The sequence below is a fragment of the Oncorhynchus mykiss genome, chromosome 14, assembly GCF_013265735.2.
Source record: "Oncorhynchus mykiss isolate Arlee chromosome 14, USDA_OmykA_1.1, whole genome shotgun sequence".
Taxonomy (NCBI): domain Eukaryota; kingdom Metazoa; phylum Chordata; class Actinopteri; order Salmoniformes; family Salmonidae; genus Oncorhynchus; species Oncorhynchus mykiss.
Window position 1 is genome coordinate 39,336,439 of NC_048578.1, and position 144,179 is coordinate 39,480,617.

Genomic DNA, 144,179 nt, shown 5'->3' on the forward strand with positions numbered 1-144,179 from the left:
GAACGACAGATTGTCAGCTCGGGGGTTTGAACTTGCAACCTTCCGGTTACTAGTCCAACACTCTAACCACTAGGCTACCCTACGTTCTCATTTACAGCAACGACCTGGGGAATAGTTACAGGGGAGAGGAGAGGGATGAATGAGCCAATTGTAAACTGGGGATTATTAGGTGACAGTGATGCTTTGAGGGACAGATTGGGAATATCATGTGATATTTACGGAAGCACTCTCGTTAGGTCATCTCTCATATTTTCAACGTCTTTGTTCCAAACCATTCATTCCCTTCCTCTGTAGCTGGCAACCGTATCTTCGTGAACACACACTCTGCAGGCATGGCAGCTGCTGTCGCTACCCGGTTTGTCTCTGAACAGTCAGCGACAACGACCCAACAACCAATGCTCGACATATCCAAGCCCCCTGTTATAGAAGGATTTACACCTCTATCTCGACCCAGATAAGAGACGTTCCAGGAGAAGTTGATGAGGAAGTCGAAGGAGAACCCGTTTGTCACTATTGGGTGAGTTGCGTAATGAGTAACTCTAGGGAAAAGTGTCCACTGCCCACAGCTGTTCCTAGTCGGCTTCAATGCATACTGTTAATAAATTAGATTATTCATGCATTGACTAGACAGTCATTTGGTCATCCATGTGCGTCTTACGACCAAGACAGACAACAGCTAGTTAGCTACAGTAGGGAATAGCATACGATCAACTTAATTTGGTACAGCCAGCTAGTTTTTATAATATGTGTCATGCACAGTGTCCTTGTGGAACCCATAAAGTAGACTAAAAGGTAATTTGATTGGAACATAGCCGAGTGTTCCAAGCCCCATTATGAAACATTACAGGGCCCACAATGCCTTTTTGTCAAGGCGTTTCATAATAAACATGTATTATAATGGTAAACTAGTGCAATCAATGGGTCATACAACTAGTGCAATCAATGGGTCATACAACTAGTGCAATCAATGGGTCATACAACTAGTGCAATCAATGGGTCATACAACTAGTGCAATCAATGGGTCATACCCTGGGTGCTAGACTACACAGCTAGACCAGTGGCCAGACTGTCTGTATAACCTAGTTAGGGTTTGAACATTTTATGTGAATATAACATCGGACACTACTTCAACATTGGACATGCTCTCTCTCTGCAGACGGTTCATTCCCCTGTGGTTACAGAATGAATTGCATACACAATCTGAATTAAAAACAACCCCACCTCCCTTACACACGATCAGGCCTAAAATGTCTTTAAGATTTACATCGGTCTTTTTTAAAGTATTATGATTACAGACCTTTAGGTTTCTCAAAAACAAAACAGAGAAGCATTTGGATCACTTTAAAACCAAAATGGAAGCTACTGAATGCTCCTCCTTTCACATCTATTTTAAAGAGTGATTATGGAAAACCTAATTGTTTGGTTTAAAAAATAAAAAAAAAACATCTCTATTCTGCGTCTCCTCTCCAGGTTGTCTCGGTACAGCTGGAGCGCTGATGTACGGTGTCCGAGCCTTCAAACAAGGCAAGACCCGGCAGTCCCAGCTCCTGATGAAGAGGACGTATCTTGGCACAAGGCTTCACTGTAGTCGCTATCCTCTTCGGCGTGTTCACCACGGCACTGAAGAAAGATCAGCATCAGATTTCTATTCATTTTTTACTGCAAAACTTTTTTTGCAACGGAAAAAAACTAAACAAGGGGTTTCTTATTAGACAAGTTCAGGTAGTCCCTCCTTGTTGTGGTGGTGGATGAAGTGTGTTGTTTGAATGTGTCGAAAGACTAACGGAACAGATATTTAAAAGCCCCTGTCCTCCTTCTGAACAACCTTAACTGTGCTTTGGGTTGGTCCAGTGAAGTGAAATGCACACCTTGTCATGCAGATGACAAAGCAAGCAGGGCACTGACTGCCTTGAGTTTACAACATAGTTGAAGTGCAACGCAGCCATCCACATATGTGGAAAAAGCATCTCTGGGTTGGAGGAAAATCGGGCCAGCCGACCCACTACTACTTGCTCATCTGTTAGTGAGATTCACCTCTGTACAATACAGAGAATTATTCCAAGACTCTGACCAGCTTTTTTTTTTTTAACACTGTGTATTGTCAGTCCCACGTTGGCTGTATGAGCCATGGCAAGTGAAACGCTTGGGGCAGGGTAGCCTAGTGGTTAGAGTGTAGAGGGGTCAGGGTAGCCTAGTGGTTAGAGTGTAGAGGGGGCAGGGTAGCCTAGTGGTTAGAGTGTAGAGGAGGCAGGGTAGCCTAGTGGTTAGAGTGTAGAGGGGGCAGGGTAGCCTAGTGGTTAGAGTGTAGAGGGGGCAGGGTAGCCTAGTGGTTAGAGTGTAGAGGGGGCAGGGTAGCCTAGTGGTTAGAGTGTAGCGGGGGCAGGGTAGCCTAGTGGTTAGAGTGTAGAGGGGGTAGGTAGCCTAGTGGTTAGAGTGTAGAGGGGGCAGGGTAGCCTAGTGGTTAGAGTGTAGAGGGGTCAGGGTAGCCTAGTGGTTAGAGTGTAGAGGAGGCAGGTAGCCTAGTGGTTAGAGTGTAGAGGAGGCAGGGTAGCCTAGTGGTTAGAGTGTAGAGGAGGCAGGGTAGCCTAGTGGTTAGAGTGTAGAGGAGGCAGGTAGCCTAGTGGTTAGAGTGTAGAGGAGGCAGGGTAGCCTAGTGGTTAGAGTGTAGAGGGGGTAGGTAGCCTAGTGGTTAGAGTGTAGAGGAGGCAGGGTAGCCTAGTGGTTAGAGTGTAGAGGAGGCAGGGTAGCCTAGTGGTTAGAGTGTAGAGGGGTCAGGGTAGCCTAGTGGTTAGAGTGTAGAGGAGGCAGGTAGCCTAGTGGTTAGAGTGTAGAGGAGGCAGGGTAGCCTAGTGGTTAGAGTGTAGAGGAGGCAGGGTAGCCTAGTGGTTAGAGTGTAGAGGAGGCAGGTAGCCTAGTGGTTAGAGTGTAGAGGAGGCAGGGTAGCCTAGTGGTTAGAGTGTAGAGGGGGTAGGTAGCCTAGTGGTTAGAGTGTAGAGGAGGCAGGGTAGCCTAGTGGTTAGAGTGTAGAGGAGGCAGGGTAGCCTAGTGGTTAGAGTGTAGAGGGGTCAGGGTAGCCTAGTGGTTAGAGTGTAGAGGAGGCAGGTAGCCTAGTGGTTAGAGTGTAGAGGAGGCAGGGTAGCCTAGTGGTTAGAGTGTAGAGGGGGTAGGTAGCCTAGTGGTTAGAGTGTAGAGGAGGCAGGGTAGCCTAGTGGTTAGAGTGTAGAGGAGGCAGGGTAGCCTAGTGGTTAGAGTGTAGAGGAGGCAGGGTAGCCTAGTGGTTAGAGTGTAGAGGGGGCAGGGTAGCCTAGTGGTTAGAGTGTAGAGGGGGTAGGTAGCCTAGTGGTTAGAGTGTAGAGGGGGCAGGGTAGCCTAGTGGTTAGAGTGTAGAGGGGGCAGGGTAGCCTAGTGGTTAGAGTGTAGAGGGGGCAGGGTAGCCTAGTGGTTAGAGTGTAGAGGGGGCAGGGTAGCCTAGTGGTTAGAGTGTAGAGGGGGCAGGGTAGCCTAGTGGTTAGAGTGTAGAGGGGGCAGGGTAGCCTAGTGGTTAGAGTGTAGCGGGGGCAGGGTAGCCTAGTGGTTAGAGTGTAGAGGGGGTAGGTAGCCTAGTGGTTAGAGTGTAGAGGGGGCAGGGTAGCCTAGTGGTTAGAGTGTAGAGGGGTCAGGGTAGCCTAGTGGTTAGAGTGTAGAGGAGGCAGGTAGCCTAGTGGTTAGTGTAGAGGAGGCAGGGTAGCCTAGTGGTTAGAGTGTAGAGGAGGCAGGGTAGCCTAGTGGTTAGAGTGTAGAGGAGGCAGGGTAGCCTAGTGGTTAGAGTGTAGAGGAGGCAGGTAGCCTAGTGGTTAGAGTGTAGAGGAGGCAGGGTAGCCTAGTGGTTAGAGTGTAGAGGGGGTAGGTAGCCTTGTGGTTAGAGTGTAGAGGAGGCAGGGTAGCCTAGTGGTTAGAGTGTAGAGGAGGCAGGGTAGCCTAGTGGTTAGAGTGTAGAGGGGTCAGGGTAGCCTAGTGGTTAGAGTGTAGAGGAGGCAGGTAGCCTAGTGGTTAGAGTGTAGAGGAGGCAGGGTAGCCTAGTGGTTAGAGTGTAGAGGAGGCAGGGTAGCCTAGTGGTTAGAGTGTAGAGGAGGCAGGTAGCCTAGTGGTTAGAGTGTAGAGGAGGCAGGGTAGCCTAGTGGTTAGAGTGTAGAGGGGGTAGGTAGCCTAGTGGTTAGAGTGTAGAGGAGGCAGGGTAGCCTAGTGGTTAGAGTGTAGAGGAGGCAGGGTAGCCTAGTGGTTAGAGTGTAGAGGAGGCAGGGTAGCCTAGTGGTTAGAGTGTAGAGGGGGCAGGGTAGCCTAGTGGTTAGAGTGTAGAGGGGGCAGGGTAGCCTAGTGGTTAGAGTGTAGAGGGGGCAGGGTAGCCTAGTGGTTAGAGTGTAGAGGGGGCAGGGTAGCCTAGTGGTTAGAGTGTAGAGGGGGCAGGGTAGCCTAGTGGTTAGAGTGTAGAGGGGGCAGGGTAGCCTAGTGGTTAGAGTGTAGAGGGGGCAGGGTAGCCTAGTGGTTAGAGTGTAGAGGGGGCAGGGTAGCCTAGTGGTTAGAGTGTAGAGGGGGCAGGGTAGCCTAGTGGTTAGAGTGTAGAGGAGGCAGGGTAGCCTAGTGGTTAGAGTGTAGAGGGGGTAGGTAGCCTAGTGGTTAGAGTGTAGAGGGGGCAGGGTAGCCTAGTGGTTAGAGTGTAGAGGGGGCAGGGTAGCCTAGTGGTTAGAGTGTAGAGGGGGCAGGGTAGCCTAGTGGTTAGAGTGTAGAGGGGGCAGGGTAGCCTAGTGGTTAGAGTGTAGAGGGGGCAGGGTAGCCTAGTGGTTAGAGTGTAGCGGGGGCAGGGTAGCCTAGTGGTTAGAGTGTAGAGGGGGCAGGGTAGCCTAGTGGTTAGAGTGTAGAGGGGGCAGGGTAGCCTAGTGGTTAGAGTGTAGAGGAGGCAGGGTAGCCTAGTGGTTAGAGTGTAGAGGGGGTAGGTAGCCTAGTGGTTAGAGTGTAGAGGGGGCAGGGTAGCCTAGTGGTTAGAGTGTAGAGGGGGCAGGGTAGCCTAGTGGTTAGAGTGTAGAGGGGGCAGGGTAGCCTAGTGGTTAGAGTGTAGAGGGGGCAGGGTAGCCTAGTGGTTAGAGTGTAGAGGGGGCAGGGTAGCCTAGTGGTTAGAGTGTAGAGGGGGCAGGGTAGCCTAGTGGTTAGAGTGTAGAGGGGGCAGGGTAGCCTAGTGGTTAGAGTGTAGAGGGGGTAGGTAGCCTAGTGGTTAGAGTGTAGAGGGGGCAGGGTAGCCTAGTGGTTAGAGTGTAGAGGGGGCAGGGTAGCCTAGTGGTTAGAGTGTAGAGGGGGCAGGGTAGCCTAGTGGTTAGAGTGTAGAGGGGGCAGGGTAGCCTAGTGGTTAGAGTGTAGAGGGGGCAGGGTAGCCTAGTGGTTAGAGTGTAGAGGGGGCAGGGTAGCCTAGTGGTTAGAGTGTAGAGGGGGCAGGGTAGCCTAGTGGTTAGAGTGTAGAGGGGGCAGGGTAGCCTAGTGGTTAGAGTGTAGAGGGGGCAGGGTAGCCTAGTGGTTAGAGTGTAGAGGGGGCAGGGTAGCCTAGTGGTTAGAGTGTAGAGGAGGCAGGGTAGCCTAGTGGTTAGAGTGTAGAGGGGGCAGGGTAGCCTAGTGGTTAGAGTGTAGAGGGGGCAGGGTAGCCTAGTGGTTAGAGTGTAGAGGGGGCAGGGTAGCCTAGTGGTTAGAGCGTAGAGGTGGCAGGGTAGCCTAGTGGTTAGAGTGTAGAGGAGGCAGGGTAGCCTAGTGGTTAGAGTGTAGAGGGGTCAGGGTAGCCTAGTGGTTAGAGTGTAGAGGGGTCAGGGTAGCCTAGTGGTTAGAGTGTAGAGGCAGCATGGTAGCCTAGTGGTTAGCGCGTAGAGGCAGCAGGGTAGCCTAGTGGTTAGAGCGTTGGACTAGCAACCGGAAGGTTGTAAGTTCAAACCCCCGAGCTGACAAGGTACAAATCTGTCGTTCTGCCCCTGAACAAGGCAGTTAACCCACTGTTCCTAGGCAGTCATTGAAAATAAGAATTTGTTCTTAACTGACTTGCCTAGTTAAATAAAAGGTAAAATTTAAAATAAATTAAAAACACACAGCAATGTATCTTCACACACACATAGGGGTTATATGCCTGTCCCTTACATTGTTTGTGTGCTATAATATTTAAGATGGAGCATCTGGCTCTTACGACCAATGTAAGTGAATAACTACTAGCTACTGACCTGGCAGTGTGGGGCTCTTGTAAATAGCAGAGGAATAAGGGGTGTTATAGGGCCTGGTGAAGATATGACCTGGCAGTGTGGGGCTCTTGTAAATAGCAGAGGAATAAGGGGTGTTATAGGGCCTGGTGAAGATATGACCTGGCAGTGTGGGGCTCTTGTAAATAGCAGAGGAATAAGGGGTGTTATAGGGCCTGGTGAAGATATGACCTGGCAGTGTGGGGCTCTTGTAAGGGAGGCAGAGGAACTTCTCAGGTCTTCTCTGGCGTTATATCCAACGGTTCTCAGCCTGTTTTGGTTACTGTACCACCAAGAACATTTCTCTGCCCAGAGTACTCCTTATTTTAACAGTACGCCTATGGTCTCGAGTCTTCCCAAGTACCCACTGTGTATTGGTCTTATTTAATGCTCACACAAACCTTTTGCTTGATTAAAAATAAAGGAAAATAAAATACCAAAACAGGCCAACTTCTGAGAATTTTTATTGATGAGTTTTCCAGTTCCCGTGTAACATTCTCCTCTGTGTGATAGTCCCAATAGACAACAGCTGATCACAGATTGAAGCAATGCAGTTTAAATGAAGGGGGGGGGGGGAAGTGTTTCAAAATAGGACTCAACAGACTAGCGTTCATCAAACTGTTTAAAAACATGTCCATGTCATTCTAGATATCTTGTTTAATTTGGCCATGATATGAGGACTCTTTTAAAACATGTCCATGTCATTCTAGATATCTTGTTTAATTTGGCCATGATATGAGGACTCTTTAAAAACAGAGTGTCTGTGGATCGGACTTTTCTTCCCAGGGTTAAAGGTTCTGTGCACGCGGGGGATTCTCTACTTCCACAGTGTCCGCAGGCGACTCTGAATGGTTATCGTTTTACTAAAAGTTAGATCAAAGCTGAATCAAAGTTTGGAAGATCACATGATAATTATACAGAACAGAAACCAATATAATAGGATGTTACTGTATGTTTTGTTAAGGAAAACAAACACCTGATTTCAGGATAATTGTTTAAATGGTTGCATTTCTCTCTCATGCAGCCTTAACTCAAGTGGGCTACTAAACAAACAACAAAACAAAAAGTGCTTTGAAACAACAAAAAATAAAAATAGATGTGCTACAATTTTTTAACACCTTCTGCCCTACAAGTCACTCACTGTGCGTCATTCAAAACAGTACATATCTAAGATCGATAGGAAAAGGTATACATCCCATGAGACTGATGCTGCATAGACAAGACGTCTCACTGGTAAAACTTGGAAGAATTATCCTTCACGAATGACAGTGAGAAAAGTCGAGAGAGGGTGACCACTTGTGCCTAAAGTAGAGGTAAAGAGACACATGCGTTGGACATGATGTGGATCTATCCAAGGAGACGGGGTGGTTCCCCAAGGATCTAACAGCCTAAAAACAATTGGCACAACAAGCCCCCTTGGTATGTGAATTCTTCTGATGCTTACGGAGGATCTACCTCAGAATGATTCGTTGGATGTGAAGACACTTATTTGTTGGGAGAGGACTACATTGTCTAGCCTGGTCCCAGATCTGTTTGTGCTGTCCTGCCAACTCCTATGGTCATTGCATAGAACGTATGTGTATATATATATATAAAAAGAAGGGTCATTGTCACGTTTGGCAAGACTGCACAAAACCGATCTGAAACCAGGCTGTAAGTAGTCTAGCTTGGGAAGGAAATTAATCTGGCCAGAAGCACAAACCCTAACAGGAGTAAGGAGGAGTTTAAAGTTCAACAAGGCCACAAGCTCATAGCATCTCATTTCTACTAGCTACCGTTAACTAATCAGTTACTACTAGCTACCGTTAAATAATCAGTTACTACTAGCTACTAGCTACCGTTAACTAATCAGTTACTACTAGCTACCGTTAAATAATCAGTTACTACTAGCTACTAGCTACCGTTAACTAATCAGTTACTACTAGCTACCGTTAACTAATCAGTTACTACTAGCTACCGTTAAATAATCAGTTACTACTAGCTACCGTTAACTAATCAGTTACTACTAGCTACCGTTAACTAATCAGTTACTACTAGCTACCGTTAAATAATCAGTTACTACTAGCTACTAGCTACCGTTAACTAATCAGTTACTACTAGCTACCGTTAAATAATCAGTTACTACTAGCTACTAGCTACCGTTAACTAATCAGTTACTACTAGCTACCGTTAACTAATCAGTTACTACTAGCTACCGTTAAATAATCAGTTACTACTAGCTACCGTTAACTAATCAGTTACTACTAGCTACCGTTAACTAATCAGTTACTACTAGCTACCGTTAAATAATCAGTTACTACTAGCTACTAGCTACCGTTAACTAATCAGTTACTACTAGCTACCGTTAACTAATCAGCTACTACTAGCTACCGTTAAATAATCAGTTACTACTAGCTACTAGCTACCGTTAACTAATCAGTTGCTACTAGCTACCGTTAACTAATCAGCTACTACTAGCTACCGTTAAATAATCAGTTACTACTAGCTACCGTTAACTAATCAGCTACTACTAGCTACCGTTAAATAATCAGTTACTACTAGCTACCGTTAACTAATCAGTTACTACTAGCTACCGTTAACTAATCAGTTACTACTAGCTACCGTTAACTAATCAGCTACTACTAGCTACCGTTAAATAATCAGTTACTACTAGCTACCGTTAAATAATCAGTTACTACTAGCTACCGTTAAATAATCAGCTACTACTAGCTACCGTTAAATAATCAGCTACTACTAGCTACCGTTAACTAATCAGCTACTACTAGCTACCGTTAACTAATCAGCTACTACTAGCTACCGTTAAATAATCAGCTACTACTAGCTACCGTTAACTAATCAGCTACTACTAGCTACTAGCTACCGTTAACTAATCAGCTACTACTAGCTACTAGCTACCGTTAAATAATCAGCTACTACTAGCTACTAGCTACCGTTAACTAATCAGCTACTACTAGCTACTAGCTACCGTTAACTAATCAGCTACTACTAGCTACCGTTAAATAATCAGTTACTACTAGCTACCGTTAAATAATCAGTTACTACTAGCTACCGTTAAATAATCAGCTACTACTAGCTACCGTTAAATAATCAGCTACTACTAGCTACCGTTAACTAATCAGTTACTACTAGCTACCGTTAAATAATCAGTTACTACTAGCTACCGTTAACTAATCAGCTACTACTAGCTACCGTTAAATAATCAGCTACTACTAGCTACCGTTAAATAATCAGTTACTACTAGCTACCGTTAACTAATCAGTTACTACTAGCTACCGTTAAATAATCAGTTACTACTAGCTACCGTTAAATAATCAGTTACTACTAGCTACCGTTAACTAATCAGTTACTACTAGCTACCGTTAAATAATCAGTTACTACTAGCTACCGTTAAATAATCAGTTACTACTAGCTACCGTTAACTAATCAGTTACTACTAGCTACCGTTAAATAATCAGTTACTACTAGCTACCGTTAACTAATCAGTTACTACTAGCTACCGTTAACTAATCAGCTACTACTAGCTACCGTTAAATAATCAGTTACTACTAGCTACCGTTAAATAATCAGCTACTACTAGCTACCGTTAACTAATCAGTTACTACTAGCTACCGTTAAATAATCAGTTACTACTAGCTACCGTTAAATAATCAGTTACTACTAGCTACCGTTAACTAATCAGTTACTACTAGCTACCGTTAAATAATCAGTTACTACTAGCTACCGTTAACTAATCAGTTACTACTAGCTACCGTTAAATAATCAGCTACTACTAGCTACCGTTAACTAATCAGTTACTACTAGCTACCGTTAAATAATCAGTTACTACTAGCTACCGTTAAATAATCAGTTACTACTAGCTACCGTTAACTAATCAGTTACTACTAGCTACCGTTAAATAATCAGTTACTACTAGCTACCGTTAACTAATCAGTTACTACTAGCTACCGTTAAATAATCAGCTACTACTAGCTACCGTTAAATAATCAGCTACTACTAGCTACCGTTAACTAATCAGCTGCTACTAGCTACCGTTAAATAATCAGTTACTACTAGCTACCGTTAAATAATCAGTTACTACTAGCTACCGTTAAATAATCAGTTACTACTAGCTACCGTTAACTAATCAGTTACTACTAGCTACCGTTAACTAATCAGCTGCTACTAGCTACCGTTAAATAATCAGTTACTACTAGCTACCGTTAAATAATCAGTTACTACTAGCTACCGTTAAATAATCAGCTACTACTAGCTACCGTTAACTAATCAGTTACTACTAGCTACCGTTAAATAATCAGTTACTACTAGCTACCGTTAAATAATCAGCTGCTACTAGCTACCGTTAAATAATCAGCTGCTACTAGCTACCGTTAACTAATCAGTTACTACTAGCTACCGTTAAATAATCAGCTACTACTAGCTACCGTTAACTAATCAGTTACTACTAGCTACTAGCTACCGTTAAATAATCAGCTACTACTAGCTACCGTTAAATAATCAGTTACTACTAGCTACTAGCTACCGTTAAATAATCAGCTACTACTAGCTACCGTTAAATAATCAGCTGCTACTAGCTACCGTTAACTAATCAGTTACTACTAGCTACCGTTAAATAATCAGCTACTACTAGCTACCGTTAACTAATCAGTTACTACTAGCTACTAGCTACCGTTAAATAATCAGTTACTACTAGCTACCGTTAACTAATCAGTTACTACTAGCTACCGTTAAATAATCAGTTACTACTAGCTACCGTTAACTAATCAGTTACTACTAGCTACCGTTAACTAATCAGCTACTACTAGCTACTAGCTACCGTTAACTAATCAGTTACTACTAGCTACTAGCTACCGTTAAATAATCAGCTACTACTAGCTACCGTTAACTAATCAGTTACTACTAGCTACCGTTAAATAATCAGTTACTACTAGCTACCGTTAAATAATCAGTTACTACTAGCTACCGTTAACTAATCAGTTACTACTAGCTACCGTTAACTAATCAGCTACTACTAGCTACTAGCTACCGTTAACTAATCAGTTACTACTAGCTACTAGCTACCGTTAAATAATCAGCTACTACTAGCTACCGTTAACTAATCAGTTACTACTAGCTACCGTTAACTAATCAGTTACTACTAGCTACTAGCTACCGTTAACTAATCAGCTACTACTAGCTACCGTTAAATAATCAGTTACTACTAGCTACCGTTAAATAATCAGTTACTACTAGCTACCGTTAACTAATCAGCTACTACTAGCTACCGTTAAATAATCAGTTACTACTAGCTACCGTTAAATAATCAGCTACTACTAGCTACCGTTAACTAATAAGCTACTACTAGCTACCGTTAAATAATCAGTTACTACTAGCTACCGTTAACTAATCAGCTGCTACTAGCTACCGTTAAATAATCAGCTACTACTAGCTACCGTTAAATAATCAGTTACTACTAGCTACCGTTAACTAATCAGTTACTACTAGCTACCGTTAAATAATCAGCTACTACTAGCTACCGTTAAATAATCAGCTACTACTAGCTACCGTTAAATAATCAGCTACTACTAGCTACCGTTAAATAATCAGCTACTACTAGCTACCGTTAACTAATCAGCTACTACTAGCTACCGTTAAATAATCAGTTACTACTAGCTACCGTTAACTAATCAGTTACTACTAGCTACCGTTAACTAATCAGCTGCTACTAGCTACCGTTAACTAATCAGTTACTACTAGCTACCGTTAAATAATCAGTTACTACTAGCTACCGTTAACTAATCAGTTACTACTAGCTACTAGCTACCGTTAACTAATCAGCTACTACTAGCTACCGTTAAATAATCAGTTACTACTAGCTACCGTTAAATAATCAGTTACTACTAGCTACCGTTAACTAATCAGCTGCTACTAGCTACCGTTAACTAATCAGCTGCTACTAGCTACCGTTAACTAATCAGTTACTACTAGCTACCGTTAAATAATCAGTTACTACTAGCTACCGTTAAATAATCAGTTACTACTAGCTACCGTTAACTAATCAGTTACTACTAGCTACCGTTAACTAATCAGTTACTACTAGCTACCGTTAAATAATCAGCTACTACTAGCTACCGTTAAATAATCAGCTACTACTAGCTACCGTTAACTAATCAGCTGCTACTAGCTACCGTTAAATAATCAGTTACTACTAGCTACCGTTAACTAATCAGTTTCTACTAGCTACTAGCTACCGTTAAATAATCAGTTACTACTAGCTACCGTTAACTAATCAGCTACTACTAGCTACTAGCTACCGTTAAATAATCAGCTACTACTAGCTACCGTTAACTAATCAGCTACTACTAGCTACTAGCTACCGTTAAATAATCAGCTACTACTAGCTACCGTTAAATAATCAGCTACTACTAGCTACCGTTAAATAATCAGCTACTACTAGCTACCGTTAAATAATCAGCTACTACTAGCTACCGTTAAATAATCAGCTACTACTAGCTACCGTTAAATAATCAGCTACTACTAGCTACCGTTAAATAATCAGTTACTACTAGCTACCGTTAAATAATCAGTTACTACTAGCTACCGTTAACTAATCAGTTACTACTAGCTACCGTTAACTAATCAGCTACTACTAGCTACCGTTAAATAATCAGCTACTACTAGCTACCGTTAAATAATCAGTTACTACTAGCTACCGTTAAATAATCAGTTACTACTAGCTACCGTTAAATAATCAGTTACTACTAGCTACTAGCTACCGTTAACTAATCAGTTACTACTAGCTACCGTTAAATAATCAGTTACTACTAGCTACCGTTAAATAACCAGCTACTACTAGCTACCGTTAAATAATCAGTTACTACTAGCTACCGTTAACTAATCAGCTACTACTAGCTACCGTTAAATAATCAGCTGCTACTAGCTACCGTTAACTAATCAGCTACTACTAGCTACCGTTAAATAATCAGCTACTACTAGCTACCGTTAAATAATCAGTTACTACTAGCTACCGTTAACTAATCAGCTACTACTAGCTACCGTTAACTAATCAGCTACTACTAGCTACCGTTAAATAATCAGTTACTACTAGCTACCGTTAAATAATCAGCTACTACTAGCTACCGTTAAATAATCAGCTACTACTAGCTACCGTTAAATAATCAGTTACTACTAGCTACCGTTAAATAATCAGTTACTACTAGCTACCGTTAACTAATCAGCTGCTACTAGCTACTAGCTACCGTTAAATAATCAGTTACTACTAGCTACTAGCTACCGTTAACTAATCAGCTACTACTAGCTACCGTTAAATAATCAGCTACTACTAGCTACCGTTAAATAATCAGCTACTACTAGCTACCGTTAAATAATCAGCTACTACTAGCTACCGTTAAATAATCAGTTACTACTAGCTACCGTTAAATAATCAGTTACTACTAGCTACCGTTAAATAATCAGTTACTACTAGCTACTAGCTACCGTTAACTAATCAGTTACTACTAGCTACCGTTAAATAATCAGTTACTACTAGCTACCGTTAAATAATCAGTTACTACTAGCTACCGTTAAATAATCAGTTACTACTAGCTACCGTTAACTAATCAGCTGCTACTAGCTACTAGCTACCGTTAAATAATCAGTTACTACTAGCTACCGTTAACTAATCAGCTGCTACTAGCTACTAGCTACCGTTAAATAATCAGCTACTACTAGCTACCGTTAAATAATCAGTTACTACTAGCTACCGTTAACTAATCAGCTGCTACTAGCTACTAGCTACCGTTAAATAATCAGCTACTACTAGCTACCGTTAACTAATCAGCTGCTACTAGCTACTAGCTACCGTTAAATAATCAGCTACTACTAGCTACCGTTAACTAATCAGCTGCTACTAGCTACTAGCTACCGTTAAATAATCAGCTACTACTAGCTACCGTTAAATAATCAGTTACTACTAGCTACCGTTAAATAATCAGTTACTACTAGCTACCGTTAAATAATCAGTTACTACTAGCTACCGTTAAATAATCAGTTACTACTAGCTACCGTTAAATAATCAGCTACTACTAGCTACCGTTAAATAATCAGTTACTACTAGCTACCGTTAAATAATCAGCTACTACTAGCTACCGTTAACTAATCAGTTACTACTAGCTACCGTTAAATAATCAGTTACTACTAGCTACCGTTAACTAATCAGCTGCTACTAGCTACCGTTAAATAATCAGTTACTACTAGCTACCGTTAAATAATCAGTTACTACTAGCTACCGTTAAATAATCAGCTACTACTAGCTACTAGCTACCGTTAACTAATCAGCTACTACTAGCTACCGTTAAATAATCAGTTACTACTAGCTACCGTTAACTAATCAGCTACTACTAGCTACCGTTAACTAATCAGTTACTACTAGCTACCGTTAAATAATCAGTTACTACTAGCTACCGTTAAATAATCAGCTACTACTAGCTACCGTTAAATAATCAGTTACTACTAGCTACCGTTAAATAATCAGTTACTACTAGCTACCGTTAAATAATCAGCTACTACTAGCTACTAGCTACCGTTAACTAATCAGCTACTACTAGCTACCGTTAAATAATCAGTTACTACTAGCTACCGTTAAATAATCAGTTACTACTAGCTACCGTTAAATAATCAGCTACTACTAGCTACCGTTAAATAATCAGCTACTACTAGCTACCGTTAAATAATCAGCTACTACTAGCTACCGTTAACTAATCAGCTACTACTAGCTACCGTTAAATAATCAGCTACTACTAGCTACCGTTAAATAATCAGTTACTACTAGCTACCGTTAACTAATCAGCTGCTACTAGCTACCGTTAACTAATCAGCTGCTACTAGCTACCGTTAAATAATCAGTTACTACTAGCTACCGTTAAATAATCAGTTACTACTAGCTACCGTTAACTAATCAGCTACTACTAGCTACCGTTAAATAATCAGTTACTACTAGCTACCGTTAACTAATCAGCTGCCACTAGCTACCGTTAACTAATCAGCTGCTACTAGCTACTAGCTACCGTTAAATAATCAGCTACTACTAGCTACCGTTAACTAATCAGCTGCTACTAGCTACTAGCTACCGTTAAATAATCAGCTACTACTAGCTACCGTTAACTAATCAGCTGCTACTAGCTACTAGCTACCGTTAAATAATCAGCTACTACTAGCTACCGTTAAATAATCAGTTACTACTAGCTACCGTTAAATAATCAGTTACTACTAGCTACTGTTAAATAATCAGTTACTACTAGCTACCGTTAAATAATCAGTTACTACTAGCTACCGTTAAATAATCAGCTACTACTAGCTACCGTTAAATAATCAGTTACTACTAGCTACCGTTAAATAATCAGCTACTACTAGCTACCGTTAACTAATCAGTTACTACTAGCTACCGTTAAATAATCAGTTACTACTAGCTACCGTTAACTAATCAGCTGCTACTAGCTACCGTTAAATAATCAGTTACTACTAGCTACCGTTAAATAATCAGTTACTACTAGCTACCGTTAAATAATCAGCTACTACTAGCTACTAGCTACCGTTAACTAATCAGCTACTACTAGCTACCGTTAAATAATCAGTTACTACTAGCTACCGTTAACTAATCAGCTACTACTAGCTACCGTTAACTAATCAGTTACTACTAGCTACCGTTAAATAATCAGTTACTACTAGCTACCGTTAAATAATCAGCTACTACTAGCTACCGTTAAATAATCAGTTACTACTAGCTACCGTTAAATAATCAGTTACTACTAGCTACCGTTAAATAATCAGCTACTACTAGCTACTAGCTACCGTTAACTAATCAGCTACTACTAGCTACCGTTAAATAATCAGTTACTACTAGCTACCGTTAAATAATCAGTTACTACTAGCTACCGTTAAATAATCAGCTACTACTAGCTACCGTTAAATAATCAGCTACTACTAGCTACCGTTAAATAATCAGCTACTACTAGCTACCGTTAACTAATCAGCTACTACTAGCTACCGTTAAATAATCAGCTACTACTAGCTACCGTTAAATAATCAGTTACTACTAGCTACCGTTAACTAATCAGCTGCTACTAGCTACCGTTAACTAATCAGCTGCTACTAGCTACCGTTAAATAATCAGTTACTACTAGCTACCGTTAAATAATCAGTTACTACTAGCTACCGTTAACTAATCAGCTACTACTAGCTACCGTTAAATAATCAGTTACTACTAGCTACCGTTAACTAATCAGCTGCTACTAGCTACCGTTAACTAATCAGCTGCTACTAGCTACCGTTAAATAATCAGTTACTACTAGCTACCGTTAAATAATCAGTTACTACTAGCTACCGTTAACTAATCAGCTGCTACTAGCTACCGTTAACTAATCAGCTACTACTAGCTACCGTTAAATAATCAGTTACTACTAGCTACCGTTAACTAATCAGCTGCTACTAGCTACCGTTAACTAATCAGCTGCTACTAGCTACCGTTAAATAATCAGTTACTACTAGCTACCGTTAAATAATCAGTTACTACTAGCTACCGTTAACTAATCAGCTGCTACTAGCTACCGTTAACTAATCAGCTACTACTAGCTACCGTTAAATAATCAGCTACTACTAGCTACCGTTAAATAATCAGTTACTACTAGCTACCGTTAAATAATCAGTTACTACTAGCTACCGTTAAATAATCAGTTACTACTAGCTACCGTTAACTAATCAGCTGCTACTAGCTACCGTTAAATAATCAGCTACTACTAGCTACTAGCTACCGTTAACTAATCAGCTACTACTAGCTACCGTTAAATAATCAGCTACTACTAGCTACCGTTAAATAATCAGCTACTACTAGCTACCGTTAAATAATCAGCTACTACTAGCTACCGTTAAATAATCAGTTACTACTAGCTACCGTTAAATAATCAGTTACTACTAGCTACCGTTAACTAATCAGCTGCTACTAGCTACCGTTAACTAATCAGCTGCTACTAGCTACCGTTAAATAATCAGTTACTACTAGCTACCGTTAAATAATCAGTTACTACTAGCTACCGTTAAATAATCAGTTACTACTAGCTACCGTTAACTAATCAGCTGCTACTAGCTACCGTTAAATAATCAGCTACTACTAGCTACCGTTAAATAATCAGCTACTACTAGCTACCGTTAAATAATCAGCTACTACTAGCTACCGTTAAATAATCAGTTACTACTAGCTACCGTTAAATAATCAGTTACTACTAGCTACCGTTAAATAATTAGCTACTACTAGCTACCGTTAAATAATCAGCTACTACTAGCTACCGTTAACTAATCAGTTACTACTAGCTACCGTTAAATAATCAGTTACTACTAGCTACCGTTAAATAATCAGTTACTACTAGCTACCGTTAAATAATCAGTTACTACTAGCTACCGTTAACTAATCAGCTGCTACTAGCTACCGTTAAATAATCAGCTACTACTAGCTACCGTTAACTAATCAGCTACTACTAGCTACCGTTAAATAATCAGCTACTACTAGCTACCGTTAAATAATCAGCTACTACTAGCTACTAGCTACCGTTAAATAATCAGCTACTACTAGCTACCGTTAACTAATCAGCTGCTACTAGCTACCGTTAAATAATCAGTTACTACTAGCTACCGTTAAATAATCAGTTACTACTAGCTACCGTTAAATAATCAGCTACTACTAGCTACCGTTAAATAATCAGCTACTACTAGCTACCGTTAACTAATCAGCTGCTACTAGCTACCGTTAAATAATCAGTTACTACTAGCTACCGTTAACTAATCAGCTGCTACTAGCTACCGTTAAATAATCAGTTACTACTAGCTACCGTTAAATAATCAGTTACTACTAGCTACCGTTAAATAATCAGTTACTACTAGCTACCGTTAAATAATCAGCTACTACTAGCTACCGTTAACTAATCAGCTGCTACTAGCTACCGTTAAATAATCAGCTACTACTAGCTACCGTTAAATAATCAGTTACTACTAGCTACCGTTAAATAATCAGCTACTACTAGCTACCGTTAAATAATCAGTTACTACTAGCTACCGTTAAATAATCAGTTACTACTAGCTACCGTTAAATAATCAGCTACTACTAGCTACCGTTAACTAATCAGCTACTACTAGCTACCGTTAAATAATCAGTTACTACTAGCTACCGTTAACTAATCAGTTACTACTAGCTACCGTTAAATAATCAGTTACTACTAGCTACCGTTAAATAATCAGTTACTACTAGCTACCGTTAAATAATCAGCTACTACTAGCTACCGTTAACTAATCAGCTGCTACTAGCTACCGTTAAATAATCAGCTACTACTAGCTACCGTTAACTAATCAGCTGCTACTAGCTACTAGCTACCGTTAAATAATCAGCTACTACTAGCTACCGTTAACTAATCAGCTGCTACTAGCTACTAGCTACCGTTAAATAATCAGCTACTACTAGCTACCGTTAACTAATCAGTTACTACTAGCTACCGTTAACTAATCAGCTACTACTAGCTACTAGCTACCGTTAAATAATCAGCTACTACTAGCTACCGTTAAATAATCAGCTACTACTAGCTACCGTTAAATAATCAGTTACTACTAGCTACCGTTAAATAATCAGTTACTACTTACCGTTAACTAATCAGTTACTACTAGCTACCGTTAAATAATCAGTTACTACTAGCTACCGTTAAATAATCAGTTACTACTAGCTACCGTTAACTAATCAGCTGCTACTAGCTACCGTTAACTAATCAGCTGCTACTAGCTACCGTTAAATAATCAGTTACTACTAGCTACCGTTAAATAATCAGTTACTACTAGCTACCGTTAAATAATCAGTTACTACTAGCTACCGTTAACTAATCAGTTACTACTAGCTACCGTTAACTAATCAGCTGCTACTAGCTACCGTTAAATAATCAGTTACTACTAGCTACCGTTAAATAATCAGTTACTACTAGCTACCGTTAAATAATCAGCTACTACTAGCTACCGTTAACTAATCAGTTACTACTAGCTACCGTTAACTAATCAGTTACTACTAGCTACCGTTAAATAATCAGCTACTACTAGCTACCGTTAAATAATCAGCTACTACTAGCTACCGTTAAATAATCAGTTACTACTAGCTACCGTTAACTAATCAGTTACTACTAGCTACCGTTAAATAATCAGCTACTACTAGCTACCGTTAAATAATCAGTTACTACTAGCTACCGTTAAATAATCAGTTACTACTAGCTACCGTTAACTAATCAGTTACTACTAGCTACCGTTAAATAATCAGCTACTACTAGCTACCGTTAACTAATCAGTTACTACTAGCTACCGTTAAATAATCAGCTACTACTAGCTACCGTTAAATAATCAGTTACTACTAGCTACCGTTAACTAATCAGTTACTACTAGCTACCGTTAACTAATCAGTTACTACTAGCTACCGTTAAATAATCAGTTACTACTAGCTACCGTTAAATAATGAATTAGGAATATCATTCAACAGTGAATGAATAGGTCAATTAATCAATTCTTAATAATAAAAAAAAACAAACAGGCATAGGTGGTTTACAATCTACTCCTAATGTAGTCTACTCCTAATGTAGTCTACTCCTAATGTACTCCTAATGTAGTCTACTCCTAATGTACTCCTAATGTAGTCCACTCCTAATGTACTCCTAATGTAGTCTACTCCTAATGTACTCCTAATGTAGTCTACTCCTAATGTACTCCTAATGTAGTCTACTCCTAATGTAGTCTACTCCTAATGTACTCCTAATGTAGTCTACTCCTAATGTACTCCTAATGTAGTCCACTCCTAATGTAGTCTACTCCTAATGTAGTCTACTCCTAATGTAGTCTACTCCTAATGTACTCCTAATGTAGTCTACTCCTAATGTAGTCTACTCCTAATGTACTCCTAATGTAGTCTACTCCTAATGTAGTCTACTCCTAATGTAGTCTACTCCTAATGTACTCCTAATGTAGTCTACTCCTAATGTAGTCTACTCCTAATGTAGTCTACTCCTAATGTACTCCTAATGTAGTCTACTCCTAATGTAGTCTACTCCTAATGTACTCCTAATGTAGTCCACTCCTAATGTAGTCTACTCCTAATGTAGTCTACTCCTAATGTACTCCTAATGTAGTCCACTCCTAATGTAGTCCACTCCTAATGTAGTCTACTCCTAATGTACTCCTAATGTAGTCCACTCCTAATGTACTCCTAATGTAGTCCACTCCTAATGTAGTCTACTCCTAATGTACTCCTAATGTAGTCTACTCCTAATGTAGTCCTAATGTAGTCCACTCCTAATGTAGTCTACTCCTAATGTAGTCCTAATGTAGTCCACTCCTAATGTAGTCTACTCCTAATGTAGTCCACTCCTAATGTAGTCTACTCCTAATGTAGTCCTAATGTAGTCCTAATGTAGTCTACTCCTAATGTACTCCTAATGTAGTCCTAATGTAGTCTACTCCTAATGTAGTAACTCCTAATGTAGTCTACTCCTAATGTAGTAACTCCTAATGTAGTCTACTCCTAATGTAGTAACTCCTAATGTAGTCTACTCCTAATGTAGTAACTCCTAATGTAGTCTACTCCTAATGTAGTAACTCCTAATGTAGTCTACTCCTAATGTACTCCTAATGTAGTCCACTCCTAATGTAGTCCACTCCTAATGTAGTCTACTCCTAATGTACTCCTAATGTAGTCTACTCCTAATGTAGTCTACTCCTAATGTACTCCTAATGTAGTCTACTCCTAATGTAGTCTACTCCTAATGTAGTCTACTCCTAATGTACTCCTAATGTAGTCTACTCCTAATGTAGTCTACTCCTAATGTACTCCTAATGTAGTCCACTCCTAATGTAGTCTACTCCTAATGTAGTCTACTCCTAATGTACTCCTAATGTAGTCCACTCCTAATGTAGTCCACTCCTAATGTAGTCTACTCCTAATGTACTCCTAATGTAGTCCACTCCTAATGTAGTCTACTCCTAATGTACTCCTAATGTAGTCCACTCCTAATGTAGTCTACTCCTAATGTACTCCTAATGTAGTCCACTCCTAATGTAGTCTACTCCTAATGTAGTCCTAATGTAGTCCACTCCTAATGTAGTCTACTCCTAATGTAGTCCTAATGTAGTCCACTCCTAATGTAGTCTACTCCTAATGTAGTCTACTCCTAATGTAGTCTACTCCTAATGTAGTCCTAATGTAGTCCTAATGTAGTCTACTCCTAATGTACTCCTAATGTAGTCCACTCCTAATGTAGTAACTCCTAATGTAGTCTACTCCTAATGTAGTAACTCCTAATGTAGTCTACTCCTAATGTAGTAACTCCTAATGTAGTCTACTCCTAATGTAGTAACTCCTAATGTAGTCTACTCCTAATGTAGTAACTCCTAATGTAGTCTACTCCTAATGTAGTAACTCCTAATGTAGTCTACTCCTAATGTACTCCTAATGTAGTCCACTCCTAATGTAGTCTACTCCTAATGTAGTCTACTCCTAATGTACTCCTAATGTAGTCCACTCCTAATGTAGTCTACTCCTAATGTAGTCTACTCCTAATGTACTCCTAATGTAGTCCACTCCTAATGTAGTCCACTCCTAATGTAGTCTACTCCTAATGTACTCCTAATGTAGTCCACTCCTAATGTAGTCTACTCCTAATGTACTCCTAATGTAGTCCACTCCTAATGTAGTCTACTCCTAATGTACTCCTAATGTAGTCCACTCCTAATGTAGTCTACTCCTAATGTAGTCCTAATGTAGTCCACTCCTAATGTAGTCTACTCCTAATGTAGTCCTAATGTAGTCCACTCCTAATGTAGTCTACTCCTAATGTACTCCTAATGTAGTCCACTCCTAATGTAGTCTACTCCTAATGTAGTCCACTCCTAATGTAGTCTACTCCTAATGTAGTCCTAATGTAGTCCTAATGTAGTCTACTCCTAATGTACTCCTAATGTAGTCCACTCCTAATGTAGTAACTCCTAATGTAGTCTACTCCTAATGTAGTAACTCCTAATGTAGTCTACTCCTAATGTAGTAACTCCTAATGTAGTCTACTCCTAATGTAGTAACTCCTAATGTAGTCTACTCCTAATGTAGTAACTCCTAATGTAGTCTACTCCTAATGTAGTAACTCCTAATGTAGTCTACTCCTAATGTACTCCTAATGTAGTCCACTCCTAATGTAGTCCACTCCTAATGTAGTCTACTCCTAATGTACTCCTAATGTAGTCCACTCCTAATGTAGTCCACTCCTAATGTAGTCTACTCCTAATGTAGTTCCTGAACAGGACATGTTAGACCTTTACACATGAAATAAAATAAAATACACATTACAGTGGAGATTAAACTAATCTGGTATTTTATAGAATGACAAAACACTTATTGGGAGACGCATCATGCTTGAGAGAGAGAGAGAGAGGGGTCTGACCCAATATCCTCTGTAGTTTAGGAGCAGGAAGGAGTTTAATAAAGACTATACAGTAACAATATTTTTCTTAACGTCAGTAATGTAGTGGTCAAAATAGAAGCATTGTTGAGGGAAGTTAAAAGGACAGAGGGCAGTCGGAACGTTCCACGTCAAAAGGACAGAGGGCAGTCGGAACGTTCCACGTTAAAAGGACAGAGGGCAGACGGAACGTTCCACGTCAAAAGGACAGAGGGCAGTCGGAACGTTCCACGTCAAAAGGACAGAGGGCAGACGGAACGTTCCACGATAAAAGGACAGAGGGCAGTCGGAACGTTCCACGTTAAAAGGTGTAGTGACTTATATTTCCACTGGATACATTTACATCAGAATAAGGAAATATGGTGGTAGAGGCAAAGTACCTTTCCTCCAGGTAGAAACATAGCAGAAACAGGAGGGACACGTAGCAGAGACATAGGAGGGACACGTAGCAGAGACATAGGAGGGTCTGAACCTAAAACAACCCTACATCAGAAGAAGACCTATACGATTAGAGGCTAGTACACATTCTGCCTGAATGCAAACAGGGTTCATAACTCAAGAGCAGTTTTAAAAGAAGGGAAACCTTCGTCGCCACCCCACCGTTCCATTGGCCGTACTAGCGCACCAGAGGTGTCTGTTTGAGGGCTATGAGGACCGAGCGCATCCGGGACACGTCCTTGGCCGTCCTGTTGGTCTTGGGGTTGAAGTCACAGAGACGGGCCACTCTCTCCCACTCCGTCCCTGGGCTGTCGCCGTCAGCCTCAGACAGGAAGGCCTCTTCAGATGCCCTGGAGGAGGGGAGGAAGGGGAAGGGAGATATGGACGAGGTGTTTGAGGAACGGTTTCCACGGACACAGATTAAGCCGGGTCCTGGACTAATTCATTTACAATGCTCAATGGAGAATCTCCTTTGGCATAACATTTTCTTCCAGGACTTTAATCTGAGTCAGGAAAACCGTCCCGCAGAGATTAGCACCACTGATATGTCATGCTTTAATCTGAGTCAGGAAAACCGTCCCGCAGAGATTAGCACCACTGATAAATCACGCTTTAATCTGAGTCAGGAAAACCGTCCCGCAGAGATTAGCACCACTGATATGTCATGCTTTAATCTGAGTCAGGAAAACCGTCCCGCAGAGATTAGCACCACTGATATGTCATGCTTTAATCTGAGTCAGGAAAACCGTCCCATAGAGATTAGCACCACTGATATGTCATGCTTTAATCTGAGTCAGGAAAACCATCCCAGAGATTAAAGCATGACATATCAGTGGTGATAATCTCTATGGGACGGTTTTCCTGACTCAGATTAAAGCATGACATATCAGTGGTGCTAATCTCTATGGGACGGTTTTCCTGACTCAGATTAAAGCATGACATATCAGTGGTGATAATCTCTATGGGACGGTTTTCCTGACTCAGATTAAAGCATGACATATCAGTGGTGCTAATCTCTATGGGACGGTTTTCCTGACTCAGATTAAAGCGTGATTTATCAGTGGTGCTAATCTCTATGGGACGGTTTTCCTGACTCAGATTAAAGCATGACATATCAGTGGTGCTAATCTCTATGGGACGGTTTTCCTGACTCAGATTAAAGCGTGATTTATCAGTGGTGCTAATCTGAGTCAGGAAAACTGTCCCATATAGATTAGCACCACTGATATGTCATGTTTTAATCTGTTCATGTCACAGACTCATAGCGTAGGTACAGTTGACTAAAACTGACACACACACACACACACACACACACACACACACACACGGTATTGAAAATAGGCTACATGCATTTTTGGCAAATGTTCACAATTTAAATAATTCCGAAAAATTTCGATAAAACACTGTTGTGATTTATGGACATAGTCAAATAGAGTCCCTCCAAGACCCAAATGAGCCCTCACATCATGTGTTAATTCACTGGTTAGTTTCACAGTTGGAACATGCAAACAAAGTAATGCCAGATAACTAGGAAAAAAAAGAAGGGAGAATGCCAAGACAATCCTACACCAAAAGCAGAATGGTTGTAAAAGCCTACACAAAGCCTAGCACTTCAGAGTTGGACTGACGGTAGAAAGTCTCATCAATAAATCCTAGTGTGCAGTAGAGCGAGACAATAGACAGGTCAGTTGCACACAACAGACAAAGAAGTAGGAGTTGTTAGCACAGGAAACCGGTGACAGGAGACGAGAGAACGAAACAAGATTCAAGAGAGGAAGTTCCGTCACATGAACATTGTAGACCGATCAAGGTGGAATCTATGACCCCCTTATTGATGTCACCTGTTAAATCCACTTTTAAAATCAGTGTAAATGAAGGGGACTTTCAGAGAAACGGAGGTTGCAGTGGGCTAGGGAACGAAAACACTGGAGAATTGGAAAAACATTGCCTGGCCTGGGCTGAACGAATCCTGGGTTCCTGCCGTTTCAAAAATGATGGGAGGGCTCCACTCTAGATAGAACCACGAGTACATGCATCCATCACGCAGCGTGTCAACATTGCAGGCAGGTGGTGATGGTGTGGGCTGTGTTTTCATGGCACACATTGGGCCCCTTGATAAAAGTGGAGCAACGTTTGAATGCCACAGGATATCTGAACATCGTCGCCAATCCGGTGCATCCCTTCATGGCAGCAGTGTATCCATCTGCAAATAGATTTTTTTCAGCCGGATAATGCCCCATGCCACGAGGCTAGGACTGTCCTGGAATGGATCCACAAACATGACAGTGAATTCATCTTACTGCAGTGGCCTGCCCAGTCACCAGAGATCAATCTAATGGAGCATCTGTGGGATGAGACGGAACAAGCTGTTCAGAGATCCACTACCAGCCAACTTGACACCACGGTTGGAAGCATTGTCGTCAACATTGTCCTATACACAGTGTACAAAATATTAAGAACACCTTCCTAATATTCAGTTGCACCCCCTTTTTGCCCTCAGAACAGCCTCGATTTGTCGGGGCGTGGACTCGAAAGCATTAAGCTGAGTCAGGAAAACCATCACCATAGAGATTAGCACCACTGATATGTCATGCTTTAATCTGTTCATGTCCCAGACTCATAGCGTATGTACATTTGACTAAAACTGACACAGGGATGTGGTTGGTACTTAAAACCTCTAGTGACTCCCCATCCCGGGTCCGGGAGCGTAATCATCGACTGACACTAATTAGCATAGCGCAACGGACATTCCTAGAAAATATTCCTATTCATGAAAATCACAAGGGAAATATATTGAGACACAGCTTAGCCTTTTGTTAATCACCCGGTCATCTCAGATTTTCAAAATATGCTTTACAGCCAAAGCTAGACAAGCATTTGTGTAAGTTTATCGATAGCATAGCATTTTGTCCAACTAGCAGCAGGTAACTTGGTCACGGAAATCAGAAAAGCAATCAAATTAAATTGTTTACCTTTGATGAGCTTCGAATGTTTTCACTCATGAGACTCCCAGTTAGATAGCCAATGTTCCTTTTTTCCAAAAATATTATTTTTGTAGGTGAAATAGCTCCGTTTGTTCTTCACGTCCTATTCGCTTTTCCAAATGAGCAGTAATTTAGAATGCATAAGATACTTTATTTACGAGAGACAGCTCTTCTCCCTTTGTTCCTCAGTCTTCCCGCTCTTTCACTAAAACCCAGCCCGCTTTTTCTTTGTGTAACAAGCTGTCATATCTGTTCCGCCCGCTAGGGACGTTTTCCTTTATGACAATTTGTAATCAATGTATGATTAATTCTGTGTATATATAATTCTGTGTGATTATTTAGGTAGTTAGTAAATAAATAATTAAACCCAATTTTGTATTGCTGATTCAACTTGTTAGCCAGGGTTCGTGAAAATAAACAAGAATCTACAACTTCCAGATGAGACTGAAATAAGGTGACGATTAATAGTGACTGCTATTGATGTAAAATATTACTAGGTCTTTAAGAGTTTATTCGGAAGATAACAGCTCTATAAATATTATTTTGTGGTGCCCCGACTTTCTAGTTAATTACATTTACATGATTAGCTCAATCAGGTAATATTAATTACAGAGGAAGGATTTTATAGAAGTGTTGGTTCCATGTTTTATGAGCTGAAATAAAACATCTCAGAAATGTTCCATATGCACAAAAAGGTTATTTCTCTCAAATGTTGTGCACAAATTAGTTTACATCCCTGTTAGTGAGCATTTCTCCTTTCCCAAGATAACCCATCCACCTGACAGGTGTGTCATATGAAGAAGCTGATGAAACAACATGATCATTACACAGGTGCACCTTGTGTTGGGGACAAAATACTACTGCAGTTGTCACAACACAATGCCACAGATGTCTCAAGTTGAGGGAGTGTGCAATTGGCATGCTGACTGCAGGAATGTCCACCAGAGCTGCTGCCAAATAATTTAATGTTAATTTCTCTACCATAAGCTTTTTTTCGTTTTAGAGAATTTGTCAGTACGTCCAACCGGCCTCACAACTGCAGACCACCTGTAATCACGCCAGCCCAGGACCTCCACATCTGGCTCCTTCACCTGCGGTAGTCTGAGACCAGCCACCTGGACAGCTGATGAAATGGTGGGTTTGAACAACAATCATTTCTGCACAAACTGTCAGAATCCGTCTCAGGGAAACGTGCTCGTCTACGTGCTCGTCTACGTGCTCGTCTACGTGCTCGTCTACGTGCTCGTCTACGTGCTCGTCGTCCTCACCAGGGTCTTGATCGGACTGCGTTTCGGCATCATAAACAGAGTTCAGTGGGCAAATTCTCACCTTCGATGGCGACTGGTATGCTGAAGAAGTGTGCTCGTCGCGGATTAATCCTAGTTTCAGGTGTACAAGGCAGGATGGCGTCGTGTGGGTGAGCAGTTTGCTGATGTCAACATTGTGAATAGAGGGTGGGGTTATGGTATGGGCAGGTACAAGCTACGGACAACAAACACAATTGCATTTTAAATCGATGGCAATTTGAATGCACATACATACCCAAAAGTATGTGGACACCTGCTTGTCAAACAGTTCATTCCAAAATCATGGGCATTAATATAGAGTTGGTTCCCCCTTTGCTATAATAACAGCCTCCTCTTCTGGGAAGGCATTAATATGGAGTTGGTCCCACCTTTTGCTGCTATAACAGCCTCCACTCTTCTGGGAAGGCATTAATATGGAGTTGGTTCCCCCTCTGCTATAATAACAGCCTCCACTCTTCTGGGAAGGCATTAATATGGAGTTGGTTCCCCCTCTGCTATAATAACAGCCTCCACTCTTCTAGGAAGGCATTTTATTAGATGGAATATTGCTGCGGAGACTCTGTGCCGGTAGGTCAAGTTCTTCCACACCGATCTCAACAAGCCATTTCTGTAGGGACCTCGCTTTGTGCCCCCCCCGTGCGTTGTCATGCTGAAACAGCAGAGGGTCTTCCCCAAAATGTAGCCACAAAGTTGGAAGCACAGAATCATCTAGAATGCCATTGTATGCTGTAGCGTTAAGATTTCCATTGGAACTAAAGGGCCTGAACCACGAGAAACAGCCCCAGACCATTATTCCTCATCCACCAAACTTTACAGTTGAAGTTGAGTTGAGCAGAATCCACTAATTTGTAGGGGTGTCCACATATGTTTGTTTATATAGTATAGATACCGTTATCCTGAGGCTCCTTTTGTCGTACCATTGATACGCCGCCATCACCTTTGTTTCATAACGCACGGATGTGTCAGCCATTGAGCATGTTTGGGATGCTCTGGATAGACATGTCAGCCATTGAGCATGTTTGGGATGCTCTGGATAGACATGTCAGCCATTGAGCATGTTTGGGATGCTCTGGATAGACATGTCAGCCATTGAGCATGTTTGGGATGCTCTGGATAGACATGTCAGCCATTGAGCATGTTTGGGATGCTCTGGATAGACATGTCAGCCATTGAGCATGTTTGGGATGCTCTGGATGAATGTGCATGACAGTGGTTTTCCAGTTCCCGCCAACATCCAGCAACTTTGCCATTGAAAAGGAGTGGGACACCATTTGCAGTTGTAAATGAGAACTTGTTCTCAACTAGCTTACCTGGTTAAATAAAGGTGAAAAAAAAAAAAAAATCCATAGGCCACAATCAACAGCCTGATCAACTCTATGCAAAGGAGATGTGTCACGCCAGATACTGACTGGTTTTCTGATCCACAACCCTTTTTTCTTTATAAGGTATCTGTGACCAACAGATCTGTATTCTTAGTCATGTGAAAATCAGATTAGAGCCTAATGAATTCATTTCAATGTAATAATTTTACTGTAACTCAGTAAAATCTTTGAAATGTTTGCGTTTTATATATCTTTGTTCGGTACAGAACACGAAAGCAAAGACCCCAAAGAATAAAAGATGTTTACGACTGAAAGAGAAAAGCATGAACCGGATAGAAATAATGTAATAGTTATTTACATTCTGAAAGTATTCAGACCCCTTCATTTCCCCACATTTTGTTACATTACAGCCTTATTCTAAAATGGATTCAAGTATTTCCCCCCCCCCAATCTACACACAATACCCCAGGATGACATCACAATACCCCAGGATGACATCACAATACCCCATGATGACATCACAATACCCCAGGATGACATCACATTACCCCAGGATGACATCACAATACCCCAGGATGACATCACAATACCCCAGGATGACATCACATTACCCCATGATGACATCACAATACCCCAGGATGACATCACATTACCCCAGGATGACATCACAATACCCCAGGATGACATCACATTACCCCAGGATGACATCACAATACCCCAGGATGACATCACAATACCCCAGGATGACATCACAATACCCCAGGATGACATCACAATACCCCAGGATGACATCACAATACCCCAGGATGACAAAGCGAAAACAGGTTTAGAAAATCTTGCAAATGTATAAAATAAAAACTGAAATACCTTATTTACATTTAGATTTTTTGCTAAGAGACTCGCAATTGAGCTCAGATCCTGTATCCTGTTTCAATTGATAATCCTTGATGTTTCTACGACTTCATTGGAGTGAACCTGTGGTAAATTCAATTGATAGGACCTGATTTGGAAAGGCACACACCTGTCTATATAAGGTCCCACAGTTGACAGTGTATGGTCAGAGCAAAAAACCAAGCCATGAGGTTGAAGGAATTGTCCGTAGAGCTCCGAGACAGGATTGCGTGGAGGCACAGATCTGGGGAAGGGTGCCAAAACATTTCTGCAGCATTGGATGTCCACAAGAACACTGTGTCCTCCATCATTCTCAAGGATGGGGCGGCAGGTAGCCTATTGGTTAGAGCCTTGGGCCAGTAACAACCTGACAAGGTAAAAATCTGTCATTCTGCCCCCTGAACAAGGCAGTTAACCCACTGTTCCCCTGAACAAGGCAGTTTACCCACTGTTCCCCTGAACAAGGCAGTTTACCCACTGTTCCCCTGAACAAGGCAGTTAACCCACTGTTCCCCTGAACAAGGCAGTTAACCCACTGTTCCCCTGAACAAGGCAGTTAACCCACTGTTCCCCTGAACAAGGCAGTTAACCCACTGTTCCCCTGAACAAGGCAGTTAACCCACTGTTCCCCTGAACAAGGCAGTTAACCCACTGTTCCCCTGAACAAGGCAGTTAACCCACTGTTCCCCTGAACAAGGCAGTTAACCCACTGTTCCCCTGAACAAGGCAGTTAACCCACTGTTCCCCTGAACAAGGCAGTTAACCCACTGTTCCCCTGAACAAGGCAGTTAACCCACTGTTCCCCTGAACAAGGCAGTTAACCCACTGTTCCCCTGAACAAGGCAGTTAACCCACTGTTCCCCTGAACAAGGCAGTTAACCCACTGTTCCCCTGAACAAGGCAGTTAACCCACTGTTCCCCTGAACAAGGCAGTTAACCCACTGTTCCCCTGAACAAGGCAGTTAACCCACTGTTCCCCTGAACAAGGCAGTTAACCCACTGTTCCCCTGAACAAGGCAGTTAACCCACTGTTCCCCTGAACAAGGCAGTTAACCCACTGTTCCCCTGAACAAGGCAGTTAACCCACTGTTCCCCAGAACAAGGCAGTTAACCCACTGTTCCCCTGAACAAGGCAGTTAACCCACTGTTCCCCTGAACAAGGCAGTTAACCCACTGTTCCCCTGAACAAGGCAGTTAACCCACTGTTCCCCTGAACAAGGCAGTTTACCCACTGTTCCCCTGAACAAGGCAGTTTACCCACTGTTCCCCGGTAGGCTGTCATTGTCAATAAGAATTTGTTCTTATCTGCCTAGTTAAATAAAGGTTAAAATAAATAAAATAAAAATAAAAATATATATATATATATTTTTTTTTTAACCTTTATTTAACTAGGCAGATAAATAAATAAATATATATATATATATATATATATTTAATGGACGAAGTTTGGCACCACCAAGACGGGGGAGAAGGGCCTTGGTCAGATTCTCTGGTCTGATGAACTCTTTGGCCAGAAGCATCACATCTGGAGGAAACCTGGCACCATCCCTACGGTGAAGCATGGTGGTGGCAGCATCATGCTGTGGGGATGTTTTTCAGCGGCAGGGAGACTAGTCAGGATCGAGGGAAAGATGAACGGTGCAAAGTGTAGAGAGAACCTGCTCCAGAGCACTCAGGACCTCAGACTACGGTGAAGGTTCACCTTCCAACAGGACAACGACCCGAAGCACACAGCCAAGGCAACGCAAAAAGTCTCTGAATGTCCTTGAGTGGCCCAGCCAGAGCCTGGACTTCAACCTGATCGAACATCTCTGGAGAGACCTGAAAATAGCTGTGCAGCAACGCTCCCCATCCAACCTGACAGAGCTTGAGAGGATCTGCAGAGAAGAATGGGAGAAACTTCCCAAATTCAGGTGTGCCAAGCTTGTAGTGTCATACCCAAGAAGACTAGAGGCTGTAATCGCTGCTAAAGGTGCTTCAACAAAAGTACTGAGTAAAGGGTCTGAATACTGATGTAAATGTGATATTTCAGTGCTTTATTTTTTATACATCTGCAAAAAAAATCTAAAAACCTGTTTTTGCTTTGTAATTATGGGGTATTGTGATGTCATTATGGGGTATTGTGATGTCATTATGGGATATTGTGATGTCATTATGGGATATTGTGATGTCATTATGGGGTATTGTGATGTCATTATGGGGTAGTGTGTGTAGATTGATGATGGGGAAAAACTACAACTTAATCCATATTAGAATAAGGCTGTAACGTAACAAAATGTGGAAAAAGTCTAGAGGTCTGAATATGTCCCGAATGCACTGTAAGTGTAGGATAACACAGGGCATTAAAATAGTTAAACATTAGTTCATAGTTAAATCAACTTTGATAAATCAATACAAAACGCAAATGAGAAGTCACGTGTCATTTAGTTATGTCATTAGCTCAAAGAAATAAGGTTGAGAAATCCATCGACTTTCCTTAGTTTATGCCAGTTCAGATCTATTACAACATTTTCAGCTTGGTGACACACACCCTAAATAATGAACCATATCTGTCTGTTACAAAAAGCAGGCCAACAAAACATTGGAGCCCTGGGGGCAGAGGTCAGCGCAGCTATCACAGTTCCAAGTTTCCACTCTGTTTAGGATATTTACCAGGAAATCCTGTCCACATTATTATATATATATATATTTTTTTTTTTAGGTACATGAATAAAGTCAACTTTCTGTGACAGTCTATTTGGACGTCTATAAGCCTAAGCTTATAAATCCTATTTCCTGATCTGATGTCACAAAGGAAATAACCACACATTCTTATAACATTGTTGCTCTTCGATTCTGACAGTGAACTATTCATTCAGATTCATTAGATGCATATTTAGCCTAATATATATTTAGTATATTGTTATACAGTGCCATGCAAAAGTATTCGGCCCCCTTGAACTTTGTGACCTTTTGCCACATTTCAGGCTTCAAACATAAAGATATAAAACTGTATTTTTTTTGTGAAGAATCAACAACAAGTGGGACACAATCATGAAGTGGAACGACATTTATTGGATATTTCAAACTTTTTTAACAAATCAAAAACTGAAAAATTGGGCGTGCAAAATTATTCAGCCCCTTTACTTTCAGTGCAGCAAACTCTCTCCAGAAGTTCAGTGAGCATCTCTGAATGATCCAATGTTGACCTAAATGACTAATGATGATAAATACAATCCACCTGTGTGTAATCAAGTCTCCGTATAAATGCACCTGCACTGTGATAGTCTCAGAGGTCCGTTAAAAGCGCAGAGAGAATCATGAAGAACAAGGAACACACCAGGCAGGTCCGAGATACTGTTGTGAAGAAGTTTAAAGCCGGATTTGGATACAAAAATATTTCCCAAGCTTTAAACATCCCAAGGAGCACTGTGCAAGCGATAATATTGAAATGGAAGGAGTATCAGACCACTGCAAATCTACCAAGACCTGGCCGTCCCTCTAAACTTTCAGCTCATACAAGGAGAAGACTGATCAGAGATGCAGCCAAGAGGCCCATGATCACTCTGGATGAACTGCAGAGATCTACAGCTGAGGTGGGAGACTCTGTCCATAGGACAACAATCAGTTGTATATTGCACAAATCTGGCCTTTATGGAAGAGTGGCAAGAAGAAAGCCATTTCTTAAAGATATCCATAAAAAGTGTTGTTTAAAGTTTGCCACAAGCCACCTGGGAGACACACCAAACATGTGGAAGAAGGTGCTCTGGTCAGATGAAACCAAAATTGAACTTTTTGGCAACAATGCAAAACGTTATGTTTGGTGTAAAAGCAACACAGCTGAACACACCATCCCCACTGTCAAACATGGTGGTGGCAGCATCATGGGTTGGGCCTGCTTTTCTTCAGCAGGGACAGGGAAGATGGTTAAAATTGATGGGAAGATGGATGGAGCCAAATACAGGACCATTCTGGAAGAAAACCTGATGGAGTCTGCAAAAGACCTGAGACTGGGACGGAGATTTATCTTCCAACAAGACAATGATCCAAAACATAAAGCAAAATCTACAATGGAATGGTTCAAAAATAAACATATCCAGGTGTTAGAATGGCCAAGTCAAAGTCCAGACCTGAATCCAATCGAGAATCTGTGGAAAGAACGGAAAACTGCTGTTCACAAATGCTCTCCATTCAACCTCACTGAGCTCAAGCTGTTTTGCAAGGAGGAGAGGGAAAAAATGTCAGTCTCTCGATGTGCAAAACTGATAGAGACATACCCCAAGCGACTTACAGCTGTAATCGCAGCAAAAGGTGGCGCTACAAAGTATTAACTTAAGGGGGCTGAATAATTTTGCACGCCCAATTTTTCAGTTTTGATTTGTTAAAAAAGTTTGAAATATCCAATAAATGTCGTTCCACTTCATGATTGTGTCCCACTTGTTGTTGATTCTTCACAAACAAATACAGTTTTATATCTTTATGTTTGAAGCCTGAAATGTGGCAAAAGGTCGCAAAGTTCAAGGGGGCCGAATACTTTCGCAAGGCACTGTACTTGTATTTCCTGTTGTGTTATTTGAGGGAACCATGTAGGAAGTAAACCGAGTGAGTTAGGTAGGAACTAACCTGTTGTTGGCCTTGTTCTTCTCCATCTGTTCATGCTGGTGCACATGCCAGTCCTCCAGCTCTTTCTTGGCCTTCTCTTTCCACTCAGCCTCCGCTGCCTTGGACGCAGAGTCTTCAGGGTTCACATACACACAGGGAACGACGAGGATGATATGATCAATACACAATCTGCACAATACCGGGGTCCTATTCAGTAGGAACGAAGCGGAAGCAAACAGGCGGAAATGGCCAGGATGACCTGAATTTGTCCAAGGAAAAAATAGCTTGTTTTCATTTTGTCGTTACAAAAGGTTTTGCTACAAAAGGTTTTGCTATTTGTAGCACGAATGAATACTACCCAGGATGAAACGTTTTAGTCCACAATGCATTTGTATGAGCTACAGAAGGCGGTGCTCTTTTCTCAGGAGATTCAATACAGCAGGAACAAGCCCAACTCCAGCATACCATACAGGACAAGACACTGAGTGGAACCCGAATGAAGGGTGGTTCACACACACAAATAGACAGACTATTCAACCTACTATTTGTAGGTCTTTTATTTAGATTTTTAGCAGGCAGGGTAAAAAACAAAACTTGACATTTAGGTGTCAACCTTCGTCAGTGTGTACATTGACTGGACAGAATACTGACTGAGAAGTCAGTGGTAGATACTGCATGTATCGCAGCGGTGGTAGTAGTATGTAAGTCTGAAGTAGCTGGGTGTGTCCAAACCGGCACCCTATTCCCTACATAGTGCACAACTTTTGACCAGAACCCTATGGACCCTGGCTAAAAGTAGTGCACTATATAGGGAACCGAGTACCATACCTTAGCCTCCGCGGTTTACTTACCTAGTTGCTCCAGCCGTTCCTTCTGCTCCTCTCTCCACTTACGCAGGCTCTCAGGCTCTGCTCTCAGAGAGTCCACCTGGGCGATGGCCGCATAGCTGTCCGATGGACCGTTGGACTCCTGGGGGGGGGGGGGGGGGGGACCAGGACCAGGCAGGAGACACAAGGACCACCAGTCATAGGCTGCGTTTACAAAGGCAGCCCAATTATTGGCAAAAGATCTGATTGGTCAAAAGACCAATTAGTGGAAAAAATTGGGCTGCCCGTGTAAACGCAGCCATAAGACCAGGCATAGACTAGCCCATTATGAGCTGATGTATCCTAGCTTGCGGTGCCTGCAGGCTAGACATACACCATACATAAAGGCATAGTGCCGAGCGGTTAACCAAAATGTTGGTTATTAAACAACTAATTGACCGACGTCAATTCAAATATTAGAATTCCATTTTGTACCATTTTTATCTGTGAGCTTGATGTGCAGTTTCTGTAGAGATACATCAGATCAAGCCTGAACTGTGTGATTGTAGTATGGATTTGTAGTTTCTAACAGACCAATATTCAACACAGTTCAGTGCAAAAAACTCGGCAATTAACTACAATGACCATAATCCACTGCGCGCCCGCTTAAACTTGTCCGGTCTGTGCGGCGCAGACGAAGAGAGAGAGAACGCACGATCGAGGGGGATAGAAAGCAATTGCTTCACGAGCCTGAAAATACACGATTTTAAGTGATTGATAGTTGGTATTCAGCAGTAAAATAAATAGGCCTAGGACTTATTTACTTTTGAAGAAATACTAAAAATAGTGATTTTGTCAGAGAAGCAGCTCTATAGAGATGAGATGATAACTTGGAGTGAAACAAAATCATTGAATAAATGATGGAAAATAAGTGATAAGCATTAGTCACTACAATCAAGGGACTTTTATGAACTATTTCATTCTGTGTTGTTACAGCATTCAACTTACAAAAACAAAAAAAATGATTGAAACTGAAATCTGTGATCATTTTTGAAATAATCTAACTGACCTCAAAAAGCATTACATCGCTCAGCACTAATAAGGCATAAGGACAACCAGGTCATTCAATAGTAACAGCTGGACACTGAGGAGTAAAATGCATAAATCCTTATAGGGCAGCCGAACTTCCTGATTTGGCCTCATTTTAGATTTGGCTCATTAAGACATACCAACGGCTAGGAGTTGATTTCGGGGTTTGATGTGGATGTCTTGTGTACGTACGTGTTTGCAGGTGGGAAGAGTTAGCCAAATTATTTTTCACTAATAGGCTTCAGCCTTGGTGTGCAAATGTGGCAAAGTTGGTTTAACAATGAATTACACAATAGTCATGTTGCACACCTTTAACTTCTCATTAAATGCTTTCAATATCTGTATATGAATTTATAGTTGTTTTGAGGTTTTTTAAGTATTAGAATTTGAACATACAGTCAGTCCCATGTAGCCTGCATTGTGTAGTTTACAGATGATCCCTAACTACCCCCATTGGGATATCCAAAGTCAAACCACATTTACCACGGCATTATGATGGGGTGACGATTACTTGTGTGCTGCCAGCTGCGGGCAGGATTGAAACAAACCCAACCTTAAATGATATTATGTTGTGACATACTCAGGTACAAAACACTGTTTTGGATGACACTGATTTTGGCCAAAATTATCCTATTTACACGGTTGTCAATTTTGACAGTAGAATAAATTATTTGGACTCATAGGCAGTTTTCTAATATATATATATATTTTTTTTTTCATGGGCAGATTGTCTTTACCTTACCCAACAAAATGTATCTTGTCATGCTTCCTTGAACAACAATGGACTTACCATAGAGATTGCAGTACCTGTTTCAGGTGTGTCATCTGCTACAGGTACCGCATCACTTAAATTCAGACACAGCCTCACTTACAAAACTAACCTGCAATAACATGTCCAAGTACATAATTGAAGAAAAAAAAAGTTAATTCTCATTAGAAGTGTTCCTCTCTTACCAGCACAAACATGTTTCCGTTTACCGTGGCCGCTGATGCCTCTGCAAATCCGGCATCTGACAGATGAAACAACAAACGACTTTAAAAGAACCGTGCATTTTTGCTTTCTTTTGGTGGATAACTAGTGACACAGTAGTGCATTAACACCTGTTTGGCCAGTAAGGTAAAATAGCTTCTCACCACCACAATTGGCTAACCTAATTTGACCTGAGGATAACTTCAAGACATTACACAATCACATCCAGACAAGTGACAAAACTATAGACATCATTCGACTCAGGGTGAAAAGTTAGTGTGCTGCTCCAACTAAAGTAACGTTACTGTTTACATTGACAGCTGTCAATTAGCTAACTAGAAGCTAATTTAGTTAACCAGACAACTAGTTAGTTATCTAACTATAGTACTAATACAAGTTAAATGTTGTCTCAGTTTTATGTACTTCTAGCTTGGGAGTTAGTTTAGCTAACTTACCATATAGTTAGCAACTTTAGCATATAGTTAGCAACTTTAGCATATAGTTAGCAACTTTAGCATATAGTTAGCAACTTTAGCATATAGTTAGCAACTTTAGCATATAGTTAGCAACTTACCATATTGTACAGGAGCAGGTGAATCAGCTGTCGGCGGTTGTTCGAGGAACTCAGCGGATCCCTCCAAAGCTCCGAGTCCTTCGTCGTAATTCTCGATCACCGCTATTTCGCTTTCTTGCTGAGCTAAGAAAGCTGCAGCTGGGTCCACCTCGACAGGCAGCACTCCGTTGTCATATGCGAACTCGAAATCTGCATCAGCCATCTTTCACACACACAATCAATAAAATAAATGAAGTGTAGCAACGCCACTACCGTTATATTACTGCTTGTTTATCTTGCTGGCTATCAATGAATTGAGCTGAGAGAGAAGAGCTTATGATGATGGATATATATCTGACTCAGGCAGAACATGCAACTAACCCAACTTTTTCATGAACTGTTGTCAGCTAATAGAAGAATGAATAAGGACTAACGTTAAAGCGAGCTTCTTTCTGACTGTGATGATTCATGATTGCTCACTTTCAACTTGCCTGGGCTGCCACACGAACTTCCAACTGTTGGTTTATTAGGATGTGTCTCTATCTGCCGGAGAAACCTAGAAATGCACTCCTATTTCCTAACCGGTATCTGAACTAAACGTTTTCGTATTGCCTAATTAGGGTAGTGTGTATAAACCTTTTGAATTTGTTAGTATAGAATTGAGCATACTATCAGAATATAAAATAATTAGAATACAATACAATAAATTATTTTCATTTTCTATTTTCGAAAGTGTCAGTGGAAAATAAAACCTTTCTGCATAATCAGACGAGTGATCATTTTGGGGTCATGTGGGGCAATTGATTTGCTTATTCTTAGTCGCCTTTAAATATTTCAGAATACATGGTAAATAGAGAATGTGAGGGGAAAGCGACAGCCAGAGTCTCCGGAGCACCACCTCTCATAAGGAGAGCACAGACGAAGGGCAGGGATCGCCTACCCTCCATGTGACTTGCTGACGTTACAGTAGGACGCTGCTAAAGAGGAATGCGGGGAATGAATACTGATTACTGCTTAAGAAGGGATCCACACTGCCCCTGACGTACAAGTCGAGGAAGTCCGAAGTTTACTTTTCGGCTGGGTAACTTGTTTGATTCACATATTTCTTTCAGACCTCGACTACGGTAGGCCGACTCACGATGTCCGGCGATCATCATAATGACAAGGAGGTAGGTTAATGGTGAAAACCTGTGTTTTAAATTATGAATGCAACTATCGAATTCTACATGGACTCCATGGAAGTTTGTTGTAGCCAAGTCTATATAACAAACATACCCTTGTCTGACGTTAGATTGTATGAAGTTACAATGAAAAAATGGTGATATTTAAGTTGCTGTTTTCCTTTTACATGAAAGTAAGATATTTAGCTGTTTTTCTTGGTGGAATAAAACTTTCCCGGCGGCGACATCGGTCCAGACCTCGAAGTGGGTCTAGTCTTGATCGGGCCTGTCTTGATCTCGCAGCCCTTTCTTATCGCATTCCACAATATCCAAGACCAATATATTATATATATTTCAACACATGGTCTTGTTCAAAAGTTGTGTTTAACAGTTTCCTTCGGTGTACAAGAGAGACTGTATGTATGGTGGTGGAGTTACATCCTATCCATGTTAGTAGATCAATAATATAATATTATGGATATCACTTTCAATGTTTGAATACCACCAATTTATTGAGCTGCCCTCGTTCCATATTTTAGTGTTGGCGAAATATTTTGTGATATTTACAACACTTATGTATTCTGAATACAAATATAGACTCAACATGCAACAATTTCAAAGATTTTCCTTTGTTACAGTTCATATAAGGAAATTGAAATAACTAAATTTAGAGTCTAATCTATATGGATTTCACATGACTGGGCAGGGGCACAGCCATGGGTGGACCTGAGAGGGTATAGGCCCACCAACTTGGGAGCCAAGCAGACTCACTGGGGAGGCAGGCCCAGCCAATCCAGAAGGAGTTTTTACCCAGAAGGAGTTTTTATTATAGACAGAAATACTCCTATGCCCACCCCTCTGACGATCCCGTAGGTGAAGAAGCTGGATGTGGAGGTTCTGGGCTGGTGTGGTTACACGTGGTCTGCAGTTGAGGCCAGTTCGACGTACTGCCAAATTCTCTAAAACATCACTGGAGTCGGCTTATGGTAGAGAAATGAACATTCAACGCTCTGGTGAACATTCCTGCAGTCCGCATGCCAATTGCGCACTCCCTCAAAAATTGAGACATCTGTGGCATTGAAATCTGCAGTGGTATTTTATTGTCCCCAACACAAGGTGCACCTGTATAATGATCACGCTGTTTTAATCAGCGTCTTGAAATGTAACACCTATCAGTCAAGTGGATGGATTATTTTGACCAAGGATAAAAATGCTCACTAACAGGGATGTGCACAACATTCGAGAAGCTTTTTTTTTTTTTGTGCATATGGAACATTTCTGGGATCTTTTATTTCAACTTATGAAACATGGGACAAACAACTTTTACATGTTGTGTTTTGTATTGTTGTTCAGTGTATTTAAAAAAAATAAAAAATAAAATACTGTTCCTGAAAACAAGCAACACTTGCGTTGTTATCAGTCCAGTGTTCTGTCTGTATGCAAGGCAACACTTTCATGTCTTTGTTGCTGTTACGGTAAACTACTAGGTTAAAACCTCTTTGAGTATCTAACCTTGTGATACGTGGAGAAAGTAACAGTGCAGCTTCTGTCCCTCTCCTCGCCCCTACCTGGGCTCGAAACCAGGGACCCTCGAAGCATTGTGTGTGTGTGTGTGTGTGTGTGTATATATATTTTTTAAAATGCTATTAGCGCGCACTACCGCTAACTAGCTAGCCATTTTCACACTGGTTACACCTGCATTCACTTGGATATACACAGAGTATACCAGACATTAGGAACACCTTGTACCCCCCCCTCCAATGCCTCCCACAGTTGTCAAGTTGGCTGGATGTCCTTTGGGTGGAGTACCGTTCTTCATGCACACGGTAAACTGTTGAGCGTGAAAAACCCAGCAGCGTTGCAGTTCTTGACACGAACCGGTGCGTCTGATACCTACTACCATACACCCCCCCCCCCCCCCCGTTCAAAGGCACTTAAATGTGTTGTCTTTCCCATTCACCCTCTTGAATGGCACACAATCCATGTCTCAGTTGTCTTTAGGCTTAAAAATCCTTCTTTAACCCATCCCCTCCTTCATCTACACTGATTTTGAAGTGGATTTAACAAGTGACGTCAATAAGGGATCATAGCTTTCGCCTGGTCGGTCTCTCATGGGAAGAGCAGTTCTTAATGTGTTGTATACTCAGTGTAATTTGCAATTGAAGCTTAGTTTGAGTTAAATGGAAATAAAAACAAACTTTGATTCAGGATTGTGGGCTACATAAACGCGTCTCATTTAGCTAACGAGGGTATTGCAGCATGTGAACGAGTCTCATTTAGCTAACGAGGGTATTTCAGTATTTATTTACCTGCTTTTTCTGGGCGTTGACGTCTGGCTGCTCTTCTAAACTTGTTACCATTCTTTGTTTGTTCGTGTGACCTTTCACACATCACATCAGTCTAGATGTAACACCTATTTAGATATGTAGGATACTAGGCTGTGGAGAGCTACGCTTGCTGACGTCTATATGAACACACTACCAGGAGCTAGTTCACAGGACAGATAGCATTTTCTAATAGCAGAAGCTTGTTGGGTTGACTTTGTTTTTTAGGGTATCGATAAGTACATGTAGCCTACACATGATCAATTCTTTTGATTTAGTTTTAAACATAAATCTAGAACTTTTTCACTGCATGTAGAAAAAGTCAAACCAGGTCTGTCTCTCTTGATGTCCTATATTCTAATTGCTGGTTTGGTTGAGGTTATAATGTACTGAGCTGTACTTCATGTCCTCTGGAAGGAATGTGTTCCTCAGTGGTCTTCACTTCTCTTCCTCTGCCATTCCTCCCATTCTAAATATCTTTTGGCTTTTATGTGCAAAGCCTGCGCCAGAAAATATGGGTAGTTGATGTTCCTCTCCTGCTCCTTCTCTCCGTTGCTGCCCCCCTCTCCGTGACTCATGTGGGTGTAGGGCTGAAATAGTTCGGTGTAGTTTTACATTCCTTATATAGCTCTCTGAGGAGTGTGTGTGTGTGGGGTGGGGTGGGGAGGGCGGGAGGGCTTGCCTGTCTGCCTAGCTATGTCACTGGGGGGAGGGAGAGAGTCAGCCCATCCTACTTCAATACTCAAGCACTTCTGTAGCTTTCTGGCAGCTTTGGGTTACCAGGACGGCCTCATCAGGACAAGGTATGTTTGCATTGCAGGTAGCTCTGTGTCATGGTGAGGTTTTGGATGCCTTGGAGGAGAGAGTTATGGTGGGTGGGGGTTGGGGTTGAGGTTATCATTAGGCTTGTAACTCATTTGGCGAGAGCAGTAAGTGTCATGGCCTAAGGTCTCAGGTTGTCCTTGGTTCTTAAAATGACACGGGTTATGTGTTGTGCTGGCTGTGAGCGAAGGGAATACGCTGTAGCAATGTAATTAGACCTGTATTACTTTGACAGATACGTTTTAACAACGAAGGCAATTATACAATTTCTATGGATTTGAAGGATATTTGTTTGCGTACAGACTGACTTGGCTAGTGTAAGAGTGGACAGCGTACATACATTCTCTAGAAGTGTCCCTTTAAAAAAATATATATATATATATAAAAAATGGTACCTTTTTTTGTTTAACTAGGCAAGTCCGTTAAGAACAAATTCTTATTTTCATTGACGGCCTAGGAACAGTGGGTTAACTGCCTTGTTCAGGGGCAGAACGACAGATTTGTACCTTGTCATCTCGGAGGATTCGATCTTGCAACCTTTCGGTTACTAGTCCAACGCTCTAACCACTAGGCTACGTTGCCTCTGTTTTGTTTCCTGGCTGTCATGTGACAGAATTGTACAAGGCCTACATATTAATTTACTTTTTTCTTAGTTTATAATAAGGACATAACAATGGACAGATTTCGCCTAGTTTGTGGTCTATACATGGTATGCCATTCATGTAACTTTATTGCTGTGACATACCTTTAGTTAAATGCACTCGCTGTATGCCGCCCTGTATACAGTAGCAGTCAAAAGCTTGGACACACCTACACACCGTGCTTCTACACCTGCATTGCTTGCTGTTTGGGGTTTTAGGCTGGGTTTCTGTACAGCACTTTGAGATATCAGCTGATGTACGAAGGGCTATATAAATACATTTGATTTTGATTTTGATTTTAACTACTCATTCCAGGGTTTAATTTATTTATATATTTTTACTATTTTCTACATTGTAGAATAATAGTGGAGACATTTAAAAACTATGAAATAACACATGTGGAATCACGTAGGAACCAAAAAAAAGGTGGTAAACAAATCAAAAATATTTGAGATTTTGCAAAGTAGCCTTGACAGCTTTCCACATTCTTGGTATTCTCTCAACCAGCTTCATGTTGCCTGGAATACATTTCAATTAACAGGTGTGCCTTGTTAAAAGTGAATTTGTGGAATTTCTTTCCTTCTTAATGCGTTTGAACCAATCAGTCATGTTGTGACAAGGTAGGGTTGGTATATAGGTCTATCTACTATTTGGTAAAATACCAAGTCCATATTATGGCAAGAACAGATCAATTAAGCAACGAGAAATGATAGTCCATTACTACTTTAAGACATGAAGGTCAGTCATTCTGGAAAATGTCAAGAACTTTGCGAGTTTCTTCACAAAAACCATCAAGCGCTGTGTTGAAACTGGCTGTCATGAGGACTGCCACAGGAAAGAAAGACCCAGAGTTACCTCTGCTGCAGAGGATAAGTTATTTAGAGTTATCAGCCTCAGAAATTACAGCCCAAATAAATTATTTACCGAGTTTAAGTAACAGACACATCTTAACATCAACTGTTCAGAGGAGACTGTGTGAATCAGGCCTTCATGGTCAAATTGCTGCAAAGAAACCACTACTAAAGGACACCAACAAGAAGAAGACTTGCTTGGGCCAAGAAACACGAGCAATGGACATTAGACGGGTTGAAATCTGTCCTTTTAGTCTTGAGTCCAAATTTGAGATGTTTGGTTCCAACCGCCGTGTCTTTTGTTAGACGCAGAATTGGTGAACGGATGTTCTCCACATGTCGGGTTCCCACCGTGAAGCATGGAGGAGGAGGTGTGATGGTGTGGGGGTGCTTTTCTGGTGACACGGTCTGATTTATTTAGAATTCAAGGCACACTTAACCAGCATGACTACCACAGCATTCTTCAGCGATACACCATCCCATCTGGTTTGCACTTAGTGGGACTATCATTTGTTTTTCAACAGGACAATGACCCAACACACCTCCAGGCTGTGTAAGGGCTATTTGACCAAGAAGGACCCAATTGAGATGGTTTGGGAATAGTTGGACCGCATAGCGAAGGAAAAACGGCTAACAAATGCTCAGCATATGTGGGAACTCCTTCAAGACTGTTGGAAAAGCATTTCTCATGAAGCTGGTTGAGAGAATGCCAAGAGTGTGCAAAGCTGTCGTCTAGGCAAAGGGTGGCTACTTATAAGAACATAAAATATATTTAGATTTGTGTAACACTACTTTTTTGGTTACTACCTAATTCCATAGGTGTTATTTCATAGTTTTGACGTCTTCACTAGTATTGTACAATGTAGAAAATGTATATATTTTTTTTAAATGAAGAAAAACCCTTGAATGAGTAGGTGTGTCAACTTTTGACTGGTGCTCTTAAGTCTGTTTGGGGTCACCTGAATGTAAAGGCAATGTCTCTCTGCTGTTCTCTCGATACTGCATGTCTGACTGTCAGTGTGTCATTCAGACCAGAGGTGGTATTTATTAGTGCACAACGTTGCAAAACGTTTTGCAACAGGAAAAAAAAATGACGAGTCGTTTCTTATTGGTCAAGAATTGATGTAGACACTCCGGGTCCTCTGTTCTCCTTGAATCTGACCCAAGGCCTGTAACTGTTCTCAGATGCGTAGCTCCCTGTTCTAATGTTAATGAGATATTTGTATGAAAATAGTCTTCTAGTTTTCTGTAATAACTCCTTGCACTCTCTTCCTGTAGGATTCCATGGGTAGACATTCCAATCATTTTGCACAGCTGGCGTCTTGTAACGTTTCGAGTTAGTTTAGCCTTGCATTAGACTGTTTCTCAACCAGTGTGTTAGAGCGGGTCATGGCACATTCCTTTTTTTTTGTGTCCCTGGTTTCGAAAGGGTCCTGACCTTTTTTTAAAGGGTGGATTTACATTAGTACACTGTCTAGTCGGGTCTGTCTCCAACTTCGGATTTGCAACTTTTCTGTTTACACTCCTTGGATGTGGTGTGGCTAGAATCACACTCCTCCCTCACCTGAGTAAAGCTATTTATCATACTGTAAATACAATAGTATAGAGACAAACAAAATAAAGAGAAAATAAGCTTCTCATCTAAGTCGTGTTGCACACTTGATTTCAATGATTCGCCTTTTCATTTTCAATCTGGCGAACAGCATTAAGGTAATTTTTGCAGGGATGTGGTGTGGGAGAGCTGTTGTCTTTACACATGTACCACTCAGAGGATCTATGTGGTGTAGATGCCTACCTCAGGTGGTAGTGTGGGAGAGCTGTTGTCTTTACACATGTACCACTCAGAGGATCTATGTGGTGTAGATGCCTACCTCAGGAGGTAGTGTGGGAGACATCTCTTTAAAAAAAAAAGAGATTTGAATCTAGTTCCGTCTCTTTACACAACACAGGTATGTATATCTGTCCTTTGTGTGTGTGGGGGGTCAGTCAAAGTGGTGTGAAGAGGCCCTAACTGACTCCTTGTTTGCTTTCTGGGCGACATAACTGAGAATGTGTGTTAAATGGTTCACAGTGTAGAAGATTTAGGGAGATATATGGTGGAATCATTCCAACACTAGTCTATCACCTCTGATTTCAGCTAATCAGCATGTTGTTTTATAGCTGCTGGTTCGGGAAACACTGTGTCCTAAATGGTACCCCATTCTCCACGTAGTGCACTACTGTTCATAGGGCACTGATCAAAAGTAGTGCACTACTGTTCATAGGGCACTGATCAAAAGTAGTGCACTACTGTTCATAGGGCACTGGTCAAAAGTAGTGCACTACTGTTCATAGGGCACTGGTCAAAAGTAGTGCTTTATAAAGGAATTAAGGTGCCATATGGGATGCAACCTGTGGGTTGGAGGACCTGTGGGTTGGAGGACCTGTGGGTTGGAGGACCTGTGGGTTGGAAGACCTGTGGGTTGGAGGACCTGGGGGTTGGAGGACCTGGGCATGAGGGAACTCATGTTGGCGTTCTGCTGCCAAGGCAAGCCCATCCATACCAACTCTCCTCAGAGAAACAGGCCTTACATTTAGTTCTATGCAAGGGTTTAAAACCTTTAGCTCATAAATTCATTAGGACCTAATCTATGGATTTCACATGACTGGGCAGGGGCGAAGCCATGGGGAGTCAGGCCCAGCCAATCAGAACGAGGTTTTTCCCCACAAGGTTTAAAAAAAAAAATACAGACAAATACTCCTCAGTTTCATCAGCTGTCCAGGTGGCTGGTCAGATGATCCCTCAGGTGAAGAAGCCGGATGTGGAGGTCCTGGGCTGGCATGGTTACACGTGGTCTGCTGTTGTGAGGCAGGTTGGACTTACTGCCAAATTCTCTACAACGACATTGGTGGACATTCCTGCAGTCAGCATGGCAATTGCACACTCCCTCAAAACTTCAGACATCTGTGGCATTGTGTTGTGACAAAACTGCACATTTTAGAGTGACATCTTAATGTCCGGAGCACAAGGTGCACCTGTGTAATGATCATGCTGTTAAATCAGCTTATTGATATGCTGTCTTGGCAAAGGAGAAATGCTCACTAACAGGGATGTAAAGCTAATTTATACACAAGATGAGAGAAATAACCTTTTTGTGCCTATGGAACATTTTCAGGGATCTTTTATTTCGGCTCATCAAACATGGGACCAACACTTTACATGTTGTGTTTTTATATTTTTGTTCAGTGTGTCCTCTCTCTTATATATATTCCATGAATAACCCTCTCTATTCTCTCCTCTATAGGCCATGAGTATATACTGTATAACCCTCAACGGTCCAGCACCATGGGGCTTCAGACTTCAGGGGGGGAAGGACTTCAGCATGCCCCTCACGGTGTCCAGGGTAAGCTGTGTGTGTGTGTGTCACTCACCGAGCCATGTTGCTCGACCACCAGAGATCATCTTCCGACTGTCCACTTCAGTCTGCATGGTCGATGCAACAATATGTTGATTTATGCCAACGATGCAGCTTTCCAATTTGCTTCTTAATATAAATCCACAAGTGTTCTATAATTACATTTGGTTTGTGTATCTTACTGTTTGCAAACAGGTAGTTGGTATTTTCTTAGCAAGTTGTAAACGTAGCTAGCTAATACTGATACCTGTGATGGTGTGGACCTCAATCAGCATGTTTGTGCAACAGTGTCTTCTAAATCTGAGAGGAATACGCAAAGCATGAATGTTAGCTACATGAAGTAAGATAAACCATTTTAATGTAGCCAAAGACTGTAGGGTCCCACTCCCCTGGGAAACACTGACCAACACTTTGGTTCCTACCCTGTCACAATAAGGCCTCTAGGGATCCTATTGGTATTCTATGAATGCCTCCTGACTTTAATTCATTGTCATGTCAAACAACAAGTATTCAAAATGTACTTTATTACATTATAACTGTATAATTAGAATACTCATATTTCCAGGATTCCAACAATTCAACTAACTGTTTTGATCTAAATCTCAAGTCATATCACAATTTCAATATTTGGTTAAAAATAAGACCTCTGTTTTTTTGGGGGGTGTATGTACACATGCCATTTGCTGTGCGTTTGTTTGACCTGGGGGGGGGGTCTGTATGTCTGGCTTTGTCTGTTATACAGGTTACATGTTAAATTATACAGGTTACATGTTACTCTGCTCAGTCAATCAACCGGATATGTTTCATCCATATGCTACAATTCCTAAGCAGCTATTTTGAAAGCGGCTATATCTGAATGCAGCATAAGCTCCTTGACCCAAGTGTGACCTGAACCCTGGGTCTGACCATGACACCTGTTGTGCGTTTTTATTTGAACAGCAAACTATGGGGGGGAGAACAGCTAGCTATGATGGGGGAGGGGGGAACAGCTAGCTATGATGGGGGGGAACAGCTAGCTATGATGGGTGCCATTAAATCCATGTTTCAGCTCTGAAACTATGGGGGGGAGAACAGCTAGCTATGATGGGTGGCATTAAATCCATGTTCCAGCTCTGAAACTATCAGTTGCCTCTCAGTTCATGCATTCCTCTGACGTGTGTCAGTGGGGCATGTCCCAAATCACAACCTATTACCCTGTGCACTAGAGCACTCCTTTTGATCAGGGTCCATAGGGCTCTAGTGAAGAAGGGGGCCATTTGGGATGTAATCAGTATGTATGATACAGTATCAGACTGAGTTGCTCCACTTCTCTCTCTCTCTCTCCTCATAAGGACATGTTGTGGCTTGTTTAGGCTTGCCCAGGAACAACTTGTTACTGTGTTAGGTCACTGTATCTTAGCTAAATGAAGCGTACGTAGCTAAATGATTCCTCTGATTGTCCATAAACAACTGGCTATGGAACAGAGTGACACCCAACACAGGGGCTCCAGCCCTTATAAGTGCAACATTGGTCGGTGTGCCTGTGATGGAGGGAGCGGCTGAACCAGCCTGTTTGTACGTGCACTCTGTGGCTCTTCCTACCTCCTCCTCCTACTATTTCTTTCTGCCTCTTCTCGCCCGCCCTGGCACACTCGCCTGCCTTCCCTCGCGATCTCGCCCGCCCGCCCGCCCACACTCGCCTGCCCGCCCGTCCACGCTCGTTCGCTCGCTCACTCAGTACCAGCCTAGTATCATAACATGTTTCCTCTGGATCGGTGAGAGAACAGGATCTGTGTTTCTTCCCTACCAACAAAGAAGAACCACACGACTGACTGAGAGGCAAAGACTATTATAGAGGAAACTGTTTCACCAAGATGTGCATATAAAAATCAGAACTGTCACGTAGATCGGTAGAAATGGTCAGATAAATTAGCACTCCAGATGGAAAAGGTTGCTGAAACCCTGGTGTTCATACTGCAGGTATTATCAGACTGGATACTGCAGGTATTATCAGACAGGATACTGCAGGTATTATCAGACAGGATGGGGACTCGGGTATGTTCATACTGCAGGTATTATCAGACAGGATACTGCAGGTATTATCAGACAGGATACTGCAGGTATTATCAGACAGGATGGGGACTCGGGTATGTTCATACTGCAGGTATTATCAGATAGGATACTGCAGGTATTATCAGACAGGATACTGCAGGTATTATCAGACAGGATGGGGACTCGGGTATGTTCATACTGCAGGTATTATCAGACAGGATACTGCAGGTATTATCAGACAGGATACTGCAGGTATTATCAGACAGGATGGGGACTCGGGTATGTTCATACTGCAGGTATTATCAGACAGGATGGGGACTCGGGTATGTTCATACTGCAGGTATTATCAGACAGGATACTGCAGGTATTATCAGACAGGATGGGGACTCGGGTATGTTCATACTGCAGGTATTATCAGACAGGATAGGGACTCGGGTATGTTCATACTGCAGGTATTATCAGACAGGATAGGAACTCGGGTATGTTCATACTGCAGGTATTATCAGACAGGATGGGGACTCGGGTATGTTCATACTGCAGGTATTATCAGACAGGATGGGGACTTGGGTATGTTCATACTGCAGGTATTATCAGACTGAGTTTCCTCTTGTATCATAAATTACTGAAGGACACCTCGGTGTCCATCTCCACACGCTGAGCTGTTTCAGTAGGGTTACGTCACCTTGATGGGCTGTTTACAGACATGGAGAAGGACATACAGGACTACAGTCATAGTAACAGGCCTTTGCCGTGGACCATTGACTGCTTGTTGTCGTATTAGTGTAGTGATAGTACAGTCATACTTGGGTTTACACCACCCGTTTTAGGTTATATCCCCTGGCTGTTTCCATAGTGACAGTACAGTCATACTTAGGTTTACACAACCTGTTTAGGTTATATCCCCTGGCTGTTTCCATAGTGACAGTACAGTCATAATTGGGTTTACACCACCCCTTTAGGTTATATCCCCTGGCTGTTTCCATAGTGACAGTACAGTCATAATTGGGTTTACACCACCCCTTTAGGTTATATCCCCTGGCTGTTTCCATAGTGACAGTACAGTCATACTTGGGTTTACACCACCCCTTTAGGTTATAGCCCCTGGCTGTTTCCATAGTGACAGTACAGTCCTACTACTAGATCCCTGTTGACTGACTGATTTCATAATGAAAGGCCTTTTCCTTTGAGCTCAGACTGGCTGATGTCATACTAGCAGGCCCCTGTCTCAGACTGGCTGATGTCATACTAGCAGGCCCCTGTCTCAGACTGTTGACTGACTTGTAGCGTAATAAAAAGTCTAGTCGCCCCCTAGTCTAGCCGCTCTGACTGGCTGACAGACTTCTCTCTCAGGCTGTGACTGGCTGGACCTCCAGGAAGTGATGTGTGGGTGGTCTGGTCTGTGTCTCTCTGTCCCAGGCCCCCTGAAGTATCGTCTCAACCCAGAGAGAGAGCGAGCGAGAGCTGATTTACACAATAAAGAACAATCCAACTGACAGCAAGACTAAAGCTTCAGAGAGAGGCTGAAGAGATGGCCTCTCGCTCTGCCTCTCGCTCTGCCTCTCGCTCTGCCTCTCGCTCTGCCTCTCTAAATAGCATGGGAAACATATGTTTACATTGCCAAAGTAAGTGAAATCGATAAACAAAAGTGAGAAGAAACAAACACATGAACAAACTATTAGAAATGAACACTAAGCGTCGCACTCAAAGGTTTAAAATAGCAAGACATGTAAAGTATTATAGTCACAGCTACATTTACATTTTTTATTAAGCAATGTACAAATACTACTAGTGTGTGTGTGTGATAGTTGGTAGCTTTGAGAAGGTTAGATTTTTTTTTTTAGGAGGATTAAATGGCTGTAAGTGTTTTGAGTTTGGCCAGGCAACTGATTTTTAGGTCCATTCGTGGCTTTCTAGATGGTTGTCCTGTAGACCTGTTAAATGGGGTTTCTGTTCCTCTGCTATTGGTTCAGAGCTGTGTGTGTGTGTGTGTGTGTGTGTGTGTGTGTGTGTGTAGGATGGTATGTCTGTGAATGCTCTGCTTCTGTCCTCCTCTCCCTGTATGAGCCAGGAACACAATGTTTCCTCTAAATTCCTGGAATGCCGTCCATTCCTCATGTCTCTCCCGTTCCCAGACCCTGGCAACAGCAGAGCACTTTTCTCTTCTCGGTATCCATTGGCTGTGTCCCTCTTCCCTATATAGTGCCCTACACATTGGCTGTGTCCCTCTTCCCTATATAGTGCCCTACACATTGGCTGTGTCCCTCTTCCCTATATAGTGCCCTACACATTGGCTGTGTCCCTCTTCCCTATATAGTGCCCTACACATTGGCTGTGTCCCTCTTCCCTATATAGTGCCCTACACATTGGCTGTGTCCCTCTTCCCTATATAGTGCCCTACACATTGGCTGTGTCCCTCTTCCCTATATAGTGCCCTACACATTGGCTGTGTCCCTCTTCCCTATATAGTGCCCTACACATTGGCTGTGTCCCTCTTCCCTATATAGTGCCCTACACATTGGCTGTGTCCCTCTTCCCTATATAGTGCCCTACACATTGGCTGTGTCCCTCTTCCCTATATAGTGCCCTACACATTGGCTGTGTCCCTCTTCCCTATATAGTGCCCTACACATTGGCTGTGTCCCTCTTCCCTATATAGTGCCCTACACATTGGCTGTGTCCCTCTTCCCTATATAGTGCCCTACACATTGGCTGTGTCCCTCTTCCCTATATAGTGCCCTACACATTGGCTGTGTCCCTCTTCCCTATATAGTGCCCTACACATTGGCTGTGTCCCTCTTCCCTATATAGTGCCCTACACATTGGCTGTGTCCCTCTTCCCTATATAGTGCCCTACACATTGGCTGTGTCCCTCTTCCCTATATAGTGCCCTACACATTGGCTGTGTCCCTCTTCCCTATATAGTGCCCTACACATTGGCTGTGTCCCTCTTCCCTATATAGTGCCCTACACATTGGCTGTGTCCCTCTTCCCTATATAGTGCCCTACACATTGGCTGTGTCCCTCTTCCCTATATAGTGCCCTACACATTGTCTGTGTCCCTCTTCCCTATATAGTGCCCTACACATTGGCTGTGTCCCTCTTCCCTATATAGTGCCCTACACATTGGCTGTGTCCCTCTTCCCTATATAGTGCCCTACACATTGGCTGTGTCCCTCTTCCCTATATAGTGCCCTACACATTGGCTGTGCCCCTCTTCCCTATATAGTACCCTACACATTGGCTGTATCCCTATATAGGGCATATACATTGTGTGTTTCCCAAATGACACCATATTCCCTAGTGCACCAAAGCCCTATTGGCCTGGTCAAAAGTACTGCACTATTCCCTATGGGCCTGGTCAAAAGTGGTGCCCTATTCCCTATGGGCCTGGTCAAAAGTGGTGCCCTATTCCCTATGGGTCTGGTCAAAAGTAGTGCCCTATTCCCTATGGGCCTGGTCAAAAGTGGTGCCTTATTCCCTATGGGTCTGGTCAAAAGTGGTGCACTACTAATTAGCCTTAAATGAATAAATGTAGGGACTAGAGTTCCATTTGGGAACTGTGATAGCTGTGTTATCACCGGGGATGCTAGCTGTGTTATCGGGGGGGGGGGGGGGGGGGGGGTTAGCTGTGTTATCACCGGGGATGCTAGCTGTGTTATCGGGGGGGAGTGCTAGCTGTGTTATCATTGGGGGGGTGGGGGGGGTCAGAGCTAGCTGTGTTATCGTCGGGGGGGGGGGGGGGGGGGTTAGAGAACACAGCTATCATCAAGGGGGGGGTCAGAGCTAGCTGTGTTATCGTCGGGGGGGTTTAGAGCTAGCTGTGGGCGTGTTCTGCTCAGATGACACACAGACAGAGGACTTGTTATGGGGGTGGATGAATAATTCAAAGCTGACTGATACATTGAAGAAGGGATGGTCGTCTAGTAGGTAAAATGGTTAAATGTTGTCATCTCTAACCCTCGAACAGAGCTGGTTGAATGTCGTCATCTCTAGCTCTCGAACGGGGCTGGTTGGATGTTGTCATCTCTAACCCTCCTACAGGGCTGGTTGAATGTTGTCATCTCTAACCCTCAAACAGAGCTGGTTGAATGTCGTCATCTCTAACCCTCAAATAGGGCTGGTTGAATGTTGTCATCTCTAACCCTCGAACAGAGCTGGTTAAATGTTGTCATCTCTAACCCTCGAACAGAGCTGGTTGAATGTCGTCATCTCTAACCCTCGAACGGGGCTGGTTGAATGTCGTCATCTCTAACCCTCGAACGGGGCTGGTTGAATGTCGTCATCTCTAGCCCTCGAACAGGGCTGGTTGAATGTCGTCATCTCTAACCCTCGAACAGGGCTGGTTGAATGTCATCTCTAACCCTCGAACGGGGCTGGTTGAATGTCGTCATCTCTAACCCTCAAACAGGGTTGGTTGAATGTCGTCACCTCTAACCCTCAAACAGGGCTGGTTGAATGTCATCATCTCTAACCCTCGAACGGAGCTGGTTGAATGTCGTCATCTCTAACCCTCGAACGGAGCTGGTTGAATGTCGTCATCTCTAACCCTCGAACGGGGCTGGTTGAACGTTGTCATCTCTAACCCTCGAATAGGGCTGGTTGAATGTTGTCATCTCTAACCCTCGAACAGAGCTGGTTGAATGTCGTCATCTCTAACCCTCGAACGGGGCTGGTTGAATGTTGTCATCTCTAACCCTCGAACAGGGCTGGTTGACCTTCAGATACTACTAGGTGCTCTTGTTGAGATTCAAGAGCACCTAGTAGTATCTAGACCCCCCCCCTCCCTCCCTCCCTACAGCTTTGAGTTAATGCTAGGTGTTCTCGCTGATTGGTACTGGCCCCAACAGGTTTGTTACAAAGGAAAAGTCTTAAATAAAAGGCTACATCATCTGGTTAAACCTGGATGACTCAAGTTATGAATCACTTACACACTGCCATGGCTGTTTCTTACCATGACTTACTGCTAGGAGCTGACACTAAGGTGGAATACGTCTAGCAGCGGGCTTTGTTGTAAAGGACTGGTTCATGTGAATGAATTGTGTTGTGAGTCACTATCAGAACTAGATTTACCTTGAGTTAGTGCTACATACAGTATTTACTGTCACCGCGGTAGATACTGGAGCCTTACAGCAGCCCAGCAGCCAGCAGGCTCTACTTTCCATTTCTCAGAGGGATATTTATGGGCTTCCCTCAGCTGTGCTGTGAGTGATGTAAGGGGAAGATGGCTAGCTGTGTATCTCCCAGGCCAGAGCTGTGCTGTAAGGAGAAGCTGGCTAGCTGTGTATCTCCCAGGCCAGAGCTGTGACGCAAGGAGAAGCTGGCTAGCTGTGTATCTCCCAGGCCAGAGCTGTGACGCAAGGAGAAGCTGGCTAGCTGTGTATCTCCCAGGCCAGAGCTGTGCTGTAAGGAGAAGCTGGCTAGCTGTGTATCTGCCAGTGTAGGGCTGGGCTATGAGGAATTGGCAGTGTAGGGCTGGGCTATGGGGAACTGGCAGTGTAGGGCTGGGCTATGGGGAACTGGCAGTGTAGGGCTGGGCTATGGGGAACTGGCAGTGTAGGGCTGGGCTATGGGGAACTGGCAGTGTAGGGCTGGGCTATGGGGAACTGGCAGTGTAGGGCTGGGTTATGGGGAACTGGCAGTGTAGGGCTGGGTTATGGGGAACTGGCAGTGTAGGGCTGGGCTATGGGGAACTGGCAGTGTAGGGCTGGGCTATGGGGAACTGGCTGTGTAGGGCTGGGCTATGGGGAACTGGCAGTGTACGTCTGGGTTATGGGGAACTGGCAGTGTAGGGCTGGGTTATGGGGAACTGGCAGTGTAGGGCTGGGTTATGGGGAACTGGCAGTGTAGGGCTGGGCTATGGGGAACTGGCAGTGTAGGGCTGGGCTATGGGGAACTGGCAGTGTAGGGCTGGGCTACGGGGAACTGGCAGTGTAGGGCTGGGCTATGGGGAACTGAGGCACTGAACTTGCATTGTCAGTTTAGTCAAATGTGCATAGAGAGAATGGCCACATGTAAGGACAGGTGAGAGGCGTTTAAAACACAGTAGATTGAAAGGTACTGGTAGACCTCACCTTTAATAAAACACAGTAGATTGAAAGGTACTGGTAGACAGACCTCTCCTTTAATAAAACACAGTAGATTGAAAGGTACTGGTAGACCTCTCCTTTAATAAAACACAGTAGATTGAAAGGTACTGGTAGACCTCACCTTTAATAAAACACAGTAGATTGAAAGGTACTGGTAGACCTCTCCTTTAATAAAACACAGTAGATTGAAAGGTACTGGTAGACCTCACCTTTAATAAAACACAGTAGATTGAAAGGTACTGGTAGACCCCTCCTTTAATAAAACACAGTAGATTGAAAGGTACTGGTAGACCTCACCTTTAATAAAACACAGTAGATTGAAAGGTACTGGTAGGCCTCACCTTTAATAAAACACAATAGATTGAAAGGTACTGGTAGACCTCTCCTTTAATAAAACACAATAGATTGAAAGGTACTGGTAGACCTCTCCTTTAATAAAACACAGTAGATTGAAAGGTACTGGTAGACCTCTCCTTTAATAAAACACAGTAGATTGAAAGGTACTGGTAGACCTCTCCTTTAATAAAACACAGTAGATTGAAAGGTACTGGTAGACCTCTCCTTTAATAAAACACAGTAGATTGAAAGGTACTGGTAGGCCTCACCTTTAATAAAACACAGTAGATTGAAAGGTACTGGTAGACCTCACCTTTAATAAAACACAGTAGATTGAAAGGTACTGGTAGACCTCACCTTTAATAAAACACAGTAGATTGAAAGGTACTGGTAGACCTCTCCTTTTAAAATACAATAGTTCACACCAACACCACAGAGGAAGCTGTTTAACTTTATGTAATGTATTACTGTTCACGGTAATAGATGACATCAGAGACATTTTGAAATTATCTAGGTTGAGTTTCGTTGATCAGAATGAGTCATGTATTTTATAAATTGGTTTCACTATCAGAATTAATGTTTTTGTTTTTTTTAAAGTAACAGTTTGACTGATTTTCCGTTGTTTTAATAGAAAACTCAATGATACGCCATCATTTGTCTTGCCGATACGCCATCATTTGTCTTGCCGATACGCCGTCGTTGTCTTGCCGATACGCCGTCGTTGTCTTGCCGATACGCCGTCGTTGTCTTGCCGATACGCCGTCGTTGTCTTGCCGTCGTTGTCTTGCCGTCGTTGTCTTGCCGATACGCCGTCGTTGTCTTGCCGTCGTTGTCTTGCCGATACGCCGTCGTTGTCTTGCCGATACGCCGTCGTTGTCTTGCCGATACGCCGTCGTTGTCTTGCCGATACGCCGTCGTTGTCTTGCCGATAAGATGCAGCTGTTTCTAACTCCTTTATGCTCGTAATGAACGTTTTTAAAAGCAGTCTTTTTTTTATTACAAATGGCAGATCATATGAGACCATGTGATTTAATTTGTGTATGTGGTATGGTTTGATGTGTCGCAGGGTTCGTTGTCCCCTCTCCTAGTCTCCTTCCTTCCTAGTATTGACTAACTGTGGTGGGGTGTAGTGCCCCCTTCCTTCCTAGTATTGACTAACTGTAGTGGGATATGTTACTTCCTTCCTTCCTTCCTTTCTTCCTTCCTTCCTTCCTAGTATTGACTAACTGTGAGGGGGTATGTTGGCTCCTTCCTTCCCCCTCTCTCGTCTAAAGGCCTGAGCACAGCATTTTACTATGGCATGCATCCCAAATGACACCCTATTCCCTATATAGTGCACTACTTTAGACCAGAGCCCTATTCCCTATATAGTGCACTACTTTAGACCAGGGCCCTATTCCCTATATAGTGCACTACTTTAGACCAGAGCCCTATTCCCTATATAGTGCACTACTTTAGACCAGAGCCCTATTCCCTATATAGTGCACTACTTTAGACCAGGGCCCTATTCCCTATATAATGCACTACTTTAGACCAGGGCCCTATTCCCTATATAGTGCACTACTTTAGACCAGGACCATATCCCCTATATAGTGCACCACTCTAGACCAGGGCCCTATTCCCTATATAGTGCACTACTATAGACCAGAGCCCTATTCCCTATATAGTACACTACTTTAGACCAGAGCCCTATTCCCTATATAATGCACTACTTTAGACCCAGGGCCCTATTCCCTATATAGTGCACTACTTTAGACCAGGACCCTATTCCCTATATAGTGCACTACTTTAGACCAGGACCATATTCCCTACATAGTGCACCACTTTAGACCAGGGCCATATTCCCTATATAGTGCACTACTATAGACCAGGGCCATATTTCCTATATAGTGCACTACTATAGACCAGAGCCCTATTCCCTATATAGTACACTACTTTAGTCCAGGCCCCTAATGGGGAATAAGGTGCCATTTGGGACGCTGACATATCACCTTCCTTCTGAAGAACAGGAACAGCTGTGATCTAAACCTGAGCCGTCGACACGGGTGGTGTCCATCACAGGCCGGAGAGAGACACACACCTACTCTGCTGCCTCTACCCCTCTCTACGGTTTCACTCACTCATTCTTACTAAGCACTCTGTATCTCTCACCACTCACTATAATCTGCTTTACTGTCTCTACTGGTTTCTATTATAATCTGCTAGGCTTTACTGTCTCTACTGGTTTATATTATAATCTGCTCTGCTAGGCCTTACTGTCTCTACTGGTTTATATTATAATCTGCTAGGTTTTACTGTCTCTACTGGTTTCTATTATAATCTGCTAGGCTTTACTGTCTCTACTGGTTTCTATTATAATCTGCTAGGCTTTACTGTCTCTACTGGTTTATATTATAATCTGCTAGGTTTTACTGTCTCTACTGGTTTATATTATAATCTGCTAGGCTTTACTGTCTCTACTGGTTTCTATTATAATCTGCTAGGCTTTACTGTCTCTACTGGTTTCTATTATAATCTGCTAGGTTTTACTGTCTCTACTGGTTTCTATTATAATCTGCTAGGCTTTACTGTCTCTACTGGTTTCTATTATAATCTGCTTTACTGTCTCTACTGGTTTCTATTATAATCTGCTAGGCTTTACTGTCTCTACTGGTTTATATTATAATCTGCTAGGCTTTACTGTCTCTACTGGTTTCTATTATAATCTGCTAGGCTTTACTGTCTCTACTGGTTTCTATTATAATCTGCTAGGCTTTACTGTCTCTACTGGTTTCTATTATAATCTGCTAGGCTTTACTGTCTCTACTGGTTTCTATTATAATCTGCTAGGTTTTACTGTCTCTACTGGTTTCTATTATAATCTGCTAGGCTTTACTGTCTCTACTGGTTTCTATTATAATCTGCTAGGCTTTACTGTCTCTACTGGTTTCTATTATAATCTGCTAGGCTTTACTGTCTCTACTGGTTTCTATTATAATCTGCTAGGCTTTACTGTCTCTACTGGTTTCTATTATAATCTGCTCTGCTAGGCCTTACTGTCTCTACTGGTTTCTATTATAATCTGCTAGGCTTTACTGTCTCTACTGGTTTCTGTTATAATCTGCTAGGCTTTACTGTCTCTACTGGTTTCTATTATAATCTGCTCTCTACTGGTTTCTATTATAATCTGCTCTCTACTGGTTTCTATTATAATCTGCTCTCTACTGGTTTCTATTATAATCTGCTCTGCTGGGCTTTACTGTCTACTGGTTTCTATTATAATCTGCTCTCTACTCTGTTCCACAAACGCCCCTGTTCACCTTCCCTCAGCCCATGCCGCCTCAGAATACCAGTCACCGGAGGGGCCTGCGTGTGGTGTGGAGGGGCCTGCGTGTGGTGTGGAGGGGCCTGCGTGTGGTGTGGAGGGGCCTGCGTGTGGTGTGGAGGGGCCTGCGTGTGGTGTGGAGGGGCCTGCGTGTGGTGTGGAGGGGCCTGCGTGTGGTGTGGAGGGGCCTGCGTGTGGTGTGGAGGGGCCTGCGTGTGGTGTGGAGGGGCCTGCGTGTGGTGTGGAGGGGCCTGCGTGTGGTGTGGAGGGGCCTGCGTGTGGTGTGGTGTGGAGGGGCCTGCGTGTGGTGTGGTGTGGAGGGGCCTGCGTGTGGTGTGGTGTGGAGGGGCCTGCGTGTGGTGTGGTGTGGAGGGGCCTGCGTGTGGAGGGGCCTGCGTGTGGTGTGGTGGGGAGGGGCCTGCGTGTGGTGTGGTGGGGAGGGGCCTGCGTGTGGTGTGGTGGGGAGGGGCCTGCGTGTGGTGTGGTGGGGTGGGGCCTGCGTGTGGTGGGGCCTGCGTGTGGTGTGGAGGGGAGGGGCCTGCGTGTGGTGTCGTGTGGTGGGGAGGGGCCTGCGTGTGGTGTGGTGGGGCCTGCGTGTGGTGTGGAGGGGCCTGCGTGTGGTGTGGAGGGGCCTGCGTGTGGTGTGGTGTGGTGTGGAGGGGCCTGCGTGTGGTGTGGAGGGGCCTGCGTGTGGTGTGGAGGGGCCTGCGTGTGGTGTGGAGGGGCCTGCGTGTGGTGTGGTGTGGTGTGGAGGGGCCTGCGTGTGGTGTGGAGGGGCCTGCGTGTGGTGTGGTGTGGAGGGGCGGGGCCTGCGTGTGGTGTGGAGGGGCGGGGCCTGCGTGTGGTGTGGTGGGGTGGGGCCTGCGTGTGGTGTGGTGGGGTGGGGCCTGCGTGTGGTGTGGTGGGGTGGGGCCTGCGTGTGGTGTGGAGGGGAGGGGCCTGCGTGTGGTGTCGTGTGGTGGGGAGGGGCCTGCGTGTGGTGTGGAGGGGCCTGCGTGTGGTGTGGAGGGGCCTGCGTGTGGTGTGGTGTGGAGGGGCCTGCGTGTGGTGTGGTGTGGTGTGGAGGGGCCTGCGTGTGGTGTGGAGGGGCCTGCGTGTGGTGTGGAGGGGCCTGCGTGTGGTGTGGAGGGGCCTGCGTGTGGTGTGGTGTGGAGGGGCGGGGCCTGCGTGTGGTGTGGTGTGGAGGGGCCTGCGTGTGGTGTGGAGGGGCCTGCGTGTGGTGTGGTGTGGTGTGGAGGGGCCTGCGTGTGGTGTGGAGGGGCCTGCGTGTGGTGTGGTGTGGTGTGGAGGGGCCTGTGTGTGGTGTGGAGGGGCCTGCGTGTGGAGGGGAGGGGCCTGCGTGTGGTGTGGAGGGGAGGGGCCTGCGTGTGGTGTGGTGGGGAGGGGCCTGCGTGTGGTGTGGTGTGGTGGGGAGGGGAGGGGCCTGCGTGTGGTGTGGAGGGGAGGGGCCTGCATGTGGTGTGGAGGGGAGGGGCCTGCGTGTGGTGTGGAGGGGAGGGGCCTGCGTGTGGAGGGGAGGGGCCTGCGTGTGGTGTGGAGGGGAGGGGCCTGCGTGTGGTGTGGAGGGGAGGGGCCTGCGTGTGGAGGGGAGGGGCCTGCGTGTGGTGTTTCTCTGTAACACCCTTTTAGTTGTATCTTTAATTGTTTCCAGCCTGGTAGATCACAGGTGATTAACTTGATGTTTGATTTTCATAAGGAATATATTTATTGTACCCCCCCCCCCACCGAAAACAAACCAGATGCTTTTTTTCAACAAGCTGCCTGACTGCATAATTTTATCCACGTTCTTCAAAAGTCAGCGTTACTCCTACTTCTGTGTATCGTCCCATTTCCAAATGAAGGGTTAGGTTTTTAGACTCTCATTCTGAAGGGTTAAGTTTTGGGATAGGGTTAAAATAGAAACGAGTGTCCACGACTGGGAGCGAACACACAACCTTCTGATCCACAACCTGCCAGCGTCATGGGATTACCCAGCGTCGTGGGATTACCCAGAGTCGTGGGATTACCCAGAGTCGTGGGATTACCCAGAGTCGTGGGATTACCCAGAGTCGTGGGATTACCCAGAGTCGTGGGATTACCCAAAACTTCTTTATGGTAATAGCTCTCAATGTTGCCCCGAGTGGCTGTTTTTCAGGGTAACGTCTCAACGTCCTCAAGACATGGATAGACGTCCAATTTCAGCATTGATCTTGGAACGACCTGGCTTTTTTTCCCCCAGGTTTCTACAGTCAAGGGAAGCTGAAATTAAACCACTCCAGAAGGGAGCAGTATCTTCCGCTACGGGACTTTCCCCTCAGTCTGTTTTAATGTGCTGAATCAAAGCAGTTGAATCGTATAGTTTAGTGGAACATGACAGAAACCAATGATTTTAGGGTCTAAAATCTTCATATCAATTATGAGCCAATAGTCTAAAGGGATCAATAACCGGATAGGACGGGGTAATCGATGTCTTCACACACCAGGGTCTGCATCCCAAATCAGACCATAGTCCCCATGTAGTGCACTACTGTTGACCAGGGCTCTATGGACCATAGTCCCCATCTAGTGCACTAGATAAGGAATAGGGCTCCATTTTGGGACTCAGACGATGTCTACATGACAGAAATCAGTATTCCAGCCGGGGTTTAGCCCTGTGATGTTCAGCCTTGCTTTGGCTTTCTCTGGCTCGCTCTCCTTTTTTTTAGTGATCTGATGTTGAACACTTTGTACTCTCAGTGATCTGAGACTTTGACACATTTCGTTAAGCCTCCGGGACAAGGCTGAGTAAGGCCCTTACTAAGCACATTCTGGCATCTCCTCTCTCTTCATACGATCTCCGACGTGTGTATTAACAGCCTCTGTGGATGTCAAGAGTTATTTTTTTTTTTAAAGGACACTTTGAAGTGTCTCCAAGTGGCACCCTATTCACTATATAGTGCACTTTGTTTGACCAGAGCCTTGTGCGGAGAGGGTGCCATTAGGGACCTTGCTGCAGCAGGCCTGGCAAGGTAGGGACTCCGAGTGGATTAAGGTTCATATATGCAGCTTGTTCCCTACTGTGTGTGATGTGGCTGTAACTCATGTCTGATGTCAGGAATGATCCAACTTATATACATTACATCATTTTTTAAAATAATTCACACTAGTATAATCCTATCCTGTACTGTCGCACTTAGGTGACCTGTCGTGTCGGACTGCTAGTTAATATAATCTAGTCAGTTAGGTGACCTGTGGTGTCGTGTCGGACTGCTAGTTAATATCATCTAGTCAGTTAGGTGACCTGTGGTGTCGTGTCGGACTGCTAGTTAATATCATCTAGTCAGTTAGGTGACTTGTGGTGTCATGTCGGACTGCTAGTTAATATCATCTAGTCAGTTAGGTGACCTGTGGTGTCGTGTCGGACTGCTAGTTAATATCATCTAGTCAGTTAGGTGACCTGTGGTGTCGTGTCGGACTGCTAGTTAATATCATCTAGTCAGTTAGGTGACTTGTGGTGTCATGTCGGACTGCTAGTTAATATCATCTAGTCAGTTAGGTGACCTGTGGTGTCGTGTCGGACAGCTAGTTAATATCATCTAGTCAGTTAGGTGACCTGTGGTGTTGTGTCGGACTGCTAGTTAATATAATCTAGTCAGTTAGGTGACCTGTGGTGTCGTGTCGGACTGCTAGTTAATATCATCTAGTCAGTTAGGTGATCTGTGGTGTCGTGTCGGACTGCTAGTTAATATCTCTCACTGCTTCCCAAATCGCACCCTATTCGGGGCCCATAGTGCACTACTTTAGATCAGAGCTCTTGTAGGGAATAGGGTACCGCTCGCTCTCTGTAGTGTCCTGTCGGGAGTTGAACTTCACTCCAAAGCTTCGGTCCACATCTGTAGTGGATCATAAGAGGTGATGTCATAGTGCTGATTAGACTCTTACCTCATGTCCTCATTGTGGTGTGGGGCACCATCTGGCTGAACACACACACACACACACACACACACACACACACACACACACACACACACACACACACACACACACACACACAGTGAGAACTTGTCAGACACAGAGCCCTTAGGTTCCCTCTACAAATCACTAGCCGGTGATAACAGACCCAAACAGGAATCCTCTTGACGACTTTGTATGTATATTTAGTGAATACAGTGTTAAAAGGCCCTCTGGGGTCCGCTAGCTACCGGTAAGAGCAAGAGGACACATCTGTTGATTGGTGTGAACGTACTATGCCCTAGAATGTTTCGGTGTGCACTTTCATCTCTCTGATCCTGTTCTTAACCAATATGTTCCCTTTGACTCGATATCCTCTGATTCTTCCCTCTAGATCAGCCCTGTTGTTGACTAGATATCCTCTGATCCTTCCCTCTAGATCAGCCCTGTTGTTGGCTAGATATCCTCTGATTCTTCCCTCTAGAGCAGCCCTGTTGTTGACTAGATATCCTCTGATCCTTCCCTCTAGATCAGCCCTGTTGTTGGCTAGATATCCTCTGATTCTTCCCTCTAGATCAGCCCTGTTGTTGGCTAGATATCCTCTGATTCTTCCCTCTAGATCAGCCCTGTTGTTGGCTAGATATCCTCTGATTCTTCCCTCTAGATCAGCCCAGTTGTTGGCTAGATATCCTCTGATTCTTCCCTCTAGAGCAGCCCTGTTGTTGACTAGATATCCTCTGATTCTTCCCTCTAGATCAGCCCTGTTGTTGGCTAGATATCCTCTGATTCTTCCCTCGAGATCAGCCCTGTTGTTGACTAGATATCCTCTGATTCTTCCCTCTAGATCAGCCCTGTTGTTGGCTAGATATCCTTTCCTCTAGATCAGCCCTGTTGTTGACTAGATATCCTCTAGATCAGCCCTGTTACTGACTAGATATCCTTTCCTCTAGATCAGCCCTGTTGTTGACTAGATATCCTCTAGATCAGCCCTGTTACTGACCAGATATCCTTTCCTCTAGATCAGCCCTGTTGTTGACTAGATATCCTCTAGATCAGCCCTGTTACTGACTAGATATCCTTTCCTCTAGATCAGCCCTGTTGTTGACTAGATATCCTCTAGATCAGCCCTGTTACTGACTAGATATCCTTTCCTCTAGATCAGCCCTGTTGTTGACTAGATATCCTCTAGATCAGCCCTGTTACTGACTAGATATCCTTTCCAGCCCTGTTGTTGACTCATTAACATGAATTGCTTTGAATAAGCACTATGTCGGTTAGGGCAGGTGTTTGTTCCATTTAACCATGAAAATATTGAGAGACACAGAGACACATGTACTTATACAACTATACTGTTACCTGATTTCACAGGTAATCATAACGTGTTCTTGTCAGTGACCAGCTTTAATAGGCCAAAGGTCGTATGTCTTTATAAGTGAGTGCCCCTGTTGAGAACCACAATCCACCCCCCCCCTCTCTCTCTCTCTCTCCCTCTACAGCTGACCCCCGGGGGTAAGGCCGCCCAGGCCGGTGTGGGCGTGGGAGATTGGGTGGTGTCCATCGGAGAGACCAACGCAGAAGACATGACCCATGTGGAGGCACAGAACAAGATCAGAGCAGCAGAGGAGTCTCTCACCCTCACCCTCAGCAAGTAAGATAATATAACTAGACCGTACTGTATACACTATACTCACCCTCAGTAATATAACTAGACTGTACTGTATACACTACTCACCCACTGTACCATACCAGAATATACCATACATACTAAACTCACCCACTGTACCATACCAGAATATACCATACATACTAAACTCACCCACTGTACCATACCAGAATATACCATACATACTAAACTCACCCACTGTACCATACCAGAATATACCATACATACTATGGGGGTGGGGGGCAAAGCAAATAGTCTGGGCAGCCATTTAATTAGCTGTTCAGGAGTCTTATGGCTTGGGTGGGTAGAAGCTGTTTAGAAGCCTCTAGGTCCTAGACTTGGTGCTCCGGTACCCGCTTGCCGTGCGGTAGCAGAGAGAACAGTCTATGGCTAGGGTGGCTGGAGTCCCTGACCATTTTTAAGGGCCTTCCTCTGACACTGCCTGGTGTAGAGGTCCTGGATGGCAGGAAGTTTGGCCTCAGTGATGTACTGGGCCGTACACACTACCCTCTGTAGTGTCCTTGCGGTCGGAGGCCGAGCAGTTGCCGTACCAGGCGGTGACGCAATCAGTCAAAGGTCTCGATGGTGCAGCTGTAAAACCTTTTGAGGAACTGAGGACCCATGCCAAATCTTTTTAGTGTCCTGAGGGGGAATAGGTTTTGTCATGCCCTCTTCACGACTGTCTTGGTGTGCTTGGACCATGTTAGTTAGTTAGTTAGTTAGTTAGTTAGTTAGTTAGGAGTGGTTTGAGATGCCTTGCTTTCAAATTCTGTTGTAAAAAAAATATATTAAATGAGATTAAAACCTCTTTGGTGATTTTAAATGAAGCGAAGCTGGGGTTGGGGTTGGATAACATACCTGCTACCTACAGAATCATGTTGTATTTGCTCCTCTTAAGAAACTCCCTACTCAATAACAAAAACATTTATGTCAAGCCAACAGCTCATTTCTAACAGAAAATGATAGACGTGGTAACATTTCTGTTTGGTTAGAATCTCCTGCATAGATAGATACCTATAGAGGTGTTGAAATAACCAAGCCCCGTCTATCCTGTCCGTTTCAATGATTACGTGTCAGCTGCTGTTAACAGTGAAAGCACGTTGCAACAAGACGGGTTGTAGTGGTGTCTTCGGGTCACACAGACTTGGAACCAGTACTGTTAGTGAGGGTGAGACCTCTCCCGTAATGTGGTCAAGACAAAGGAGATGATCGTGGACGACAGGACAATGAGGACCCGAGCGAGCACGCCTCCATTCTCATCCACCTGGCTCCAGTGGAGCAGGTTGAGAGCTTCAAGTTCCTTGGTGTCCGTCCACATCACCAACAAACTATCCTGGTCCAAACACACCGAGACAGTCGTGAAGCGGGCACGACAATGTCTATTCCCCCTCAGGAGACTGAAAAGACTTGGCATGGGTCCCCAGATCCTAAAAAGGTTTTACAGCTGCACCACCGAGAGCATCCTGACCGGTTGCATCACCGCCTGGTATGGCAACTGCTCGGCATCTGACCGTAAGGCACTACAGAGGGTAGTACGAATGGCCCAGTAAATCACTGGGGCCAAGCTTCCTGCCATCCAGGTCCTCTATACCAGATGGTGTCAGCGGAGGGCCCCAAAATATTGTCAGACTCCAGCCACCCAAGTCAAAGCCTGTTTTCTCTGCTTCCGCACGGCAAACGGTACCGGAGCACCAAGTTGAGGTCCAAAAAGCTTCTAAACAGCTTATACCCCCAAGCCATAAGACTCCTGAACATCTAATCAAATGGCTACCCAGACTATTTGCATTGACCCCCCCCCCCCCCTAAACCAACTGCGTTGTTGGTAATGGGCTTGTAAGTAAGCATTTCCCAGCAAGGTCTACATCTGTTGTATTCAGTGCATGTGACAAATTACATTTCACAAATTTGATTTGAACTCTAGATAGTGATGATACAGTGAGGGAGTCTGAACTGTAGATAGTGATGGTACAGTGAGGGAGTCTGAACTGTAGATAGTGATGGTACAGTGAGGGAGTCTGAACTGTAGATAGTGATGGTACAGTGAGGGAGTCTGAACTGTAGATAGTGGCGGTACAGTGAGGGAGTCTCTGAACTGTAGATAGTGGCGGTACAGTGAGGGAGTCTCTGAACTGTAGATAGTGATGGTACAGTGAGGGAGTCTCTGAACCGTAGAAATCTCTAAATCTAATGAGTCTGAACACCTACTGTCCACACTGACCGACTGTAGGGACTCAGGACTATGTTAAAAAATTAAGTCAGACTGGATACACTGTTAATAAACAAGGCTGTGTCTGACTGACCTGACGTAGGGACCTGTCGCCCTGAATTAGGGCACTATATAGGGAATAGAGTGCCATTTCGGACACAATCAGAACAGAGACCAGATCTACAGTTAGAATGCGAGGCGTGAGTGACTTCAGGAATATGGCTGACCTGATATTATGGCCTGAGACCATCAAGAAGGTTTAGAGTGACACTAAACTATTTAGCTTTCCATTCTGACACCGCTCTCTCACCATCGCTCTCGCCCCCCCTCCCGGCACATATGGAAAAAATCTGGAGTGCTGAATTGACAGTCTTCCTTCTTGAAGAGGTCACGTAACAGCCTCAACCCGAAAGCCTAAAAAAGGAGTGAGTGTGTGTCTGAGGAGGGAGACCGTAACTACCTCATCCGTTTGTGAGGGAGAGAGAGAAAGTCATACGTCTGTGATTTAATAGATGAGTAATGAAAACCAACATGTGGTCTGTATCTGAAATAGAACCCTATTCCTTTCAAAGTGCACTCTGGGGCCTGGTCATAAAGTAGGGCATTATCTGCCTTCCTAGTGGAGCAGCGGTCTCTAAGGCGTCACTACAGACCCGGGTTTGATCCCAGGGTTTGTCGCAGCCGGCCGCGACCGGAAGACCAGTGAGGCAGCGCACAATTGTACACCAACTGGTTACCCAGAATGACCCCAGTCCAGACCTGTACACCAGCTAACCCAGAATGACCCCAGTCCAGATCTGTACACCAGCTAACCCAGAATGACCCCAGTCCAGACCTGTACACCAGCTAACCCAGAATGACCCCAGTCCAGACCTGTACACCAGCTAACCCAGAATGACCCCAGTCCAGACCTGTACACCAGCTAACCCAGAATGACCCCAGTCCAGACCTGTACACCAGCTAACCCAGAATGACCCCAGTCCAGACCTGTACACCAGCTAACCCAGAATGACCCCAGTCCAGACCTGTACACCAGCTAACCCAGAATGACCCCAGTCCAGACCTGTACACCAGCTAACCCAGAATGACCCCAGCCCAGACCTGCACACCAGCTAACCCAGAATGACCCCAGTCCAGACCTGTACACCAGCTAACCCAGAATGACCCCAGTCCAGACCTGTACACCAGCTAACCCAGAATGACCCCAGTCCAGACCTGCACACCAGCTAACCCAGAATGACCCCAGTCCAGACCTGCACACCAGCTAACCCAGAATGACCCCAGCCCAGACCTGTACACCAGCTAACCCAGAATGACCCCAGCCCAGACCTGCACACCAGCTAACCCAGAATGACCCCAGTCCAGACCTGTACACCAGCTAACCCAGAATGACCCCAGTCCAGACCTGTACACCAGCTAACCCAGAATGACCCCAGCCCAGACCTGCACACCAGCTAACCCAGAATGACCCCAGTCCAGACCTGCACACCAGCTAACCCAGAATGACCCCAGCCCAGACCTGTACACCAGCTAACCCAGAATGACCCCAGCCCAGACCTGTACACCAGCTAACCCAGAATGACCCCAGCCCAGACCTGCATACCAGCTAACCCAGAATGACCCCAGTCCAGACCTGTACACCAGATAGCTGGTTACAACATTTTGACTGTCACTTTCTCTTCCCATCCTACAAAGAAGAGAGAACTCTCAAACGTTTGCGGCATTAGTCAGAAGCACTGGCTTTTCCAAAAGGTTCTGCATGCTTCTCAAGTCGAGATGCAGTACGTGGACTAAGTGGCATAGCTAGGCCAGAAAAAATGTTTTTTGTTTTTTTTTGACCCCAGAATTGTTTGATTTTGCTTTAAGGACATACATTTTTCAACCTGACTAAAGCCTACACAGCTATATCAACGTAACACATATACCAGCACCTAAACCCCAATGATTAGGAAATGGGCATGAACAAGGGGCTTTGTAGCCCAGCGCACGGGGGCTTTGTAGCCCAGCACACGGGGGCTTTGTAGCCCAACACACGGGGCACAAAGGCTGCTTCTCTTCCAGCATTCACCAAAACAAAACTCATAAAGCTTTACACAAACAAGGATAAGGTCCTCTCCTCTAGGAGATGGGGGTTAGAGGTCGTCTCCTCTCCTCTAGGAGATGGGGGTTAGAGGTCGTCTCTTCTTCTCTGTCCTTCTACCTCCTATCTGTTGCTGTAGTGGAATATATCTGGGTCCCAAATGGCACCCTATTCCCTATTTAGGGCACTACTTTTGACCAGATACTATGGGTCAATGGCACCCTACTCCCTATTTAGGGCACTACTTTTTGGGGGGTGAAGCCTGTGTCTTCTGTCAGACCAGACCAGACTTTGGTGAGTGTTCAGATGTATACCTGCGGTTTAGCCAACAGATCAGGGCACAGGAACAAAGTGGCTGGTTGGATTCAGGGTCACAGTCAGTTTGTTTTTTAAAATGTGGCAGTACTATTCATAAACTGACTGGCCAAAACAGGACATAATCTAAGTTCCTGAAATGTTATGAATCACACCCTGTGCCTCCTCCTCTTTTGGAGAACTGTGTCTTTAAACAAACATTGTGCTTGGTCCTTTAAAAGTGATGTGTCAGGTGTGTACCATACATAAACATATTGAGAACTTTTTTTGTGTGATTTTCTTTTCATACAGTCACTTCCTTTCAGTACAGTATATCTGGTGATGCTGTAGAGTACAGTGACTTCCTTTCAGAACAGTATATCTGGTGATGCTGTAGAGTACAGTCACTTCCTTTCAGTACAGTATATCTGGTGATGCTGTAGAGTAGTCACTTCCTTTCAGTACAGTATATCTGGTGATGCTGTAGAGTACAGTCACTTCCTTTCAGTACAGTATATCTGGTGATTCTGTAGAGTACAGCCACTTCCTTTCAGTACAGTATATCTGGTGATGCTGTAGAGTACAGCCACTTCCTTTCAGTACAGTATATCTGGTGATGCTGTAGACTTTTCTGTAGATGAAACGGTACGGATATGAACTGTGTCATTAGACTACATATCGAGCAAAGTGTGTGTGGCACAGCATGCCGCTTGCAATGCTAGGGTTGTGGGTTCGATTCCCACGGGGGATCAATATGAAAATGCCAATATAATGTGTGTGTGTGTGTGTACACTCTGTTGACGATGATGTTGTGAATAAATGGGTTACCACTTCATGCGTTGTTTATGTGTTGGGTTTCTCAGTCGTAGGTGTTGGTTGTAATTGATTAGGCAGGTCTGTACTCGTCAGAATCTGATGTCACACAAGACAGACCTGTCTCTCTCTCTCTCTCCAGTTTCCTTCCTGTATAACCCAACGCCTTCTATAAAGAAGAGCTATTGTAAATCACACGGATTCCTCCTCCTACCCGTGACCCTCGCCCCCCTCTTCCTCGCCCCCCTCTTCCTCGCCCCCCTCTTCCTCGCCCCCCTCTTCCTCGCCCCCCTCTTCCTCGCCCCCCTCTTCCTCGCCCCCCTCTTCCTCGCCCCCCTCTTCCTCGCCCCCCTCTTCCTCGCCCCCCTCTTCCTCGCCCCCCTCTCTCTCGCCCCCCTCTGTCACAACAGACAATAAGCTGCTCCTGTTGCGTTGCGTTAGGCTGAAAGACATCTCTTTAATGCTGGATGTGGGCTGCTCCTGTTGTGTTGCGTTAGGCTGAAAGACATCTCTTTAATGCTGGATGTGGGCTGCTCCTGTTGTGTTGCGTTAGGCTGAAAGACATATCTTTAATGCTGGATGTGGGCTGTTGCGTTGCGTTAGGCTGAAAGACATCTCTATGCTGGATGTGAGCTGCTCCTGTTGCGTTGCGTTAGGCTGAAAGACATCTCTTTAATGCTGGATGTGGGCTGCTCCTGTGACGTTAGGCTGAAAGACATCTCTTTAATGCTGGATGTGAGCTGCTCCTGTTGTGTTGCGTTAGGCTGAAAGACATCTCTATGCTGGATGTGAGCTGCTCCTGTTGTGTTGCGTTAGGCTGAAAGACATCTCTTTAATGCTGGATGTGAGCTGTTCTATCCTCTGTCTCTCAGGGTTTGGAAGGCTTCCACAGTTTGGTTATCAGATGAGTTAGGAGGACAGTTTTATGACTGAACAACGTTGTATTGGCTTTGATTTTTGGGGCAGTGTTTTATATTCCACGGCTATGATGAAGCATCGTCCTAGTTTTAAGATGTGGTCCTCTGTCGCTCAGTTGATAGAGCACGGTGCTTGTAATGCCAAGGCTAGTGTGTTCGATTCCCGGGTCCACCCATAGATAAATGTATGCATGTATGACTAAGTCACTTTCTATAAAAGCCTCGTTGTTGTTACTAGTATTGTTGTGTATAATCCAGGCTGTATCACAACCGGCCGTGATTGGGAGTCCTATAGGGCAGCGCACAATGAGCCCAGCGTTGTCTGGGTTTGGCCGGGGTAGGCAGTCATTGTAAATACCACCTGCGGCCGGGTCCAGTCCCATCAGCAAGTCCAGGACCCAGTTGTAGAGGGAGGTGTTCAGTCCCAGAGTCCTGAGCTTGGAGGGGACAATGATGTTGGAACGCTGAGCTGTAGTCAATGAACAGACTTATCTTATGTATTCCTCTTATTTAGGTGGGTGAGGGCAGTGTGGAGTGCAATTTGGATTGCGTCGTAGTTCACTGTATAGGGAATGGGGTGTCATTTGGGAAGATTTAGGTTCATATATGCTTAACCTACATCAGCCAGTGAAATATTTAACAGGGATAGGGGATGAGGACTAGCCTGATCCCAGATCTGGCTGTGCTTTCATGCCAACTCCTGACCGTGGGAGTTAACAGGACGGCACAAATAGATCCGGGACCAGGTTAGCAGAGGACAGGCATGTTAAAGGATAGGGCTGGAGGACAGGCATGTTAAAGGATAGGGCTGGAGGACAGGCATGTTAAAGGATAGGGCTGGAGGACAGGCATGTTAAAGGATAGGGCAGAGGACAGGCATGTTATAGGAAAGGGACGGAGGGCAGGCATGTTAAAGGATAGGGCTGGAGGACAGGACTGTTAAAGGAGAGGGACGGAGGACAGGCATGTTAAAGGATAGGGACAGAGGACAGGAATGTCATAGGAGAGGGACGGAGGACAGGCATGTTAAAGGATAGGGACAGAGGACAGGAATGTCATAGGAGAGGGACGGAGGACAGGCATGTTATAGGAGAGCGACGGAGGACAGGACTGTTAGGAGGACAGGAATGTTATAGGAGAGGGACGGAGGACAGGAATGTTATAGGAGAGGGACGGAGGACAGGAATGTTATAGGAGAGGGACGGAGGACAGGAATGTTATAGGAGAGGGACGGAGGACAGGAATGTTATAGGAGAGGGACGGAGGACAGGAATGTTATAGGAGAGGGACGGAGGACAGGAATGTTATAGGAGAGGGACGGAGGACAGGAATGTTATAGGAGAGGGACGGAGGACAGGAATGTTATAGGAGAGGGACGGAGGACAGGAATGTTATAGGAGAGGGACGGAGGACAGGAATGTTATAGGAGAGGGACGGAGGACAGGAATGTTATAGGAGAGGGACGGAGGACAGGAATGTTATAGGAGAGGGACGGAGGACAGGACTGTTATAGGAGAGGGACGGAGGACAGGACTGTTAGGAGGACAGGACTGTTAGGAGGACAGGACTGTTAGGAGGACAGGACTGTTAGGAGGACAGGACTGTTAGGAGAGGGACGGAGGACAGGAATGTTATAGGAGAGGGACGGAGGACAGGAATGTTATAGGAGAGGGACGGAGGACAGGACTGTTATAGGAGATGGACAGAGGACAGGACTGTTATAGGAGATGGACAGAGGACAGGACTGTTATAGGAGATGGACAGAGGACAGGACTGTTATAGGAGATGGACAGAGGACAGGACTGTTATAGGAGATGGACGGAGGACAGGACTGTTATAGGAGATGGACGGAGGACAGGACTGTTATAGGAGATGGACGGAGGACAGGACTGTTATAGGAGATGGACGGAGGACAGGACTGTTATAGGAGATGGACGGAGGACAGGACTGTTATAGGAGAGGGACGGAGGACAGGAATGTTATAGGAGAGGGACGGAGGACAGGAATGTTATAGGAGAGGGACGGAGGACAGGAATGTTATAGGAGAGGGACGGAGGACAGGAATGTTATAGGAGAGGGACGGAGGACAGGAATGTTATAGGAGAGGGACGGAGGACAGGACTGTTATAGGAGAGGGACGGAGGACAGGACTGTTATAGGAGAGGGACGGAGGACAGGAATGTTATAGGAGAGGGACGGAGGACAGGAATGTTATAGGAGAGGGACGGAGGACAGGAATGTTATAGGAGAGGGACGGAGGACAGGAATGTTATAGGAGAGGGACGGAGGACAGGACTGTTATAGGAGAGGGACGGAGGACAGGACTGTTATAGGAGAGGGACGGAGGACAGGAATGTTATAGGAGAGGGACGGAGGACAGGACTGTTAGGAGGACAGGACTGTTAGGAGGACAGGACTGTTAGGAGGACAGGACTGTTAGGAGGACAGGACTGTTAGGAGGACAGGACTGTTAGGAGGACAGGACTGTTAGGAGGACAGGACTGTTAGGAGAGGGACGGAGGACAGGACTGTTAGGAGAGGGACGGAGGACAGGAATGTTATAGGAGAGGGACGGAGGACAGGAATGTTATAGGAGAGGGACGGAGGACAGGACTGTTATAGGAGATGGACAGAGGACAGGACTGTTATAGGAGATGGACAGAGGACAGGACTGTTATAGGAGATGGACAGAGGACAGGACTGTTATAGGAGATGGACAGAGGACAGGACTGTTATAGGAGATGGACAGAGGACAGGACTGTTATAGGAGATGGACAGAGGACAGGACTGTTATAGGAGATGGACAGAGGACAGGACTGTTATAGGAGATGGACAGAGGACAGGACTGTTATAGGAGATGGACAGAGGACAGGACTGTTATAGGAGATGGACAGAGGACAGGACTGTTATAGGAGATGGACGGAGGACAGGACTGTTATAGGAGAGGGACGGAGGACAGGAATGTTATAGGAGAGGGACGGAGGACAGGACTGTTATAGGAGAGGGACGGAGGACAGGACTGTTAAAGGGATTGAGAGGGATGCCTGTGATTGCTATGGAGAGGCACTCCTATTATATAGCCTAGAGAATTATCATTTGAATGTCAGGTACCCTACCCACATAGGCCCTAGGTATCTCATTATTGAGGCCCTCAGTGTTGGGAAGTAATAATGAGGTACATGGGGCCTCAGTGTTGGGAAGTAATGAGGTACATGGGGCCTCAGTGTTAGGAAGTAATAATGAGGTACATGGGGCCTCGGTTTTAGGAAGTAATAATGAGGTACATGGGGCCTCAGTGTTGGGAAGTAAAAATGAGGTACATGGGGCCTCAGTGTTGGGATGTAATGGGGCTTCACATTACTATTTTTGGGAGACCAGGTGTAATTCTAACCTTGGATATTTTGGATGAGTGCATATTTAACACTTAAATTGAGACGTATAAATTTGTTTGATGGATTTAGTTCCCTGCATTTTAAGACATCGGAAAACCCGTTGTTTTTTTATTTTTAAAAAACATATTTTGTTGTTTCTTTTGGATTAGGGTAATTTAGCCTATATAATAACATTTATTCTCCAAGCATGTTCTTCAAAACTAACCAATGTTATAATGAAAACAAACTATACACCACAGACTGTCTAGTATACATAGAATTTCCTGCAAATTAAACCAAGTTAGACCCTGAGAAGTTGATGTTTCTATTTCAGAACTGTTTTCAGAAGTCCATAATGAGGTCCACGTTGAACACTGCTCCTTGAATATGGAAATGCAACAAACTAGGGCTATTTTTACACAGAACAAAGACCTTAACTTTCTGAGAAGTTTTTTTCAAATGCAGAAAATAATGTATTCAGACTTTCATATAAATTTACGGTTTTATAGGATCTACTGCTGTGGGTTTTATAGGATCTACTGCGGTGGGTTTTATAGGATCTACTGCAGTGGGTTTTATAGGATCTACTGCTGTGGGTTTTATAGGATCTACTGCTGTGGGTTTTATAGGATCTACTGCTGTGGGTTTTATTGGATCTACTGCGGTGGGTTTTATTGGATCTACTGCGGTGGGTTTTATAGGATCTACTGCGGTGGGTTTTATAGGATCTACTGCGGTGGGTTTTATAGGATCTACTGCTGTGGGTTTTATAGGATCTACTGCGGTGGGTTTTATAGGATCTATTGCGGTGGGTTTTATAGGATCTACTGCGGTGGGTTTTATAGGATCTACTGCGGTGGGTTTTATAGGATCTACTGCGGTGGGTTTTATAGGATCTACTGCGGTGGGTTTTATAGGATCTACTGCGGTGGGTTTTATAGGATCTACTGCGGTGGGTTTTATAGGATCTACTGCTGTGGGTTTTATAGGATCTACTGCGGTGGGTTTTATAGGATCTACTGCGGTGGGTTTTATAGGATCTACTGCGGTGGGTTTTATAGGATCTACTGGCACTAACTCTTTTTTTTTTTTTACCCTTATTTTCCCATCTTTTCTTTCAGAGCTTTCCATGCGGGTGGCGATCAGAAGGTAAGAGTGTCTGGTGTTGCATCCCAAACACCACCCTTATTCCCTGTATAGTGCACTACTCTATCAGGGCTCAGGTCAAAAGTAGTAAGATATACATGGAAAAGGGGTTTCACATTTTTGCATTTTTAATGTCTGTGTCTGTCTTAACCTCACACCTCCTGAAACCCTGTGAATGGTGATGCTTCTGCAATGTGAATCAACAGATCCCTGTCTTCACTAGGCAGTGACTAAGCAGTCAGTCAAGTCCTCCGTCTTTCATAGTCCAGAACATTATTACCCTGTCTATGACAATGCTCAGATACCGTTTCCCCTACAAGGCTGGTAATATTGCATTGTGGTGTCGGATGAGAGGAATTGACCCTGTTTGGCTCCTAGTGGTGTCTCTTAACAACTTACACCCTCACCTTGCATTTAAAGTCTCCACAGTCATTCTGATTCAGTATGATTCTGACCACCCCCCAGCCTGGTTCCTCTCTAGGTTTATAATCTCCACCCCTCATAGCCTGGTTCCTCTCTTGGTTTCTTCCTAGGTTCTGGCCTTTCTAGGGAGTTTTTCCTAGCCACCGTGCTTCTACACCTGCATTGCTTACTGTTTGGGGTTTTAGTCTGAGTTTCTGTACAGCACTTTGAGATATCAGCTGATGTACGAAGGGCTATATAAATACATTTGATTTGATTTGATTATACACGTGTACGTGTGACCCTAAACAGCGTTGTACAATCCCAGACTCAAGGCAACATAATGAAAACTGTTACGATAACGTTATCCTGCCAAGTTCATAGTTCAAACCCTATTACAGAAATGTAATATTATTTGTATTGGAAGGCATCTAAACATCTTACCCCATCATAACATCCTCTCTGACACACTGAGAAATCCTAGCTGAGGAAAAAACACTGTGCAACTCTATGTTCAGTGAACATTTTTGGAAAGTGTTAAGTAATTGAGTTGCACCAAGCTAACAGAGACCGAGGAAGATCCTCAGTGGGACAAACTCCAGCTTTCCAAGATGACATGGTTGCTTTCCAAATGGCTCTCTATTCCCTAGGTAGTGCACTACTGTGGGTAGTCAACGGGTCAAAAGTAGTGCACTATATAGTGAATGGGGTGCCATTTGGTCAGACAGTTGGGTGTGTTCACACTTCTTCGGCCTCTCCTCTCTCCACACAGAGAGACAGAGCTGGCCTTGGCAACACCTACTGTGGTTCTGATGTTCTGAGCCATGTTGAGGCTAACACAACTGGAGCAGATATTTGATACTGTGTGTGTGTGTGTGTGTGGTACATTACCACACTTATTTATTTTCATGTGTGTGTTTTCTCTAACTGCATGTTATTTGCTGTGGTTTTTTGCCGTGTCTCTCCCCCCCCGCCCCCTCTCTCTCTCACACCCTGTAGGATTCACTCGCCCCCGCCTCCGCTCAGCCCAAATACTCCTTTGCCCCCAGCACCGCTATCAACAAGATGGCGCGGCCATTCACGCCGGGCGGCGGTAACACGGTCATTAAACCAGTGACGTACGCCCCTAAAGTTAACACCCCGGTCCCCGTCAGCATGCTACAGCCACACAACGGGTAGGTACACAAACAAACAAACAAACAAACAAACAAACAACCATGCAAACCAAATCAAATCTCAAAGACCAAATGTTTTCCCGGTGTTTGGGTTGTGAAACAAGTCACTCTGGGTTCCTGTGGAACTGGTGATTTCATTATTTTATTTCAGATCTGAATCATTCAGGTAACTCTCTGGGGAGGAGAAATTGATGACCGCACATTTTTAAGAGTGGTTGAGTTGTCGTAAAGTTGATTTTTATTTAACTTGAGAAGTCCGTTTTTAAGAACAAATTCTTATTTACAATGACGGGCCTACCCCGGCCAATTGTGCGCTCCGCCCTATGGGACTCCCAATCACAGCCGGATGTGATACAGCCTGGATTAGAACCAGGGACTGTAGTGACACCTCTTGCTCTGAGATGTAGTGCCTTAGACCGCTGTGCCACTCGGGAGCCCAAATGATGATCTGATCAGAAGATGTCTTCTCCTGGTCTGTTGGGACCAGACTGTTGAGTAGAATACAGGATATCAAAATTTGACTTCCCATCAGCCAAATTCTCTCCACAGTGTCGTCAACATTCCTAAGTGACAATGTTGTTCGTCTGTCTAAAAGGTCCAAGAGTGCTCCTTTTAAAAAAAAACTATCTCATTTAGGTCTGGTAGGAAGAGCAGTGTGTGTTCTGTCTTGACCGGGGGGTCGTCCCAAACTGTTTCATTCAGGCCCCTCTTCCATCATTGGGGAACGTCCCGCACCAGGGTGATGTTTTTGTAACTCAGAGCTCCCTCTATTTATAATACCCCTGTCCATTTCTGGGTCCCAAATGGCACCCTATTCCCTATAGAGTGCACTACTAGAGGGCCTTGGTCAAAAGTAGTGCACTAAATATGGAATAGAGTGCCATTTGGGACTAATAAATTGTTTAATCTCTGGCTTGCGTTAACAGAACGGAACAGTTTAAAAAGCTGGTTAACTAAACTGGAACATGTTGTAAGACTGATGTCATGTCTGACATGGAAGTCATGGCTTTCAGAAGTTGTTACATGTCTCCCTCTTCCTAACTGTGTTCAGTGTCCACGCGACACCCACCGCAGAAGGGGGGAGAACCTGTATACTGCTTTACAAGGGGTTACTTAATGTCATTGTTCGGTTCTAAACAGAAGGTTCTACGTCGACTGAAAAGGACCCTTGGATTTCATCGAATGTGATGTTCATGTGAACGTGTGTTTTCATGTTTATCACACGTGTGTTTTCATGTTTATCACATGTGTGTTTTCATGTTTATCACATGTGTGTTTTTCATGTTTATCACACGTGTGTTTTTCATGTTTATCACACGTGTGTTTTCATGTTTATCACATGTGTGTTTTCATGTTTATCACATGTGTGTTTTCATGTTATCACGTGGTTTTTCTGTGAGAGGTGTACTGGTCACCTATAACATGACTTAGTCTGTGTCCTCAATGGCACTATATTCCCTGTACGCTGAGTGTACAAAACATTAAGGACACTTGCTCTTTCCATGACATAGACTGACCAGGTGAAAGCTATGATCCCTTGTTGATGTCACTTGTTAAATCCGGTGTAGATTGAAGGTGAGGAGACGGTTTAAATAATGATTTTAAGCCTTGAGACAATTGAGACGTGGATTGTGTGCCGTTCAGAGGGTGAATGGGCAAAACTAAATATTTTAAGTGCCTTTGAACCGGGTATGGTAGTTGGTGCTGGGTGTACCGGCTTGTGTCAAGAACTGCAACTCTCGATATGTATCAAGAATGGTCCACCACCCAAAGGACATTCAGCCAACTGGACACAACTGTGGGAAGCATTGGCGTCAACATAGGCCAACATTCCTGTGGAACGCTTTCGACACCCTTGTAGAGTCCGTGCCCCGACGGGGAACGGGGGAGGTCTGACCAAGTGTTACTGTATGTTTTTGTTTTTTTTTCTTCCAAATGTTGGTTGGAATATTCCAGAAGGGAGAAAGTAGGAAATCTAGAATAGTCTGATCAGGATTTCTGGGAAAGTTCGCAGGATCTTGCGACCCTTATTCCATGCCTGATACTTAGTACATAGTCTACGGCCTTTGGTCACCGTGTCGGGGATGGGATAGGATAGGAAGGGTTAACGTCTTTTTGGTGAGGTCTAGATGTTGTTTGCGGCTGTATTTAGCTGTGCTGTGCTGTGCTGTGCTCAGGATCCTTTCGTTTAGAATCTGCTGAGCTGTCAGAATGTGTTTTACGAGCCTTGCTTGGAGAAGTCACACGGACCTGAAAGCCTGCCTTGTATAGCTCTTCTCATGCTTCCACTGCCTAAAACACTTCATGGAGAGAGAGAGGTTAAAAAAAAAAAAACACTAGTTTATTCAAACTCAACTTTATATGACGCGTCATGAAGATGTTATCAACAGTTAAGACCGCGTCTGTATTCTGTATAGCTCTTCTCATGCTTTCGGTGTCGCAAGCACGTCATACTGAGAAATGAGGGTTTATAACACTAGAAACAGTTGACTCTTTCGTGGAAAAAAAGCTTAAAATTCAACCTGTGTTCTTCATAAGACTATTTTGAATCTCTTAAATGAAGTCATACAAAGTTGTTGTGAAGAGTTTTTTAAAGAAGCAGTACAAAGTTGTTGTGAAGAGTTTTTAAAGACGTAGTTTAGTCGTCTTTTTCCCTCATCAGTCTTCCTCCAGTGACTTTAGTGGATTAGGTTTCCCACCGGAATCTAAACTGCCACTCCTTCACACAGCTGCTTTCCTTATGACAGAGACTAAATCATACGGAGGAGTCCTGTCGTTCCGGTTCAGGTCTAATCTGTGACTTGCTAGAGGGCAGGGTTGTATGGACTCCCGTTCAGGTCTAATCTGTGACTTGCTAAGGGGCAGGGTTGTATGGACTGCCGTTCCAGTTCAGGTCTAATCTGTGACTTGCTAAGGGGCAGGGTTGTATGGACTGCTGTTCAGGTCTAATCTGTGATTTGCTAAGGGGCAGGGTTGTATGGACTGCTGTTCAGGTCTAATCTGTGACTTGCTAAGGGGCAGGGTTGTATGGACTGCTGTTCAGGTCTAATCTGTGATTTGCTAAGGGGCAGGGTTGTATGGACTGCTGTTCAGGTCTAATCTGTGATTTGCTAGAGGGCAGGGTTGTATGGACTGCCGTTCCAGTTCAGGTCTAATCTGTGACTTGCTAGAGGGCAGGGTTGTATGGACTGCTGTTCAGGTCTAATCTGTGATTTGCTAAGGGGCAGGGTTGTATGGACTGCTGTTCAGGTCTAATCTGTGATTTGCTAGAGGGCAGGGTTGTATGGACTGCCGTTCCAGTTCAGGTCTAATCTGTGACTTGCTAGAGGGCAGGGTTGTATGGACTGCTGTTCAGGTCTAATCTGTGATTTGCTAAGGGGCAGGGTTGTATGGACTGCTGTTCAGGTCTAATCTGTGACTTGCTAAGGGGCAGGGTTGTATGGACTGCTGTTCAGGTCTAATCTGTGATTTGCTAAGGGGCAGGGTTGTATGGACTGCTGTTCAGGTCTAATCTGTGATTTGCTAGAGGGCAGGGTTGTATGGACTCCCGTTCAGGTCTAATCTGTGACTTGCTAGAGGGCAGGGTTGTATGGACTCCCGTTCAGGTCTAATCTGTGATTTGCTAAAGGGCAGGGTTGTATGGACTCCCGTTCAGGTCTAATCTGTGATTTGCTAAAGGGTAGGGTTGTATGGACTCCCGTTCAGGTCTAATCTGTGATTTGCTAAAGGGTAGGGTTGTATGGACTCCCGTTCAGGTCTAATCTGTGATTTGCTAAAGGGTAGGGTTGTATGGACTCCCGTTCAGGTCTAATCTGTGACTTGCTAGAGGGCAGGGTTGTATGGACTCCCGTTCAGGTCTAATCTGTGATTTGCTAAAGGGCAGGGTTGTATGGACTGCCGTTCCAGTTCAGGTCTAATCTGTGATTTGCTAAAGGGCAGGGTTGTATGGACTGCCGTTCCAGTTCAGGTCTAATCTGTGACTTGCTAGAGGGCAGGGTTGTATGGACTCTTGTTCGTTCGGGTCTTTTGTATGTAAAGAAAAAAGATGGACGTCAAAATAACACTATTTAAACGCATCAAATAAGCTTGTTGACCAATCAGAACCTGACTATGAAATGTTTGGAAGTAGGTTTTTACACATTGACTACACTATCACACCTATTTCATATGTTTCAGCGATTCACCGATATGTAAACTATGATACTGGTGTAGTTTTGTCTTGCCCCCCGGCCGCTCCAGAACGAGGTCGGACTCTGGGACAGTGCTGGTCAGGAAACAAAAGCTAGGCTAGTTAATGGATGCAAACGATGTTCTCCCCCCCAAAACAACATTCATGGAATATATTCCAACCCTGCTGGAAGGGATTTTTTTTTTTTTTACAGAGGAACAGGTTGAATTTGAGGTCTTTTCACTAGAAGGTATTCATTCTTCAGGAGAACAGGTTGAATTTGAGGTCTATCCACTATAACAGTAGTTATCCAGTCTATGGGCGTACTAGCTAGTTTGGCAAGGCTGGGTGATACAGAACAAAGCAGGGAATGTGTCCGATGTCTAGGCATGTTGTATACTAGCAGGTCTGGTGTATTTGTACAGAGGTTCCCCTGCTGTCATGATGAATCCGTCCAATTGCACAACCGTATTACTGTGTCGTTATTGAAGTGTGTACGCAATGGACATACAGGGCCTTCGGGAAGTATTCAGACCCCTTGACTTTTTCTAGTTTTTATGTTATAGCCTTATTCGAAAATGGATACAAATAATTTTGTTTTTCTCAATCAACACACAATAATACCCCATAACCACAAAAACAGGTTTTTAGAAATGATTGCTAATTTATTAAAAATTAAATTAAATATCACATTATTCAGACCCTTTGTTGAAGCACCAGTGATTACAGCCTTGAGTCTTCTTGGGTGATACAAGCTGTGCACACCTGTATTAGGGGAGTTTCTCCTATTCTTCTCTGCAGATCCTCTCAAGCTCTGTCAGGATGGATGGGGAGTGTCGCTGCACAGCTGTTTTCAGTTCTCTCCAGAGATGTTTGATCGGGTTCAAGTCTGGACTCTGGCTGGGCAACTCATGGACATTTAGAGACTTGACCCGAAGCCACTCCTGCGTTGTCTTGGCTGTGTGCTTAGGGTCGTTGTCCTGTTGGAAGGTGAACCTTCGCCCCTGTCTGAAGTCCTGAGCGCTCTGGAGCAGGTTTTCATCAAGGATCTCTCTGTACTTTTCTCCGTTCCTCTTTCCTTCGATCCTGCCTAGTCTCCCAGTCTCTGACGCTGAAAAATCATCCCCACAGCATGATTCTGCCACCACAGTGCTTCACCGTAGGGATGGTGCCAGGTTTGCTCCAGGCGTGACGCTTGGCATTCAAGCCAACGAGTTCAATCTTGCTTTCATCAGACCAGAGAATCTTGTTTCTCATTGTCTGAGATGGCAAACTCCAAGCGGGGTCATGTGCCTTTTAAAAGGAACTCTAGAGATCTGACAGAGTGACCATCGGGTTCTTGGTCACCTCCCTGACCAAGGCCTTTCTCCCCGATTGCTCAGTTTGGCCGTTGCGGCCAGCTCTAGGAAGAGTCTTGGTGATTCCAAACTTCTTCCATTTCAGAATGATGGATGCCACTGGGTTCTTTGGGACCTTCAATGCTGCAGAAATATTTTTGTACCCTTCTGTGCCTCGCCACATCTGTCTCGGAGCTCTACGGACAATTTCCTTCGCCCTCATAGTTATTTATTTATTTTTGCTCTGACATGCACTGTCAACTTTGGGACTTTATATAAACAAGTTTGTGCCTTTCCAAATCATGTCCAATCAATTGAATTTTACCACAGGTGGACTCCAAGTTGTAGAAACATCTCAAGGATGATCAATGGAAACAGGAAGTACCTTAGCTCAATTTTCGAGTCTCATAGCAAAGGGTCTGAATACTTATGTAAATAAGGTGTTTTTGTTTTTTTATACATTGGTGAACACTCAATTTTCGAGTCTCATAGCAAAGGGTCTGAATACTTATGTAAATAAGGTGTTTCTGTTTTGTTTTTTTATACATTGATGGGGTATTCTGTGTAGACTGGAGGAGTTTTAGTTGTTTGTATAATAAGTAACATCACAACATGTCGAACAAGTCATTTGTATTTGACTTTCCGTCGTAAAATAAGTTCGGTTCTGCGCATAAATATTGGAATTTTACACCATTTGATGGAATAAATATGTGGGCCAGATAATTATTGTCAAAGAATGTGTTTTCAATGACCTTACCTAGTTGAACAAAGGTGAAATAAATAAATTGTTTTAGCAGTGAGGTAATCGGTCAATACAGCCATCAACTTGAACCCGGATCTGTTGTAGATCAGTGAGAGGAAGATGAGGACTCCGGGTGACTGTCACACAGCCTGCCTGCGAGTTTTGTGTGACAGTCACTGAGTCTGCGTCGTCAGAACGCCCCGTGCTGTGCGTCTCCCTGACAGAACCCGTCAACAATGAAAGCCTGTGTGTGTTTTCACCCCACTGCACGATACTCTGCATCTCTGTCTCCTCGCTGTTGACTGTTCTCTGCAACTATTGTTGTTTTTGTTCTTCCAAACTGACCCCCCCCCCCCCCATCTCCTTCTCTCTTCTTCTCTTCTTTCACCCCGCAGATGGATGAGAAGTCAGTAAACTCTCTTTCTACTTCCTTTTTACTTGAATGTTAAATGTTAGTTTTCCTGTCAGTATCTGAGCTAGTGGTTAGTAATGATTAGTGAAGGTCTTTCTCTTACCAGTAGTAACAGTAACATAAGTTCATTAATCATTGACTAATCAGTGATCATTCTTCAGAATTCTTCATCTAACAGTATTTCTCTCTTTCTTGTGTAATTTCTTGTCCATTCTGTCCATTCCGTCTCCCTCTTCCTCCTACCATTCTCCCTCCCTCCCTCCCTCCCTCCCTCCCTCCCTCCCTACCTCCCTCCCTACCTCCCTCCCTACCTCCCTCCCTACCTCCCTCCTTCCTTCTTCCTCCCTACCTCCCTCCTTCCTTCTTCCTCCCTACCTCCCTCCTTCCTTCTTCCTCCCTACCTCCCTCCTTCCTTCTTCCTCCCTACCTTCCTCCCTCCCTCCTTCCTCCTCCCCGCCTACAGAGAGGATCAGCCTTTGTATGACCACCAGAATTACCAACACGAGAAGTAAGAGACAGATGCATTATGGTCCAGCCTGTTTGACCGCTGGTCACTAGACAGCCATTTCAGAGAGGACATATTGACACGGTGTCAGACAGCCATGTTAGAGGGGACATATTGACACGGTGTCAGAGAGGACATATTGACACAGTGTCAGAGGGGAAATATTGACACGGTGTCAGACAGCCATGTTAGAGGGGACACATTAACACGGTGTCAGAGGACATATTGGAGGACATACAGTACCAGTCAAAAGTTTGGACACACCTACTCAAGGGCTTTTTTTAATTTTTTTTTAATTTTCTACATTGTAGAATAATAGTGAAGACATCAAAACTATGAAATAACACATATGGAATCATGTAGTAACCAAAAAAATGTAAAATAATCAAAATATGTTTTATATTTGAGATTCTTCAAAGTAGCCACCCTTTGCCTTGATGACACCTTTGCATACTCTTGGCATTCTCTCAACCAGCTTCATGAGGTAGTCACCTGGAATGCATTTCAATTAACAGGTGTGCCTTGTTAAAAGTTAATTTGTGGAATTTCTTTCCTTAATGCGTTTGAGCCAATCAGTTGTGTTGTGGCAAGGTAGGGTTGGTATACAGAATATAGACCTATTGGGTTTAAGAGCAAGGCCATATAATGGCAAGAACAGCTCAAATAAACAAAGAGAAATGACAGTCCGTCATTACTTTAAGTAAGTCAATTTCAATATATTTGAAAGTTTCTTCAAGTGCAGCTGCAAAAACCATCAAGCGCTATGATAAAACTGGCTCTCATGAGGCCCGCCACAGGAAAGGAAGACTCAGAGTTACCTCTGATGCAGAGGAAAAGTTCATTGGAGTTACCAGACTCAGAAATTGCAGCCCAAATCAACTGTTCAGAGGAGACAGATTTAATCAGGCCTTCATGGTCAAAATACTGTAAAGAAACCACTACTAAAGGACACCAACAAGAAGAAGAGACTTGCTTGGGCCAAGAAACATGAGCAATGGACATTAGACCGGTGGAAATCTGTCCTTTGGTCTGATGAGTCCAAATGTGATATTTTTGGTTCTAAACGCCGTGTCTGTGAGATGCAGAGTAGTAGGTGAACAGATGATCTCTGCATGTGTGGTACCCACCGTGAAGCATGGAGGAGGAGGTGTGGGGGTGCTTTGCTGGTGAAACTGTCAGTGATTTTATTTATAATTCAAGGAACACTTAACCAGCATGGCTGCCACAGCATTCTGCAGTGATACACCTTCCCATCTGGTTTGCACTTAGTGGGACTATCATGTGTTTTTCAACAGGACAATGATCCAACACACCTCCAGGCTGTGTAAGGGCTATTTGACCAAGAAGGAGAGTGATGGCGTGCTGCATCAGATGACCTGGCCTCCACAATCACCAAACCTCAACCCAATTGAGATGGTTTGGGATGAGTTGGACTGCAGAGTGAAGTCAAATCAAATGTATTTATATAGCCCTTCGTACATCAGCTGATATCTCAAAGTGCTGTACAGAAACCCAGCCTAAAACCCCAAACAGCAAGCAATGCAGGTGTAGAAGCACGGTGGCTAGGAAAAGCTCCCTAGAAAGGCCAAAACCTAGGAAGAAACCTAGAGAGGAACCAGGCTATGTGGGGTGGCCAGTCCTCTTCTGGTTGTGCCGGGTGAAGATTATAACAGAACATGGCCAAGATGTTCAAACGTTCATAAATTACCAGCATGGTCAAATAAGAATAATCACAGGCAGAACAGTTGAAACTGGAGCAGCAGCACGGCCAGGTGGACTGGGGACAGCAAGGAGTCATCATGTCAGGTATTCCTGAGGCATGGTCCTAGGGCTCAGGTCCTCCGAGAGAAAGAGAGAAAGAGAATTAGAGAGAGCATACTTAAATTCACACAGGACACCGGATAGGACAGGAGAAGTACTCCAGATATAACAAACTGACCCTAGCCCCCCGACACACAAACTACTGCAGCATAAATACTGGAGGCTGAGACAGGAGGGGTCAGGAGACACTGTGGCCCCATTCGATGACACCCCCGGACAGGGCCAAACAGGAAGGATATAATCCCACCCACTTTGCCAAAGCACAGCCCCCACACCACTAGAGGGATATCTTCAACCACCAACTTACCAACCTGAGACAAGGCCGAGGATAGCCCACAAAGATCTCCGCCACGGCACAACCCAAGGGGGGGGCGCCAACCTAGACAGGAAGATCACATCAGTGACTCAACCCACTCAAGTGACGCACCCCTCCTAGGGACGGTATGAAAGAGCCCTAGTAAGCCAGTGACTCAGCCCCTGTAATAGGGTTAGAGGCAGAGAATCCCAGTGGAAAGAGGGGAACCGGCCAGGCAGAGACAGCAAGGGCGGTTCGTTGCTCCAGAGCCTTTCCGTTCACCTTCACACTCCTGGGCCAGACTACACTCAATCATATGACCCACTGAAGAGATGAGTATTCAGTAAACACTTAAAGGTTGAGACCGAGTTTGCGTCTCTCACATGGGTAGGCAGACCATTCCATAAAAATGGAGCTCTATAGGAGAAAGCCCTGCCTCCAGCTGTTTGCTTAGAAATTCTAGGGACAATTAGGAGGCCTGCGTCTTGTGACCGTAGCGTACGTGTAGGTATGTACGGCAGGACCAAATCAGAGAGATAGGTCCATGTAATGCTTTGTAGGTTAGCAGTAAAACCTTGAAATCAGCCCTTGCCTTGACAGGAAGCCAGAGTAGGGAGGCTAGCACTGGAGTAATATGATCAAATTTTTTGGTTCTAGTCAGAATTCTAGCAGCCATATTTAGCACTAACTGAAGTTTATTTAGTGCTTTATCCGGGTAGCCGGAGAGTAGAGCATTGCAGTAGTCTAACCTGGAAGTGACAAAAGCATGGATGAATTTTTCTCCATTTTTGGACAGAAAGTTTCTGATTTTTGCAGTGTTACGTAGATGGAAAAAAGCTGTCCTTGAAACAGTCTTGATATGTTCTTCAAAAGCGAGATCAGGGTCCAGAGTAACGCCGAGGTCCTTCACAGTTTTATTTGAGACGACTGTACAACCATTAAGATTATTTGTCAGATTCAACAGAAGATCTCTTTGTTTCTTGGGACCTAGAACAAGCATCTCTGTTTTGTCCGAGTTTAAAAGTAGAAAGTTTGCAGCCATCCACTTCCTTATGTCTGAGACACATGCTTCTAGTGAGGGCAATTTTGGGGCTTCGCCATGTTTCATTGAAATGTACAGCTGTGTGTCATCCGCATAGCAGTGAAAGTTAACATTATGTTTTCAAATGACATCCCCAAGAGGTAAAATATATAGTGAAAACAATAGTGGTCCTAAAACGGAACTTTGAGGAACACCGAAATGTACAGTTGATTTGTCAGAGGACAAGCCATTCACAGAGACAAACTGATATCTTTCCAACAGATAAGATCTAAACCAGGTCAGAACTTGTCTGTGTAGACCAATTTGGGTTTCCAATCTCTCCAAAAGAATGTGGTGATCGATGGTATCAAAAGCAGCACTAAGGTCTAGGAGCACGAGGACAGATGCAGAGCCTTGGTCTGATGCCATTAAAATGTAATTTACCACCTTCACAAGTTGAGTCTCACCCAACAAGTGCTCAGCATATGTGGGAACTCCTTCAAGACTGTTGGAAAAGCATTCCAGGTGAAGCTGGTTGAGAGAATGCCAAGAGTGTGCAAAGTATTCATCAAGGCAAAGGGTGGCTACTTTGAAGAATCTTAAACACTTTTTTGGGGGGGGGTTGCTACATGACTCCATATGTAGAAAATAGTTTTCTTTTAAATAAAGAGAACCTGTTGATTGAGTAAGTGTGTCCAAAACTTTTGACTGGTATTTCATGTCGGTTGAATATGACATGGGATGCATCCAAAATGGCACCCTATCCCATATGTAGTGCACTACTTTTGACCGGGGATAAACGTCGCTGGGTTCACGTCATGGTGGTTTCCAACCACGTGATAACGTCATGTCTGTGTGTAGGCACGGTTTGTTATGTTAACGTTGTTGGAACGTTGAGCGTGTACTGTGCATGGTCCGTTTAACGTTATATTAACGTTGTGGTGACGTTGGGGTGTGTACTAGGCACGGTCTGCGGGTGGATGGCATCCCCATGTTCATCCCCAACGACCGCAGCAAGAAGAGGCTGATCGAGGACACTCAGGATTGGCAGCCCCGCACAGGCACTACCCAGTCCCGCTCCTTCCGTATGCTGGCCCAGCTCACAGGCACCGACTACAGTAAGTCGGTGAGAGAGCGAGGTTCGGAGAGGGTGAGAGAGCGAGGTTCGGAGAGGGTGAGAGAGCGAGGTCGGAGAGGGTGAGAGAGCGAGGTCGGAGAGGGTGAGAGAGCGAGGTCGGAGAGGGTGAGAGAGCGAGGTCGGAGAGGGTGAGGGAGCGAGGTCGGAGAGGGTGAGGGAGCGAGGTCGGAGAGGGTGAGGGAGCGAGGTCGGAGAGGGTGAGGGAGGGGGGGGGGGGGTTGTCAGTGGTCGAGAGGGGGAGAGTGAGTGATGTGGACAATGTCCTTTGGGCGTTCTGATACTGTGTTTCCCCTTGGCTCTCTCAGTGCAGGACCCAGACGATGAGACAATGAAGAGGGCCAGGTAAACAGCCTGTGTGTTTATAAAGCCTGTGTGTTTATAAAGCCTGTGTGTTTATAAAACCTGTGTGTTTATAAAGCTATATAATATAACTATGCCTGTGTGTGATGTCTACAGCTGACTCTGGCATAGTCTGTGTTACAGCCATCTTTAAGCTTCAACATGTGGTTTGGTGTGAGTTAGTTATACAGGTGGTTTGGTGAGTGTGTGTGAGTTAGTTATACAGGTGGTTTGGTGTGTTATACAGGTGGTTTGGTGTGTGAGTTATACAGGTGTTGTTTCAGGACCACTTTAGTAGATTTTCTGTCCCCGTATTGAGTTGTGATGTAGTTTTCCCACTGCTTCGTGAATTGTCTCTGTCTTTCTTCATTTCCTGTCTCTTCTCTTCTCTTCTCTCTTGGGTGGTTAGGGAAAAGTTCCTTACAGAGATTCAGAGCCCCCGTTACGCCCGTCTGAGGGACTGGCACCACGAGAGGTCCGCACGCGCTCTCAACATCAAGTCCTGAGCATCACCACGGCAACATGCAGGGCCGGGCCGGAGCCCTAGCGATCGATAGCCATCAGAACGACGACAACGACTAAAACGACAATAGTCCGATTATCCAGACGACAACACACACACACACACCAGACGACGACACACACACACACACACACACACACACACACACCCCAGACGACAACACACACACACACACCCCAGACGACAACACACACACACACACACACACACACACACACACACACCCCAGACGACAACACACACACACCCCAGACGACACAACACACACACAGCCACACCCCAGACGACACACCCCAGACAACAACACACACACACACACACACCCCAGACGACAACACACACACACACCCCAGACGACAACACACACACACACACACACCCCAGACGACAACACACACACCCCAGACATACAGAGGAGGAAGAAAAAACAAGTTAAAAAGATATATATAAAATAGAGGAATCTATGATCACTAAGCCATACGTGGAACCATTGCATACTGAGCCTGTCTGACTGTCAGATTCCCTTCTTCTCCTTGACTAGGAGTTAGTGTTGATAACATCTTGTGGATCACCTTGTGTGTAACAGACCTGGGGCACATACGTCAAATACGATTGATTGATTGATTGATTGATTGATTGATCAAAATCCTGAGGTACGGGTGGGGGGGAATTTGCATTTCGGGACTGTTCTATTGGTCCCATTGTCCCGGAACAATCCAAATCAAGTCCACCTCAAGACTTCTACAGTATTTGACGAATGTATCGGACCCCAGTCTGCTTTGTTGTTCTGTTCCTCCTATTAAACTGTTACTCAGAGTTATCTAAACAGGGAGGGGGGGGGGGGCGGACAGCTGTTGGAACAGCGTTGTTCTTCCTATTAAAATGTGTTATTCAGAGTTATCTAAACAGGGAGGGGGGCGGACAGCTGTTGGAACAGCGCTGTTCTTCCTGTTCCATTCTTTATTCTGATTCTGTAGTTCTAGTTCATCTCCTGTTGATCTGTAAACTCGTTCTTAGCTCTGTTCTTAGCTCTGTTCTTAGCTCTGTTCTTAGCTCTGTTCTTAGCTCTGTTCTTAGCTCTGAGTTTAGCTCTGAGTTCTGCTCTCTCTTTTTCTCTGTTTTCTGAACTCTCCCTTTGTTCTTTAGACCCCTCCCTCTTGATAAGAACGATAAATATATCTTGTACTGATGTCCTCATAAAACTTCTGAAAACACCTCCTCCTATTTGTCATTTATCTTTCTCTGCTTCCTTTACTGCACTCTACTCCACTATACTGCACTCTACTCCACTATACTGCACTCTACTCTACTCCACTATACTGTACTCTACTCCACTCCACTATACTGCACTCTACTCCACTATACTCCACTCCACTATACTGCACTCCACTATACTCCACAATACTGCACTCTACTCCACTATACTGCACTCTACTCCACTATACTGTACTCTACTCCACTATACTCTACTCCACTATACTGCACTCTACTCTACTCCACTATACTGTACTCTACTCCACTCCACTATACTGCACTCTACTCCACTATACTCCACTCCACTATACTGCACTCCACTATACTCCACAATACTGCACTCTACTCCACTATACTGTACTCTACTCCACTATACTGTACTCCACTATACCGCACTCTACTCCACTATACTGTACTCTACTCCACTATACTCCACTCCACTATACTGCACTCTACTCTACTCCACTATACTGTACTCTACTCCACTCCACTATACTGCACTCTACTCCACTATACTCCACTCCACTATACTGCACTCCACTATACTCCACAATACTGCACTCTACTCCACTATACTGTACTCTACTCCACTATACTCTACTCCACTATACCGCACTCTACTCCACTATACTGTACTCTACTCCACTATACTCCACTCCACTATACTGCACTCTACTCCATTATACTGTACTCTACTCCACTATACTGCACTCTGCAATACTATACTCTACCATGCAATACTATACTACGCAATACTATACTAACCCTAACCCTCTGCGATACTCTACCAGTATACTTTACCATGAAGTACTCATTATACTCCACCATCCGATACTCATTACACTCTACAATACTCTACCATCCAATACAATACTAGACTATCGTTGTGCGTCAATGTGCAATGTTTTTTTTTATTGAACTTTTGGCAAACAGATGGAAGATGTGTGTGTGTGTATGTGTATATGTATATATATATTAGTAGGCATCACTCTGATAACTGGCTGTAGAAAAGTCTGCATCTTGTCACGTTACATCAGACACAGATGATTTGGATAATGAAGCTGTCTGTAATATAGTAGTGGTGTCAAAACCAGAACTTATCGCACTGTTCACACTGTTACGGTCGTAACAGGTGTAACGACGTCGTGTCTCATTTGGATAGACAACGACCAGAACGATTTTAAATAGATATTTGGTCCTGTTCTACTATCTGATCACAAATACTGTTACGTCTTTCATTCCTCTGTAATATATGTTGAGTTCTCTCTGCCGTTTTTACAAGTTGATTTTAATGTAGTATGTACAGATGGTAGTTGTATCCAGAGATGTCTGTAGACACCTGTTACTGAGACAAATGCTGTTGACTCTAAAGAAGGGGTAGGCGACTTGATTCGGCCGAGGACGGACGGACGGACGGACGGTCGGAACATAATCGGCATCATTATAATAATTTGTAAACTGCAAACTGACCACAACTAAGCCCCAAAAACAGGTTATTATTTTCAAATACAATCATGCCATACCTTGATTACATTGAGACATGATCACGTCTCTTTTGTGGGAAGGAAAATACTTGGACAGATTCCCTAAATTATACACTTGACCAACCGCCTCAATTTGGTTTCTGAAAGTGTTTTTTTATTTATTTATTTATTATTTTTTTTTACACTGGATAAAAGTAGAGACTCGGAGGTACAAAATAGTTTATCATACACTGTAGTTGAGGAACAATTCTGCTTTCGAAGTTGATGAACTTGTAACGCCACATATGAGAAAATGGCCCTTGAATGTTTTGGTATCTGGTGAAGGGTTCTCTTTGTCGACACCCATTCAGCATCGTTCACACCCCCTGAAGCTTTAGCCCCACCCATTCAGCATCGTTCACACCCCCTGAAGCTTTAGCCCCACCCATTCAGCATCGTTCACACCCCCTGAAGCTTTAGCCCCACCCATCTCTTTAAGGATTCACATGTCAGGCCATGTGCTAAACACAGTCAGTAGTTTTAGTAAACAACCAAAGATTTCAAGACTAAAATGTGTAACTAGTAGCCTACAATAAGGAAAAACTCAAAGTAAAAATACACTGAGTCCTTGGCCTATATCCTGGTGCAGGTCCTGTTGTTCTTCACATTACAAACTCTGGTAAACACACACTATATCAAATACAATCTAAGTTTATTTGTCACATACACTGAATACAGAAGGTGTAAACTGTACAGTGAAACGGTTACTTGTGTATTAGCAATGTCAAAAATAGTGTCCAGATAAAAAATATTTTATAATTATTGAATGATTCTTACCAAGACACTTGTCCAAGTTGATGGTTCATGTGAAAGAAATGGATGCCGGAGGAAACGCTGCTCAACTGATGACCGTAATCAGCCTGCAGGCGCCAGGTCCGCCACAAGGAGTCACTAGAGCACAATGAGCCAAGCCCCTCCCCTAACCCTGATGACGCTGGGCCAATTGTGCTCCGCCCTATGGGACTCCCAGTCACGACACAGCCTGGGGTCGATCCCGGGCTTGTTGCCTCTAGCACTACTGCAGTGCCTTAGACCGCTGCGCCACTCAGTAGGCCCTAATATATATATATATATATATATTTTTTTTTTTTAAATTTTTTATTATTAACCCTAAATCCTTAGTCTGATTTAATGTTCATGTCACAATCGTCCTTCAGAAAATAGCCCAGCACAACTTTTTCCCACCTATCTTTTGTTGATAGCGCCTGCTTAATTCTGGTCAGCAATGTTGTTGAGAGTAGTAGCAACGCGTTTGCTGTTCTCCATGACTAACGTTATACCTTTCAAACAAGGATGGATCTACACATACTGAGCAGCTCATGTTTTAGACAGAAGCATGTTACATGGCCGACCAATCCGAACTCATCTCTCGGCATGCCCAGCCCATCCATTTATCTCAGCCAATCATGGCAAGAGGAAAAGGTTCCTGTCTTTTTTTTCCGGGGCTAAACCAAATAGGCTCGTAATTTTAACCATTTTATTCGTATTTACAGGTGGCATACAAGTTAGTTATTAAGGCACATCAGAGTTCACATTTCAGTCTCTCCTCTTATATTTCCTTCCGCTTCTCTCCTCTCCACTTCTCTCCTCTCCACTTCTCTTCTCTCCTCTCCTCTCCTTCTCTTCTCTCCTCTCCTCTCCACTTCTCTCCTTATATTTCCTTCCGCTTCTCTCCACTTCTCTCCTCTCCTCTTCTCTCCTCTCCACTTCTCTCCACTCCTCTCCACTTCTCTCCTCTCCTCTCCACTTCTCTCCTCTCCTCTCCACTTCTCTCCTCTCCTCTCCTTCTCTTCTCTCCTCTCCTCTCCACTTCTCTCCTCTCCTCTCCACTTCTCTCCTCTCCTCTCCACTTCTCTCCTCTCCTCTCCTCTTCTCTCCTCTCCTTCTCTTCTCTCCTCTCCTCTCCACTTCTCTCCTCTCCTCTCCACTTCTCTCCTCTCCTTCTCTTCTCTCCTCGCCTCTCCTCTCCTCTCCACTTCTCTCCTCTCCTCTCCACTTCTACTATTTTTGTTGGGCCAAAAAAACAAAACCGTGTGGCCTGTTGCTGACCCCTGCTCTACAGACTTTGGTCAATGTGCTGTTTGGAGGAATATGACTTGATCACAACAAATTCCCAGTCCACCTTCTAATACCTTTCCTTTCTGTAAGTAGTGGTATAGGCACAGAGAGATGTGAAATTAAGGAGCAATCCTCTCAATGGTTTACCATTTATGCTCCTTCGATTGAAATGTTTTTTTTAAAACTCATAACATGATGTCAGACACTGCCACTCTACCTCTTCTGAGTCACCATGGTAACCCTATAGCACCTGTTTCTAAGGAAGTGTGTGTTTCTTCCCAGCATCAAGGCCTCTCGGTCACCTGCTAAGGCCCAGACCCAGGCAGCCGACAAACCTGACGGTGAGTTACTGCAGGTCAGAGTTCAAATGACAGGGATGTTGGTAATTTAACATACAAAATCCAAGCCTTTTATTTAGTAGCTAGATGCATTATAACATGCTATAAGCATTAAAATATTATATTTTACCTTTTATTTAACTAGGCAAGTCAGTTAACAAACTCTTAATTTCAATGACGGCCTAGGAACAGTGGGTTAACTGCTTGTTTAGGGGCAGAACGACAGATTTGTACCTTGTCAGCTCAGGGATTTGAATTTGCAACCTTTCGGCTGCTAGTCCAACGCTCTAACCACTAGGCTACCCTGCTGCCCCTAATATGCATTATAGCATGTGCTATAAGCATAGTAATATATTGTAACATGAGCTATAAGCATAGTAATGTATTGTAACATGAGCTATAAGCATAGTAATGTATTGTAACATGTGCTATAAGCATAGTAATGTATTGTAACATGTGCTATAAGCATAGTAATGTATTGTAACATGTGCTATAAGCATAGTAATGTATTGTAACATGCGCTATAAGCATAGTAATGTATTGTAACATGAGCTATAAGCATAGTAATGTATTGTAACATGTGCTATAAGCATAGTAATGTATTGTAACATGTGCTATAAGCATAGTAATGTATTGTAACATGAGCTATAACCATAGTAATGTATTGTAACGTGTTATAAGCATTCATACAGTCACATGGTTCCTTTATAATCTACTGTATGAGTCTCCCTGTCTGTTGTATTGATACATTTCACTGGGTTCCCCAGCCTCTAAGGCTCCAGTCAACTCTGGTCCAAAGGTGCGCCCTCCGTGGGTGACTGACCCAGGTTTCGCTGACCGTTACGCCCCAGACAAGACCAGTACGGTTCTGACCCAGCACAGGCAGCCGGCCCAGCCTACGCCCATGCAGAACCGCTCCTCTATTCTACAGGCGGCTCAGCAGGCACCGGAGGACAGCGGAAGGACCCCTCTCTGTGGAGCCTGCAAAAAGATCATTAGGTGGGAACAATATGATTATATTGCCCCCTGTCTGTTAGATTAATAACAACAAGGCCTTTATTTACTACTGCCCCCTGTCTGTTAGATTAATAACTACAAGGCCTTTATTTACTACTGCCCCCTGTCTGTTAGATTAATAACTACAAGGCCTTTATTTACTACTGCCCCCTGTCTGTTAGATTAATAACTACAAGGCCTTTATTTACTACTGCCCCCTGTCTGTTAGATGAATAACTACAAGGCCTTTATTTACTACTGCCCCCTGTCTGTTAGATTAATAACTACAAGGCCTTTATTTACTACTGCCCCCTGTCTGTTATATATATATATATATATATATCACACCCAATTCCTTAAATATTGCAAAATGTTTGACCAAAACCCTGAATGTCAAAGTTGCCCCCTATTGGGTCAATATAGAAAGTGTTGTTCCCTACATGAGTTCTACGTGGGAAAAGTAGTGTACTGTATAGAGAATAAACTCTATAGACTATCATTTCATAATAGACTAGATTTACTGGATCGAACTGCTAAAGCCCTGATTTCCTCGACCATGTGACCTGACTAGGTAATACTCTTGGACTTTATATAACCTCATTATTGTTTTAAAAAAAAGATTTAAAAAACTGGAATGACCTGACATCTGACAGCTAAGTGGTTAATGTCCAGTAAGTCATGTCTGTGATGGTAGGATCACTGTTTTCCATTTTATAGAGAGCTGTGCCTAGAAACCTCTGTTACTCCCAGCTGGGCTTGTCTAACTGGTGTTTACGTTCTGTGTGTGTGTGTGTGTGTGTGTGTGTGTCTCTGTGTCTCTGTGTGTGTGTGTGTGTGTGTGTGCGGGGCGTCTAGGGGCCGGTACCTGGTGGCTCTGGGTCAGTCCTGGCACCCAGAAGAGTTCCAGTGTTCCCAGTGTAAGGTGATGTTGGATGAGGGAGGATTCTTCGAGGAGAAAGGCTCAATCTTCTGCTCCAAGTGTTATGATAACCGCTACGCTCCCAACTGTGCCAAATGCAAGAAGATTATCATAGGGGTAAGATCTCTACTGTCCTGTCTACCGTCATCTATGATCATAGGGGTATGATCTCTACTGTCCTGTCTACTGTCATCTATGAGAATACTGTGGAATGTGGACCACATGCTAGTTTAGCAGGACAGGTCTACCGTCATCTATGAGAACACTGTGGAATGTGGACCACATGCTAGTTTAGCAGGACAGGTCTACCGTCATCTATGAGAATACTGTGGAATGTGGACCACATGCTAGTTTAGCAGGACAGGTCTACCGTCATCTATGAGAATACTGTGGAATGTGGACTACATGCTAGTTTAGCAGGACAGGTCTACCATCATCTATGAGAATACTGTGGAATGTGGACCACATGCTAGTTTAGCAGGACAGGTCTACTGTCATCTATGGGAATACTGTGGAATGTGGTCCACATGCTAGTTTAGCAGGACACAATGTACCTGTAAGCTGAGGCCTGACCCCCTTTCTTTCCTTCCTTCCTTCCTTCCTTCCTTCCTCCGTTTAGGATATCATGCATGCTCTGAAGATGACCTACCATGTCCAGTGTTTCATGTGTGCTGCCTGTAAGAGCCCCATCAGAAACCAGGCCTTCTATATGGAGGAGGGAGAACCTTACTGTGAGAAAGGTGAGGCTTAGAGAGGTGTGTGTGTGTGTGTGTGTGTGTTGCCTTGTTAAAATCAAAACAGGAAAACTGTTGTCGGGTTGGAGAAATAATGAGTTAAACTAGACACAGTCCCTGGTGTGGACAGATTGTCTCAGTGACTCTCTCGCTCCGTCCACAGCTACTAGATCATCTACTTAGATTACTTTTATGTTATGTGTTTGTCTATTGGTTTATGTAAGTGGAGCGTGCTCCTGCTGTCTCTATTGTGCTGCTGTGCTATGACCCATGAAACCATTTACATCTCACACCACACACACACACACACACACCACAACCACACACACACACACACACACACACACACACACACACACACACACAATTTGATTTGAAGACCTTCAGCGTTGATAAACATTTTGCCGCCTCAGTACCTCTCTGGGATTGTGCTGCTCACACACACGCCACAACCACACACAACACACACACACTTCACAAGCACCACACAAACACCACACAAACACACCACACAACCACACCACACACACACCACACCACACACACACACCACACCACACACACACACACACACCACATACTGGTTCTAAAGCCACTTTCTCAAAGTCCCGGAGATCCCGGCAAAAGAAAACGACAATCAATTGAATTCTGTGGAGCAATTATCCCCTTATCCCTTCAGCAGCAACATCACTGATGTCATCCCTTCCCTACATGCAGCAGCAACATCACTGATGTCATCCCTTCCCTACATGCAGCAGCAACATCACTGATGTCATCCCTTCCCCCACATGCAGCAGCAACATCACTGATGTCATCCCTTCCCTACATGCAGCAGCAACATCACTGATGTCATCCCTTCCCTACATGCAGCAGTAACATCACTGATGTCATCCCTTCCCTACATGCAGCAGCAACATCACTGATGTCATCCCTTCCCTACATGCAGCAGCAACATCACTGATGTCATCCCTTCCCCCACATGCAGCAGCAACATCACTGATGTCATCCCTTCCCTACATGCAGCAGTAACATCACTGATGTCATCCCTTCCCTACATGCAGCAGCAACATCACTGATGTCATCCCTTCCCCCACATGCAGCAGCAACATCACTGATGTCATCCCTTCCCCCACATGCAGCAGTAACATCACTGATGTCATCCCTTCCCCCACATGCAGCAGCAACATCACTGATGTCATCCCTTCCCCTACATGCAGCAGCAACATCACTGATGTCATCCCTTCCCTACATGCAGCAGCAACATCACTGATGTCATCCCTTCCCTACATGCAGCAGCAACATCACTGATGTCATCCCTTCCCCCACATGCAGCAGCAACATCACTGATGTCATCCCTTCCCTACATGCAGCAGCAACATCACTGATGTCATCCCTTCCCTACATGCAGCAGCAACATCACTGATGTCATCCCTTCCCCCACATGCAGCAGCAACATCACTGATGTCATCCCTTCCCCCACATGCAGCAGTAACATCACTGATGTCATCCCTTCCCCCACATGCAGCAGCAACATCACTGATGTCATCCCTTCCCCTACATGCAGCAGCAACATCACTGATGTCATCCCTTCCCTACATGCAGCAGCAACATCACTGATGTCATCCCTTCCCCCACATGCAGCAGTAACATCACTGATGTCATCCCTTCCCCCACATGCAGCAGCAACATCACTGATGTCATCCCTTCCCCTACATGCAGCAGCAACATCACTGATGTCATCCCTTCCCTACATGCAGCAGCAACATCACTGATGTCATCCCTTCCCCCACATGCAGCGGCAACATCACTGATGTCATCCCTTCCCCCACATGCAGCAGTAACATCACTGATGTCATCCCTTCCCCCACATGCAGCAGCAACATCACTGATGTCATCCCTTCCCCCACATGCAGCAGTAACATCACTGATGTCATCCCTTCCCTACATGCAGCAGCAACATCACTGATGTCATCCCTTCCCCCACATGCAGCAGCAACATCACTGATGTCATCCCTTCCCCCACATGCAGCAGCAACATCACTGATGTCATCCCTTCCCCCACATGCAGCAGTAACATCACTGATGTCATCCCTTCCCTACATGCAGCAGCAACATCACTGATGTCATCCCTTCCCTACATGCAGCAGCAACATCACTGATGTCATCCCTTCCCCCACATGCAGCAGCAACATCACTGATGTCATCCCTTCCCCCACATGCAACATCACTGATGTCATCCCTTCCCCCACATGCAGCAGCAACATCACTGATGTCATCCCTTCCCCACATGCAACAGGAACATCACTGATGTCATCCCTTCCCCCACATGCAGCAGCAACATCACTGATGTCATCCCTTCCCCACATGCAACAGGAACATCACTGATGTCATCCCTTCCCCCACATGCAGCAGCAACATCACTGATGTCATCCCTTCCCCACATGCAACAGGAACATCACTGATGTCAAAGTAAAACCAAAACCTTACAGGGGAAAAAAAAAGTTTTGCTGATGAATATGGTAACTCTCAACCTCTCCCCACCTCTCCCCTCCTCCTTTCTATCACTAACCTCTCTCACCCCCCCCTCTCTCCTCCACTTCCCTGCTCCCCCTCTCCCTCTCCCTGCAGATTATGAGAAGATGTTTGGTACTAAGTGTCATGGCTGTGACTTTAAGATCGATGCTGGGGACCGCTTCCTAGAGGCCTTGGGATACAGTTGGCACGACACCTGCTTCGTCTGCGCTGTAAGTCTCCTGATTCACCTGGACCTCTGTCTATGTCACCTCTATCTACATTCATCTCTACCTGTCTACCTCACCTCCTTCTCCATTCGTCTCTACCTGTCTACCTCACCTCCATCTCCATTCGTCTCTACCTGTCTACCTCACCTCCTTCTCCATTCATCTCTACATGTTTACCTCACCTCCATCTCCATTCATCTCTACCTGTCTACCTCACCTCCTTCTCCATTCATCTCTACATGTTTACCTCACCTCCATCTCCATTCGTCCCTACCTGTTTACCTCACCTCCATCTCCATTCGTCTCTACCTGTTTACCTCACCTCCATCTCCATTCGTCTCTACCTGTTTACCTCACCTCCATCTCCATTCGTCTCTACCTGTTTACCTCACCTCCATCTCCATTCGTCTCTACCTCTGTTTACCTCACCTCCATCTCCATTCGTCTCTACCTCTGTTTACCTCACCTCCATCTCCATTCGTCTCTACCTGTTTACCTCACCTCCATCTCCATTCGTCTCTACCTGTTTACCTCACCTCCATCTCCATTCGTCTCTACCTGTTTACCTCACCTCCATCTCCATTCGTCTCTACCTGTTTACCTCACCTCCATCTCATTCGTCTCTACCTGTCTACCTCACCTCCATCTCCATTCGTCTCTACCTGTTTACCTCACCTCCATCTCCATTCGTCTCTACCTCTGTTTACCTCACCTCCATCTCCATTCGTCTCTACCTCTGTTTACCTCACCTCCATCTCCATTTGTCTCTACCTCGGTCTATGTCACCTCTATCTACAGTTGAAGTCGGAAGTTTACCTACACTTAGGTTGGAGTCATTAAAAAAAAATGTTCAACCACTCCACACATTTCTTGTTTAACAAACTATAGTTTTTGCAAGTCGGTTAGGACACAAATAGTTTTTCCAACAATTGTTGACGGACACAATATTTCACTTATAATTCACTGTATCACAATTCCAGTGGGTCAGAAGTTTACTGTGCCTGTGAACAGCTTGAAAAATTCCATCATGGCTTTAGAAGCTTCTGATAGGCTAATTGACATCATTTGAGTCAATTGGAGGTGTACCTGTGGATGTATTTCAAGGCCTACCTTCAAACTCAGTGCCTCTTGGCTTGACATCATGAGAAAATCAAAAGAAATCAGCCAAGACCTCAGAAAAATATTGTTGACCTCAAGTCTGGTTCATCCTTGGGAGAAATTTCCAAATGCCTAAAGGTACCACGTTCATCTGTACAAACAATAGTAGGCATGTATAAACACCATGGAACCATGCAGCCGGAAGGAGGCGGGAAGGAGGTGGGTTCTGTCTCCTAGAAATGAACGTACTTTGGTGTGAAAACTGCAAATCAATCCCAGAACAACAGCAAAGGACCTTGTGAAGATGCTGGAGGAAACAGGTACAAAAGTATCTATATCCACAGTAAAACAAGTCCTATATCGACATAACCTGAAAGGCCGCTCAGCAAGTAAGAAGCCACTGCTCCAAAACCACCATAAAAAGACACCATGTCTTGCAACTGCACATGGGAACAAAGATCTGACTTTTTGGAGAAATGTCCTCTGGTCTAATGAAACAAAAATAGAACTGTTTGGCCATAATGAACATCGTTATGTTTGGGGGAAAAGGGGGGGAGGCTTGCAAGCCGAAGAACACCATCCCAACCGTGAAGCACGGGGGTGGCAGCATCATGTTGTGGGGGTGCTTTGCTGCAGGAGGGACTGATGCACTTCACAAAATAGATGGCATCATGAGAGAGAAAAATTGTGTGTATATATTGAAGCAACAGCTCAAGACATCAGTCAGGAAGTTAAAGCTTGGTCGCAAATGGGTCTTCCAAATGGATAATGACCCCAAGCATACTTCCAAAGTTGTGGCAAAATGGCGTGTGGACAACAAAGTCAAGGTATTGGAGTGGCCATCACAAAGCCCTGACCTCAATCCTATAGAAAAATGTGTGGAAAGAACTGAAAAAGCATGTGCGAGCAAGGAGGCCTACAAACCTGACTCAGCTCTGTCAGGAGGATTGGGCCAAAATTCACCCAACTTATTGTGGGAAGCTTGAGGAAGGCTACCCGGAATGTTTGACCCAAGTTAAACAATTTAAAGGCAATGCACTCAATTAGTATTTGGTAGCATGTAAACGTCTGACCCACTGGGAATGTGATGAAAGAAATAAAAGCTGAAATAAATAATTCTGTCTACTATTATTCTGACATTTCACATTCTTAATATAAAGTGGTGATCCTAACTGATCTAAGACCAGGAATTTTTACTAGGATTAAATGTCAGAAATTGTGAAAAACTGAGTTTAAATGTAGTTGGCTAAGGTGTGAAACGAGGCGGTCTTCTGGTCAGACTCCGGAGACGGGCACAGCGCGCACCACTCCCTAGCATTCTTCTTGCCAATGTCCAGTCTCTTGACAACAAGGTTGATGAAATCCGAGCAAGGGTAGCATTCCAGAGGGACATCAGCGACTGTAACGTCCTTTGCTTCACTGAAACATGGCTCACTGGAGAGACGCTATCCGAAGCGGTGCAGCCAACGGGTTTCTCCACACATCGCGCTGACAGAAACAAACATCTTTCTGGGAAGAAGAGGGGCGGGGGCGTATGCCTCATGGCCAACGTGACATGGTGTGATGAAAGAAACATACAGGAACTCAAATCCTTCTGTTCACCTGATTTAGAATTCCTCACAATCAAATGTAGACCGCATTATCTACCAAGAGAATTCTCTTCGATTATAATCACAGCCGTATATATCCCCCCCCATGCAGACACATCGATGGCTCTGAACGAACTTTATTTAACTCTTTGCAAACTGGAAACAATTTATCCGGAGGCTGCATTCATTGTAGCTGGGGATTTTAACAAGGCTAATCTGAAAACAAGACTCCCCAAATTTTATCAGCATATCGATTGCGCAACCAGGGGAGGAAAGACCTTGGATCATTGTTACTCTAACTTCCGCGACGCATATAAGGCCCTGCCCCGCCCCCCTTTCGGAAAAGCTGACCACGACTCCATTTTGTTGATCCCTGCCTACAGACAGAAACTAAAACAAGAGGCTCCCACGCTGAGGTCTGTCCAACGCTGGTCCGACCAAGCTGACTCCACACTCCAAGACTGCTTCCATCACGTGGACTGGAAGATGTTTCGTATTGCGTCAGATAACAACATTGACGAATACGCTGATTCGGTGTGCGAGTTCATTAGAACTTGCGTTGAAGATGTCGTTCCCATAGCAACGATTAAAACATTCCCTAACCAGAAACCGTGGATTGATGGCAGCATTCGTGTGAAACTGAAAGCGCGAACCACTGCTTTTAATCAGGGCAAGGTGTCTGGTAACATGACCGAATACAAACAGTGCAGCTATTCCCTCCGCAAGGCTATCAAACAAGCTAAGCGCCAGTACAGAGACAAAGTAGAATCTCAATTCAACGGCTCAGACACAAGAGGCATGTGGCAGGGTCTACAGTCAATCACGGACTACAGGAAGAAATCCAGCCCAGTCACGGACCAGGATGTCTTGCTCCCAGGCAGACTAAATAACTTTTTTGCCCGCTTTGAGGACAATACAGTGCCACTGACACGGCCTGCAACGAAAACATGGGGTCTCTCCTTCACTGCAGCCGAGGTGAGTAAGACATTTAAACGTGTTAACCCTCGCAAGGCTGCAGGCCCAGACGGCATCCCCAGCCGCGCCCTCAGAGCATGCGCAGACCAGCTGGCCGGTGTGTTTACGGACATATTCAATCAATCCCTATACCAGTCTGCTGTTCCCACATGCTTCAAGAGGGCCACCATTGTTCCTGTTCCCAAGAAAGCTAAGGTAACTGAGCTAAACGACTACCGCCCCGTAGCACTCACATCCGTCATCATGAAGTGCTTTGAGAGACTAGTCAAGGACCATATCACCTCCACCCTACCTGACACCCTAGACCCACTCCAATTTGCTTACCGCCCAAATAGGTCCACAGACGATGCAATCTCAACCACACTGCACACTGCCCTAACCCATCTGGACAAGAGGAATACCTATGTGAGAATGCTGTTCATCGACTACAGCTCGGCATTCAACACCATAGTACCCTCCAAGCTCGTCATCAAGCTCGAGACCCTGGGTCTCGACCCCGCCCTGTGCAACTGGGTACTGGACTTCCTGACGGGCCGCCCCCAGGTGGTGAGGGTAGGCAACAACATCTCCTCCCCGCTGATCCTCAACACTGGGGCCCCACAAGGGTGCGTTCTGAGCCCTCTCCTGTACTCCCTGTTCACCCACGACTGCGTGGCCACGCACGCCTCCAACTCAATCATCAAGTTTGCGGACGACACAACAGTGGTAGGCTTGATTACCAACAACGATGAGACGGCCTACAGGGAGGAGGTGAGGGCCCTCGGAGTGTGGTGTCAGGAAAATAACCTCACACTCAACGTCAACAAAACTAAGGAGATGATTGTGGACTTCAGGAAACAGCAGAGGGAACACCCCCCCTATCCACATCGATGGAACAGTAGTGGAGAGGGTAGCAAGTTTTAAGTTCCTCGGCATACACATCACAGACAAACTGAATTGGTCCACTCACACAGACAGCATCGTGAAGAAGGCGCAGCAGCGCCTCTTCAACCTCAGGAGGCTGAAGAAATTCGGCTTGTCACCAAAAGCACTCACAAACTTCTACAGATGCACAATCGAGAGCATCCTGGCGGGCTGTATCACCGCCTGGCATGGCAACTGCACCGCCCTCAACCGTAAGGCTCTCCAGAGGGTAGTGAGGTCTGCACAACGCATCACCGGGGGCAAACTACCTGCCCTCCAGGACACCTACACCACCCGATGTCACAGGAAGGCCATAAAGATCATCAAGGACATCAACCACCCGAGCCACTGCCTGTTCACCCCGCTATCATCCAGAAGGCGAGGTCAGTACAGGTGCATCAAAGCTGGGACCGAGAGACTGAAAAACAGCTTCTATCTCAAGGCCATCAGACTGTTAAACAGCCACCACTAACACTGACACTGACTCAACTCCAGCCACTTTAATAATGGGAATTGATGGGAAATGACGTAAATATATCACTAGCCACTTTAAACAATGCTACCTTATATAAATGTTACTTACCCTACATTATTCATCTCATATGCATACGTATATACTGTACTCTATATCATCGACGGTATCCTTATGTAATACATGTATCACTAGCCACTTAATACTATACTATGCCACTTTGTTTACATACTCATCTCATTTGTACATACTGTACTCGATACCATCTACTGTATCTTGCCTATGCTGCTCTGTACCATCACTCATTCATATATCCTTATGTACATATTCTTTATCCCCTTACACTGTGTACAAGACAGTAGTTTTGGAATTGTTAGTTAGATTACTTGTTATTACTGCATTGTCGGAACTAGAAGCACAAGCATTTCGCTACACTCGCACTAACATCTGCTAACCATGTGTATGTGACAAATAAAATTTGATTTGATTTGATGTAAACTTCCGACTTCAACTGTACCTTCGTCTCTACCTGTCTCTCCTGAACCTGCTCCAACCTACGCCTCTCTGCCTGTCTCTCCTGAACCTGCTCCAACCTACGTCTCTCTGCCTGTCTCTCCTGAACCTGCTCCAACCTACGTCTCTCTGCCTGTCTCTCCTGAACCTGCTCCATCCTGGGTCTCTCTGCCTGTCTCTCTTGAACCTGCTCCAACCTCAGTGTCTCTCTCTCTCTCCCTCTCTCTCTCTCAGTTCTGCCAGATCAACCTGGAAGGGAAGACGTTCTACTCTAAGAAGGATAAGCCACTGTGTAAAGGCCATGCCTTTGCTCCCGTCTGAGAGGGAGGGGGGGGGAGAGAGGTGGTTCAGAGGGGACAGGAACCATTCTCTGAACCCTGAAGACCTCCGCATCGCACAGCTCCAGTCACTCTCCACTCCACTGCAAACCAGACAGCTTTTCAGATCCTCACTATCGCTCAGCTAAAGATGTGTTCAGATATACTTCTATCCCTGGACTTTTCAAATGCATCCTGTGCTGGCTCCCTCCCACTGGCTCCCTCTGCTGTCAGTCATACTTCCTGGTCTCTTAGTCTAAGATCTGAAGGAATTTGATGTCAACCTTTTTCCAACTATCTGCCTAGTTTCTCTACTGTTGTTCCTCATAGCAGGTTACTCTAGTATCATGTGTAGTGTTATTACAAACGGAGTAATATCAAGCCTAAGCTCAATGCTGTATATCTCATGTATTACCAGTGAACCACTGAATATGAATATATATATATATATGTGTGTCATTCTCCCTCTGTGATTGTGATGCTAACCACTGTTGTTGACAAGTCATTCTTTACTGCAATGTGTCTAGTCAGTTCAACTGTTTGGGCAGCGGCTGTTCGTTTGGTAAAATAGCACACTTAGCTCCATTTCACTTTGAAGTGGCTTCAAAGTTGAACCAACCATTTTAGTGTGTCATTTTCTAAGATGTTACATTTAACCATCGCTCCACTACCGACTTCATTTAAAGTCCCCTCTTAGTCTCTGGTTCGTTTGATGCCCCTCTATACTCCAGTACTTAAGGAAATATAAGGGGCAACCTTAATCCAGTACTTAAGGTAATATAAGGGGCAACCTTACTGCAGTATTGTTGGTAATGGGCAACCTTACTGTAGTACTGTTGGTAATGGGCAACCTTACTGTAGTACTGTTGGTAATGGGCAACCTTACTGCAGTACTGTTTGTAATGGGCAACCTTACTGTAGTACTGTTGGTAATGGGCAACCTTACTGTAGTACTGTTGGTAATGGGCAACCTTACTGTAGTACTGTTGGTAATGGGCAACCTTAATGTAGTACTGTTGGTAATGGGCAACCTTACTGTAGTACTGTTGGTAATGGGCAACCTTACTGCAGTACTGTTGGTAATGGGCAATCTTACTGTAGTACTGTTGGTAATGGGCAACCTTATTGCAGTACTGTTGGTAATGGGCAACCTTACTGTAGTACTGTTGGTAATGGGCAACCTTACTGCAGTACTGTTGGTAATGGGCAACCTTACTGTAGTACTGTTGGTAATGGGCAACCTTACTGTAGTACTGTTGGTAATGGGCAACCTTACTGTAGTACTGTTGGTAATGGGCAACCTTACTGTAGTACTGTTGGTAATGGGCAACCTTACTCCAGTACTGTTGGTAATGGGCAACCTCACTGCAGTACTGTTGGTAATGGGCAACCTTACTGTAGTACTGTTGGTAATGGGCAACCTTACTGTAGCACTGTTGGTAATGGGCAACCTTACTGTAGTACTGTTGGTAATGGGCAACCTTACTCCAGTACTGTTGGTAATGGGCAACCTTACTCCAGTACTGTTGGTAATGGGCAACCTTACTGTAGTACTGTTGGTAATGGGCAACCTTACTGTAGTACTGTTGGTAATGGGCAACCTTACTGTAGTACTGTTGGTAATGGGCAACCTTACTGTAGTACTGTTGGTAATGGGCAACCTTACTGTAGTACTGTTGGTAATGGGAAACCTTACTGTAGTACTGTTGGTAATGGGCAACCTCACTGCAGTACTGTTGGTAATGGGCAACCTCACTGCAGTACTGTTGGTAATGGGCAACCTTATTGCTGTAAGGAAATCAGTCAATTGGAAAAAATGAATTAGGCCCTAATCTTTGGATTTCACATGACTGGGCAGGGATGCAGCTATGGGACGGCGTAGGCACAGCCAATCAGATTCATTTTTTTTTACCACAATAGGGTTTTATCACGTCCGTCCCCCTTCCCACGCGGGAGGAAGCCGGATGTGGAGGTCCTGGCATGGTTAAACGTGATCTGCGGTTGTGAGTCCGGTTGGACGAACTGCCGAATTCACAAAAAAAACGACGTTGGAGGCATCTTATGGGGAAATAAAGATACAATTCTCCGGCAACAGCTCTGGTGGACGTTCCTTCAGGCAGCGGGCCATTTGCTCTCTCCCTCAAAACGTTCCTTCAGGCAGCGGGCCATTTGCTCTCTCCCTCAAAACGTTCCTTCAGGCAGCGGGCCATTTGCTCTCTCCCTCAAAACGTTCCTTCAGGCTGCGGGCCATTTGCTCTCTCCCTCAAAACGTTCCTTCAGGCTGCGGGCCATTTGCTCTCTCCCTCAAAACGTTCCTTCAGGCTGCGGGCCATTTGCTCTCTCCCTCAAAACGTTCCTTCAGGCAGCGGGCCATTTGCTCTCTCCCTCAAAACGTTCCTTCAGGCAGCGGGCCATTTGCTCTCTCCCTCAAAACGTTCCTTCAGGCTGCGGGCCATTTGCTCTCTCCCTCAAAACGTTCCTTCAGGCTGCGGGCCATTTGCTCTCTCCCTCAAAACGTTCCTTCAGGCTGCGGGCCATTTGCTCTCTCCCTCAAAACGTTCCTTCAGGCTGCGGGCCATTTGCTCTCTCCCTCAAAACGTTCCTTCAGGCTGCGGGCCATTTGCTCTCTCCCTCAAAACGTTCCTTCAGGCTGCGGGCCATTTGCTCTCTCCCTCAAAACGTTCCTTCAGGCTGCGGGCCATTTGCTCTCTCCCTCAAAACGTGAGACATCTGTGGCAATGTGTTGTGTGACAAAACTGCACATTTTAGAGTGGCCTTTGTCCCCGGCACAAGGTGCACCTGTGTAAATAGAACCCTATTCCCTATATAGTGCACTACTTTAGACCAGGGCCCTATTCCCTATATAGTGCACTACTTTAGACCAGGGCCCTATTCCCTATATAGTGCACTACTTTAGACCAGGGCCCTATTCCCTATATAGTGCACTACTTTAGACCAGGGTCCTATTCCCTATATAGCGCACTACTTTAGACCAGGGCCCTATTCCCTATGCCCCATTCCCTATATAAAGTAGTGCACTATATAAAGGAAATAGGGAGTACTTTAGGACACAGACCCATATTGCACTAGTCACTATAGATACTGTAGAACACTCCATATTGATCCCAGAATACTTCACTTCACGACAGCTATATTAGTAATTGATTTAGTTTAAATTAGAATAGTAAAATCATAAAAAAGGATTTAGTATTTTGAAGCATCACTGTCAATGTACTATTTATGGAAATAAACTATGGCTTGTTTACAGGGCTGGGGGTCAAATCCAGTTTAAACTATGGAAGTGAGATCTCACAGAACATTTATAGAATATCGTTACCACTAATTGACTGTTGGAATTGGAGTTGGAATTGTTGTCCTGGGATTTGTAGTCATTGTGTTGTCCTGGGATTTGTAGTCATTGTGTTGTCCTGGGATTTGTAGTCATTGTGCTGTCCTGGGATTTGTAGTCATTGTGCTGTCCTGGGATTTGTAGTCATTGTGTTGTCCTGGGATTTGTAGTCATTGTGTTGTCCTGGGATTTGTAGTCATTGTGCTGTCCTGGGATTTGTAGTCATTGTGTTGTCCTGGGAGTCATTCTATACAAGTGGCTGTATGTATTGAACCAAATACTGTATAATCTAGGGCTCTATTCAATCCCAATCTTTGAAATTCATCTTTACAACGTTAATTACATTTAAAAGCAATGTTCCAAACTGTTTTTTGGCGGAGACTGCATTGGTAAATGCTGTATATATCGGCTCAATAGCAAATTAACCTTTTTTAAAAAAAAATGAAATCTGTAACGCTTCAGCAACACCTGTTTGAATAGAGCTCAAGTCTCACAAGAGGCCTGTAAAGTAGTTCTTTGTTGGGTGTGTTTTGAAACCAAATCATTTAGTAATGTACTGTATTTGTTTGTTTGTTTGTTTGTTTGCAGAGGGCTGAGATGGTTCTCGTCTGACATGAACCCATTCCTACAATTGTACACAATGTCAACCTAATGGTCTGATTCCCCCACTTAACGTCAACTTCTGCTCCAAGAACAATAGGAATATAATTATAGAATAAATTAATATTAAAGTATTGTATACCAAGTGTCTTTTCAAGCTTTGCACACTGAGCTTTTTACAAAAAAGTACTTAGTCAAAATACTTAAATTCGTACGAAAAACTGCTGTATTCATGTGTACACGCTAGAGATGTTTTTAGAGGAACAATTGAAGTCCTTGATAGATGAGCTGTATTGTGTATTAGAACCAGTTAATTCATAAATAAATAAAATGTCAGCATTCCATACTCTCTCTTCCCTCTGCCGACCCGGCGACAGAACGAATCATTTAGACAGGCGGTTTTTCGTCGGACCTCCGTCGGACCGGGAGTTTCAGGTTTGAGGAAAGCGTACAATGTGTCCGACCATTTCTACCGATCTGTTTGGCGGTTATGAATAGTCTATTTTCTATACAGTGGGGCAAAGAAAAGTATTTAGTCAGCCACCAATTGTGCAAGTTCTCCCACTTCAAAAGATGAGAGGCCTGTAATTTTCATCATAGGTACACTTCAACTATGACACACAAAATTAGAAAAAAAATCCAGAAAATCACATTGTAGGATTTTAAATGAATTTATTTGCAAATTATGGTGGAAAATAAGTATTTGGTCAATAACAAAAGTTTATTATAAATTTATAATTATAAATTATTGATGACTAAATACTTTTTTGCCCCACTGTATGTGCGTTTCAATAATGAACCGTTTTCGTTTCTCAGGCATTGTCACGTGGTTAATCATAAACAAATCTGAAGTAAAATGTCTCAAAGTTAAACATGTTACTATTGAAAGAGCACTAGCCTCTTTTAATATGGACACACTGTGATCCAATTGGCTGCTAAAGAAGTGAGAGCATAGAACGCAGAGAGCCTATAGGCCACATGCAGCAGTAGGCGTAGGCCTATAACTCCCATCAACAACTAAGTACAATACGTAGGCCTTAAAGCCGACAATTAAAAACAGTAGAAAATATGCGGAAAATTCTGCTTCTTTCAATCACCTTCATCTCGCTTCTCCGTCTGTCTGTCTCCCTTTCTATCGGTCTTCACTTGAGCTGTTGCTTGTGAAGTTCAACATTGCATCAAATTATCACAGGGCTCAGGACAGGGCAGCACGGCTGGCCCTTAAAAGTACACGGAGAGCTAACATTAATGACATGCATGTCAATCTCTCCTGGCTCAAAAGGGGAAGAGAGATTGACTTCCTCATTACTTGTTTTTGTAAGAGGTATTGATAAGCTGAAGGTACTGAGCTGTCTGTTTAAATAATACTAGCACACAGCTCGGTTACCCATGCATATCCCACAAGTCCAGAACAGACTATGGGAGGTGCACAGTACTACATAGAGACATGACTACATGGAACTCTATTCCACAGTACTACATAGAGCCATGACTACATGGAACTCTATTCCACAGTACTACATAGAGCCATGACTACATGGTACTCTATTCCACAGTACTACAGTACATAGAGCCATGACTACATGGAACTCTATTCCACAGTACTACATAGAGACATGACTACATGGAACTCTATTCCACAGTACTACATAGAGCCATGACTACATGGAACTCTATTCCACAGTACTACAGTACATAGAGCCATGACTACATGGAACTCTATTCCACAGTACTACATAGAGCCATGACTACATGGACCTCTATTCCACAGTACTACATAGAGCCATGACTACATGGAACTCTATTCCACAGTACTACATAGAGCCATGACTACATGGAACTCTATTCCACAGTACTACATAGAGACATGACTACACCGAACTCTATTCCACAGTACTACATAGAGCCATGACTACACAGAACTCTATTCCACAGTACTACATAGAGCCATGGCTACATGGAACTCTATTCCACAGTACTACATAGAGCCATGACTACATGGAACTCTATTCCACAGTACTACATAGAGACATGACTACACCGAACTCTATTCCACAGTACTACATAGAGCCATGACTACACAGAACTCTATTCCACAGTACTAAATAGAGCCATGACTACATGGAACTCTATTCCACAGTACTACATAGAGACATGACTACACAGAACTCTATTCCACAGTACTACATAGAGCCATGACTACACAGAACTCTATTCCACAGTACTAAATAGAGCCATGACTACATGGAACTCTATTCCACAGTTCCACATAGAGACATGACTACACCGAACTCTATTCCACAGTACTACATAGAGCCATGACTACATGGAACTCTATTCCACATCAGGTAACTGATACCAGCAGTAGAATCAGATTTAAAAAGCAGGTAAAAATACACCTTATGGAACAGCGGGGACTGTGAAGCAGCATAAACATAGGCACAGACACATGATGACATACACACTATACACACACATACACATGGATTTTGTGTTGTAGATATGTGGTAGTGGAGAATGGGCCTGAGGGCACACACTTATTGTGTTGGGAATTATTTTATGAATGTATTGTAATGTTTTTAAAATGATATAACTGCCTTAATTTTGCCAGACCCCAGGAAGAGTAGCTGCTGCCTTGACAGCAGCTAATGATGATCCATAATAAATACAGAACAGGGTCTGGTACGAAGCTGTTGCTAACGAACTTGCAACATTGTATCAACTAGCCTGTTCCGGCCCCTCAGTTTCCTGCGGCAGAGAACTGAACAGAACCCTGTTGTATTTATGATGTTTCCATGGTGATCATCAGATCATAATATTTTTCCTTTTCACATCGATGCTTGGTGATTATAGAGAAGTGTTCAAATACTGACAAACTATCCTTCGCAATAGAAGTTTTTATAAAAATTTTTTTTAAAACGAATAAAAATAAAGACTTGTTGACTTGTGTGAGGCGAAGAAGAAATGAGTGGTGTACGTGGTGAGTTTAAGACTATAAGACATAAATAATTGCCAATTGAGCACGTTCCTACATACGCATCCATTCTGCACCTTATTTTCGCCACACACCCTTACCCTTCCTCTTGATGCAAAAAAAAATGTTTTATTATATTGAAGACACGTTATCTTTAGATGCTTTTCCCTGACAGCCGCGCAACGCAATAATCAGGGAGACATATTGTCATGCGCGCTACCCAAATTGCAGACTTCGCAAACACACTTGTGGTTTTGAAACACTCCACAGCTATTTTTTGTTTAAATAAGCTAGTGATCCTCTGTGGCTAAGTTATGCTCCCTACTGAAGTCTTTTTTTATTGTTTATTTAGACCGGATTAATGATATAATTTTACTTTAGGGGAATCCTTCATCCTAACACTGCACTGTGCACATGCTGAATCCAGAGATCCACCCTATTTTTTTGTATTTATTTCACATTTATTTAACTAGGCAGTTGAGAACAAATTCTCATTTACAATGACGGCCTACCCCAGCCAAACACAGACGACGCTGGGTCATTGTCCGCTGCCCTATGGGGCTCCATATCATGGCCGGTTGTGATACAGCCTGGAATCGAACCAGGGTCTGTAGTGACGCCTCTGGCATTGAGAGGCAGTGAGCGCTGCGCCCCTTTATCCAAAAAGCGGGAATGCAGACAACAAGCTTAGGTCTGCATATTATTGCCATAGAATCGCATTGGACAGATTTTGGCAAGAGTGAGCCCTCTCACTTCGCCTCACCCTCTCTGCTCAAATCACAGTATCTCACCGGAGAAAGCATCTGAGAGAGCGAAATAGTGCCCCTCTATATTTATCTGTTTATCTGATGCTTATAGTATGACATACTTTTTTGGTCCAGACAGCATCAGTCCGTGTTGCCCAGCAACAGCCCCAAAACACAACTGCTCTAGAGGAGATCTGCATGGAGGAATGGGCCAAAATACCAGCAATAGTGTGTGAAAACCTTGTGAAGACTTACAGAAAACATTTGACCTCTGTCATTGCCAACAAAGGGTAAATAACAAAGTATTGAGATAAACTTTTGTTATTGACCAAATACTTATTTTCCACCAGAATTTGCAAATAAATTCATTTAAAATCCTACAATGTGATTTTCTGGATTTTTTTTCTCATTTTGTCTGTCATAGTTGAAGTGTACCTATGATGAAAATTACAGGCCTCTCTCATCTCATCTTTTTAAGTGGGAGAACTTGCACAATTGGTGGCTGACTAAATACTTTTTTGCCCCACTGTACCTTTTCCTTGTTGGCCAAAAAGCTCAATTTTAGTCTCATCTGACCAGAGTATCTTCTCCCACATGACTTTTGGTGAACACCAAATGTGTTTGCTTATTTTTTTCTTTAAGCAATGGCTTTTTTCTGGCCACTCTTCTGTAAAGCCCAGCTCTGTGGAGTGTTTGGCTTAAAGTGGTCATATGGACAGATACTCCAATCTCCGCTGTGGAGCTTTGCAGCTCCTTCAGGGTTATCTTTGGTCTCTTTGTTGCCTCTCTGGTAAATGCCCTCCTTGGGATGCAGACTCTCCCTAGCCATTTTGGGATGCAGACTCTCCCTAGCCATTTTAGGATGCAGACTCTCCCTAGCCATTTTGGGATGCAGACTCTCCCTAGCCATTTTGGGATGCAGACTCTCCCTAGCCATTTGGGTTACATCCCCATGGTCTTCTGTTTGACTAAAAGCACTGAAAGTAAAACTCTTCAGCCGTTGTTTTAACAATATATAATTTATTTACATAGATTTCAGGTTGAATTACTATACAAACCTTTCTGAAATGTCATCGTTAGATATATACATAAGGCCAAGTAAACACTTGAAAGCACTTAGAAACGAATTTCCAAAATTCTACCCACAAATCCATATCACCGTTATCATTGTCTGAAAAGTTACATAAAAGTGCCTCGACTAAACAGACGCTTTTTTTCTATCTCCACAAAAGTTTTTTTTTACCACACTTTACACTGAGTATACAAAACATTATGAACACCTGCTCTTTCCATGACATAGACTGAATGCTATGATCCCTTATGGACGTCACATGTTAAATCCACCTTCAATCAGTGTAGATGAAGGGGAGGAGACATGTAGATGAAGGGGAGGAGACAAGTTACAGAATGATTTTTAAGCCTTGCGACAATTGAGACATGGGTTGTGTATGTGTGTGCCATTCAGAGGGTGAGTGGGTAAGACAAAATATTTAAGTGCCTGTGCACGGAGTATGATAGTAGGTGCCAGGCACAGTGGTTTGACTGTGTGAAGAACTGCAACGCTGCTGGGTTTTTCCACGCCCAACGGTTGCCTGCGTGTCCACCATCCAAAGGACGTCCAGCCAACTTGACACAACTGTGGGAAGTATTGGAGTCAACATGGGTCAGCATCCCTGTGGAACGCTTTCGACACCTTGAAGAGTCCATACCCCGACCAATTGAGTCTGTTCTGAGGGCCAAAGGGGGAAGGGGGGGTGAAACTCAATATTAGGAGGGTGTTCCTAATGTTTGGTATACCCAGTGACAATAAGGAACAGAAAAGTTTTTAAAAAAACAAACAAAAAAAAAAAAGGAATTATATAATTGCATAAGCGCTGTGTTGCGTGAGATACATACAGCATTTATTTTACTTGCAGAAAGGCAAGGAACATTGAATCAAGGAAATAAATAGAAAAAAAACATATAGTAGTCGATTTATTTTCTGTTCAAAAAAGGAAATTGATTTCAGTCGGAGTGAAACATCAAGATCACACAGATGGAAATTCTTGACACTGAATAACAGTGATTGAAGCTGAGGAAATGTAGTGTGTGAAAGGTATCAGTTTTTCCATCTAAGCAGAGTCCACAACTCTCTTGGTAAAAGCATCCATGTCATTTAAAAAAACTGTCAAACTTGAGCTTTCAATCCGAGAGAGAAGAAAGCTTCGCGACGGAAATGGCATTTTGTCATCCATTATGACAGCTAGTGATGTTTGTGTCAGACAAAGACCACGGAGTCCCAAATTGCACCCTATTCCCTATGTAAGTGCAATATGTTAGCCCAGGTCAAAAATAGTGGACTTACATAGGGGATAGGGTGCCATTTGGGAGCAATGCTAAGTTAGATGTTATCTGTTGTGGGTGGGTGGGAGTCTGGATCCAGTGTCTTCCGGGGGTTGATGAGATACTGTTATGCGCTTAGAAAACACATCACTGTCCATCATGGAAAAGGTGATAACGACTGTGCTACACAGTCATATTCTCACTATAGAACTGCCATGAACTATCTATGATGTGATGGATTGTGCAGCCTGGTCACCCGTGACACAAGTCAATATTCGACGTCCATCCATGTCTGAGGACGTCGGGAGATGAAGTGGAAACCGGCCAGTAGGGGACAACGGCGAGCACTTACCTTCAAGCAGGTTTCTGTTTTACTACGGTGATGGGGGTGGTGGACAGGCAAAAGCATCTGCCTCTGATTTTACAGGTTACGAATACAAATCCAGCGATTAAACATCTGTTTATTTTGTTTTTTTGTTTTAAGCCTCAAACCTCAACCCTTACCTTAACCAATCAGAGTTAATGCCTAACCTTAACCTTAAACACTTCGAAATTTGACATTTGGAACAACTACGAAAATTTACGTTTGAGAAACATGGATGAACGTTTAATTCTGACATGAGACTGTGAGAGATTGTAGGAAATTTGTGTAGTGGTGTTCTGTCTCCAGTAGTTACCAGTGTAGTAGTATTGGTGTTCTGTCTCCAGTAGTTACCAGTGTAGTGGTGTTCTGTCTCCAGTAGTTGCCAGGGTAGTAGTAGTGGTGTTCTGTCTACAGTAGTTACCCGTGTATTGGTGTTCTGTCTCCAGTAGTTACCAGTGTAGTGGTTTTCTGTCTCAAGTAGTTACCAGTGTAGTAGTATTGGTGTTCTGTCTCCATTAGTTACCAGTGTAGTAGTAGTGGTGTTCTGTCTCCAGTAGTTACCAGTGTAGTAGTAGTGGTGTTCTGTCTCCAGTAGTTACCAGTGTAGTGGTGTTCTGTCTCCAGTAGTTACCAGTGTAGTCGTAGTGGTGTTCTGTCTCCAGTAGTTACCAGTGTAGTGGTGTTCTGTCTCCAGTAGTTACCAGTGTAGTCGTAGTGGTGTTCTGTCTCCAGTAGTTACCAGTGTAGTGGTGTTCTGTTACCAGTGTAGTGGTGTTCTGTCTCCAGTAGTTACCAGTGTAGTGGTGTTCTGTCTCCAGTAGTTACCAGTATAGTGGTGTTCTGTCTCCAGTAGTTACCAGTGTAGTGGTGTTCTGTCTCCAGTAGTTACCAGTATAGTGGTGTTCTGTCTCCAGTAGTTACCAGTGTAGTAGTAGTGGTGTTCTGTCTCCAGTAGTTACCAGTGTAGTAGTAGTAGTGATCTGTCTCCAGTAGTTACCAGTATAGTGGTGTTCTGTCTCCAGTAGTTACCAGTGTAGTGGTGTTCTGTCTCCAGTAGTTACCAGTGTAGTAGTATTGGTGTTCTGTCTCCAGTAGTTACCAGTGTAGTGGTGTTCTGTCTCCAGTAGTTACCAGTGTAGTAGTATTGGTGTTCTGTCTCCAGTAGTTACCAGTATAGTGGTGTTCTGTCTCCAGTAGTTACCAGTGTAGTAGTGTTCTGTCTCCAGTAGTTACCAGTGTAGTAGTAGTGGTGTTCTGTCTCCAGTAGTTACCAGTATAGTGGTGTTCAGTCTCCAGTAGTTACCAGTGTAGTGGTGTTCTGTCTTCAGTAGTTACCAGTGTAGTGGTGTTCTGTCTCCAGTAGTTACCAGTGTAGTAGTGTTCTGTCTCCAGTAGTTACCAGTGTAGTAGTAGTGGTGTTCTGTCTCCAGTAGTTACCAGTGTAGTAGTAGTGGTGTTCTGTCTCCATTAGTTACCAGTGTAGTAGTAGTGGTGTTCTGTCTCCAGTAGTTACCAGTGTAGTAGTAGTGGTGTTCTGTCTCCATTAGTTACCAGTGTAGTAGTAGTGGTGTTCTGTCTCCAGTAGTTACCAGTGTAGTAGTAGTGGTGTTCTGTCTCCAGTAGTTACCAGTGTAGTAGTAGTGGTGTTCTGTCTCCAGTAGTTCCCAGTGTAGTAGTAGTGGTGTTCTGTCTCCAGTAGTTACCAGTGTAGTAGTAGTGTTGTGTCTCCAGTAGTTACCAGTGTATTGGTGTTCTGTCTCCAGTAGTTACCTGTGTAGTAGTAGTGGTGTTCTGTCTCCAGTAGTTACCAGTGTAGCGGTGTTCTGTCTCCAGTAGTTACCAGTGTAGTGGTGTTCTGTCTCCAGTAGTTACCAGTGTAGTGGTGTTCTGTCTCCAGTAGTTACCAGTGTAGTGGTGTTCTGTCTCTAGTAGTTACCAGTGTAGTAGTAGTGGTGTTCTGTCTCCAGTAGTTACCAGTGTAGTAGTGGTGTTCTGTCTCCAGTAGTTACCAGTGTAGTGGTGTTCGGTCTCTAGTAGTTACCAGTGCAGTAGTAGTGGTGTTCTGTCTCCAGTAGTTACCAGTATAGTAGTAGTAGTGGTGTTCTGTCTCCAGTAGTTACCAGTATAGTAGTAGTAGTGGTGTTCTGTCTCCAGTAGTTACCAGTATAGTAGTAGTAGTGGTGTTCTGTCTCCAGTAGTTACCAGTGTAGTAGTAGTGGTGTTCTGTCTCCATTAGTTACCAGTGTAGTAGTAGTGGTGTTCTGTCTCCAGTAGTTACCAGGGTAGTAGTAGTGGTGTTCTGTCTCCAGTAGTTACCAGTGTAGTGGTGTTCTGTCTCCAGTAGTAACCAGTGTAGTGGTGTTCTGTCTCCAGTAGTTACCAGTGTAGTAGTAGTGGTGTTCTGTCTCCAGTAGTTACCAGTGTAGTGGTGTTCTGTCTCCAGTAGTTACCAGTGTAGTAGTAGTGGTGTTCTGTCTCCAGTAGTTACCAGTGTAGTAGTAGTGGTGTTCTGTCTCCAGTAGTTACCAGTGTAGTGGTGTTCTGTCTCCAGTAGTTACCAGTGTAGTAGTGTTCTGTCTCCAGTAGTTAGTTACCAGTATAGTGGTGTTCTGTCTCCAGTAGTTACCAGTGTAGTGGTGTTCTGTCTCCAGTAGTTACCAGTGTAGTGGTGTTCTGTCTCCAGTAGTTACCAGTGTAGTAGTAGTGGTGTTCTGTCTCCAGTAGTTACCAGTGTAGTAGTAGTGGTGTTCTGTCTCCAGTAGTTACCAGTGTAGTAGTAGTGGTGTTCTGTCTCCAGCAGTTACCAGTGTAGTAGTAGTGGTGCTCTGTCTCCAGTAGTTACCAGTGTAGTAGTAGTGGTGTTCTGTCTCCAGTAGTTACCAGTGTAGTAGTAGTGGTGTTCTGTCTCCAGTAGTTACCAGTGTAGTGGTGTTCTGTCTCCAGTAGTTACCAGTGTAGTGGTGTTCTGTCTCTAGTAGTTACCAGTGTAGTAGTGGTGGTGTTCTGTCTCCAGTAGTTACCAGTGTAGTAGTGTTCTGTCTCCAGTAGTTAGTTACCAGTATAGTGGTGTTCTGTCTCCAGTAGTTACCAGTGTAGTGGTGTTCTGTCTCCAGTAGTTACCAGTGTAGTGGTGTTCTGTCTCCAGTAGTTACCAGTGTAGTTGTAGTGGTGTTCTGTCTCCAGTAGTTACCAGTGTAGTAGTAGTGGTGTTCTGTCTCCAGTAGTTACCAGTGTAATAGTAGTGGTGCTCTGTCTCCAGTAGTTACCAGTGTAGTAGTAGTGGTGTTCTGTCTCCAGTAGTTACCAGTGTAGTAGTAGTGGTGTTCTGTCTCCAGTAGTTACCAGTGTAGTAGTAGTGGTGTTCTGTCTCCAGTAGATACCAGTGTAGTAGTAGTGGTGTTCTGTCTCCAGTAGTTACCAGGGTAGTAGTAGTGATGTTCTGCCTCCAGTAGATACCAGTGTAGTAGTAGTGGTGTTCTGTCTCCAGTAGTTACCAGGGTAGTAGTAGTGATGTTCTGCCTCCAGTAGTTACCAGTGTAGTAGTAGTGTTGTGTCTCCAGTAGTTACTAGTGTAGTAGTAGTGGTGTTCTGTCTCCAGTAGTTACCAGTGTAGTAGTGTTATGTCTCCAGTAGTTACCAGTGTAGTAGTGTTCTGTCTCCAGTAGTTACCAGTATAGTAGTAGTAGTGATGTTCTGTCTCCAGTAGTTACCAGTGTAGTAGTAGTGGTGTTCTGTCTCCAGTAGTTACCAGTGTAGTAGTAGTGGTGTTCTGTCTCCAGTAGTTACCAGTGTAGTAGTAGTGGTGTTCTGTCTCCAGTAGTTACCAGTGTAGTGGTGTTCTGTCTCCAGTAGTAACCAGTGTAGTGGTGTTCTGTCTCCAGTAGTTACCAGTGTAGTAGTGTTCTGTCACCAGTAGTTACCAGTGTAGTAGTAGTGTTGTGTCTCCAGTAGTTACCAGTGTAGTAGTAGTGGTGTTCTGTCTCCAGTAGTTACCAGTGTAGTAGTATTGGTGTTCTGTCTCCAGTAGTTACCAGTGTAGTAGTATTGGTGTTCTGTCTCCAGTAGTTACCAGTGTAGTGGTGTTCTGTCTCCAGTAGTTACCAGTGTAGTAGTGTTCTGTCTCCAGTAGTTACCAGTGTAGTAGTGTTCTGTCTCCAGTAGTTACCAGTGTAGTAGTGTTCTGTCTCCAGTAGTTACCAGTGTAGTAGTGTTCTGTCTCCAGTAGTTACCAGTGTAGTGGTGTTCTGTCTTCAGTAGTTACCAGTGTCGTAGTGTTGTGTCTCCAGTAGTTACCAGTGTAGTAGTAGTGGTGTTCTGTCTCCAGTAGTTACCAGTGTAGTGGTGTTCTGTCTCCAGTAGTTACCAGTGTAGTAGTGTTCTGTCACCAGTAGTTACCAGTGTAGTAGTAGTGGTGATCTGTCTCCAGTAGTTACCAGTGTAGTAGTGTTCTGTCTCCAGTAGTTACCAGTGTAGTAGTGTTATGTCTCCAGTAGTTACCAGTGTAGTAGTGTTCTGTCTCCAGTAGTTACCCGTATAGTAGTAGTGGTGTTCTGTCTCCAGTAGTTACCAGTGTAGTAGTAGTGGTGTTCTGTCTCCAGTAGTTACCAGTGTAGTAGTGTTCTGTCTCCAGTGGTTACCAGTGTCGTAGTGTTCTGTCTCCAGTAGTTACCAGTGTAGTAGTGTTCTGTCTCCAGTAGTTACCAGTGTAGTGGTGTTCTGTCTCCAGTAGTTACCAGTGTAGTAGTAGTGGTGTTCTGTCTCCAGTAGTTACCAGTGTAGTAGTAGTGGTGTTCTGTCTCCAGTAGTTACCAGTGTAGTAGTAGTGGTGTTCTGTCTCCAGTAGTTACCAGTGTAGTAGTAGTGGTGTTCTGTCTCCAGTAGTTACCAGTGTAGTATTGTTCTGTCTCCAGTAGTTACCAGTGTCGTAGTGTTCTGTCTCCAGTAGTTACCAGTGTAGTAGTGTTCTGTCTCCAGTAGTTACCAGTGTAGTAGTAGTGTTCTGTCTCCAGTAGTTACCAGTGTAGTAGTAGTGGTGTTCTGTCTCCAGTAGTTTACCAGTGTAGTAGTGTTGTGTCTCCAGTAGTTACCAGTGTAGTAGTGTTCTGTCTCCAGTAGTTACCAGTGTAGTAGTGTTCTGTCTCCAGTAGTTACCAGTGTAGTGGTGTTCTGTCTCCAGTAGTTACCAGTGTCGTAGTGTTCTGTCTCCAGTAGTTACCAGTGTCGTAGTGTTCTGTCTCCAGTAGTTACCAGTGTAGTAGTGTTCTGTCTCCAGTAGTTACCAGTGTCGTAGTGTTCTGTCTCCAGTAGTTACCAGTGTCGTAGTGTTCTGTCTCCAGTAGTTACCAGTGTAGTAGTGTTCTGTCTCCAGTAGTTACCAGTGTCGTAGTGTTCTGTCTCCAGTAGTTACCAGTGTCGTAGTGTTCTGTCTCCAGTAGTTACCAGTGTAGTAGTGTTCTGTCTCCAGTAGTTACCAGTGTCGTAGTATTGGTACATACTATATGTTCGTTGTAGTTACAATTCCATGTTGAAATTAAAGTTAAACGCTTATATAGAAATAATCAGGCAGTAGTATGGTGTCTCCATATACGGAGATGACGTATTTTTAAAGGAAAGAAAAGTGTAGAAACGTATTCATCAAAACAATCCCTTAAAGGTAGACTCAGTGAGATGACAACGAGAAGATATTGAGATGAGCAAGATGCAAGACTTTGCTCTCACAAAGTCACTCAGAGTACCTGTGTTGGTGCAGGGTGTTGGCTGTGTGCACTGCTACAGCGTGGTAGCTACGGGACGAAAACACATGAGAACACAAGTCCCGTGCCTCAATGCTCTTCGTTGTTTGGAACTTCACCAGATATTGTGTTTTACTGAATCGCTGAGTCCACCTTTAATCTTTAGCAGTATAAGAGACCTCAGATGAAACAGCAGAATGTTAGGCAAACACATTACAGAGTTACACTTTGACAAATGTTACACCAATTTGTTTAAAGTTTGTAACTTTTTTTTTTTGGACTCCATATTAAAATATAATGTACATTGCTATACAAAGTAGTGATATAATAAAGGGTTTTGTATTACTGATAAAACAAATAGTATGAAAACGGAAACAATTGGGAAGGCAAAGGAAATGAGAAAACAAATCGTTCTGATGTAATTAGCATTATAGGGACAAATCAAGAGGAAAACAGATGTGCTCATTGGTACACACCAACGAGTTACACTGAGACAATGTGGTAATTCACTAACAATATGGGTCTGTATCCCAAATGGCACCCTATTCCCTATATAGTAGTGCACTACTTTTGACCAGAGCCCTATGGGATTTTCTATGGGCCCTATTTCCTATGCGAGCCCTGGTCTGAAAGTAGTGCACTAAATAGAGACCAGGGTGCCATTTGAGATGTAGCTAATGGTAATTCACTAATGTTGTTCAGAAGATGAAGTGGCCTCAAATGGTATTCAGAAAACTTTGGTTTACCGATTCTGCTGACAAAAACATTATGTAAAGTGACAGTATCCAGCTGGTATAGAAAAGTATTTACATATTACATTATGATGAAGTAGCTATTCCCACACAATGGAAAACACAGGGCGTACTCCTCCAGGGTGTTACTAGATTAGTCATGTTGTCAACGAACCAGGAACTATGGACAGAGTCGTCTGTTTTGACTATGTTCTGTAATATCATATATTGAACAGAAATATCCTTTGACCTGGGTTGTTACAAGAACTGCAAACGAGAAAGAATGTCAGTGTTCAGGAATACTTGGATAAGTCATGACCATCGTTGTTATCCTAAAGTATAAAGATCTAACACATTCTGTATTTCTCTCTGCCATTGTGTCCACAAGAAAATAAAATACATAAATATACATTCCAGGTAAACTGACTGGCAATCATGAAAGCTCTCTCCCTCTCTCGCTCTGTCTTTCAGTCTCTCTGTTCTCTGTTCTCTCTCTCTCCCTCTGGTCTCTCTCCCTCTGGTCTCTCTCTCTCTCTCTGGTCTCTCTCTCTCTGGTCTCTCTCTCTCTCTCTCGTCTCTCTCTGGTCTCTCTCTCTCTGGTCTCTCTCTCTCTGGTCTCTCTCTCTCTGGTCTCTCTCTCTCCCTCTGGTCTCTCTCTCTCTCTCTGTCTCTCTATTCAACTTTGTGAGACTCTTTCAACCCAATCCTGAAGCTGAGGACTATGTCCATGTTCCAAATGGCCCCCTATTCACTTTATAGTAGTGCACTATTTTTAACCAGGGCCCATAGCAGGTCTGGTCTAAAGTAGTACACTATATAGGGAATAGGGTGCCACGTGAGATACATATTGTGGCTCTACAGGGTTGACTCCACCATCATAGCACTGGGAAAGAACCACTTTGTAAATTAACTTTTGTACCAAATGGTACCCTAATACACCAGGGCCCTATGCACTATATAGGGAACAGAAACACCAGGGCCCTTTTTTAGGAATTAGTTTTGAAGAGAGGGAGAGGGAATCAGAGCGAGAGAGAGTAAGAGAGAGGGAGGGAGAGAGAGAGAGATAGATGGAGAGAGAGAGAGGGAGAAGGGGCGAGGGAGAGAGAGAGAGTGAGAGACCGTCGGGCCTACTTAGCAAACTGAGGAATTTGATAAATATGAAAACTCACCATGATACATTTAGTAATATTACATTTGAAACAAAAAAGCAAAATCTACATTGTCTTGGGCTTAAAGTAAAAACAACTGTAATCACTTCTGAAGTGTATCTGACCGATAACTAACTTTTACTTTTAAAAGTCTAACCAACCAAAAATCGAAAATATTGATTTGAGAGCAGAAGAGCTGCGGAGAGCCTAAACAGATACATTATGTTACAGACTCTGTACTGCGGTGAAGTTTCACTTTGACTTGATACAGTACAGCAACAATCAAACATAATATATACGACATGTGTTCTTTAGAATCATGAGATGTGTTCTTTAGAATCAGGAGATGTGTTTATTAGAATCATGAGATGTGTTCTTTAGAATCGTGAGATGTGTTCTTTAGAATCGTGAGATGTGTTCTTTAGAATCGTGAGATGTGTTCTTTAAAATCGTGAGATGTGTTCTTTAGAATCGTGAGATGTGTTCTTTAGAATCATGAGATGTGTTCTTTAGAATCATGAGATGTGTTCTTTAGAATCAGGAGATGTGTTCTTTAGAATCGTGAGATGTGTTCTTTAGAATCGTGAGATGTGTTCTTTAGAATCATGAGATGTGTTCTTTAGAATCATGAGATGTGTTCATTAGAATCAGGAGATGTGTTCTTTAGAATCAGGAGATGTGTTCTTTAGAATCAGGAGATGTGTTCATTAGAATCATGAGATGTGTTCTTTAGAATCAGGAGATGTGTTCTTTAGAATCATGAGATGTGTTCATTAGAATCATGAGATGTGTTCTTTAGAATCGTGAGATGTGTTCTTTAGAATCGTGAGATGTGTTCTTTAGAATCGTGAGATGTGTTCTTTAGAATCGTGAGATGTGTTCTTTAGAATCGTGAGATGTGTTCTTTAGAATCGTGAGATGTGTTCTTTAAAATCGCGAGATGTGTTCTTTAGAATCGCGAGATGTATTCTTTAGAATCGTGAGATGTGTTCTTTAGAATCGTGAGATGTGTTCTTTAGAATCGTGAGATGTGTTCTTTAGAATCGTGAGATGTGTTCTTTAGAATCATGACGTAAAATCTACGGCCTGCCTAAAAGTCCAGCTCATTTCCTTTTTAAAACCATAGGTGATGACAGATGGATAAACAGATCAGATTACACCACAGGGTTAATGGATGGACAGTGAGTGGATGTCATAGACCCTAGAGTGATAACCGTGTGTTACTTTCCAGTTGCAGAAATAAATCTACCCTGCAGGTTGACCACACATTGGTAAGAGAGCGGCAAGACAGATTTCTCTGGGAGGTTAGATGAGATATTGAACACTATCTTGTTTGTCTCTGACTTAACGTAAACATAAATAATCCATCTTGACATTGTGACGTTGTCTTTAGATGATGGCCATGGGTAATGTGATTATTTTGCATATTGCTACTTTGTGGCCAAGTTTGGCCCATGTGTTGGTAAATGCTTGTCGGTCATCTCATCCTAAGTCTCTTGGATATAAGGCTATACTTTAAACCTTGATGGCTACTGAACTTGACTTAAAAAACATAAAGAGCTCTTTCCACTCCTGTCTGACATAGTTATATACCATACCGTGTACCAGATATCCTCTCCAAGATTCAATCCGATCATGATTTGCCGACAATGCACCTTTTTAAAGGCAATTTCCAATTGAGCCGACATATGCACCCTTTACCTTGAATGTAATCTCCGCAAATGTGGGAACATTGCCTTTAACAGATGCATTGTCGACATCGCCATACGGATTGAATCCCTACCTTACTTTGACAAAAGCACATCACCCAGAAACAACTTCACAGGACCAGCTCCCTCCCAGGTCCTGCTTTCCCCAGACATCCGGGATCTGAATGGAGACATGGGGTAGATATAACATACATGAACCCTGTTCCCAAATCCTGCTTCTGTTTAGCTCCTCTTGTCTCATAGAGGAGAGGAGAGAGAGGGGGGGAGTGTTCCGTTCTTCTCTTCTCACTTGTAAAGGAGGGGGGAGTGTTCCGTTCTTCTCTTCTCTCTTGTAAAGGAGGGGAGAGAGAGGAGGAGTGTTCCGTTCTTCTCTCTTGTAAAGGAGGGGAGAGAGAGGGGGAGTGTTCCGTTCTTCTCTTCTTTCTTGTAAAGGAGGGGAGAGAGAAGGGGAGTGTTCCATTCTCTTCTCTCTTGTAAAGGAGGGGCGAGAGAGGGGGAGTGTTCCGTTCTTCTCTTCTCTCTTGTAAAGGAGGGGAGAGAGAGGGGGAGTGTTCCGTTCTTCTCTTCTCTCTTGTAAAGGAGGGGAGAGAGAGGGGGAGAGTTCCGTTCTTCTCTTCTCTCTTGTAAAGGAGGGGAGAGAGAGGGAGAGTGTTCCGTTCTTCTCTTCTCTCTTGTAAAGGAGGGGAGAGAGAGGGGGAGTGTTCCGTTCTTCTCTCTTGTAAAGGAGGGGAGAGAGAGGGGGAGTGTTCTTCTCTTCTCTCTTGTAAAGGAGGGGAGAGAGAGGTGGAGTGTTCCGTTCTTCTCTATTCTCTTGTAAAGGAGGGGAGAGAGAGGAGGAGTGTTCCGTTCTTCTCTCTTGTAAAGGAGGGGAGAGAGAGGGGGAGTGTTCCGTTCTTCTCTTCTCTCTTGTAAAGGAGGGGAGAGAGAGGAGGAGTGTTCCGTTCTTCTCTCTTGTAAAGGAGGGGAGAGAGAGGGGGAGTGTTCTGTTCTTCTCTCTTGTAAAGGAGGGGAGAGAGAGGGGGAGTGTTCTGTTCTTCTCTCTTGTAAAGGAGGGGAGAGAGAGAGGGAGTGTTCCGTTCTTCTCTTCTCTCTTGTAAAGGAGGGGAGAGAGAGGGGGAGTGTTCCGTTCTTCTCTTCTCTCTTGTAAAGGAGGGGAGAGAGAGGTGGAGTGTTCCGTTCTTCTCTATTCTCTTCTAAAGGAGGGGAGAGAGAGGAGGAGTGTTCCGTTCTTCTCTCTTGTAAAGGAGGGGAGAGAGAGGGGGAGTGTTCCGTTCTTCTCTTCTCTCTTGTAAAGGAGGGGAGAGAGAGGAGGAGTGTTCCGTTCTTCTCTCTTGTAAAGGAGGGGAGAGAGAGGGGGAGTGTTCTGTTCTTCTCTCATGTAAAGGAGGGGAGAGAGAGGGGGAGTGTTCTGTTCTTCTCTCTTGTAAAGGAGGGGAGAGAGAGGGAGTGTTCCGTTCTTCTCTTCTCTCTTGTAAAGGAGGGGAGAGAGAGGGGGAGTGTTCCGTTCTTCTCTTCTCTCTTGTAAAGGAGGGGAGAGAGAGGTGGAGTGTTCCGTTCTTCTCTATTCTCTTGTAAAGGAGGGGTGAGAGAGGGGGATTGTTCCGTTCTTCTCTTCTCTCTTGTAAAGGAGGGGAGGGAGAGGAGGAGTGTTCCGTTCTTCTCTCTTGTAATGGAGGGGAGAGAGAGGGGGAGTGTTCTGTTCTTCTCTCTTGTAAAGGAGGGGAGAGAGAGGGGGAGTGTTCCGTTCTTCTCTTCTCTCTTGTAAAGGAGGGGAGAGAGAGAGGGAGTGTTCCGTTCTTCTCTTCTCTCTTGTAAAGGAGGGGAGAGAGAGAGGGAGTGTTCCGTTCTTCTCTTCTCTCTTGTAAAGGAGGGGAGAGGGGGGGGGGAGTGTTCCATTCTTCTCTTCTCTCTTGTAAAGGAGGGGCGAGAGAGGGGGAGTGTTCTCCTCTCCTCTCATGTGTCTGTATATTCTACCCTGTTCCAGTCATCTCCTTTTTTAGGTGGCCGATCTCAAATAGCACTCTATTACCTAGGTAGTCCCCTACATTGGTGCACTATCTAGGGAATAGGGTGCAGTGTTGGGACAGTGTGGGGCAGAGCTAAGGCTAGCACTCTCCGTCTGAGACCAGGAAAATCATAGCTTCCTGTTTGCCGATGTCGGCCATGACGGTGGCCAGCTGGTTCAGGTTTCCACTGTGGAAGTGTTGGGCCTCCCACAGATCCAGAATCACACTGGTGGGACTCGCCTTGGACGCAAAGAAACTCATGTGCCTGGAGAAGAGAGGAGAGGAGGGAGAGGGAACGGATGAGGGGAGAGGAGAGGGGAGGAGGAGGAGAGAGAGGAGAGGGAGAGGACAGGAGGGAGAGGAGGAGAGAGGGAGAGGAGAGGAGGGAGAGGAGGAGAGAGGGAGAGGAGGGAGAGGAAATGGAGAGAGAAGAGAGGGAAGGAGGGGAGGGAGAGGAGAGGAAACGGAGAGGAGGAGGAGAAGGAGAGGGATTGGAGGAGTGGAGAGGGAGAGGAGAGGAGGAAGAGGAGAGGTGAGAAGAGGGAGAGGAGTGAGGAAAAAGGGAGAGAGAGGGGGGAGAGATTCATTATTCAATTCATTATGGGTTGTTTATTGTCCCTTGTTGACGTTTCCTTCCCCCAATACTGCACTGTAAAGTCCTTAGTGAGTCCTTGTTGACATTTCCTTCCCCCAATACTGCACTGTAAAGTCCTTAGTGATGTGCTACTGACATAATCTGTGCTCCTCTGCAGCCCTGCTATACACTATGCTATACCACACTATACTATATACTATACTATACCACATTATACGATACTATACCACACTATACTATATACTATACGGTAATATATACTATACTATACCACACTATACCACACTATGCTATACTATACCACACTATACTATATACTATACCACATTATACTATATACTATATGATAATATATACTATACCACACTTTGCTATACTATACCACACTATACTATACCACATTATACGATACTATACTATGCAATTCTATATACTATACTATATACACCATACTATGCCAAAACTAAACCACACTATACTATGCCACACTATACCATACAATACCATACAATATATTTACTAAATACTATACTACATACCATGCCATACCACACCACACTATACTACACCACACCATACTATACCACACTATACTATATTATACAACACTATATTCTAGTAAACGATCCTACACTACACTATACCACCATGTACTATACTACACCATACTATATTATACTATAATATACTACACTACACCACACTATACTATACCACACCATACTATACTACACTATAGTATAATACACTATGCCATATTATACTATACAACACTGTACTATATTATATTATATCATACTATATGATGTTATATTATACTATACTACACTATGCTATATTATACTATACCAGACTACACTATAGTACACCATATTACACTATACTATATTACACTATACTATATTACACTATACTATATTACACATACTACACTGCACCATTCTATACCATACTATACTATATTACACTATACTATATTACACCTCACTACACTATACTATATTACGCTATACTATAGTACACTATACTATATTACACTATACTACACTGCAACATTCTATACCATACTATACTATATTACACTATACTATATTACACCATACTACACTGCACCATTCTATACCATACTATACTATATTACACTATACCATATTACATTATACTATATTACACTATACTACACTGCACCATTCTATACCATACTATACTATATTACACTATACTATATTACACCTCACTACACTATCCCACACTATACTATATTACGCTATACTATATTACACTATACTATATCACACTATACAATATTACGCAATACTATATTACGCTACACTATATTACACCTCACTACACTATACTACGCTATACTATATTACACTATACTATACTATATTACACTACACTATATAACACCATAATACACTAGCCCATTCTATACCATACTATACTATATTACACCACGCTATACTATACCACACCATACTACACTATACTATTTTACACTATACTATATTACGCTGTATTATACTACACTATATTCTAGTATACGATACTACACTACACTATACCGCCATGTACTATACTACACCATACTATATTATATTATACTATAATATACTACACCACACTATACTATACTACACTATAGTATACTACACTATACCATATTATACTATACAACACAATACTATATTATATTATATCATACTATGTGATGTTATACTATACTACACTATGCTATATTATACTACACCATGCCAGACTACACTATACTATACCATATTCCACAATACCACACTACAACATTCTATACCATACTACAATATCCTATATAACACTATACTACATTACACCATACTACACTGCACCATTCTATACCATACTATACTATATTACACTATACTATATTACGCTATACTATATTACACTATACTATATTACGCTGTACTATATTACACTATACTATATTACACTATATTATATTACACCATACTACACTGCACCATTCTATACCATACTATACTATACTATATTACACCTCACTACACTATACTACACTATACTATATTTCGCTATACTATATTACACTATACTATATTACGCTGTACTATATTACACTATACTATATTACACTATACTATATTACACTATATTATATTACACCATACTACACTGCACCATTCTATACCATACTATATTACACTATAAAATATTACACTATAATATATTACACCATACTACACTGCACCATTCTATACCCTACACTATACCATATTACACAATACTATATTACACTATACTATATTACACCATACTACACTACACCATTCTATACTATACACTATACTATATTACACTATACTATATTACACTATACTATATTACACTACACCATATTACACTATACCATATTACACCATACTATATTACACCATTCTATACCATACTATACTGTATTACACCACACCACACTATGCTATACCACACCATACTATACTACACTATACTATACTATACTATATTATAATACACCATTCTATACTATATTATACTATACCATACTATACTATATTATACTAAACTATACTATACAGCACTATACTATTTTATATTGAATCATACTATATGATATTATACTATACTATACCACACTATACGACACAGCTATATACCATACTACACCAATATATACTATACTACACTACTCTGCACTATACTATAATATACTATATGCTACACCACACTATGCTCCACTTCTATACTATACGATGCTGTACGCCACTATACTATACCACACCATACACTATACTACACTATGCTATATTATACGATACTATGCCAGACTACACTATACTATACCATATTACACTATACCACGCTACAACATTCTATACCATACTATACCATATTACACTATACTATATTACACTATACTATATTACACCATACTACACTGCACCATTCTATACCATACTATACTATATTACACTATACTATATTACACTATACCATATTACACAATACTACACTGCACCATTCTATACCATACTATACTATATTACACTATACTATATTACACTATACTACAATATACTACACTACACTGTGCCATACCACACTGTACCTAACTACACTATATTACACTATGCTATACTACACCCTACCACACGATACTACACTGTCCTGCACTATACTATAGTACACTCTACTACAACACACTACACTACAATACACTATACTACACTGTACCATACCACACTATACTATACTATATTGCACTATATTACACATTACACTACATGATTACTACATTAGACTACACTATACTATACTACACTAGGCCATACCATACTATACTATACTACACAGCACCACACTATACTATACTACACTGGGTCATACCGCACAATACTATACTATACTGCATGGTATTACACTACAATATACTACACTACAACATATTCTACTACACTAGGCCATACCACACTATACTATATTACACTGCAATATACTACACTGCACAACAACATTTATACTACACTATACTACACAATATTACACGATACTACATTACACTAAAATATAGTACGCTGCACTATACTACAATACACTATACTATGCCATACCACAGTATACTATATTGCACTATACTATATTACACTATACTGTAAGCCAACAATATACATCAAACCATTCATTTTGGATGTCTTATCCTTTCAGCAGTTAGGATCCCTGTTTTGCATTTGATAATAAAAATGGCCATTAATCCAACATAAATCACACATAGAAACTTTATCCCTTAATCCCCTAAAGGAAGTTGACATTTAGGTAGAAAATGACCTTTTCTGCTTCCAGGCCTTGACCTTTCGGATCAAACCCCGAAACCAATCAATAGGCCTAAATGCAGTGACCCCACTGTCCCTTCCTCACACGTTGGCTCCATCCCAAATGGCACCCTATGCCCTATATAGTGCACTACTTTTTTTTTGATAAGAGCCCTATGGAACTTCCTACGGACCCCGGACAGAAGTGGTGCACCGTATAGGGATTGAATAGGGTGCGGTTTGGGACACAGGACCTTCAGCTCAGTAGTGTGTGTGATGGGGAGGATGACAGAGGTATCTGGAGTGGCTTGTTCCAATCCAATGTGTAATTAATTCAGGTAAATCCAGCTGATGGCCTTTCTCTGATCCTCTACTGTCTATGGATTTAAGGGCTGTTGTGTACCACTTCAAGATGGGGGGGGGGGGGGGTGAGGTCGGGGGTCGGGGTGTGAAGAGAGGTTGAGGGTAGAGGAAAACCAGCGAGCCTGTATGTCCTTCAGCTTCACATTGAGAACGGTTGGATAGAGAGCACAGCTAGACCTTTAATTCTTCACTCTCTCCTGTTAACCTACTGCAGTGAAAATCACTCTCTCCTGTTAACCTACTGCAGTGAAATTCACTCTCTCCTGTTAACCTACTGCAGTGAAAATCACTCTCCTGTTAACCTACTGCAGTGAAAATCACTCTCTCCTGTTAACCTACTGCAGTGAAATTCACTCTCTCCTGTTAACCTACTGCAGTGAAAATCACTATCTCCTGTTAACCTACTGCAGTGAAAATCACTATCTCCTGTTAACCTACTGCAGTGAAAATCACTTAAATGGATTCAAGGAATAACAAAGCATTCAGACTATTTTACAGGCTTATATTCAGTGTGTGTGTGTGTGTGGTGTGTGTGGTGTGTGGTGTGTGGTGTGTGGTGTGTGGTGTGTGTGTGTGGACATCATACAGACAGACATTAAGGCAGGTGAGAGAATGTAGTGTAACACATCACCTTCCAGCCTACAGACTAACCGGGCCAGTGTGTGAAAGGCTGCCTCAGCTAACAGAGCCACAACTAATAGGTCCACAACTAACAGGGCCACAGCTAGCAGGGCCACAACTAATAGGTCCACAACTAACAGGGCCACAGCTAGCAGGGCCACAACTAACAGGGCCACAGCTAACAGGGCCACAGCTAGCAGGGACACAGCTAGCAAGGACACAGCTAGCAGGGCCACAGCTAACAGGGCCACAGCTAACAGGGCCACAGCTAACAGGGCCACAGCTAACAGGGCCACAGCTAACAGGGCCACAGCTAACAGGGCCACAGCTAACAGGGCCACAACTAGCAGGGCCACAGCTAACAGGGCCACAACTAGCAGGGCCACAGCTAACAGGGCCACAGCTAGCGGGGCCACAGCTAACAGGGCCACAGCTAAGACAGTGATGGTAGTAAACTGTACCAGTGAACCAATAAAGTTCAATTGTTATTATACAAAAAGGACTGTGTGGAGATTAGAATGTGTTTTTCACATTACAGGGTGAAACATCAGCTTACAGTAGCTGGTGTACTGCAGAAACAGCCTGTGAAACACTGTTCAACAGTGAAACACTGTTCTGTATAGCAGGGAGAAACAGCCTTTCATACACTGTTCTGTATAGCAGGGAGAAACAGCCTTTCATACCACACTGTTCTGTATAGCAGGGAGAAACAGCCTTTCATACACTGTTCTGTATAGCAGGGAGAAACAGCCTTTCATACACTGTTCTGTATAGCAGGGAGAAACAGCCTTTCATACACTGTTCTGTATAGCAGGGAGAAACAGCCTTTCATACACTGTTCTGTATAGCAGGGAGAAACAGCCTTTCACATCACACTGTTCTGTATAGCAGGGAGAAACAGCCTTTCATACCACACTGTTCTGTATAGCAGGGAGAAACAGCCTTTCATACACTGTTCTGTATAGCAGGGAGAAACAGCCTTTCATACACTGTTCTGTATAGCAGGGAGAAACAGCCTTTCATACACTGTTCTGTATAGCAGGGAGAAACAGCCTTTCATACCACACTGTTCTGTATAGCAGGGAGAAACAGCCTTTCATACACTGTTCTGTATAGCAGGGAGAAACAGCCTTTCATACACTGTTCTGTATAGCAGGGAGAAACAGCCTTTCACATCACACTGTTCTGTATAGCAGGGAGAAACAGCCTTTCATACCACACTGTTCTGTATAGCAGGGAGAAACAGCCTTTCATACACTGTTCTGTATAGCAGGGAGAAACAGCCTTTCATACCACACTGTTCTGTATAGCAGGGAGAAACAGCCTTTCACACCACACTGTTCTGTATAGCAGGGAGAAACAGCCTTTCATACACTGTTCTGTATAGCAGGGAGAAACAGCCTTTCATACCACACTGTTCTGTATAGCAGGGAGAAACAGCCTTTCACACCACACTGTTCTGTATAGCAGGGAGAAACAGCCTTTCATACCACACTGTTCTGTATAGCAGGGAGAAACAGCCTTTCATACACTGTTCTGTATAGCAGGGAGAAACAGCCTTTCATACCACACTGTTCTGTATAGCAGGGAGAAACAGCCTTTCACACCACACTGTTCTGTATAGCAGGGAGAAACAGCCTTTCATACACTGTTCTGTATAGCAGGGAGAAACAGCCTTTCATACCACACTGTTCTGTATAGCAGGGAGAAACAGCCTTTCACACCACACTGTTCTGTATAGCAGGGAGAAACAGCCTTTCATACACTGTTCTGTATAGCAGGGAGAAACAGCCTTTCATACACTGTTCTGTATAGCAGGGAGAAACAGCCTTTCATACACTGTTCTGTATAGCAGGGAGAAACAGCCTTTCACACCACACTGTTCTGTATAGCAGGGAGAAACAGCCTTTCACACCACACTGTTCTGTATAGCAGGGAGAAACAGCCTTTCACATCACACTGTTCTGTATAGCAGGGAGAAACAGCCTTTCACACCACACTGTTCTGTATAGCAGGGAGAAACAGCCTTTCATACACCTAATTTGAAAAGTCAGAACATGGACATTCTGATCCCAGATTTCCCCTGTACCCAACATAAGAGATGTTTCTCTAAGGGAAATAAATGGGAATGGATTAGTTTGAGCCAATCAGGGCTAATTGGACCTGTACTGAGCCAATCAGGGATAATTGGACCTGTACTGCACCAATCCAATGTGTAATTAATTAAGGTAAATCCTGCTGATGAGACAAATGTAGCTAATAGACTTCATTACCAGGAGGAAGTTACATTGGAAGGTAATTGATCAGGGGTTTTCTCTCTGATTCTTTCCTGTTTAAAATAAGCCTAATTTAAATGGTACATTTACTGGCCCAAATTAGCTGTGCTGAGTCATGTTAAATGGGAGAGGCATCGGCTCTGTCCCAAAACAATATAGAATCTCTATCCCTAGGCACAGTCCAAAACCAATATAGAATCTCTAAACCTAGTCCCAGTCCCAAGTCAATATAGAATCTCTATACCTAGGCCCAGTCCCAAACCAATATAGAATCTCTATCCCTAGGCCCAGTCCCAAACCAATATAGAATCTCTATCCCTAGGCCCAGTCCCAAACCAATATAGAATCTCTATACCTAGGCCCAGTCCCAAACCAATATAGAATCTCTATACCTAGGCCCAGTCCCAAACCAATATAGAATATTTATCCCTAGGCCCAGTCCCAAACCAATATAGAATCTCTATACCTAGGCCCAGTCCCAAACCAATATAGAATCTCTATACCTAGGCCCAGTCCCAAACCAATATAGAATATTTATCCCTAGGCCCAGTCCCAAACCAATATAGAATCTATATCCCTAGGCCCAGTCCCAAACCAAAATAGAATCTCTATACATTGGCCCAGTCCCAAACCAATATAGAATCTCTATACCTAGGCCCAGTCCCAAACCAATATAGAATCTCTATCCCTAGGCCCAGTCCCAAACCAATATAGAATCCCTATACCTAGGCCCAGTCCCAAACCAATATTGAATTTCTATACCTAGGCCCAGTCCCAAACCAATATTACATTTCTATACCTAGGCCCAAACCAATATTTTAGCCTGATACAGTGCATTCGGAAAGTATTCAGACCCCTTGACTTTTTCCACATTTTGTTGTGTCACAGCCTTATTCTACAATTGATTAAATACTTGTTTCCCCTTATCAATCTACACACAATACCCCACAATGACAAAGCAAAAACAAGATTTTAGATATAAGACCCTTTGCTATGAGACTCGAAATGGAGTTTAGGTGCAAAATGTTTCCATTGATCATCCTTGAGATGTTTCTACAACTTGTGGTAAAATTCAATTGATTGGACATGATTTGGAAAGGCACCTCAGACTGGGGTGAAGGTTTACCTTCCAACAGGACAACGACCCCAAGCACACAGCCAAGACAACGTAGTAGTGGCTTCAGGACAGGTCTCTGAATGTCCTTTAGTGGCCCAGCCAGAGCCCGGACTTGAATCCAATCAAACATCTTTTGGAGTGACCTGAAAATAGCTGTGCAGCGACGCTCCCCATCGAACCTGACAGAGCTTGAGAGGATCTGCAGAGAAGAATGGGAGAAACTCCCCAAATACAGGTGTGCCAAGCTTGTAGCACCATACCCAAGAAGACTCGAGGCTGTAATCGCTGCCAAAGGTGGTTCAACAAAGTTCTGAGTAAAGGGTCTGAATATTTATGTAAATGTGATATTTCAGTTTTTTATTTGTAATACATATGCAAAAATAAAAAACAAAAACTGTTTTTGCTTTGTAATTATGGGGTATTGTGATGTCATTATGGGGTATTGTGATGTCATTATGGGGTATTGTGATGTCATTATGGGGTATTGTGATGTCATTATGGGGTATTGTGATGTCATTATGGGGTATTGTGATGTCATTATGGGGTATTGTGATGCCATTATGGGGTATTGTGATGCCATTATGGGGTATTGGGATGTCAGTATGGGGTATTGTGAAGCCATTATGGGGTATTGTGAAGCCATTATGGGGTATTGTGATGTCATTATGTCATTATGGGGTAATGTGATGCCATTATGTGATGTCATTATGGGGTAATGTGATGTCATTATGCGATGTCATTATGGGGTATTGTGATGTCATTATGGGGTAATGTCTGTAGATTGATGAGGAAAAAAACAAACAATGTAATCCATTTTAGAATAAGTCTGTAACGTAACAACATGTGGAAAAAGTTAATGGGTCTGAATACTTTCCCAATGCACTGTACATAGGGCCTTGTTTACTCTCCAAAAGGTTAGGGTTAGTTAATTGTCCAGTTTGAGTCTCTAGTTTAGGGTCGGTGGTTAGGGTTAGTTACCTGTCCAGTTTGAGTCTCTGGGCCAACAGTCTCCAATCGGCCCCGTTGGGACAAGGTTAGGGTTAGGGTTCGTTACCTGTCCAGTTTGAGTCTCTGGGCCAACAGTCTCCAATCGGCCCCGTTGGGACAAGGTTAGGGTTAGGGTTCGTTACCTGTCCAGTTTGAGTCTCTGGGCCAACAGTCTCCAATCGGCCCCGTTGGGACAAGGTGTATCCAGGCTGCTGCAGATCTTCTGCCTGATGAGATAGGGGATCTGGAAAGCACTGGGTCCTGCTAGAGCTGAGCCGCTAGGGTTATTGTCCATCAGCAGGAACTCCGGGTCCAGGGGTCGACTGTCCTATGGGGCCAGAGAAATATAGAAAGGGTTACATAGGAACATATAGAGATAAACACAAAGAGAAAGTTCCAGCCGAACACGTCCTGTTTAGCTACGAGCCATGAACTATATAGTCCAGGAGACTGCTGTCTTCTTAGGTCATATGAACCAAATAAAAACAGGATTAGAGTATAGAGAGTTTGAGCCACACACATACTAAAGATATATGGATGCATATTGTTAAAAGCCAGAAAAGAGTCCATCTCTTTGGGTATCTTATCAACACCTATCTTGGAGAGGCATAGTGTGACATGCATTGTACAGTGCATTGGGAAAGTATTCAGGCCCCGTGGCTTTTTCCACATTTTGTTACGTTACAAGCCTTATTCTAAAATGGATTACATACATTTTTCCCCCTTATCAATATACACACAATACCCCATAATGACATCACAATACCCCATAATGACATCACAATACCCCATAATGACATCACAATACCCCATAATGACATCACAATACCCCATAACGACTTCACAATACCCCATAAATGACAAATAGAAACAGGTTTTTAGACATTTTTGCAAATGTATATAAAAAAAATAATTAAAAAAAACCCAGAAATACTTTATTTACATAAAGATTCAGACCCTTTGATGTTCCTACAGTGCAGTAATATCTAACAAGTAATCTAACAATTTCACAACAACTACCGTATACACTCAAATCTAAAAGGGGGAATGAGAATATGTACATATGAATATATGGATGAGCGATGGCTGTGCGGCAAGATGCAGTAGATGGTATAAAACAGTATATACATATGAGATGAGTAATGTAGGGTATGTAAACATTATTAAAGAGGAGTTATTTAAAGCGACTAGTGATACCTTTATTAAGTCCATGTATTAAAGTGGCCTTGAGATTTGAGTCAGTGTGTTGGCAGCAGCCTCTCTATGTTAGTGGTGGCTGTTTAACAGTCTGATGGCCTTGAGATTTGAGTCTGTATGTTGGCAGCAGCCTCTCTATGTTAGTGGTGGCTGTTTAACAGTCTGATGGCCTTGAGATTTGAGTCTGTATGTTGGCAGCAGCCTCTCTATGTTAGTGGTGGCTGTTTAACAGTCTGATGGCCAGAGATTTGAGTCAGTATGTTGGCAGCAGCCTCTCTATGTTAGTGGTGGCTGTTTAACAGTCTGATGGCCTTGAGATAGAAGCTGTTTTTCAGTCTCTGCTTTGATGCACCTGTACTGACCTCTCCTTCTGGATGATAACGGGGTGAACAAGCAGTGGCTCCGGTGGTTGTTGTCTTTGATGATCTTTTTTGCCTTCCTGTGAAATCGGGTGGTGTAGGTGTCCTGGAGGGCAGGTAGTTTGCCCCGGTGATGCGTTGTGAAGACCGCACTACCCCCTGGAGAGCCTTGCGGTTGTGAGCGGTGCAGTTGCCGTACCAGGCGGTGATACAGCCCGGCAGGATGCTCTCAATTGTGCATCTGTACAAGTTTGTGAGTGTTTTGGGAGACAAGCCACATTTCTTCAGCCTTCTGAGGTTGAAGAGGCCTTCTTCACCACGCTGTCTGTGTGGGTGGACTATTTCAGTTTGTCCGTGATGTGCACGCTGAGGATCTTAAAACTTTACACCTCCTCCACTGCTGTCCCGTCGATGTGGATAGGGGGGTGCTCCCTCTACTGTTTCCTGAAGTCCACGATCATCTCCTTAGTTTTGTTGACGTTGAGTGTGAGGTTATTTTCTGACACCACACTCCGAGGGCCCTCACCTCCTCCCTGTAGGCTGTCTTGTCATTGTTGGTAATCAAGCCTACCACTGTAGTGTCGTCTGCAAACTTAATGATTGAGTTGGAGGCGTGCATGGCCACGCAGTCATGGGTGAACAGGGAGTACAGGGGAGGGCTGAGAACGCACCCTTGTGGGGTCCCAGTGTTGAGGATCAGAGCAAAAATCAAGCCATAAGGTTGAAGGAATTGTCCGTAGAGTTCAGAGACAGGATTGTGTCGAGGCACAGATCTGGGGAAGGGTACCAAAAAGTGGCTGTAGCATTTAAGGTCCTCAAGAACACAATGGCCTCCATCAATTTTGAATGGAAGAAGTTTGGAATCACAAAACTCTACCTAGAGCTGAACGCCCGACCAAACTTTTGAGCAATCGGGGGAGAAGAGCCTTCGCAAGGAGGTGACCAATAACCCGATGGCCACTCTGACAGAACTCCAGAGTTCCTCTGTGGAGATGGGAGAACCTTCCAGAAGGACAACCATCTGTATAGCACTCCACCAATCAGGCCTTTATGATAGAGAGGCCAGATGGAAGCCACTTCTCAATAAAAGGCACATGAAAGCCCACTTGGAGTTTGCTGAAAAGCACCTGGGTCTGAATACTTATGTAAATGTGATTTAAAAAAAAAATATTCCTAATAATTTGTTAAAATTCATAAAAACCTGTTTTTGCTTTGCCATTATGGGGTATTGTGTGTAGATTGATGAGGGAAGAAAACAATTTATTGCATTTTAGAATAAGGTCTGTAACGTAACAAAAATGTGGAAAAAGTAAATGGGTCTGAATATTTTCTGAATGCATTGTATGAGACCTGAGTGTTACCTTGGCAATGTTGAAGTCGAGGCTGAAGCTCTGTCCCTCCCCCTCTACCTGCCAGACACACAGCTGACAGGTGAGCTCACAGGTACTGAGGTTGAGCCGCTCCAGGGTGAAGGTACAGTGGAGGAACCGCTGGGAACCGTTCCAGATGTGGTAGAATGGGATCTCCTAGAGGACAAGATCACAACATGGACCACTATAAAAGGTTTCAGATGTGGTAGAATGGGATCTCCTAGAGGACAAGAACACAACATGGACCACTATAAAAGGTTTCAGATGTGGTAGAATGGGATCTCCTAGAGGACAAGAACACAACATGGACCCCTATAAAAGGTTTCAGATGTGGTAGAATGGGATCTCCTAGAGGACAAGAACACAACATGGACCACTATAAAAGGTTTCAGATGTGGTAGAACGGGATCTCCTAGAGGACAAGATCAGAATATAATTTTAAAATGTTTTATTTCAACTTTATTTAACCAGGTAGACCAGATCACCTTTATTTAACCAGGTAGACCAGATTACCTTTATTTAACCAGGTAAGCTAGTTGAGAACAAGTTCTCATTTACAACTGCGACATTACTCTCTAGAACACACCACAATATAAACCCAATATAAAGCAAGGTTTCAGATGTGATTATCTGGGTATAAGAAGTAGATTATCACTATCTTAGTTGACTTATATTATTGGAGAAAGCCACGTGTCCAAAGATCCTCATTTTAAATGAGTAGATACGGTCATTGAGTAGGATAGTTCTGAGAGAGAACCAGGTCTCCATTCTCAATGGATTATGAATACATTGAAACTACCATAACTTTTTCCCCACCAAATATTTTTTTAAAGTGACTAGGTTTTAATAGCAGAACTTTGTGATACCGAAGCTCCAGTTCCTCTCTTTATAAACCAGTCAGGTACCAACTGAATGTTTGATCAAATTTATTCATGACTTAAACTTTCTCTCCCCGTTGCTCCATATTCATGTCTCAGAGAAGCACTGAGTTAAGGCAGAGGTATATACTGTATGCAAAAGTACATGGACACCCTTTCAAATTGACAGGTGTATAAAACCGAGCACACAGCTACAGCTATGCAATCTCCATAGACAAACATTGGCAGTAGAATGGCCTTACTGAGTTCAGTGACTTTCAACGTGGCAGCGTCATATGATGCCATCTTTCCAACAAGTCAGTTAGTAAAATTTCTGCCCTGCTAGAGCTTCCCCGGTCAACTGTAAGTGACTCCACCTCCAAAGTTTGTTTTGGGTAACGTGTTGGCCTTAATAACCTCTCTGGGGTAGGGGGCAGTATTTTGAAAAGCATCCCCAAAGTAAACGGCCTGTTCCTCAGGCCCAGAAGCCAGGATATGCATATAATTGGTAGATTTGGATAGACAACACTCTAAAGTTTCTAAAACTGTTAAAATATTGTCTGTGAATATAACAGAACTGATATGGCAGGCGAAAACCCCGAGGACAAACCATCCAGGGGAAAACAAATTGAGGTCATAGGATTTTCCAATAGTTTTCTATGGGACTCCCTTATTATTAGGAACCTGGTTGCAGTTCCTATGGCTTCCACTAGATGTCAACAGTCTATAGAAATTGGTTGATGTTTTTCTTTTGAGAAATGAAGAAGTACGGAAGTGTCACTCCAGGTGGACTCTACTGTTTTGATGCGTGTGAACAGGAGCGAACTTCACGTTGTTTTTATCCGGTATTAGAAACAGTTTATTCCGTCATAAGTGTTATCGATTTATTTACGTTTCAGGATACCTGAGGTTGGATTAGGAACGTTGTTTGAAATGTTTGGACCAAGTTTACAGGTTACTTATTAGATACTTTGTAGGCATGTTGGGCGAGTTGAAACCGGTGTATTTCTGAATCAAACGTGCCATACAAATAAAGAAGGACATTATCGAACAAAAGGACCATTTGTGATGTTTCTGGGACTTTTTGTAGTGCCAACAGAAGAAGATCTTCAAAGGCAATGCATTTATTATATCGCTATTCCTGACTTTTGTGGCACAACCGCCTGGTTGAAATACGATTGTCATGTGTTTGTATGCGGAGCGCCGTCCTCAGATAATCGCATGGTTTGCTTTCGCCGTAAAGCCTTTTTAAAATCTGACACAGCTGCTGGATTAAGCTTTATTTTGATGTTTAACACATATATTTTCTAGAATGATAAATATTTTAATTGAGTATTTTTGAATTTCACGCTCTGCAATTTCACCGGATGTTGGCCAGGTGGGACCCTGGAGAGGTTTTAACCAAGCATACGGTATATACTAACTAGTATCTAACTATTCATATATAGTAACTAATACCTAACCATTTATATATACTAACTAGTTTCTAACTATTCATATATACTAACTAGTATCTAACTATTCGTATATACTAACTAGTATCTAACCATTCATATATACTAACTAGTATCTAACTATTCGTATATACTAACTAGTATCTAACTATTCATATATACTAACTAGTATCTAACTATTCATATATACTAACTAGTATCTAACCATCCATATATACTAACTAGCACCTAACTATTCATATATATTAACTAGTATCTAACAATTCATATATACTAACTAGTATCTAACTATTCATATATAGTAACTAGTATGCAACTATTCATATATACTAACTAGTTTTTGACTATTCATATATACTAATTAGTATCTAACTATTCATATATACTAATAGTATCTAAATATTCATATATACTAATTAGTACCTAACAATTCATATATATACTAACTAGTATCTAACCATTCATATATACTAACTAGTATCTAACTATTCATGTATAGTAACTAGTATCTAACTATTCATATATACTAACTAGTACCTAACTATTCATATATACTAACTAGTACCTAACCATAACCAGTCATTTCAGAGGGCAGAGCAGCTGTAGTACACACATGTGGCCAGACAGGGGCACTGTGACCCAGGCGGTGACAGTGCTGCTGAGAAGAGACTGAGGCTTGTCCCAAATCGCACCAGGCTCTGTCTGTCTGTCTGTCTGCCTGCCTGCCTGCCTGCCTGTCTGTCTGTCTGTCTGTCTGTCTGTCTGTCTGTCTGTCTGTCTGTCTGTCTGTCTGTCTGTCTGTCTGTCTGTCTTCACATCCTGAATCCTGGAACTACCTTCACATCCTGATTCCTGGAACTATCTTCACATCCCGACCCCTGGAACTACCTTCACATCCTGACTCCTGGAACTACCTTCACATCCTGAATCCTGGAACTACCTTCACATCCCGACTCCTGGAACTACCTTCACATCCTGACTCCTGGAACTATCTTCACATCCCGACCCCTGGAACTACCTTCACATCCTGACTCCTGGAAATACTTTCACATCCTGACTCCTGGAACTACCTTCACATCCTGACACCTGGAACTACCTTCACATCCCGACCCCTGGAACTACCTTCACATCCCGACTCCTGGAACTACCTTCACATCCTGACTCCTGGAACTATCTTCACATCCCGACCCCTGGAACTACCTTCACATCCTGACTCCTGGAACTACCTTCACATCCTGACTCCTGGAACTACCTTCACATCCCTACTCCTGGAACTACCTTCACATCCTGACTCCTGGAACTACCTTCACATCCTGACTCCTGGAACTACCTTCACATCCCGACTCCTGGAACTACCTTCACATCCTGACTCCTGGAACTACCTTCACATCCTGACTCCTGGAACTACCTTCACATCCTGACTCCTGGAACTACCTTCACATCCCGACTCCTGGAACTACCTTCACATCCTGACTCCTGGAGCTACCTTCACATCCCGACTCCTGGAACTACCTTCACATCCTGACTCCTGGAACTACCTTCACATCCCGACCCCTGGAACTACCTTCACATCCTGACTCCTGGAACTACCTTCACATCCTGACTCCTGGAACTACCTTCACTCTCTGACTCTTTACCTCTACTACCTCTAATACCTCTCTGTCTCTCTACCTCTACTACCTCTACTACCTCTCTGTCTCTACTACCTCTCTACCTCTACTACCTCTACTACCTCTCTGTCTCTCTACCTCTACTACCTTTACTACCTCTCTGTCTCTCTACCTCTACTACCTCTCTGTCTCTCTACCTCTACTACCTCTCTGTCTCTACCACCTCTACTACCTCTACTACCTCTACAACCTCTACTACCTCTACCACCTCTACTACCTCTACCTCTACTACCTCTCTGTCTCTCTGCCTCTACTACCTCTACTACCTCTACCACCTCTACTACCTCTCTGTCTCTCTGCCTCTACTACCTCTACCTCTACTACCTCTCTGTCTCTCTACCTCTACTACCTCTGTCTCTCTACCTCTACTACCTCTACCTCTACTACCTCTACCTCTCTGTTTCTCTAGCTCTACCACCTATACTACTTCTCTGTCTCTCTACCTCTACCACTTCTACTACCTCTACTACCTCTA

General features: G+C 43.7%; 3 protein-coding genes and 1 pseudogene across 9 annotated transcripts in view; 2 read left to right on the plus strand and 2 right to left on the minus strand.

The window, feature by feature from the left end:
• The first annotated feature begins 211 nt into the window (after positions 1 to 211).
• Positions 212 to 2,246, plus strand: LOC110489250 (annotated as a pseudogene).
• A 4,443-nt stretch (positions 2,247 to 6,689) lies between these two features.
• LOC110489248 (clathrin light chain B-like) lies at positions 6,690 to 38,298 on the minus strand. 5 transcript variants are annotated; one of them, XM_036943543.1, is made up of 7 exons: positions 38,157 to 38,298; positions 37,698 to 37,899; positions 37,108 to 37,163; positions 35,110 to 35,227; positions 34,280 to 34,391; positions 23,319 to 23,523; positions 6,690 to 7,544 (listed from the first exon to the last, which is right to left on the minus strand). In XM_036943543.1, the coding sequence occupies exons 2-6, from the start codon at positions 37,897 to 37,899 to the stop codon at positions 23,352 to 23,354; spliced, it is 660 nt and encodes a 219-aa protein (XP_036799438.1). In that variant the 5' UTR covers positions 38,157 to 38,298; the 3' UTR covers positions 6,690 to 7,544; positions 23,319 to 23,351. The 5 variants fall into 5 exon arrangements, with proteins under 5 accessions (XP_036799438.1, XP_036799436.1, XP_036799435.1 ...); XM_036943541.1 differs by having other exon boundaries at positions 6,690 to 7,105; positions 23,336 to 23,523; positions 38,111 to 38,222; XM_036943540.1 differs by having other exon boundaries at positions 23,336 to 23,523; positions 38,111 to 38,222.
• A 234-nt stretch (positions 38,299 to 38,532) lies between these two features.
• On the plus strand, positions 38,533 to 109,624 carry LOC110487794 (PDZ and LIM domain protein 7). Of its 3 annotated transcripts, none has more exons than XM_036943536.1 (11): positions 38,533 to 38,845; positions 46,759 to 46,857; positions 64,032 to 64,183; positions 75,001 to 75,028; positions 76,427 to 76,602; positions 94,021 to 94,079; positions 94,844 to 95,075; positions 95,928 to 96,108; positions 96,611 to 96,731; positions 99,354 to 99,469; positions 105,251 to 109,624. In XM_036943536.1, the coding sequence occupies exons 1-11, from the start codon at positions 38,816 to 38,818 to the stop codon at positions 105,335 to 105,337; spliced, it is 1,281 nt and encodes a 426-aa protein (XP_036799431.1). In that variant the 5' UTR covers positions 38,533 to 38,815; the 3' UTR covers positions 105,338 to 109,624. The 3 variants fall into 3 exon arrangements, with proteins under 3 accessions (XP_036799431.1, XP_036799433.1, XP_036799432.1); XM_036943537.1 differs by lacking the exon at positions 38,533 to 38,845 and adding an exon at positions 41,837 to 41,963; XM_036943538.1 differs by lacking the exon at positions 46,759 to 46,857 and having other exon boundaries at positions 38,559 to 38,845.
• Positions 109,625 to 126,893: 17,269 nt separating this feature from the next.
• The window catches only part of LOC110513519 (netrin receptor UNC5A-like), a 598,088-nt gene continuing 580,802 nt past the window's right edge, over positions 126,894 to 144,179 (minus strand). The window contains exons 13-15 of the mRNA XM_036943545.1: positions 139,715 to 139,879; positions 136,941 to 137,125; positions 126,894 to 127,279 (exon numbers count right to left, since the gene is read on the minus strand). Of these exons, the coding sequence (XP_036799440.1) occupies positions 127,114 to 127,279; positions 136,941 to 137,125; positions 139,715 to 139,879 (516 nt within the window). The 3' untranslated portion in view covers positions 126,894 to 127,113. The remainder of the gene's footprint in view (positions 127,280 to 136,940; positions 137,126 to 139,714; positions 139,880 to 144,179) is intronic.

Bases quoted from the DNA above. Each gene is read 5' to 3' on its own strand.
- LOC110489248 (XM_036943541.1), bottom strand. From the start codon at position 38,146: ATGAATCATCACAGTCAGAAAGAAGCTCGCTTTAAC. The intron at 37,164-37,697 runs GTAAGTTGCTAA...TTCATCTGTCAG, and splicing joins ACCTGCTCCTGTACAATATG to ATGCCGGATTTGCAGAGGCA. The intron at 34,392-35,109 runs GTAAGTAAACCG...TGAACCCTGAAG, and splicing joins GGAACGGCTGGAGCAACTAG to ACTCTGCGTCCAAGGCAGCG.
- LOC110487794 (XM_036943536.1), top strand. From the start codon at position 38,816: ATGTCCGGCGATCATCATAATGACAAGGAG. The intron at 46,858-64,031 runs GTAAGCTGTGTG...CTCCCTCTACAG, and splicing joins TGCCCCTCACGGTGTCCAGG to CTGACCCCCGGGGGTAAGGC. The intron at 99,470-105,250 runs GTAAGTCTCCTG...TCTCTCTCTCAG, and splicing joins ACACCTGCTTCGTCTGCGCT to TTCTGCCAGATCAACCTGGA.